This window comes from Vigna unguiculata, chromosome 5 (genome assembly GCF_004118075.2).
Source record: "Vigna unguiculata cultivar IT97K-499-35 chromosome 5, ASM411807v1, whole genome shotgun sequence".
Lineage (NCBI taxonomy): Eukaryota > Viridiplantae > Streptophyta > Magnoliopsida > Fabales > Fabaceae > Vigna > Vigna unguiculata.
In genome coordinates this window covers 43608774-43752952 of record NC_040283.1, presented here as the reverse complement: position 1 = coordinate 43752952, position 144179 = coordinate 43608774, and the positions used below count along the sequence as shown (strand labels likewise).

The 144179-nt window shown below is 31.4% G+C and overlaps 12 protein-coding genes and 2 non-coding genes across 32 annotated transcripts in view; 7 read left to right on the top strand and 7 right to left on the bottom strand.

Annotated features, from left to right (window-relative positions):
* Window positions 1-11768: 11768 nt before the first annotated feature.
* LOC114184222 (probable glucuronoxylan glucuronosyltransferase IRX7) lies at window positions 11769-14200 on the bottom strand. Of its 2 annotated transcripts, XM_028071504.1 has the most exons (4): window positions 13495-14198; window positions 13049-13410; window positions 12715-12965; window positions 11769-12586 (listed from the first exon to the last, which is right to left on the bottom strand). In XM_028071504.1, exons 1-4 carry the CDS (start codon window positions 13775-13777, stop codon window positions 12106-12108), a joined length of 1377 nt encoding a protein of 458 aa, XP_027927305.1. In that variant the 5' UTR covers window positions 13778-14198; the 3' UTR covers window positions 11769-12105. The 2 variants fall into 2 exon arrangements, with proteins under 2 accessions (XP_027927305.1, XP_027927304.1); XM_028071503.1 differs by having other exon boundaries at window positions 13049-14200.
* Window positions 14201-33749: 19549 nt separating this feature from the next.
* On the top strand, window positions 33750-34935 carry LOC114183436 (bromodomain-containing protein 4-like). The gene is made up of 2 exons (XM_028070457.1): window positions 33750-34049; window positions 34174-34935. Exons 1-2 carry the CDS (start codon window positions 33996-33998, stop codon window positions 34912-34914), a joined length of 795 nt encoding a protein of 264 aa, XP_027926258.1. The 5' UTR covers window positions 33750-33995; the 3' UTR covers window positions 34915-34935.
* Window positions 34936-48555: 13620 nt separating this feature from the next.
* On the top strand, window positions 48556-52566 carry LOC114186104 (protein UPSTREAM OF FLC-like). Of its 2 annotated transcripts, XM_028074125.1 has the most exons (7): window positions 48557-48825; window positions 48914-49198; window positions 49303-49372; window positions 49708-49823; window positions 49923-50790; window positions 51936-52187; window positions 52297-52566. In XM_028074125.1, exons 2-7 carry the CDS (start codon window positions 49009-49011, stop codon window positions 52340-52342), a joined length of 1542 nt encoding a protein of 513 aa, XP_027929926.1. In that variant the 5' UTR covers window positions 48557-48825; window positions 48914-49008; the 3' UTR covers window positions 52343-52566. The 2 variants fall into 2 exon arrangements, with proteins under 2 accessions (XP_027929927.1, XP_027929926.1); XM_028074126.1 differs by lacking the exon at window positions 52297-52566 and having other exon boundaries at window positions 48556-48825; window positions 51856-52096.
* A 4788-nt stretch (window positions 52567-57354) lies between these two features.
* Window positions 57355-59088, top strand: LOC114185636 (transcription factor FER-LIKE IRON DEFICIENCY-INDUCED TRANSCRIPTION FACTOR). 2 transcript variants are annotated; one of them, XM_028073488.1, is made up of 4 exons: window positions 57355-57890; window positions 58167-58364; window positions 58474-58647; window positions 58724-58816. In XM_028073488.1, exons 1-4 carry the CDS (start codon window positions 57384-57386, stop codon window positions 58742-58744), a joined length of 900 nt encoding a protein of 299 aa, XP_027929289.1. In that variant the 5' UTR covers window positions 57355-57383; the 3' UTR covers window positions 58745-58816. The 2 variants fall into 2 exon arrangements, with proteins under 2 accessions (XP_027929289.1, XP_027929288.1); XM_028073487.1 differs by having other exon boundaries at window positions 57357-57890; window positions 58751-59088.
* Window positions 59089-59684: 596 nt separating this feature from the next.
* Window positions 59685-67294, bottom strand: LOC114183788. Of its 9 annotated transcripts, XM_028070929.1 has the most exons (8): window positions 66614-67292; window positions 66098-66293; window positions 63423-66013; window positions 62994-63047; window positions 61840-62170; window positions 61133-61225; window positions 60848-61041; window positions 59685-60260 (listed from the first exon to the last, which is right to left on the bottom strand). In XM_028070929.1, the coding sequence occupies exons 1-5, from the start codon at window positions 67067-67069 to the stop codon at window positions 61913-61915; spliced, it is 3555 nt and encodes a 1184-aa protein (XP_027926730.1). In that variant the 5' UTR covers window positions 67070-67292; the 3' UTR covers window positions 59685-60260; window positions 60848-61041; window positions 61133-61225; window positions 61840-61912. The 9 variants fall into 9 exon arrangements, with proteins under 9 accessions (XP_027926730.1, XP_027926722.1, XP_027926726.1 ...); XM_028070921.1 differs by having other exon boundaries at window positions 61133-61235; window positions 63423-66293; window positions 66614-67294; XM_028070925.1 differs by having other exon boundaries at window positions 61143-61235; window positions 63423-66293; window positions 66614-67294.
* A 3812-nt stretch (window positions 67295-71106) lies between these two features.
* On the top strand, window positions 71107-74003 carry LOC114183307 (superoxide dismutase [Cu-Zn], chloroplastic-like). Its single transcript, XM_028070279.1, has 8 exons — window positions 71107-71426; window positions 71498-71559; window positions 71651-71690; window positions 71794-71889; window positions 71977-72008; window positions 72442-72517; window positions 72791-72844; window positions 73545-74003. Exons 1-8 carry the CDS (start codon window positions 71237-71239, stop codon window positions 73568-73570), a joined length of 576 nt encoding a protein of 191 aa, XP_027926080.1. The 5' UTR covers window positions 71107-71236; the 3' UTR covers window positions 73571-74003.
* A 12445-nt stretch (window positions 74004-86448) lies between these two features.
* Window positions 86449-87682, top strand: LOC114183578 (zinc finger protein ZAT5). The gene has a single exon (XM_028070652.1). The coding sequence runs from the start codon at window positions 86592-86594 to the stop codon at window positions 87519-87521; it is 930 nt and encodes a 309-aa protein (XP_027926453.1). The 5' UTR covers window positions 86449-86591; the 3' UTR covers window positions 87522-87682.
* A 3390-nt stretch (window positions 87683-91072) lies between these two features.
* TRNAV-UAC lies at window positions 91073-91144 on the bottom strand. The gene has a single exon. It is a non-coding gene; the product is annotated as a tRNA-Val (tRNA).
* An 88-nt stretch (window positions 91145-91232) lies between these two features.
* TRNAV-UAC lies at window positions 91233-91305 on the bottom strand. Its single transcript has one exon. It is a non-coding gene; the product is annotated as a tRNA-Val (tRNA).
* Window positions 91306-103747: 12442 nt separating this feature from the next.
* LOC114185550 (protein SENSITIVE TO PROTON RHIZOTOXICITY 2-like) lies at window positions 103748-105229 on the top strand. Its single transcript, XM_028073346.1, has one exon. It carries the CDS (start codon window positions 103860-103862, stop codon window positions 105051-105053), a length of 1194 nt encoding a protein of 397 aa, XP_027929147.1. The 5' UTR covers window positions 103748-103859; the 3' UTR covers window positions 105054-105229.
* A 4477-nt stretch (window positions 105230-109706) lies between these two features.
* Window positions 109707-113633, bottom strand: LOC114183404 (serine carboxypeptidase-like 51). The gene is made up of 13 exons (XM_028070416.1): window positions 113373-113633; window positions 113145-113239; window positions 112830-112937; window positions 112446-112686; window positions 112256-112299; window positions 112109-112176; window positions 111901-112006; window positions 111509-111717; window positions 111362-111431; window positions 111182-111232; window positions 110688-110740; window positions 110447-110579; window positions 109707-110001 (listed from the first exon to the last, which is right to left on the bottom strand). The coding sequence occupies exons 1-13, from the start codon at window positions 113590-113592 to the stop codon at window positions 109933-109935; spliced, it is 1467 nt and encodes a 488-aa protein (XP_027926217.1). The 5' UTR covers window positions 113593-113633; the 3' UTR covers window positions 109707-109932.
* Window positions 113634-116690: 3057 nt separating this feature from the next.
* LOC114183894 (uncharacterized isomerase BH0283-like) lies at window positions 116691-119023 on the bottom strand. The gene is made up of 6 exons (XM_028071067.1): window positions 118856-119023; window positions 118570-118770; window positions 118035-118343; window positions 117727-117888; window positions 117423-117506; window positions 116691-116891 (listed from the first exon to the last, which is right to left on the bottom strand). Exons 1-6 carry the CDS (start codon window positions 118904-118906, stop codon window positions 116784-116786), a joined length of 915 nt encoding a protein of 304 aa, XP_027926868.1. The 5' UTR covers window positions 118907-119023; the 3' UTR covers window positions 116691-116783.
* A 1703-nt stretch (window positions 119024-120726) lies between these two features.
* LOC114184228 lies at window positions 120727-127911 on the bottom strand. Its single transcript, XM_028071511.1, has 18 exons — window positions 126637-127911; window positions 126456-126542; window positions 126153-126366; window positions 125936-126041; window positions 125330-125584; window positions 125109-125190; window positions 124960-125019; window positions 124808-124860; window positions 124298-124464; window positions 123132-123342; window positions 122823-122877; window positions 122672-122728; window positions 122344-122592; window positions 121719-121783; window positions 121558-121614; window positions 121377-121470; window positions 121158-121298; window positions 120727-121080 (listed from the first exon to the last, which is right to left on the bottom strand). Exons 1-18 carry the CDS (start codon window positions 127609-127611, stop codon window positions 121000-121002), a joined length of 3009 nt encoding a protein of 1002 aa, XP_027927312.1. The 5' UTR covers window positions 127612-127911; the 3' UTR covers window positions 120727-120999.
* A 13256-nt stretch (window positions 127912-141167) lies between these two features.
* The window catches only part of LOC114184870, a 5353-nt gene continuing 2341 nt past the window's right edge, over window positions 141168-144179 (top strand). For 2 of the 8 annotated variants that reach the window (XM_028072243.1, XM_028072242.1), the window contains exons 1-2: window positions 141678-142869; window positions 143209-143327. In XM_028072243.1, coding sequence (XP_027928044.1) covers window positions 142027-142869; window positions 143209-143327 — 962 coding nt within the window. In that variant the 5' untranslated portion in view covers window positions 141678-142026. Of the gene's footprint in view, window positions 141360-141676; window positions 142870-143208; window positions 143328-144179 lie in introns of those variants that run through there. The other 6 variants (XM_028072241.1, XM_028072239.1, XM_028072240.1 and 3 more) reach the window with 6 other exon arrangements.

The following is a 144179-nucleotide window of genomic DNA, read 5'->3' as shown; positions in this document are numbered from 1 at the left end:
CTGTACATACAACAAATGAGGAACATGGAGGTGAGGTTGATGTGCTTGTAGAAATTGTTATTGAGGAACATGGATGTGAGGTTGATGGGGCTGTAGAAATTGAAATTGATGAAGGTGTTCAAAATGAAGAAGACAAAGATGGAGGTGAGGTTGATGGGCGGGTGGAAGTTGAAAATGAGGAAGATGGATGTCGGGTTCATGTTGAAAATGCGAATGAAGAAGATGTAGATAAGGATGATGTAAGTAGTTGTAGTGATTCCAAAGGGGATAGTTTTATTGAAGAGGATCTACTTGATGTTAGTATCCATACTTATGAAGATGAAGATGATTCTTGGGACGGTGATGGTCGTGGTTCAGTCGATTTTGGTGGAGTCAGTGGTCAAAATAATCATGCAGGTGATAGGGGCTTATCTGACACTGATTGGGCATCTGAAAGTTTGAATAGTGTTGAGTACAGTGACTGTTCTGGAGATGACAGAGATAGTTATGGAAACTTTGGGATATTTTCAATGCCCAAAAGTATGGAAGGCTACAACTGGGAGGTGGGGACATACTTCACAGAAAAAGAGGAGTTTGTAGAAGCTATAAGAACTTATGGTGTGTACAATGGAAGGAAATTAAAAAATTTTAGAAATGACAAACGAAGGATCTGTGTGAAGTGTCTAGGAGCAAAAGGAACATGTAAGTGGTATGCTTATTGTGCATACAAGGCTGCTCAAAGTACTTGGCAGCTAAGAAGAATTATAAATGATCATACCTACAGTAGGGAGTTTAATATCAGGATGATAACATCTAAATGGTTAAGTCAGAGATTAGAAAAAAACATAAGAGATAATCCTGATATTAAACTTACTAATATTAGAAACAGAGTTGGAAGAAAATGGAATATTGGAATCTCCAGGACAACTGCCCATAGAGCAAAAAAAAATGGCATACAAGAATGTGGAAGGGTCAATTAGGGAACAATATAAAATTGTTTATGACTATGCCCAATAACTTTTAAGGTCTAATCCAGGATCTACTGTGAAGGTCAATGTAGATGATAATGAAGGACAGAAAACTTTCAAAAGACTATATGTGTGTTTAAAGGCTTCTAAGGACAGCTTTGTTAGTTGTAGGCCTATCATTGGGTTAGATGGATGTTTCCTAAAAGGCAAATATGGTGGGGAATTATTATCAGTTGTGGCAAGAGATGGTAATGATCAAATGGTTCCTTTAGCGTATTGTGTTGTTGAAGTCGAGAATAAAGAAACGTGGAGTTGGTTTTTAGAGCTCTTGGTGGATGACCTTGGTGGGGTTGAAGTGTGCAAGGGAATAACCTTCATGTATGATCAACAAAAAGTAAGCATCTCTAGAACCATTACTATTAATGTCTTCAGCTATATTTTGTGCAAGCTTTCATAATTTATTTTTTGATTTATACATACTTCCAGCATTACAAGAATTAATACCTAATGTTGAACAAAGGTTTTGTGTAAGGCACATTGTCAACACCCAATTTTGTCCGGATTATAATATACATATTTATTTATTTATTCTTTTTTTTATTACCTTTTATTATTATTATTTTTACTTATTTATTTATATTATTATTATTATTATTATCATTGTTATTATTATTTTCTTTCCTATCTTATTTTACTTTGATTTTATTATGTCTCTTTATCTTTTTTTATTTCTCTTTTCTCTATTTTCAATTTTCTTCATATTTATTTTATTTTGTTACTATTTATTAAAAAAAACGGATTAAAAAAAAGCAAAGAAAAACAAAAAAAAAAACAGGTAAAGAGAGATTTGAAAAAAGCACAGAGAGGCGCGGGCATTTAATTTTTTCTGCACAGTGTAGGCCAGCCCCTTTCCTCTTTTGTTACCCTGAAACGTTCCATTCCTAGAGATGGCAAATAAACCCCGTTCCCGTGGGTATTGCCTGAACCCGTCCCTGTTTTGACGGGGAATCCCCGCATTGACTGGGTATGGGTATGGGTATGGGGAATCCCCGACTTTTTCAGTTGGATATGGGGATGGGTATGGGGATGTACATATACTCGTCCCCGCCATATTCACAATTAATCAAGTAACTCCTATATATATATATATATATATATATATATTTTTTTTTTTCTTTTAATTATTTCATTTGTCATGAAACTCATTCTCATCTCCAATATATTTTTTATCTTATCATAACCTTTATGTAATTATGTTAAAATGATGTATGTTAATAAAAAAAATATTATGCCTCACATTTGAATATTTATATTATTTTTTAATATTTTTATTTATTATAAATTTTCCTTTTACATGAGAATGTTTATACTCTCAATTTAAGGTAATATAAAAAAAATTCTTTACTTATTATTATTATTATTATTAATTTTTATTTAATTTGAAGAACTCTTTTGTTTCATTAAAATAATTTTCGTTATTTTTCAACCATTAAGTATATATGTTGATATTTGAAAAGTTTTCTTAGTTTTCTAAGATATTTTTCGTCTTATCATACCTTAGTTATACATTTGATTTTCTTTGTGTGATTTTTTTCGATAGTCTCTCAAATTATTTCTAAAACACACATTTGTTAGTTTTTTAATATTTTTATTTATTGTTTTTATTTTTATCATGTAGAATAATATTTCGATATATTCTATCTAATTATTTTTTATTTTATAACTCATTATTAATCATAATGTAATTTTTTCACTTTAAATTCTGTTTGAAGTGGTTAAAATTATATATATATATATATATATATATATATATATATATAATGATATTTAGGAATAGTATATGATAATTCACTACAAGAAAAACATGAAATGGTGACTGATTTAGTTAGTAACCCATATCAGTCATTATTTTTCGTGGTAGTAGTTGATTTATTGTCTGAATCAATGACTAAATTAGTTATTGATTCAATGATCGAATCGATACTTGATTTAGTGACCAATTTAATTACTAATTTATTTGTAATTTAATGACAATTTTTTTGGTCACTAATGATATTTCTATTTAATTTTAACCACTTCAAATGTAATTTAATAATTAGTTCTCTAAAGTATTTTTCATTTTATCATACCTTAATTATACATTTGATTTTCTTTGTGCGATTTCTTTCGATAGTCTCTCAAATTATTTCTAAAACGCACATTTGTTAGTTTTTTAATATTTTTATTTATTGTTTATTTTCATCATGTAGAATAATATTTCGATATATTCTATCTAATTATTTGTTATTTTATAACTCACTATTAATCATACTGTAATTTTTTTCACTTTAATTGTATAAATAACTTTTATTTACTACAATATAAAAATTTAATGTAATTGCTATGAATATTTTTTCGTCACTATCCAACATATATTGAAGTTCAAAAGATACAAAATCTATGTCAAAATTTTATTATTATGTTTATTATTTGTTCTTTGTGTCATTTTGATCAAGTGATGTATTATAACTTTTATTAATGTATAAAAAATATTTATTATAATTTAAAAAAATTGAAGTAAACAAACATTTAAAATATATTTTAATTTGAATATTTGTTTTTCTTTTATATTTTTTTTGAAATATTTTTTAATTTTATCAACTAAGTTCATCAATGTTGTAGTTTGCAAATTTAATAAATGTTTTGGTTCACATGAAATTTTATTTGGTATTCTAATATAAAATGTAAACAATTATAATTTATTTTAAGGTATTTGGCATCGAAGAAAATCCTCCTAATATTGAATATTTCATAATATTATGTTTTTTTTACCGTAATTTTGTTTCTTTTATAAAAATTAATATTGAAGTAGTTAGAACACGGTACGGGTATGGGTACGAGATTATACCCGTTACTCGGTGGGGATGGGAAAAAAGTTTGATACCCGTTGGGTTTGGGTATGGAGATTTTGTGTGGGAATGGGAATGGGATAGCGAAACTCATCCCCACCCCGCCCCGTTGCCATCCCTATCCATACCTACTCATACACAAAAAAGGAAATTAAAGCATCTGTATGCATGTGTATGCATGGATTGATGGAAGACTCCACAGAGGGGGCAAGGGGAAGCAACCGCCACTTCCCACCCTTTTACCTCTCTGGACCGTGAACAAAAAGACTCTCTTAAATATAACAAGAAAAAGGGAACAAAAGAGGCAAAAGCTAACTGGCAGGAGAGAACAGAATTTCAAAATACAGTACATGTAGAGAAACAGCTCCCAGCACCTGAGACGAACTGATAGAGACCAACTGCACAAGGGGAAGAAAGGGGAAGCGAGCAAGGGAAGAAAGAGTTGTTAATAGGGAGGACTGCAAGAGGTAAGCACTGCATATGAATACTTGAATGTTTGATGTGAACCGGTTGCATTTGCATTGTGCTTGAGAATGAACGTAATGTAGTCCATATATTGATGGTTGCTTGTCATTTATTTGGCTCATTGAATCTTCATTGAATCTTCATTACTACATTACTACATTATTATTGTTGCTTGAATCCTCCATTATCCCTTCTATTGAATCCTCACGTCAATCTATCCTCCCCGCCTGTACACACATAACACAACCAGTTATACCTTCTAACCCACCTTCACCACTCCATTCTCCTTCACCTGACTCTATGCCATCTATGGTCTAAAACATCACATCCCGTCACCCATTACCTCTCACTAAACAAATTCACCTTCTCACCATTTTCTCCATCCCCGTCAACAATTTATCACCTAACCTTTCACCATACTCACTGCCACCAACACGCACTCTACCACCATCAGTTAACTTTTCGTTCTTCATCTTCTTCCTTCACCTGCACAAAAACTAGAGAGAACAGAAACCCAAAACCAGAACCCACATGCTTAGAACAACAGATTCACATCCTCTCGATCATCTTCTTCACGCCGTAACCCAAACCAAACTTTTCACCACGAACCAACCAATCTCACACAGTACGCCAAACAATCGCGTCTCAAATTAGAAACAGAAAACCAAGAGAATCGGCGATTCGAAGCTCTGAACAGGAGTGTGGTCGCGTGTGGTCGCGAGAGTGGATGAGGGATGGTCGCGTGGTGAGGAGCCGCGGAGTCCTCGCGCACCAGCGGCGTCGCGATTCCCTCGACGGTGACGGCAGGACCGACGACGACCTTGAGGTGGCTGAACCCGCTGACGACGGTATCCGGCAAGCGAGACCACGCGGCCATGAAGAGGATCGGTACAGCCCCTGTTTGGAACGCAATGGAGAAGCGAAGGAGTCGGTGCAGGAACGTTTCGCGCGAGGTGGAGTGAAGGGCGATGGTGTCGCCGGTGAAGCCTCCGGCGGAGGTCGTTAGTGCGGCTAGGTGGAGGTTCGACGGAATGGGCAGCTGCTCGAGAGAAGGGGGCCTGATGTTGGATGGGGTTTACGAATTAAGAAGAGATTAGGGTTTTAGTTGGTTTTAGGAAGAGCTGAACTGCTGCGCGCACCCCCTTTCAATCTTCGCACCCCTGCCCACACTGCATGCACCTGCAATTTTATGTTTTGGACTTGTTTATTTTCTCCATTGCACCCCCATTTTAATCTCAGCACACTCCCATATCTCTTGTTTGTTTTGGGCCTGTTTTTGACCCTTTGTTGTTACTGATTGCAATTTATGTTTCACTACACACACCTCTAGTAACTACTTCCTGCACCCCTAAGTTCACTAACTCCACCACTCATTTGTGTATTATTCCTATTTTAGACTTGTTTTATTTTTATCCCCACTTTTGATAAAGACACCTCATTTACTTCATGCACCTCCCACTAATTACTCATGTACCCCCATATTTTATTTTCCACTTTTATCCTTTTTTAAAATAATTTTATCCTTTTATAAATTTATTTATTTATTTTATTTAAAAAAACAAAAAGAACAAATATATTTGAAAATTATCAAAATTGCAAAAAAAATAGAAAAAAATCTAAAAGATAAAAATGTCCTCTTTTACTTTATTGTGTATGTCCAGTCGCTCGCACCGTGTGACACTTATTTTCTAAAAATACCAAAATATTTTCTTTTCTTTTGGTGTATGTCCGGCCCTTCGCGTCGTGTGACACTATTTTTTCAAGTAATTCAAAAAATATAAAATTTCAAAATATAAAAACATGAACATTTTCAAACAACTACATCTTTTTTAAAGAACTACGTAACCCTGATTTCTCATCTTGAATGAGAATACGTAGGACCAAGGTCAATCCTTGTCGGGCCCAAAAAATTAAAAAAATATATTTGTTTCTTTTTAGCATTTTTGTCTTATTATTTTTGGGGAAAATTAATATTTTGAAAACCACATCAACTTCGCTTTTTTAATTAAAGGTACCGCCCTCGGGCGGGCGCGGTAGGATGCTAACACCTTCCCTACGCGTAACCGACTCTCGGATCCAAAATCTGGTTTTTCGCAGACTTGTCTTATCTTTACGGTTTTCCATAATTTTCCATAAATAACTGTGGTGGCGACTCCAAATCTCTTTCAAACTCGTTTTCTTTTTCGGTTCGTCATCCCGTCGCGATTCCGGTTGCGACACACATATATGCAAATTTCCGCAAGAAATTTCCTGGCAAAAACCTTAAAAGACTGTTATGGAAGGTAGCTGCAACAACTCACCCTCAAGCATGAGAGGCCACAATGAGAGACATGAAAAAGTTGAATGAAAATGCCTTTAAACATCTTATTGCCATTCCTCCAAGGCAAGTTATTCATGTTTTTCTGATTGAACAATATTAAGTTTTATGTACTCATTTTGCTTTGGTGTGACAGATTTTGGTTTAGGTCCAGGTTCATAGGGCAGACAGTATGTGACACACTGATGAACAATATGAGCGAGGCATTTAACAGTACAATCATCAATGCAAGAAGTAAGCCAATCATCACCATGATGGAAGACATTAGAATTTATCTTATGAAGAGATGAGTCAAAAATAGAGTCAACATTAAAAAGGCTGAAGGTTCCATCTGCCCCAAAATCAAAAACAGACTGGATAACGAATTAGAGAAGACAAAATATTGGATACCTTGGTTAGTTATGTTTCCATAAAATATGATGTTATTTAATGTGTATATTTCAGATTTTAACTGTTATATTTTGTTTTGGTAGTTGGGCTGGAGAGAAATTGTTTGAGGTTAACCACGTGTCCATGATTGGTGACAAGTTCGTGGTCAACCTAGACAAATTGGAGTGTATATGTAGAAAATGGACAATCACGGGAATACCCTCTTGCCACTCAATCACTGCTATGAGGTTCATCAATATCAATATAGAGCAACATATACCTCACTGGTTTTTGAAATCAACATATGAGGAAACATATATTCCACTGATATATCCAGTCAATGGACCTATGGTTTGGGAGATGAATTCAAATATTGATGTTTTGCCCCCACCAAAGAGGATATTATCAGGGAGACCTAAAAAAAGAGAAGACTTGAGAGTTGGGAGTTGCATAAGGATTCTACACAACTGAGACAAGGTGGGACTAGAAAAAGGTGTGGGATATGCAGACAAATAGGTCATAGAAGAAATGGTTGTCCCCAAGCCCCAAAGGAGCAGTCAACAATCACAACCACCAACACAAGGACCTGGAACAGAACAACCAATTCAGCAATCACAACCACCAATTGAGAGTCCTGGAACACAACCCCCAATCCAGTCCACAGCTGAAGCAACAAATGATACTCCAATTCAGCCCCCAACAGAAGCTCCTCCTGGACCACAACAACCAATTCAGTCCACAGCTGAAGCACCAAATAATACTCCAATTCAGCCCCCAACAGAAGCTCCTCCTGGACCACAACAACCAATTCAGCAACCAATTCCAACAACTATTCCAACACCTCAAATTAAACCGGGTGCAACACAACAAAGTCAAGCACCACCTCCACGTACTAATCAGAGACCGAAATTGGCATTTAAAAGGGGCCCAATATGGAAGCCATGATTCAGAAACTGAATGTTTTTTCTTGAAGAATTTGGACCTTCTTTTTGTTTTTTAAAGTGTAATTTGTAATTGACTACTTGGTTTATATTGGGCTTATTTTGAAAGACAAATTATTTTGATATGCCCAGGTTATGTACTCAGCACATGATATTCACTTCTAGTTTAATGAATGCATTTTCATCCATCTTTACTGTTATGGTTCATCTTCTATATGCATCCAATTAATTACAGGAGATTAAATTTTAAGATGTAACCACAAGTTGAACACACTTTTCATCACCAACAATTTCACTTCCAATTCATTTAATAATCATTCATTACAACTTCATTGAACACAAAGTACATACCCAAATACAAACCATATTTAACCATTGAAAAAGTTAAACCTTCACGGATTTTACAAAACAAGAACATCAAAGTAAAAAGTTAAACCATCCTATTTTTTTAATAATACAAACAGAAGAAGGATGACAATTAAACCCAACAACCCAATTATCCTAAACAAGTACATCAACCACTTCTCGGAATCAGTCAAATCTTTCTCCAGTTGACGTATTCTTTGGCTCTGTCTAGCAATGGTTGCATCTCTTTCATCCCCATTATCTTCAGTGCACCATTTGAAGTAGTTGCAGCCTTTGAAATCTTCACCAACACTCCGCTATTAACAAAAAACAAAGAAAAAATGATTTTCAACAACAAAACTCAGCCCAAACGAAAATAAAAGTCATATATCAAACCTTGTAGTGAGCGCACCCCCAAAATTGTTTCCCACAATTCTTCGTTGTTCTTGCAACTCTTAACACTGCAATCTCCCCGCAATGGCAATGTGGTGTTCCACCCACTGACCCAGATATAGTACCAGGAGAAGAAACACTGTGATTATGTGACCCACACTAATAAGACGACCATGGATGACTAAAACCACGCGACATTTCCCTAATCGCTAGCGACTTGACCCCTGCAGCAAATAAGCTTCACGGTCACTGCACCAATCCAACAATGAAGAAGAAGATGAACATGGGAATGGGAAATTAGGGTTTTTTCAATGGGGACAATCAATTGAAATAGGGCATGACACGTTACCCACCCATTGCCACTGTACAATTATTCTCATTGACACGTATCCGTTCTGCAATGCCACATCACTGTTCCGTTAACGGCGGCGTTTCTGAAAACTTAACGGGATGGACTACATTGATGCAAATTAACTAATTTGGGTACTAAGTAGATGCAAAGTTAAAAACGGATACCATTTAGACACATTCGTACGAAACTGGTACGTTACGACTAATTATACTTTTTTTTAAGTCGGATACATCAGAGTTGGAGGACAAATATTTGTTTTTTTTTTTTTGTGTTTGATTTTGTATTTCATAGACGAGTAAACTATAAAACCTACAATATTTTATGCAGGTTTCAAAATTGACCGTAATTATTAACAAAGTTAACTAAAGTTTTAAAGTCTCCGTTAAACATGAAAGGTTTTAATCAATTAGAATAAAAATATTTTATATCTATTTTATCTTCCAAAATCACCGAAAATATCTCCCATGCATAATCTATTCGAACGTCCATCGTATCAAATCTAAGATATGTTGTGATATTTAACTATTGACATAACATAATCCTGAACATCTAACAAATTAAATATGTTTTATAATTTGTTTTTCACTCACTCAACTTTTTTCCTCTACTCTTATATGGTGTTATGCGGATGAAATAACAAATTATTGAAAGTTGTATTATGTTCCACTAAAAATTAGGATTATAAGTCAATGTATAAATTAATGATTTATGTTGTAATTATATTATATTTTTATCTTTCGAATACTATAATATAAACATTTTAATTTTTATATTATTTTTTAGTTTTTAATTAAAGAAAAAACTTTGCAAACTAAAATGAATTAATAAATTCAAAATATTAATTGATCTTGTTAAACTAGTGTAATTAACTGAAGCAGATACTTGATTCAATTTGACATTTCATTAAGTGCGATCATTATAGGCTCCAATCTCTCAAAAAATAATAAAAATGTATTAACAATCACGCAAATTAAATTCTTAGAAGGAATCAAATAAAGTGTCAACAAACAATCATTTAAAATAAGTGTCTCTATATTCTTATATATTGTTGCATATGTTCTTCATAATGTCCAATAGTTGTTCATAATATTTATCCCTTTCTTCATAAACCTCTTCAAGCTCTACTTTCAGTTGTTCCATTTCTTCAGAAAATTTCTCAAGCTCAACTTTCTGTTGTCTGATCTTTCTTTCGCACTCATCTCTTTCTTCAGAGACTCTCTGAAGCCCTACTTTCAGTTTTCTGATCTTCTTTTCATATTCATCTTCTTCTTCTTCATAGACTCTCTCAAACTGTTGTTTGATTTTTATTTTTCTGTCTGTAAAAATATAGGAATTAAAAGGAAATAAGTCAGTTTCAAATTTTGACAACAATCAAATAATTTTTAAAATCTTCTCACGTCAAAACAATTTTATAAGAAATCTTTAACAAATTATATATATAAAAGAAGCATATAAAAGATAGGATGTGAAATCGTGATTGGAGCATACCTCTCTTCCTCTTTCTTTCATCTGAACCTAATGCTAGGTTTTTGTTTCTGGATTGATCCCTATGCGCCATGTTACAAATGCAGAAAAAAAGATTATGAAAATGTGACGTTTTCGTATATTTATAAATGAATCTCGGGTGCCATTGTATGAATTTTTAACAATAATATCTTAACTGATTTTTCATTCTAGTGATAACCTCACTGAATTAATTATGGATTTTTTTTTATTCTTTGTAATGTATAAAAATAATCAAATTATATATATATATATATATATATATATATATATTTCTAAAGAAGTTAAATACCATGAGGATTGACTTGTGTTTTTAGTTTTTAGAATTTAGATAAAAATATGATCAATTTAAAAAAAAAAATCATTAACTAAGATATTTGTTTTCAAAAATTTGGAAGATTATAACCAATTTTAACATAAATATATCAGAGAATATATTGGTAGTTTTTAAATGAATCTTTACCATAGAGATCGATAGAATAATATAGTAGTATTATAAGAGATTTTGATTTAACTAAAAGATCAAAGATTTTAGTATAAGATAAGAGGTTTATATTTTTTATCATATTTGTAACTCAGGAATCTATGATTTGTTACTCAAATTATTCATTTTCTATTTATTATCTGTTTAGAATTTCAAACAATAATCAAACTAATATTCACATTCGATTTAAATTGATTTTTATTTATTGACCATAAAATTATTAAACAGTTTTAAAAGAAAATGAATAGAAACAATATTATAATTCTTTAACTAATATTATATTATTTTAAAATTTCTCATATTTATATATAAATTACATAATCTCGTAATAAAAAAATATAATACAATTTTATTAACATGTTTTGAAAAATATAAGTTTATATTATTACAATAAAATAACACTGTACATCGGTATTTTAAAAGTTATATTTTTCAATGTTAGATGCTAATGAGTTTTAAACATATAATATTGCATTTAAACATAATAAACCATTTCGTTTGAAAAAATTGCTTAATTAATAAAAGTAAATACAAAAAAGAATGACAATACCTTTTTTTTAGTCAAATTAATACTATGATTTATCGCATACAAAAGCCTATATATACATCACTGCCATGAAAAGGTAGGGATCATATGAACATTATATCCAAAATTAAAAAATAAATAAAAATTGTAGTGTCAGAATTTGCTTACAATCTTTTATGAGTAGTTTAATGGGTTAATTAAGGCAAGTCACGAAACCGAGATGATGAAAGCCAATAAATAATTGAAGCTATGAAACATTATTGGATTCTCTCTCTTCAACATTTGATTTTGACAGCCATAGCCATAGAAAAACCATAGCATTCATATCGTGAAGCAGTGACCACTGATACCTTCACTACTTCACAAATTTTTCATTAAAAACACTAAAAAGTTCTGACACACCACTCAATCATGTCGCTGTCGCAACTCCAAAAACTCTTCCTCACAACTCAGAAAGAAAGAGTAAAGAATAACAATAATTTATTTAATCTACTCCTATTATCATCTATCTATAATCTATATACACAAAAAAATGTCAGCCAATGCAATTTAACATCCACGTTGAAAATATAGTGTCACGTGTCACTCTCTGATTCGTCACTAGCCGAAGACCTTCGATGAGACCTATGGAGCTTCTCACTCAAACTAACAAGAACCTGCCACGTGGCGTCGCCATACTCCATCTCCTCGTTGAAAAGTAGGGCCTGCCTCGTCCGCGGGTCCCACAAGTTCCTCTGAATGTCACTCAGGTTCGTCGCTGCCACGCGCTCAAGAATCTTCCCCAACTTCCCCACGTCCCTCTCCGCCACCGTCAGCGATATCTCCGACCAACGCACGGTGGAGGAAAACGGTAACCGAATCCCATCCGCAATAATAACCGGCACACATCCCAACGCAACGGATTCAACTAACCTCGGACTCCACGGAGCCCACCCTAACGGACACAAACAGAACACCGACCGAGCAATTTCCAACTGGTAACCGCTAAACCTGTGCCTCTGCAGGTAAAACCTCCGGTCACCGTTGAACTTCCGCCAAATCTCCGTTCTCACTCGCCTTCACAGAAAAAAGAAATCGGAAAAGAAAACGGTCAATTCTTTTTCAACCAAAACGCATCATTAGTCAATGATTTGACTAAATTAATATTTGTTTAATTAATGATTAGTGGGGTCACTGGTAATTACCTGCTGTAAAACCGTCCACTGATGTTTTTAGGATGCAATTCCATTTTCCCACGGAAAAACACCCAAATTTCTCGCGGGCCGTTAACCGGAAAATTCTCCAGCGTGCTCCGTACACTTTCCGGCGAAACGTAAGGCGGTATCACCACGTTCTCCACGTCTTGACAAGGATGCCTGTGAACAACGCCGAATGTCTGCAACACAATGGAGTTCTTCAAAATTTGGGGTATTCCATTAGCAATGGCCGCATCCTCCTTCAAAGCACAAAAGTCAATCAGAAAAACGACTAACTTTATCAGACAATATACTCAACCGATGTGGGACATTGGCATTTTACCAGGCTGTGGAAACACGCACCGAAGTCGTGGGAAGCGACGAAGACGTGGTCGCGTCCCTTGCTGCGGTTCCAGAAAGGGTATTCCGTGGACACGAGGTTGACGGCGGAGGAGATAATAGAACGCGCGTGCCCAATCGCGGGGAAACCGTTCACGGCGCTGAAGTTGCAAGAGACGTAAACGGGTACGAAGAAAAAATCAGCTTCGTAAGGGTCAAACGTGCGAACCTCGCTCGTTAACAGTGCCCTGTGGATGGCCACTTCCGACGCGAATAAATGATTGCTACACCTCTTGTTTGCGAGCCAACCAGTGTTGAACTTAGGAGGAAGCTCGTACACGAACATCTTCAGATTCTTCAACACCCCTGCAACGAAACGAGTAGAAATAAATTCCAAAACTAAACCATTAGTGAGCTGAAAATGCTGACGAGTGTGTAATGTTACGCCACCTAGAGAGTTGGTTGTGGAGTCGATAACGGCACGGGGGACAGCGTGGGACTCGGAGTTTGAAACATGGGACGATGTGTTTGGAGAGGTTGGTGCCGTGTTGGGGTTGGTGGTGATGAGATAGGACGTGAAGAAATAGAGGGAGAGAGAAAGCCAAAGAACCCATTTGTAATATGTATGAAAGAAACTGTTTTTCTCTTGTAGAGGCTTGTTCCCTGGTTTGTGCAGAAGCTTCATCCCAACAAAGAAAACCCTGCTTTTGGGGGGTTTCTTTTGCTCTGACATTTCTTTCAAAATAAAAAAATTTACGGAAAGACAGCAACCTAGGTTTGAAGAAGTTCTTGAGAGAGGTCTTTCCAATTCTGGTCTGCGAAGAAGTGAAACCAAAGAGATGAAGAAAGGTGGAGGTTTGTTATCATCTCGTTTTTGCAGCAGAACATGAACAAGTGGGGATATATTTAGTTTTATCTTAATAAATCCTTTGAAACAAAAAGATTGCAGCTTTGGAATTCCGAAATCCAATTCTTCTTCCCTAATTACTGCTGAAGGTGCATTTAACTAACATGGAAACGAGAGTTGTTTGTGTTTGATTAAGGGGTCACATGGGGATGATGGATGAGCTTGTAGCTCGGCGGAAGCATCGGTTACTGTGTTGCTTTTGGTCCTCTCAGTATTTGTCGTCTTAAATGATTGGTCCAATCTGCTTTTGGTTTTTCCTCTGTTGCCATGTTATAAAACTCATATTTTATTCATCGTATTCTTGATTATTATATTGTAATAAGATAAGAATTGCATGGTGATTTTAATAAGCACAACATGATATCAAGTGAAATGGTTGGAAACCGTAGACCACGGTGCTTGCAGATAATGCAATAATGCCGAGCAGAGAAAAAAATAGACAGAAAGATATTTTTATAGTTATGAATGAATAAAAGTCGGTAAAGTGGCTTAAATATGTGAGTGGTTCCCATCACATCTAAGATTAGAAACATTAATGGCATGAATCTGGTCATTAAGAGTAAACTAACGGTTGGAAAGTTCGAAAAGAGATCAGAATTCAAAAGGAACGGAACATATTAGAATTTACAGGTAAAATAAAGTTTGTAAGAATTAATATATATATATATATATATATATATATATATATATATATGAATGAGAGAATGTTAACCGGTGCATTAAGATATTATTTAAGAAATAATAAATATGTTTTGATATCATCATTTTTATATTAAAAGTTAAAATAATTAAATACATTAATTAAAATAGTATAAATGTACATAATAAATTTTAGAAAGACAAAAATATTTTTTTAAATTTTTAGACAATAACTTACTGTTATAAAATAAAGATTATGGAATTTTTAAGGTCTTTACTAAAAAGAAAAAAAAATCAATTAAGTATCAAATTGACACTTTAATTGTACTTTTTTTGTAACATTTTTCTATGTTTAACACTAATTATTTTTGTTGGGTTTTTTGTTAATTTATACTTTTTTATGTTTTTTTAATATTTTTAGATGTTTAATACTATTTTTTGTTGGTTTTGTGTTAATTTAAACTTTCTTATATTTAATTATATTTAATTTTTAGTAACATTAAAATATAGTTATTTTATTATTTAACTAGATTTTAACTTTTATTTGTGAACATTAAATAAAATATTAAATACAAATGTATAATATTTATGGGCATTTTTGTCCTTTAAAGAAAATAAAGTTGCATTAATGGTTATTAGGTCAGATTTTATTTAATATTACACTTACCTATGTATTTTTGTAGGTGTAACACCCCATTTAATTAATAAAGCTAATAAAAGGAAGCGTCACACAAAATAATATAGAAACACAAACTAGGAGTTTAAACTTTACTCCTTACAATATCGAAAGGAAGTTCGAAAAGAAAAAGGGCACACCAATGATGTCAAACAAGTACAATGATAAAACAACAGTATTTGGAAATAAAGTCCAAGAGCAAAAGTCACATGGGCCAAAGCCCTAAAGGAGAGCCCAACTAACAAAATTCATCCCAAACAAGCTATGCAGCGGAACCATCACCTCCCTGTTGACCACGGGTGTTCCTCGCATATGCTCATATCAATAAGTTGATGATCATTGCAAAAGAGAGAACCACACAGCAGAACACACAACAAATAACAGAAGGGTAAGCTAGAGCCAAAATAGTTTTATCATGCAATCAGATACACTTTCACTGTCAATTATACATACATCATCCAAGCATGTTATGACCTTCCAAACAATACACTAAGTCTCGACACGACTTATCCAGATACGTATAATTTAGTCGGATTCAGCAGATGCTTACACTTGTGGTGGATTTCTCTGCTCACCCCCGAGCTAAGTGTTACAAGTGTCACAATCCCTCAATCCCCCACACACAAGGTTAGCCCTTAATGAGTTTCAGGCCTCTACTACTCTCACCACAAGAGTCAGTCCGCTCTACGTGAGACTAACTGACTCCTTAGAGTGTCAGGTGCAACCTTACCTTGAATCCTTACCAAATTATATAGATGGGACACCACCATGAACTCCCACTAACAGGGGTCATGGAATTACGTCCCGACCACTAAAGCACCACCATAAGGTATCACCTCGAGGCTCATGGAATTACGTACCACAGACCAATCATACTCAATCAATCAAGTAATATTTATTAAGCACATAAATCTCATGTCAACCTTTATAACCAATCCTCATTCATAATCAATGTTGAATCCATACCAACTCCTCCTTCCCAAACCATGTATATAGAATTTCATTTCATCTCAATACCATGCCACCTTAATTACCAACCATCTCATACTCAGTTCATGCCAAACTCATGTTAACTCAACATTTCAGCCCATATAATCAAGTCTCATAAGCATAATCATACATTTCATACTTAAGATAGAGTATACCAAGCCAAGCATACAATTAACAACCCAAAAGCATGGAAGGAACAGTCATGGAGTGAAATCTCATGCCAGTCTCACTCAAGCTGCAGGTTCTCGCTTAGGCGAGACTGTCAACAGGGGCCCTATGAGACTCACGAGTTCTCGCTTAAGCGAGCCACTACTCGCCTGAGCGAAACACTCCTCACCCAAAGGCGAGGTTCCTCGCCTGTGCTACACATGCAGCAACGTGCCTTAAGCCCCCACGGGTCCTCGCTTAGGCGAGTCTCTCTCGCCTAAGCGAGATGGTGTCTTGCTCAAAACGAGAGCTTTCCGCCCGAGCGAGAGCTCGAGCGCGAGCTCATACCTGTTTCTGCAAGTCCCTAGGAGAGACTGGGTCGCTTGGGCGAGAACGCTAGGTCTCGCCACTGTTCTTCTTGCAACAACCATACAATCATACCCCAAACAACAATACACGTCCATTCAACATTTTACAATAGCACAACAACCATACATTCATGAAAACAGTGGCAAATGAGCAAGAAGCGGATTTAAACAACAGATCCATAGCTTACCCTTACTTGGAAATAAGCTAGCAGAACATCCCGACGCAACCTCGACACCGAACAATGGAGCGGAGCAGTTCTAGGAACAAAATATGAAGCTGAAAAAAAAGTGGAACAGAACATAACGAGGTCATTGGGATTAGTCTCAAGGAAATGCTAAAATAACACTAGAGGAGGACCATTACGAGCTCAGAAGCAACTTACATGGAGTGGAAGAGCTTGAGTTTGCTTGGAGAGGAGTAGGAATCAAACCCTAGTAGAGGTTCGCAGTTGCTGAAAGAGGAAGTAAGGGAGAACTATTTTTCTGAAATGAAAAGAATGGGTGGGTTAGGGCATATTTGGGTCATTTAGCTCCTTATGGGCCAACCCTTAGGCCCATAAGATTTTGGGGCAACCCTTAAAGATTGGGGCTGAAATAAGAAGGTCTTACAGTAGGATCTCATGTATATTAATTATCCTTAACCAATGTCATAAGGAAACTAGTTAACAAGATATATATATATATATATATATATATATATATATATATATATATATATGATTATAATTACTTGTTTGGGAGACAAGATCAAACATTGACCAAAAATTTAATGGAACATGTTCTTGATAGATAGTATTTGAGAAAGAGAATGAGATTTTAAAAAGTGAATTACTGTTTTTTAGTAAGAGAATTTTGGGTTTTAAAAGAAAATAAGAGAAAGATTTTTCAACATCTAATATAACAACTGAAAAAGAAATTCGAGTAATTACTTTATATATATATATATATATATATATATATATATATATATATATATATAAAAAGTAAATTGTATTACTTATTGTGCTTTAAGGGATTAAAGGGTGAAGTTGATATTGTTCTCTTTAAGGAATTAAGAGGTGATTCTAAAGTAGATTAGAGAGCGAAGTTCTTGAAAGTTTGTGATTGAACTGAGTGATGTGACTTATTAAAAAAAATTAATAAATAAAAAATGAGATTATCAAATTATCCCTAATGTTAAAAGTAATATAAAATGTTATATAAATGATTTAGAATAATTTATTTAATTTTTATTGATTGTGTGAATTAATAAAAAATATATTTATAAAAAATAAATAATAAAATTATTTGGTATTAAATTAAATTTGACATTTACCAAATTAATGTTTATGGGAAATAATTTATTTACATTTTATATTTTCTGTTGTTTTGAATAGTAGTCTTTCAAGTATAAAATTTTTGGTTTATTTGATACGAACATATTTTTTTAATTTGATTATGTTTGTTAATAATATAAGTAACGATTTTTAAGAAATTTGTTTTCTTTTGTTTAAATTTTATAGAATTATATATTCTTAACTTTTAAATGTTTAAATGTTTATTGATAATATTTTTTTTTAATTTTATTAATGAATTAAAACTAAAATTATATATATTTATTTCTTACAAAATTAAAATTGGTAAAATCAAGAAACTAAATTATCTAAAAATTTTAAAACAAATAATATTTTCATATGACAAGTAAAAAAATATATATCAAAATTTAAAGACTACCATAAATTAAAATCATTTTTTTAACTATTTCATTAAATAATTAACAAAATATTTGAAAACCAAATTTTATTGAATAATTTAAGATTAAAAGATAAATTTATGTAAAAATTAAAAATTAAACGTACAAATATTTTTTTATACATTAAACACGATTAGAATAAATTCTAAAATTAATTTAAACATTATAATTTTTATTTTGTTTTCCTGATAAGTAGAAAATAATAGTATTGTATGTAGATGTGAAAAAAGAATAAAGATGATGAAGGTAGAAAAGGGAAAAATAAATATATTGAGGATAAAGTGGTAATTTCTTACCCATCACCCTTTAGTCTCTTCAATAGTAGTGGGATGAAATTTTTTAACAATCTCTCTATTCCACGTCTGTCATTCCCTTGCATCACCCTAAAAAGAACAAGGTGCTCACCATCTATGCCTTACTATCCATTCCTTACATCCACTCAAAAGAATAGGACCTCAGTGACAATCACCGACCAACGATACTTCCTAAACACACCCGATTTTATACCCATTACATCCGGTCTGAGCCCAATTGTATGATGAGTTCGGCCCACTCACCTTATATGAAGTAGATAAGTACCAACGATAATATTACCCAAAAAGATCGGCACTAGATCGGTCGATGCCACGCCAAACCATCTGCAACTCTAGGGTGGTTGAGAACGGATCGACAACGGTCCAGGTATAAGAGAAAGGGGAGAGGCATGAGAAAAGACAAGTAAGAAAGGACAAGTTAGATAGAGCACTTCTAGTTACGAGCATTTGTAAAGTTTATTTCATTTCAATAGAAAAAGAATGTTTGGTCTTGTTGTGTGTAACTTGGTTGGTTGTCGGTAGGGTCGCATAAGATCGACCTCATCATGAACACACCTCGATCACACTTCGACAAGAACACTTATTATTCAAAAATCTTTGAAGATAAACGATTTTTAAAAACACGTTAGATAATCTCTTTTTTTTTTGAAAAAAAAAGTAATTTCAATTTTTTTTTTCATTTCAAATTGCCTAATCGCTCTACTGTACCATTATGGTACCTTAGACTTGCAGATGAGGTAATATGGCTACTAAATAAGGGTAAAAAGGAACATAAACATCATACTTTACTAGTTTAATGCTTACGTAGTGTTTGAATTCAGGAAATGATTTGAAGAAGAGTGAATTGATGAATTTGAAGAGACAAAGTGGATTGTGGTGTTGTTTGAATTAAATGGTTTGAAGGGATAGAAGAAGAGATTTGAAGAAAATTTGTGTGAAAGTTATTCAAATCGAATCGATTCGTGCGATTCGCACTTGTATTGTACAATTCTAGAGCAAAAACAATACGCCTCATGATTCGTATGTGGATAAGCTAAATCATATCATATTGTACGTTTCGCGACCGATAGTTGGTACTCACGGACCTTTATTACTTGTGGGTAGTGAGTAGGAGATATTTTAATTACCCGTTTATAAATGGATGAGGTGCAAGTATCTTACATGCAAATATTTGTTATATGTAAAAAATTAAAATTAAAATTTAATTTATATTTTATTAATTTAAATTTAATTAAAATTAAATTTTAATTTATAATGGGTTAAATTTAATTAACATTAAAATTATATTTAATTTAATTGATATTTTATTTTATATTTGTTATTAATTTTATTTAAATTTTATTTTAAAAATTTATAAAATATATTTTTTTAAAATATGCATAAATATCCATAAATTTTTAAAAAAGTAATATTTTTTAATTGAGTATCGATGAATTTTTAAATTTTCAGTTAGATTCATTAGGATATAAACAATCAGTTTTTTAGTGCCAAAATAAACAATACGAAAAACAAAATTGTTTTATATTTGTGACCCTTATCATCCCTAACTAGACACCATTATATCATTATTGTTTCTTACATCCTTTCAAGTTTCTTCCTACACTCTATCACTTTAATTTGTTTTTTGGAACATAATAAAACACTTTCGGAAATTCTTTTCAAGAAAGCAATCACTCCTCTCAATCATACGGAAATTTCCGGTAACCTTTTGATGGGGTGAGTCAAAATTTGATAGGGTGTAGGAAGCTACAGCCTTATATCATTCGAAACAAAGGCCCAAAGATATAAGCCCGTTAAAACCAGGAAATAAAAAATATGCAGAAGGACACGTTTCTTAATTACTAACCCATAGTTTACCCAATCCATTGAAAAAAAAAAAAACCTCAAGCACGCTTTTTTATTAGTACAATAATAACTATTAATGCATCCTCGAAAAACATTTCTGCAAAACTACATTCAAAAGTTTGTGAAAATTTTCTTTTAATTAATAATATTTTTCTTAAAATTCCGAATCATCGCAACAGAAGAACTTAATATCAAAGCTGGCATTAGTGCCCCAGGGCTACTTGTAAACTATTCATAACAAATTTCTAATGACTTAAAAAATATTAAAGATTTATTAGTTATTAAGCAATTTGTAGAGACTTTATTACAATATTTTCATTCCTTTAAAGTATCAAATACCTTTCATTTTTATTATAATATATTGTCATTTTTATTTTTCTCAAATATATAACTTTTTAGCATTCAAATTTATTTTTTATGTTATTGCAAAGCTTTTCCGATTTGATGTTCTGATAATTCATTAAATATTTTAATCATGTAGCAATAAAATGATAGTCAGGTATAATTTATTTAAGTTAAACAAATAAAATGGTATTAAAAATCAAATATTTTAATTATATAGCAATAAAATGACAGTGGGGTATAATTTATTTAAGTTAAGTAAATAAAATAGTATTAAAAAAATTATAACTGAGTATAATTTTTTTTATCTGAATAGAAACACAATTTCAGAATAATGCTGACTGACACTTGTCTATGGAAAATATATTTTAATACGTAATTAATTTACAACTATCTAAATCAAGCATAGGATTAAATGAAGAAGTAGCTGAATGTTTGGTGTAACTTTAGATGGAAAAGAATATTAAAATTAAAGAAGAAATCTGTAAGTTAGTCGAGAGTTTTTTTTAATACACATGAATTGGCAGTTTAGAGTTAAATAAAGATAAGTAACATATAATATCATTTTGAATCACTTATCTTTAATAAAAATAATAATAAAATTGGGTGAGAAAACATTAATGATTCTACATTAAATATTTAAGTTGTCTATTCATTGAAGAACCCTTTAGACATAAAAGTCAAGTTTTTCAGAAAAAATTAACTCAACAAAAACCAAACTCGTTCTAAGAAGTTGACATGTAGCTGGAGATGTCGGAAGAATCAAGATAAACATGTAGTTTGACCTATTGACTATTCCACAAATATAATCAATGATAATTCTGATGATGATAAATATACTGAAAACATGAAAGAAAAAAAAAGTTACCCTTTTAATAAAGTAATATATTTTTTGTTTGTTTAGTTTTTTTTATAGAAGTTATTTATGGAAATATGTTATAATTGGTAAAATTAATATGAAACAAGGATAAAAACAACATGTGTATAAGAAGTAAAAGGTAGGACCATGGCTCTTTAATTATATTTCTAACATTTTAGTTTTTTTTTTTGGTATAGTACGTATTCTTTTACTGCTTTCACAAACATTGCAAGAAAAGAGAAGGTTGAAGACAAAAGGTTAGTTCTCTCTCCATGTCAAACAGATGAACCTATTGACTTCTTTCACTAAAAATGGGTCACACAAATTCAATCAATTCCGTAAGAATTATTAAATAAATAACATTCTAGGTGATGATTTTCAAACCTATTTTTCTTAACTCTAACTCATTTAATTGACAATTTTAGTATTTATTTTTCCTAATTATTATAATAAATTTTTTTATTGATTGCAATTAACTGTATTTACTAAATTTACTAAACTAGTTACATTCATTAGTACTGGTGTGGAGATTGATTAGGCCGGTATGAATCAATTGGACCGATGTGGGCCTTTCATTTTATCTCTGGACTTTGAATACCCAACATATGAACACACCTTAGTTAAGCCCGTCAAATTTTAGTCTTATTAGGAAAAAAAAGTTTTAGAGAGCCTTTGAAAACGTTCTTTATTTTTATAAATTTTTATTGAAATTGAAATTTGTCTTCGTTAAAAGTTTAATACAATTTGATTCTAAATTTTAAAAATAAATAAATATAATTATTTTAATTTAGTTGGAATTATTTTTTTTGTGTTTTACTCTTGAACTCGTTTCGAGTATAAGGACCTTGCACATATATAAAACACTCAATTTATCTTGGTTCTCTTCTTTTTGTGGCTTCATCTGCTCAGCAGCCTTTCTATCTCTCCGTTCGGTTGTTCAGATGATCAGGGTATTGTCGATAGTGCTCTGATGCTTAAGTCAGTTCAAGTTCGTTTGAGTGAATGCAATTAATGCTATAATAAATGCGAAGTAAAAGTCCTTACGAACTTACCTTACCATGGGTTCCTATTTATAGTGTTTGACATGGACCTGTGATTAGAGTTTTCTTAATCACGGTCCAATTGCTTCTTAAACTTGATTACTGACCTGTTTTGCTTTAATTTGCAATTATCTGATTACGCCCGCTCGACCGATGGATCCGTGCGTGCTGTCGAAGGCCACCTATTTAGATTATGGCGACAAAATTTCCCTGATAGATTGGATCATCACCGACGTGGTCGTTCGATTACTCAGGTGTTGCGGGCAGATCATGGCAACTTGGATTGTGAGCTTCCTAAAAAGTACTCCGGAGAGATTTTCATATCAACTACCACTGGATATACTGTCTGTAATAGACGATCTTCGACCGCTTATCCTCGAGCTTTCTGGCCGATGGGTCGGCCAGAGGCGTTGATAGGTCATGTAGTACAAAAATGTTTGTAATGCTTGACATATATTATTTATAATATTTGACATATTTCGATTTAAATATAAGACTAACGCTAAATTGAGAAATCAGACTGAAGAATTTTTCATGATGGTTAAGCCATGTGAACTTTATCCGGAGAAGTGATTAGTGAGGAAAAACAAGTTGTGGAAGCATGTGAAATGGAACTGATAGTCAAGACCATAACTTTTGGTGGTGAGTAACAAAGCACCATTTATGTTTATTCATGTGTCTTGGGATAACTAACATGTCTTGCTGAGAAACGTGTGGGACCTAATCTTATGTACTTTATTCCATTTTGATTCCAAATCACAGTGCCAAAACCTTAACTTTTGGTTTTCGTTTAGACAATGATGTCAATTCTAATTACTCTAACCTTCGCACAGATTCTTTTGGTTACCCTCAACTACTGTCGTTATGATGGAAACTCCTCTCATCATAATCAGATTTCAACTGCATTCATTTTTATGTTTTTTCTTTCTTTCTTTTAGAAATTTCTCCATTAACTAAAACAAATATTATAAAATTCACAAGTAACTAAAATCTTATATTTTAGGATTGTTATTGTTGTTGGTCGATAATTTAAAAACCACAAGATGTAACTCTAAGAGCACCAAATACCAATTCAAATTCCTCACATGCCAAGCCATGGATCCCGTACCAACAAAACCACTATTGTGCAGTCGTTTTTCTCGTCCAGACCCAAAACCGCGTCCACCCACGGATTTTCTTTTATTATTTATAACTATATAAATATCTTAAAACTTCATATATTTTCGTAAAGGGTCAACAATATTCAGGTTTGACAAGACTGCTTAACTATAACTTTGTTTTTCCTTTTACCAAAATTTAACTAGTTACATACTTAGAATTTGATGACGATCCTAGCAGTTTAATTAAAATAATAAAATATTGTTTTATATTAAATATATTTTTAATTTTAAATTTAAACGTCAATTTAAAATTCATCTTGTATGAAAATTAGATATATTTTGATTTTCAAACTTTGAAAATAAATTGATGTAATCAATTTTCTTATCGATACTATTTCTTTTTAACTTGTTAAATGATATTTCAAGCTAAAATTTGAGTTGAAACATGTCAAAACAGTATAAACACGCTATCAAGAAACTTGTTTGACACATAACAAAAGAATAACGTAATTGTGTTAAAAAGATCATATTTATTCATTTTTAAAGTCTGATAATAAAAATGTATCAAAGTTTAAGACATAAATAAATTTCAATTTTATATCAAAGTTCAAAGACTAAAAATATATATAACCATACTATTTCTTCATCTATGAGTATTCTTTAAGGAAATTTAACTATTTTGACCTAATAGTCTACTACTAATACGCATCATATGGTTGTATTTTTCTTACCTTCACACGTAGTGTATAGACATATGATTTATACTTCTTTTTTTAGCAAGTTAAAGTTTTGCATTCATAAGTAATGGTATTTCTCATTCTTGATTAATATCAACATATGTTTAATGAATAAAAAATATCATGACATTCCTCGGCATTTTTTAAACAATTATATGGTCGTTAATCCAATTCTATTTAAACCACTAAAATATAGTTCAGTGAAGAGAGATATGAAGTTAAAGTTTATAAGTTAAACATATTATCAAAATGGAAAAGGTTTATATTTAACAAGCTCTACTCTAATAATATTTCATAAGTATGTATTTGCAGATATTGTTCACACATTCGGTTCTAATAATATTTGTCATGCACTAAAACAATTTAAGATATTTTTTCACACATAGTCTGATAATAAATAGTAAGATGTAAACTTTTTCCCAACAGAGAGAAAGGGACAAAAACGAAAACACAACTGTATATAATATGAAAGAGAGAAAGAAGGAAAAATAATATTGTTGACAAGTGGAAAAAACGAAGAGATAAATAAGACTTTCTGAAAAAAATAGATGAAAAAGCCTTAATAAGTAAATGAGACATTTTTCAAAAGAAAAAAAAACTGTTTGTTTAGTATGTATATAATAACATCATTATATAATTACTACATTTTTGTTTATTTAAATAATAATTTGAAATAAAGAAGCAGCTGAGTTAATATATCAATTAATAGTATACATAAAGGAGTAATTAAAATTAAGAATGAATAATAGCATAATGAAGTAAATATTAACTTTAGTTAAATGGGTGACCAACGTGCGTGTTAACTAACCACCGCTTGGGATTCCAAAGATCTATAAAACATGATATGATTGGAGATGGAATTGACGACCCACCTAAAGACTTTAATAAAAAAGGGTTTTCTCTAAGTGACCCATTTTTCTATTTTTTTTTTTTACTTTTTTTCTGCTTACAAAATTATGTGAGTTAATGGACCCCACACGGTTTAAACAAAGTTGGCATCCATGATTCTCTTGGATTCTTCCCGACATGTGTTACCCGTCAAGACCCCACTCATGACTTAACCACTTATCTTTCCGAATATTAACATTATTTTCATCGAGATTTGGGAATTCATTAACATTAGGTTAAGAATTCTTGGTCTTATTTTAAAATATATTTATGGATATTAATCTGAATGTTTTAAAATATATTAAGAAATTTAATATATAAACATTGAAAATTTCATGGTAAACATACAAAAATAAATAAAGTTTCTAAAGTGGTGATTTAGGTGTATATGTATGAGAGTTAAAAGTGGAGGAGTCAAAAAGGTGTAGAATGTGGCTTTATCCAACCACACTTTTGATACTATAACTGCCACAAAAGAAATTCGTTAATTCTTTTCTACAGTCACTGTTTTCTCTGTAATTAACTTTTGTGATCACTTTGATGTGTAGCGCGCCAAATTATTCTTCAACCGCTAAACATTCCTTGCTAAGTATCGTCTTTTTCTTTCTTTTGTTATCAACACAGGTTATTAAAGCGATTCCCTTTGTATCCTTAACCTAGGCATCCATCAAATATTTTCAGTTTTTTTAATAAACACTTTCTACTTCAAATTCATTAATTAGTTTTTTTAGATAAATAAACGTTAATTATTGCTATCAAAAAGATTACTAGGAACTTAAATAGTTAACTTTGTATCCCCTAAATTCATTAGTATGTGTTTTAGTATTAATTTTTTTTAAAGATAGGTGTAGTTGAATAATTTAAAGTTCCATCAAACTCTAAATATAAAGAAATACAAGTGACCTTTTGGGGTGTGGAAGATAAATAATCTAATAATAATTCCAGAAAAAACTCTCGAGAGTATCTTAAATCCATTTAAGGAAATAAAACCAACTACTTAGTTAATATTTGTCCAAAGTCAAATATTGTCATGTCTATTTTGATGCAATGAACCTAACGATCACTTTTAAATTTAGGGTTAAATATGTTTTTTTGTCACTTAACTTTCACTAAATTTTGGAATTAGTCTATTCTGAAATTTTGAATTAATTTAGTACTTCATCTTTCAAAATACGTGAATTTAGTCATTTTAATCAAATTTTGTTAGGTTTATTTGATGTTTCGTACGTATTTCAGAATTATATTTGAGTTGTTTATATTATTTGACACATTTTTGCTTTAATGTTAAATCAAATATCATTATGAAACGCGCTTGAAATGTTAAATAAACTTAACAAAATTCGATTAAAAGTATTAAATCCACGTATTTTGAAAGTTGAAGGACTAAATTGGTTCAAAGTTTCGAAATGAACTAATTGCAAGATTCACTGAAAATTAAGGGACAAAAATATATTTAACCCTTAAATTTATAAGAATGAGATAAATTATTTCATTTTATTTCTGTATTTAAAACTAAATGATATAAGCAATAAAATACCATCATTATACATTTTAAGATGATTTTTTGTGGTGGAGTAAATGTGACTCCTAAGACATTGATGTCCAAACAAATAATAAATCACTTGACTCTCACGTGTTTGTGTTTATGTCTGCAATGAATTTCTTATCCATGCTTGAGCAACATGGGCATTACCATATTTGGTCGGCAAAGTACAATCTCAAATTGCAACCTTAATGGGGAAACTCTCATTCATATTTTTCTTCTTCCATTCCCTTATTTCATAACACATTACAATACTTTGTAGGCTTGCAAAGGGTTCAAACTCATTCCTTCCCAACCATTTCTGCACTCCAAATTGCCAACCAGATCATACCCTTTCTATATGCTCACGATAATGTGGACCCAATGCTTGTGAAAATAATTCACATAATAAATTAATTAAAGGTGTTGGGTATGGTGTGTGATGTCTTTTCCAAATAAATTAATTAAAGATTGTATGGAATATTATGGCTTGCCTTTTCGTTATTTGATTGATTAATAACCATAATTGCTAGTATCATGCCTGAATAAGAAATTATTATGGCTTCATGACATGCCTAAGAAATACAATTATACACTATCACTCTAATAATAATATACACACCTTTTAGAGCGACCGGTATGCTAACTACTAACTAACATTGAATTTTTTATATGGTGATTGAAGGTTATGAAACAAGAAACCTTGTGGACATGGAATTATACTGGATACAAGTAGGAACATGTCTCTTTGCACGCTTCCTAATTGTGTATCATAGCATATGTCACACCCTAATTCATCAACGCCATAAATTAATTATAGAAAGCCATTAGTGGACAGCACAAAGACCAAAAGCTTCTCAAATTATTTAGTTAATCCTTCGAGTGGACAACATATCAAAGAGATCTCTTTTTACCATATTCTAAAGATTCTGTTTAAAGTTTGTTATGTTTGTTATTGTACATATAGGTAGAAATAATCCAAGTGTGAATCAAAATTTTACATTAGGTAAAAAGGACAAAGTTAAACATTAGATAAGAGAAAAGAGCTATAAATCTATTGTCTTAATATTTTTGGTTAAAAGTGGTGTTAGATACCTTATTTGTGTAAGACTAAAACTAATGTCATATATATAGCACAACAATCTCTCAATGACAATCCATATGAAAAAAATATAATCCATCACATACATGTTGCGAACATTGAGCATAGGAATTGTAGAAGACTCGATAATCTTTTAATGACTTTTGTTGGGAATAACAAATAAGAAAATAATCTCTTCAAAAAGAAGTATACCCTTCTAGCAAAAACATACCCAATAACTCTTTGTGGATAAAACTTGAAACCCTTCTTGTGTAAAGTTTTCTTGCAAAAATTGTAAACGTTCCAATGATACAAAACTACTCAAATTTTCTATACATCCAAGAGATCTATTAAGTTATTAAGGTACGGTGACAATTCTAAAAACATCTTTTTATTTTTATAACACTTTTCTACTATTCTATTTTTATATTACTCGATATGAAATTTTAATAAACATCCACTAAAAATCAGCAACTTTGATATTATATTAAAAAAAACATTGAATCATGATGATGCATTGTTTATAAAAAAAAGTTATAACTATATATAATAACAAAACATACTAATAACCAAACAATGAAGAAAACAAAATATTTGATCATATATAATACTTATCATATTTAAAATATCTGAAACACCAAATAACTGATCATCTATAATATTCAAACTATTTAATTATATGTTATTCTAATAAATACTTGGAGCATTATATATAGTCTTGAATAGAAATAGTTATGTCATAACTATCATTTATAATTTTTGTTTCACATATAAGAACTAGATACAACATAATCCAATTAGAAAAATATGAGAGGAGAAATCTATCTCACTGTTCACCAATGAATATGATAAGAAAAGTGTTGAAAACATAAGCAGGGTTTCAAGGTCCTTCCTGTCTGGCATCTTCCCTACCCAGCAAGTTTATTGACCAATTAAGGTGTCCTTGCACCAATGCTTAAATGTGCCGCTTCCTATGCATTCATTCACACACTTCACCATACACACACATAACTATTCTTTTTTTCTACCTAAATGTTTAGGTAAATTGGTTCCGACAACTCACAAGAATTAAAATCAACTCTTTTAATTTACTCAGATTTATTAACTAGAAGAGAGAAACAACCACACTGACTCTTTTTTTTTTTTTTCTTCATGCTGTTAGGTTTATATAGGAGATTTATTGGGAAGATACAAATACCAATGAGACCTGAGTTCAACCACTTAAGACATTGACACCATTCTCAACCTAAAATCTTAAGACAATAGATTTATTGATCTTTATCATTATATAATGTTATACTTTTTTATTTCTAACTAATGTAAAACTTAAACTCATATTTAGATTTTTATCATATATCAGTGTTATTTTGAGTCATTTTGAGAGGTAAAAAAACCGAACATAGGCACAAGTAAAAACTAGGATGGGACATAAAGTTGCGGCGCCTCATTTTATTCCCTTTGGATTTGGCTTTTTTATCATCAACTGGATTTTCCTGTTCTCTTTCTTCAAAGTGAAAAAATATGCATGTGAATAATTAGTAGGTGAAGAATATGATAAGTCATCAACGAATTAACTAATTTTTACCCTCATCATTTGTTTAACAGCTACCGGTTGTTGTCTTGTAGGTTGGAAACGTACGTACACGTGTCTTGTAGAAGAGTGGATTTGTTACATTATAATAAGATTTAGGGTACCCTACGAACTGGAACAAAAATGTCACCGATGTTCCTACAAATTGCTGGGTTAGGGTCTTGATTAAGTCAAATGGAAGCCCCTTGCTTTCCTTAAGGTAGGACTTTGTTGTTTGAAAGGGGTCCATCGCCTTTCTTTGGACAAATATAGGTGGGAAAGTTTGGTTACCAGCTCCTTTTTCTGACCAATGAAACTATAATAATATTCCTTCACCAGTAATTGATATATTAACAAGCTCATGGAAGCAGACAAAGATTGAAGGGAATAATGTCTCTTAATTAGGCTTTTGTATGTAACTGTTAGCTAGCTTATTAGGTTATTTTGTATCTGCTATCTCTCTGTACCAACTGTTTCTAGTCTTTTTTATAAAACATGAAAAAAAAAAAAAAGTTATGGGGTAATAGTATTCTAAGCACGTGGAGATACTTAAGAAGTCAAAGATGAGTGTGCATTGAGATGTTTCATAAATACATATTTTCTTTCATATACTAGGTTTGTCAAAAAGGGCATGCTGAAAAATTAAGTTGCTTTCTGTTTTTGTAAAGATTGATTCTGAATGAGTCGCATGCATGATGCACACCAAAATGCAAGTCAAGAAAAGAGTTATCGATAACAAGCACGCTTAGCGATTTGAATTATACACGATTACCGTTCAAGAAATGCAAGGGAAACAAGATGATCTTATCCTTCTATATTGCTTGATTTTCCTCTCCTCTCTCCTTTGCTTTTTCTATAACAAAATCAAACGTAACAAATATAGATCATCAAAGAAACTTGTTATTTTGTTAATATAGTATAGTGTAGTGCTTACAAGTGTTATAAGACAATAATATATTGTTAGATCTTTCGAGAGAGGATCATTAGGGAGATACAACACCAATGAACATGAGCTCAATCCACATATAAGAAATTGACACCACTTTTAACTCAAAATCTTAAAACGATGAGTTTATGGGCTTTGTTCTTATATGGTGCTCAACTTTTTCATTTTTACTCAATGTGAGACTTAGACTCACACTTGGATTCTCAATAAATATATATATATATATATATATATATATATATATATATATATTCTAAATGATGACAATGAATAATATCTTATTTTAACAAACTAATATATTAATTTGTTCTAAACTTGTTAATAAAATAAAATCCAACATTATCTTATATGGAACTCGTACTGATAAGTGTTTCACTCTCATAAGGACCATACTCACCATAACAAAAGAAAATGGGTTTATAACAAATCAAGTTTGAGCTACCTACGAGATACATTAGAGGAAGTGTTTATACTTTAGTAAAGAAGAATTAAAAATGTAAGGTTATGTAAACATAGATTTTGGAGGTGAAGTTGATAATGGAAGAAGAACCATTAGTTACATTTTTGTTATTACTGTACACTACAAGAAAGTATAAATGTAGCTTTCAAATATTAATGTTGGCTAAATTATGACACTACTAAAGTTGGCTAAAGGACTCTATCACAATGCAAAAAACATTCGTTTTTCAATGTTAAAAGGGATAAAATTATTTTTAACCTTTTTAATAAATAAATATTTGGGTTCATATTGATTTAGTAATAGTTTAGTTTGCATTAATTCCGCATAATGTTAGACATCAATAGACTTAACTCTAACACCATACGAAAAAAAAAATTAAGTGTAAAATTAATTTTACGTTTTTTCAATAAATAAATATTTGTACTAGTATCGTATAAGTACGAAGTTAATTAATATTAACTAAAATAAATACGATTAGCGTTAATTTAGTGAACTCTAACAAAAATAAATAAGTTTAATAACGACTAAACTAACCCTAACTTAAAAGAAATAAAACAAACATAAACTTAACCGAAGTTCATTTAAATAAATATAAATATTAAAAGTAAATAAAATTAGTCAACTTAAATAAATACTAACAATAAATACATGAAGAGTGAAAAAAAATATTTTTTAATTTATTTAAATTGTGAATTTAGAGACATGATTAGCTGAGCTCAATTATTTTGAGTATTGTAAATATAATTACTTAAAATGTATGTTATTTCCTAAGAGTGTATCTAGTTCTTAGGCATTAATTATGAAAAACAAAACCTTATCATCGCATTCATACATTGATTATTTACTCTTTTTCTTGCGTTCACAGTTGAAAAAAGGGAAGATTTTTTTAATCTTTCTCATTCAGATTTTTAAGGGTAGGCACGTCGTTAAATAGCAGGTTGAAAATTTAATAGAATAATGAATCAATTCTGAGTTATTTTTTTATATATTAAGTGGGGATTAATCTAGTTCAAGATAGAAAACTTTATTGAATAGAAAAATCAACGTAGTGGGTTTTTCCTTTCATCAACGTAGAATGAACTATTTTATTTAAACTAGCAAACAAAAATTCTCTCGAAGTTCCAAGTGTGAGTTAGAAGAAACGTACCTAATTGGAAACTTATATAATTGTTTAATGTGATTATACGAATTAACTTTGAAATCCTTAATAAACTTCAATTTAACTCCAGTGACTAGTCTGTTCAGGCAGCTGCTAGTATATTATTATGGACATAGATGAAAAATTTGTCAATATTTTTGGCAAAAAGTATTATTCCTAACTCAGCTGCTGAAAAAGTCAAGCGAAACAAAAAGTTACAATGATATATGCAAATTCAGTAACATTGTCCATGGATTTAGGGTACAAAAAACTATTGAAATTTTGAAGGAGTTTCCATTTCAGAATATAAATGATAGAACACGATATTACATTTTTAGATGGGAAGATATTTTCACATCCAATAATAATTATAATAGTAAGGGTTAAATATGTTTTTAGTTTTTTTAGTTTAAGTGAAATTTAAAATTAGTCCCTTTTCAAAAAATTTGACCAATTTAGTCATTCATCTTTAAAAATACGTAAATTTAGTCCTTTTAACCAATTTTTTTTAAAGTTTATCTGACGTTTCAAGCATATTTCATGATAGTTTTTGAATTGTTTACACCGTTTGATACATTTTAGCTTCAATGTTAACTCAAATATTATCATAAAATGCGTCTAAAACATCAAATAAACTTAACAAAATTTGATAAGAATGATTAAATCCACACATTTTTAAAGATAAAAAACTAAATTGATATAAAGTTTCGAAGATGAATTAATTCCAAAATACACTCAAACTTGAAAACCAAAAACATATTTAACCCTAATAATAATAAAAAAAAAGCCACTTAACAACTTACAAATGATTTTAATGATATAATAATATATATTAACATTTTAAGTTAATTAAAATACTAACATACTAATTGTTTAGTGATTGTTTTAAATTAGTGGTGTTAAAATATCAATAGCAGTTACTACATAAATGTACATATTGACTAAGAGATACCTTGAAGAGAAAAAAATAGATAATGATATTAATAAATTGGAGATGCGATATAAATGTTGTTGTCCTGAAGATATGAATGAGTCCTACCAATAGACTCAGCCTGAATTTATTACAACTCTACAACATTTCGGGAGACTTCTAGTTTTACGCAAATTTCTTTTTTTTTTTTCAAAGGGAAAAAGACATGATTTGAGTATAATTGGTTTTCCTAAGTTAAATGTCATGTTCATTCTCGTTATTATTATTGTTGTAAATTGTTTTCCACGGTTACTACGGTCACTTTCAAACATTTTGTGTTACCCAATAGTATGCAAAATGGCCAGAAAAGCATAGTAATAGACGTGAAGAGGACGTGTCTGTGATAGTAGCTTCTTGTTCCCGCTTTTACTGCTCCTTTTTTCTTCCCGGCACTACTACTATCCCTTTCCCTTTCTCTTTTTCCCATCACACACACACACATACAATTGAAAATCAAAATACCACTGCCACTGCTACTAGGATTTTGCCTCTCTTTGCCTTTTGGCTTTTTATGTGCATTTCTTTTCTTCCCACAAAACCCAACAACAGTGACATCGACCACTTCTTATAAAACACCTTGTTCCTTCACACATAACACTCCTAACTCTCTCTCTCCATTTTCCTTTCCTCTTTCAAAACGCAGATATTTATATAATTATCCAAATTGGGAACCTGAGAGCATGGACAACCAGCGTAGCCCTCTTATAACTTGGGCTTACTACTTCCAGGGAAAGGTACCTACTTTCTTTTACCCTTTAACTATACACACTTCAATGTATCATCAGCCTTAAAACAAGTTAATGGGGGCTCATAATTGTTTGAATTTCAGCACTAATTTTCCCTGTTGTTTGTGTACAGTCAATGGAGGAGCTGAGACAGTCTGTGATATGCACAACGGTGGAGCTTGAACAGACCAGGGCTGCAGTGCAAGAAGAGCTCAGAAAGAGAGATGAACAACTACTGAACCTAAAGGAACTGCTGAGCAAAACCATGAGAGAGAGAGATGAAGCGCAGGAGAAATGCCGGAGACTGCTCTTGGAGAAGATAGTTTTCCAACACCAACAACAAGCAGCTCCTGTGTCTGGGATTTCTAGCATTGAGGATGAGCCGAGAAGAGGAATTGACTCCAACAATGGCCTCTCATCATCGGATTGTGAAGAGAGCATTGTTTCCTCTCCGGTCATTGACCATCATCTCTCTCAACAACAACAACATCAACATCAACATCAACCCCAGTTACAACCACAATCCATGATTGAGCTAACACCAGACAAACCATTACCAGAAAAGGGGAAGCTCTTGCAAGCAGTCATGAAAGCCGGTCCTCTCCTTCAGACCCTTCTCCTTGCAGGACCTCTTCCCCAATGGAGACACCCTCCCCCACCACTTGAGTCCTTTGAGATTCCCCCTGTCACCATACCCTCACCACCACCACCACAATCACAATCACAACCACACCTCCTCCACCATGATTCCTTTCTTAACATTGACGGTAGCAGCACCACAGCCAACTGCGGAAGGGTTAGTCGGAAAAGGGTTTTCTGTGATGGCTCTGATTCTCCCACCGAGACCAAGTACCAGAGGCTTCTACTTCACTGACTTACTTCCCACAAGTCGGATTCACATATTTAGTTTCTAATTTATATATATATATATATATATATATATATATATATATATATATATATATATATATATATATATATTTATATATATATTTATCCGCGCAAGTTTTAGGATTAGAGGGTAAGAGTAACAAGCTTCTGTACAGTGGTTGTTCACTTGTTCTAGGACAGAACACAAGTTATCGGGATTTAACTCATTGAGAGAGAAGACAAGGATGATGAAGAAGAAGTGCTTGGTTTTGGTGAAGATTTGTCCTTGGCATTTTCAACTCTTTTGCTTCCTAGGGGCCTATATTTGATTTCTTTTAAATTATTACTATCATGTAACAAAGATACTGTAGTCCAACAAGCATTTAGTTTGAGTGTGTGTGGGTGTGAAGTGAGATTGATTGATCTCTGTAAGATCACATCAACAATTAAGAGAAATGGTGTGGAGTTGGTGGGTTGTGGAGATTAGTGTGTCCAACGACCAAAGGGAAGGTTTTTGAGTTCTGCTTGTCGGGTTGGGTGGACCCATAATTTAGGAACACAGGATCTGTTACTGGTGTGGTGTATCATTATGTTAAGCCTTTGTTAGGGTTGTTATCATTATGCAGGTCTAATCTTGTGCTTTTCCAAATACCCTTTATCATTATATTAGTTAAGTCCGTGTTTGGCATCTAAACTTGTTTTAACTTACATGCTTCTATAGTCTTAATTTGAGTTCACAAATATCTGTTCTGTACATGAGCAGAAAATGTTGACTACTATCATGCTCAATGAAAGCATGGCAATTGGGGTCGAAAAAAGAGAGATTCTGCAGACAAACGTAACATGCTGCATTATGGTATAAAAAAGGGGTTGAATTATATTGTGCGCAAAAGAAAAGGTTAAATTATATACCAAGAACATTTCTTATTTATGTAGCAGCAGGTTCCTTGTCCCTCACTTTCTTCCCGTGCCATACATCTCTTTTCTAAAAAAGAACCAGTTACATTTTAATTTTGTCCAACATGTACAGTTCTATATATAAATAAAAATTCATACATAAACAAAAGACAGAAAAATATGAATCTGGTCGAAAAATAATATAAGAATATTCTGCATGTTCTTTCTAGAAAACTCATATTGTTACTGAGGTGTCTTGGCCACACTGTTGGAAAAATCTTGTAACTGAACTGTGCCTGAGCTGTTGTCTTAATCACTGTTACAGCCTAAGGAATGGGTGCAAACTTTTAGCATTACTTTCCTAAAATTGATTATTTTCTCATTGATTGTTTCAGTGTTAATTTTAGCATAACGTAATTTACAATTAAGCACACCAAGATAAAATAGTTAGAGTCTCAATTCCGAGTCTTAAAAGTGCAACCACATGACAAACTTTACTACTGTGCTGAGTTGAATTTTTGAGGTGCCTGATATGGAAAAAAGAATTGTGAATTCGTCCATCCATTTTTCTTAACCCTTTAATCAACCGCTCACACACCGTTTTCCCTCGTCAGTGTGAACCAATTTATGCATGTAACACCAGCTAGTGAAATGTTTAAATATACATTTTGTTCCATACAAGTACAAAGACAATCCTCGACTTTATACATTCTAGACGAGTCCATCTCGACCTTCTAAGATGGTATATGTTTGACTCATAAGTTGATAGTCATTAGTATTTATTATCATATGATACATCAGGCTGATTTTGGAATCGAAGTATCTTCTGCAGACACATCTTCCATTATAGAGTTCGAGGACGAATATCTTTGGAGTTGGAAAGTACATATCCCTTAAAATTGTGATACTTGAAGCATCTTAGAAGATTTTATGGGATCTAGTTGAGTCCCATAAAAACAACATTGTAGGTAATAAGTTTGAGTGGTATGTTACATTACATAGTATTAAGGTAATGTACTAGAGTGATTTTTTTTTTTTTTTGCAATATTGAAGAGCTTAAGTTTTTGACCTCTGATGATTGTGATTTTGAGTGGAAAGAAAGAAATTAAGAATGTGTTACTTTCAATATAGCTAGCTAGCAATGATTTTAAGCGTTGCGACAATGTATATCCTTTGGAGAGATGGAAAAAACGCGCTAAGGCACATTGTGGACAGTGAAGTAAGGCGCAAATGGCGCCACTCATGCATCACTAAACAACACAAACCTTCACACTTCGGTCAATCAATGAGGAACTAATCTGCCATACAAACACAACTAACTTGGACCTAAGTTTGACATTGAGAAATCCAGGTCCATGCAGAGGCCCAATCTACAGGCCCACTTACCAGCTTGCATTCAAAAGGATTCTGAATTAAAAATAAAAGATAAAAGTATGGAAAAAGGGAATAGAGATGATGAGTGAAGTGAAGTGTGGTGTAGGTTAGGTTACTCCAGGGAACGCGGAGGCTTGAATATTTGGTTGATTTTATAAACCAAATTGTTCAAAATATTAGGCAGAGTTCCACGTTGAGTCAATTTTTTTCTCTTCTCACTCAAGTCCATCGACATTGCCACGTCACATTCGGTCTTCAATGCAAACACATTAAATTATGCAAATTTTATTTAAACTTAATTGAAGTAAATGAATATCTTCTTCCAAGGGTTCATATGTTGTTATAAGATATTTCCTTTTTTCTCCTTCGTAAATTCCTAATGATATCTCCCTTCACATTAATTTGTAACTTTGTTGGGGAGATAATTATACGCCTACTTTTAACTTGGCATCCTAATTTACATAAAATCATAAATAGTCTATAGGTTAAAATACTCCATTGGTCAATGTTTTTGTTGAAAAATCTCAAATAGGTCCTAAGATTTTTTTTTTTTAATTTCAATGAGGTCCATATTTTTGAAAATGTGTAACAATTAGGCTCATTCCGTTAGTATGGTGGTAACGGTGTTAAAGATATGTCACGTGTCAGCTTCTCATTTCTTTGAATTTTGAATTTTTTTTAATTTTTTTAATTTTTTTTTTTGAAAATTATTCATGCCTGTGTCACATCAATATTGTGCCACGTGTCAAGTCAGTAAGGTAACACGTGTCAAGTCATTGTTTGAATCTCAATTTGGTCCACATATTTGTTATTTTAATTATATTTCAGTCCATTTTTTTTAATTTTCAATTTCATCCTCTCCAAATTGAGATTAAATTTAACTTTTATATAAATTTTATAATGATATTTTTATTAAACATTTTAATAATATTAAGTTTATTTTATATTTTGTTTTAAAATTTTAGGGTTAAGTATGTTTTTAGTCCCTAAACTTTGGTCAAAAATTGAAATTCGTCCCTGGTCGAAACTTTAATAAATTTTGGTCCCTAAAATTTAAAAAGGAATGAATATAGTCTTTTTAACCCAATTATGTTAACTTTTTTCAACATGTCGAATGTGTTTAATGTTAATATTGGAGTTGTTTATTCCGTTTGACACATTCTCGGCTCAATATTTACTGAGAAATGCGTTCGAAACTTAAAAAAAAGTTAACAAAATTGGGTTAAAAGGACTATATTCATTCATTTTTAAAGTTTAGGGACCAAAATTTATCCAAATTTTGGCTAGGGACGAATTCCAATTTGGGGTCAAAGTTTAGGGACTAAAAACATACTTAACCCAAAATTTTAAAATATTTATTTTAACTTGTTACAAAATTGTTTTAAATAATTTATATACAAATATTAGAGTTGGTTTAAAATTAACAATTTTATAAATTTAAATATAAAATTTTAAAACAATTTTGTAGAAAGTTAAAATAAATATATTTAAAAAAATTTCAAAAATGGACTGAAATGTAATAAAAATAACAAATATATGGACCAAATTGAGATTCAGACAATAATTTGACACGTGTCACCTTACTGACTTGACACATGGCACAATATTGACGTGACACGTGGCATGAATAATTTTCAAAAAAAGTTTTAAAAAATTTAAAAAAAAAATTTAAAAAATTTAAAAAATTTTAAAAAAATTCAAAAAAATGTGGAGCTGACACGTGGCACATCTTTAACACCATTAACTATATACTAACGGAATGGCATAATTGTTACACATTTTAAAAAATATGGACCTAATTGAGACTAAAAAAAATCTTAGGACCTATATGAGATTTTTCAACAAAAACATGGACCAAAACCTAGTCTATATTTTAAAACTCATCCATCAATCTAACCCATTAAGGCTTACTTAGTAATGGGATTGTGGATAATTTCTATGGAGCTTTTAGTTCAATCTCCATTACAGTCGTCGTACACACACATACAAAAATAGTTAATTTAATCTTCAAAATTATGTATTGATTAATTTATTATCTAACCTCATTAAATAAAATCAAGTTAAATCTTGAATTTCGTAACAAATTAACGGGATCCCAGGCATTAGAAACTAAATTAATTGACACACACTGAAGTTAAAAGAATCAAATTAATTGATACTTAACTAATTTAGTATTAAAACTCAAACTAATAAGATATTATGTTAAACATTAAATTATTACGCTCACATTTAAAAAAAAAAAAAAAAACCTGCTAAACCATGGAACTAGACAAAAAAAACAAGCTGCCCAACTAACTTAAGGCCCAACTCATATAGTCTGTTCGAAACTAGGAAACTAAAGCCCTATGAATATAATTTGGCAATTACTTCTTGCACCGCATATTGTTTTCCTACACCTCATTATTTTGAAATTTATTTATTGAAACACAATAAATAATTCTGATTATTTTTTGGAAGTCAATCATTACTTCCTTTTAAAAAAAAAATTGATGGGGTGGGAGATGAAATTTACGAGGGAGGAAGCAATTGCCATATAATTTACATGCTCCATAAGAAAGTTATAGTGATGTTAGGGTAATCTTTTTCACATTTCTTTTTAGGGTTAAATATGTTTTTCTCCCTCAAGTTTCAGCGAAAATTGGAATTAGTTCTTCTTCAAAACTTTTGACCAATTTAGTCATTCATCTTTCAAAATGCGTGAATTTAATCCTTTTAACAAAATTTTGTTAAGTTTTTTTGACGTTTCAAGCGCATTTCATGATAGTATTTAAATTATTTATACTGTTTGACAAATTTTTGTTTTAATGTTAACTTAAATACTATCCTGAAATGTGCTTGAAACGTCAAATAAACTTAACAAAATTTGGTTAAAATGACTAAATTCACGCATTTTAAAAGATGAAGGACTAAATTGGTATAAAGTTTTGATGAGAGACTAATTCCAAAATTTACTAAAACCTAAGGGACCAAAAATATATTTAACCCTTCTTTTTAAGGGAGAAAGAAAATTAAAATAAATTTTTTATGAGTTAATTCGTAAGAACTTTCTCACGTAATATTTCTTTTAAAATTTTTAATAAGTTAATTTTAATTTATAAAATAGTTATTTTATTTTTCTTTTTTTATAATAGTGTTTATACAAAAACTCCAAACCGTTATTTGGTTCATACAAAAACGATCCATGAGAAATTTGGGAGAGAAAATCGATAAAATATCTTCTTTTTTTCTCTAGATTAAATTACGTATTTTTCCTTTACTTTTTCTCCCTCGTTCGAGAACATAGAAATTTCAAACTCTAAGTAACTATCGTGGAATCCTTTAATGATTCAAATGACAATAACTTAACTTTATCAAAAAAATAATTTTATACCACTTCTAACAACTGCCATCTCAATTGTATAATAAAGCTCAACATAGACTAAATCTTCTTTTCAAATCTTCAAACTTCACCTTTCAAAATTCTGAGAGTACTTGAACTCTTCTTCAATCGGTCTTAAAAGCATTTAAAATTCTACTCCGTATATCTTTTTTTCCTTAAATGTTCCTTCCAAGTTCCATCATTAACAAAATATTATACTTCTTTTTTGGCCAAGTACCATTAATGCAGTTATCCTTACTTCAAGAGCTGAACTTGTCATTAAATTAGTTATCACGAAAAATCCACAGAAAGAGACACAGAAGTTATGAAGAAGTGAAAGAAAATGAAATGCATTTTCATTCTGTGCCTCTGTATGAGATTGGATTAAATGTTTGACGGTGGTATTAAATTTGGTGCCTGTGGATAAGGCAATAAGGTATTAACTCTAAGGAACCGAACAAGGGCCTTATTATTTTTCACTATCCTCTGCGTATGTGGTCTAGAAAACAGTTGTAAAATGTTGTATACTGATATTGTGCAGATAGAATTTTGTTTAATGGCGAAAAAGTTGGTGCTTGCTGAGACGTAGTGAATGTTGCATTGCAATTAATCAGTTTACCCTTGTTGAAGGGAAGAAGCATATCCATTTTGTTGTCACGAGCCATCAGGTTCCTATCTCTGTCTTAGACACTTACACGCTGTTCCTTGGTAGGTTTAGTTGCCTTCAACGTGGGCAACTAGAATGATGGCTACAGCACTTTCTACTTGCAAGTTGCCCCTCAGTATAACAACATTTAATGTCCCTCACCTAAGCAAAAGTTGGCCCCTCAATATAACAAGAGATCAATTTTCTGTAAATTTAAGGAGGAAATATAGACGAGGACGAACCTCCGATCATTATTGTGATCGAACGCTTACCACTAGGTCAAAAACTATAATCATCAGTCATGGTGCAACTCTTTTTACTTAAGAGTGTAACATAAGCTCAAGCACCATGATTTATTTGATTGTGATCCGGTCTACTTGGTCTCTATCACGGAATAATTGATACCACTTACAATATTATTGTCACGAAAATCCTTTAAAACGAGTAATTTCCTTATTTGATTTGTAGGTCTTAGTTAACCATACTTCTGTTTTAATCTAACTTCAATTCTAGAGTTTGTGTGCCTTCGTGATTTGGGCATTGACATATCCAACATTTAATGCTACGCAAGCAGGAAATTCAAAGTTGAGTTTGGTTTAGTGAAGTTGAAAAATGCGAGAGAACTTTTAGCTGTGGCAGTTACCGTACGTTGTTACTGATGTATTAATATGACCTAAAAAGTGAAAATTGAGTAAAGAATGAAGAGGAATATGCAACAACAACCACTGATCCTGTTTCATAGTCCTACTTTGCTCGTTATGACATAGACAGAATATTAACATATTCGTTTCATTCTTACACGAATAATTACCTTTACAGTATATTAGTTTGATGACTGTCAGTGTACAATCTAGAATCAGAGCTTGTGATAAATGTCCATTTGTTGATGAAAAAGTGTGCTGTGTTATCCATGTGGAGTTACTGATACTTATATGCATAAACCAATTTCATCGGCAGACATTTTCGTTGTCACAATAAATATTCCTTCTCTACGATGAGGTATCTTTTGCAGGGACTAGGAAACAATGTCTGCATCAGGCTTTTTCATAAAGCCTATCCTTTTACACGTCTACACTCAAACCAGTTTTTTTTTTAAGAGATTTTATAAACTTAACTTAAACTTATAAAATTCACATATACTATTTAAAATCGAAAGATATACATTTTGAATTTGAAATTAATGAATGGTCCAATAATAATTCGATAAATGACACAATAGATCTTACACAATCAAAAGAATTAAGATTTATTTATTGAAAGTCTCACATCGACTAAAAATAAGGTCAATTCACAATATATAAGTAGGTGTAATTCTTATTTTACAATTAGATTTTGTATGGTTGAATTAGGTTTAAAATCCACTTCTAAGTATCAGTCTTATGCATTAGTAAGGTATTTTGAAATTCAAACGGTATGAAGTATGATGGTGAAAGCATGCAGCTTAATTTAGCGGTGTTTAATGGTAACAGTAGTTGTGCAGGTACAGAGAGGAACAAAGTAGGTAAGGGAAGTGAAACCAATTTGCCCCATCCAGAAACTAAAGTGAAAGCTTGGAATGCAAAATAAAGAATGGCCCACGATATTCATGAAAATTCGTTACCAGTGCAACTTTTCATAGATCTTCGTAAAATAAAGCACAGAGAGAAGATGAAACAAAAGCAAGTCAAAAACTGTTTTTAAGTTGTCATTGACAAGGGCCATTGCTATGTGATGACAAGTGTTGCTTTTCTTTATTCTTTCTTTTTCTTTTCTTTCACAAGTTTTGCACTTTGTTCTGCAATATTCTCAGATCATTCATGCTATGTTACCATTGTTTTGCACTTTGTACTTTCATTGTTGCAGATTCATATTTTCTGCTAACTAAACATTAACATGGGTTGCTTACCCTCAAAGAAATAATAAGTGATAAAGAAAAATTTGTGTGATGTATTTATATGTTTCTTGAATCTATAGATGAATAAATATAAATATATTAAAATATTATGTTATCCTTTAATTTTTTTAAATAATTAATTATTATATCATATTAGTATATTCAAACTCTGCAGTAAAAATAATATTTTTAGAAATATTGATTCAGAATACCTTGAACACTTGTTTCTAATGTACGTATATATCTTAGTATTTCAAATTAAGTATCCGAGTATTTCAGATCAAATAGGTATGAAGACATTCATAAAATGTTTATAAATATACTTACGAATTATCTATTAAAATCTTGAAATCCACACCACAAAAATAGTGTTATGATGCAAAAATAGATGGTCTATGATCTGATAATTGACTCGGGTGACCTTGCCCACTAGAGTACAATTATATGCAATTATAATGTTTTATTTTTACATATACACATACACATGTCCCATACCCCAAATTAAATATGATAAGACAAAGTTTAGTAACCTCATTGGCATAGATGAATAAGCTCAAAAGTAACAGTTTAAAAACTTAGGCTAAAGTATTTTATGAAATAATCCTTATAACTTTACTGAAATTTTGATTGTTAAGTTCTTAAAACTTGCAACAAAATATCAACAGTTTATTAATAATTAAACACTTTTAAAAATAAATGTCATTGACACAATAACTTAGTACTAGAATAACTTTTTATACATTTCCTGGTTACAAAAATAAAATAAAAAATCCTAGACTAATTTCACAAACACTGTAACTCCTGGTACTAGAATTATAATGTGTCAAGGCAATGTTAAGGTTAACGGTCGTTCAAATTTAGGAAAAAAAAAAAAAATATATATATATATATATATATATATATATAATGTTTAACTTAATAAATTTAAATGGCTATTAATTAAGAAACTGGTGCAACTACATAGACAAATATATTACTTAATCAAGCACTTAAATATTGTTTAAATAGTTTTTAGCACCTAAGAAATTGTATAGAAAATTAAATAGTAATATTGGTTTAAAGTGTGGGTATAACATTGAACTCGTTAAACATACTAACTGAAAAATATTTGGTTTAGTTTTTAGTTTGAAAAATAGGAATAAAACGAAAATGTTTATTTTATCCAAATATAATATCATATGTCTTTGTCTTTAAGTTAATTGATAATTAACCGACATTTATAAGTATGACTTTTGAAGGATTGTTTTACCGTTTAATTGCATTACAATTTATATTTGTCATTATATGCTTTATAGTTATGAAAAACATAATAATAAATCTGCACAGTAAATTTAATATTATAATATTATATAATTATTTGTAATTGTGATAATAAAATTATATTGTAAATATGGCAGTAATTATGCAGAACCAAGAAGATTTCTATTTAACAAATTTTCACTTATCAATAATTTTGTAAGAAATTTTTTTAAACTTTATAGTAATAAAATCTGGAAAAAACGATTGAAAATAAATTTTGAAATAGTGAATTACTTTTTTTTTTCGAATCTTATGTTAAACTAAAGTCAAATAAAAAATATAATTTTCTTATATTTGGAATTGAAACAAATGATCATAAAGTAAAGTTGATTAAAATATAGTTGAAGCAAGATGAAGATACTTTGGAGACAATATTTAGAAAAAACCAAAACAGAGACATTAATGTTGGTATGGATCCGTGCAACCGCGGAGGTTCATCACATGAATCATGGGAGCGGGTGCTATTAGGTTTGCTAATATTAGTCTGAATTCATTGTTTTAGGTACTTTGAAAATTTTAATGGGTGGGTTATGGGTTTTTGTATTATTAACAATTTTGTAATTTTAATTATTTAATTTATTAATTAATTTTTTTAATATGATACATTGAAAAATTATATATTCAATTATTATGTTATATTTAATAATTATAATTTAGTTTTTAAGTCTTAAGCATAAGTTATACTTTTATTATATATTTTACATAATTTATCCTGGTGGCTCGACCCGCCACGGGTTGATCATTTAGTGAGTCAACCCAACCTGATTCACTTATTAGTGAGCCCAAAAAATTTAACTCGACCCGACCCATCTTGACGAGTTAAGCAGCTCGGCTCACGGACTCATTTAATTAAAAAAGCTACAATTTTTTTTTTGGTCAAAACTAAATTATAACTATAATTAAAATCTAAATAAACTTTAATACAAACTAAAATAAAAAAATATCAAATTATTTGTGTTGGCTATAAAAATAACCTAACATGACCCAAATATAAAATCCAACTTAACAAAAAATACTTGTATGACCCTTTATTTGCGGGTTGGTGAGCCAACCCGACTTGTAAGGCCCCATTTCTTTTCTGCTCTAGAGTTGGTGGGCTGCCCTTGTAAGTGGGCCTAAAGGTTGGCCCAACGTATATAAACCCTGCTATGTTGCCCTAATCCCATCTCACACTCACTCTTTCAGAAATCAGCCGTCAACCCTCTCACCAAAAAGAGCTCTGCTAGGGTTCGTTTCTTCATCTCGAACAAGTCCGCTCAAGCTCCGTTTTTGTTTTCTGCTCCTTGTAAGTGATCCCCAATCTCATGCCTTTTCCACGTAAGAGCTATTTTCTGTATTCCTTCACTTAAGGTTCCATAATAACGTTGTTCTGCTACTGTTCAGTCGTTCCGCCAGTTTTCCAGCCCGTCTCTCGAACTGCCGTGCTCCAAGGTCCCGCGTCGAAGTTCTGTTAAGCCGCTTTCCAGGTACGGGAAGTTAGGGTTTTAGTTTCGAGTCATTATTCTGAACCGTGTACGAGTTGGTTGCTGATTTTATGGTGTGATATTTCGTTCTGATATGTTAGAGTGTTTTGCATGAGTAGTTTGGATGAAGAACATGGCTGTACAGTGAAGAACAGTGGCGAGACCTGTTAATCTCGCCCAAGCGAGTCCAACTCGCCTAGGCGAGATGAAACAGGGAGCTCACCTAAGTTTTTGCATGAAAGGTCGCCCAGGCGACTCGCTTAACTTTTGAGCGAGCAGGCAACTCGCCCAGGCGAGAGGGATCTCGCTTAAGCGAGATCCCGTGTTGCTCATGCCCTTGTTTTTGTGCTCTCGCCTAGGCGAGGGGGAGGCTCGCCTGAGCGAGCACGTCTCGCCTGAGCGAGATGCTGGGCGAGGCAGTGCTGTGATTTGGATGTTTGATGTTTCCCGAGTGATCTATTTTGGTTGAGTATGATTGTGTGATGATGGACAGGTATATAATAGAATATTTTGCATGTTTTGGCATGAGTTATGAACAACGTATGACGGGTTGGATATAATATTGACATGTGAAATGAATGAATGGGTTGGAACTAAAGGGATACGTGATTAATATGAGATGAGACCCTAGACTCATGGGGTGGTGATGATCAGAGGTATGAATTCGAAATTTGACGCGTATGAGGAATTAATCTCAGGGGTTGGTATGAAAATGTAAATATGATTTTAATATTCTCTTATTGCTGAATTATGAATGTTGGTCCGTGTCAGCGTATAAATTCCTTGGGGTCTCTAGGTGAGACCTCCGGGGTCGCGCTTCAGTGGTCGGGACGTAATTCCATGGCCCCTGCTAGTGAGTGTTCATGGTGGTGCCCCATCTGTATAACTAGGTAAGGATTCAAGGTAAGGTTGCATCCTGACGCTCCGAGGAGCCAGTTAGTCTCACTTAGAGCGGACTGACTTTTGTGGTGGGAGTAGCAGGACGCCTGAAACTCATTAAGGGCTAACCTTGTGGTGGGATAGATTTTGATTCATCGTAACACTGGTAACACATAGCTCAGGATCGAGCGGCTCAAGATCGAGCAGAGGTATCCACCACAAGTGCAAGCATCCGCTGAATCCGACTGAGTTATACGTATCCGGATGAGTCGAGTCGAGTCGTAGTGTATTGAATGAGAGTCATAACATGTTTGGTTGATTACATAGATGTGAGATGATGAAAATGCTTTTAACTGTATGATGCATATGTTGTTGGCTCTAGCTTACCCGTTTTGTTGCATGGTTGTGTTGTATGTGGCTATTCTTCCTCGCGATGATCATCAACTTGGTTGATGGGAGCAGATGGGCAAGGTTCTCGTGGTCAGCAAGGGAATGGTGGTTCAACAGCTTAGCCATCTGGGCTGGAGTCTTTTTTATTCATGATTTCCTTAGGGCTACGGCCCCTGTATCGTCTTATGTTTTCGACTCTACACCCCTTGTTAGAATTATATCTGTTTTCTGTTGGCAATCGTGGTGTGCCAGGTTGTAGGGGTTACGTAAGGACCCCAAGACTACGCTGCTATACTTTATCGCGTGACGTTTCCTTTAATTTCGATTAATAATTAAATGGGACGTTACACGACTTATCATGAGTTGAACCCGGGTGAATCGGGTCAAAAATCAATCTGTATTAAAATTTATAAAAAAAAAAATTAACCAAACCCAACCTGAAACCATGGTGGACGGGTTAACGAATTCTAACCCATTTTGACAGCTATATGTAAAACAATATTTTTTGAAACAAATTTTCACTTTAAATTTTAACATAGAAAATGCAATGCAGAAAATGAACTAAGAGTAATTTAATCGGTCTTGTTTAAACCTACTAGATAAATATTTAGAAAGATAGGTTGAGGAGATTAATTGGTGTTATCCTTATTGTGCTTTCAAAATATTATGTGGATATTTTAATTTTTTTTCATATATTTTAAAATATCAAAATTAGTGTTTATAAATATATTTTAAAAAACAAAATAAAAATAACATAAAAAACAATGAAAAATAAAAATTCGTGACTACGATTTTTTCTTCTTCTTATTTTCAGAATTTTTTTAATTCAATGCAATACTTTCAAATCATAATTAGATTTTTAAGATAACTAGTAGGTTATATAAGAAGAGAAATCAAATTAAAATTATACAACTTTTATTAAATATTACATTATTTTGATATTTTAGATTGAAACATGTTTTTCAGAATTAATGTTGGATTAAAAATTTCTTTAATATAGATTATATACATAAAATTTATCTTATTTTAAAATAGTTTATTTTTTATATAAATAAAACATAATTTCTGTTTACTAAATTAAAATAAAATATAGTGAATTATGAGTAACTTGTTCACATATATAAAAATAACTCATATTTTACATTAATCTTATATCTTAGCAAGTGATTTATAAGTATCTAAGTTCCATTTTTACTACCCAATTTCCTTGTTAATGTGAGAATTTTATTGGTGAAACTTGATCCACGGAAATTCTAATTCTTTTTAGCACACAATCTTTAAGCATATTGATATATCTCGTCGAATCTTGAAACATATAGTAATTTTGTTTAGTTAGGTAGATTCAATTCATACAAGTTTTTTTTCTTATATACAAAATATAATCATAGAAGAGAATGATTAAGAAATAAAAAAAAGGCAAAAGGAAAAGTAAGTGTAAGAGCATAACATAAGAAGCATGTGTCCATCAAATCAGCCAAAAGATTACAGGAACTAAGCTGCAACCTTCACTTCACTTCCTGTCTTGTCTCTGTTTCAATCTCAATACAAACTTTCTCTCTCTAAAAGCTTTATATTCTTCACTTCACACTCCACTTCAAACATCACAAACCTCTCTCTCTCTCTTCAATTCTCTTCTTATTCTAATTTATTTGGAACTTTGTAACAGTTCACGTTCTTCTAGGCGCGACCTTTCATAATTTGCAACTAAACGAACCAACGTGACCACATAGATTCCTGTACGATCTTTCTTATTGCTTACTTTTTTTACGCAGGTCTTTCTTTTATTGTTTAATTATTGGGTTGTTATTGCTGATGATTTTCCAGGTTCAATAAGATTTATGGTGGAAGAGAATTAATAATTGGACCCAGTAGCAAGTTGCGGAGAAAGTTTGAATTTTAACGAGATTGTGAATGTGGGCATGGAAGCACGGATGAGAAAGTACCGACAATTGAGTCCAGAAAGGGCCAAAGTGTGGACGGAAAAGTCTCCAAAGTACTATCAGAATCGGAAGGTGCCGGTCGTTTACTATCTTTGCAGGAATAGGCAGTTAGAACATCCTCATTTCATGGAGGTTCCTCTTTCATCCCCTGAAGGGTTGCTTCTGAGAGGTACTTTTATTTTATATTAAAAACGGAAAAGTAGAAGCTTTTTGTGATTTTTGTTCTGTTTTTGTTTGTGGGGTGTGGTTTTTTGAGGGGTTCTCTGTGTGCAGATGTGATTGAGAGACTAAACGCTTTGAGAGGTAGAGGCATGGCTTCTTTGTATTCGTGGTCTTGTAAGAGGTGAGGAAGAAGTTATTTAACTCCTAATTAATCAGTATCTTCTCTTGGTGTTGATTTTGTATAAATGAATAAATGCCGAGAGTTGATTGATAGGGTCTGTTCTTGTACCTTGTTTCTTGTTTCTCTTCTGCATTTTGGGAAAGTCAACGCAGGATGATGTTCATTTCATTTGTTTTCTTTCTCAGAAGCATAGTAATGGAAGAAATCGAGAGTATCTTTTCCCAATGTTCATTGTTTTAGTTGAATGAATTAGTTGAGATTGTTGAGCTTTTGTGTTGTTGCTTCACCCCATGATCTGATTTTCATCATGTATGTTTGTTTATTATGTTATTCAGAAGCTACAAAAACGGATTTGTGTGGCATGATCTCTGTGAAGACGATCTAATTCTACCTGCTCATGGAAATGAGTATGTCCTCAAAGGTTCTGAGCTATTTTACGAATCAAATTCAGGTTAAGAATGTTATTTTCAATGTTCTGTTTGTCTGAATCATGGGGTGTTTTCTTAGCCCCTGTTGAGATCTTATAATGATTGTGGATTTGGCCTTGCAGAACGTTTTGACCCTAATGTGAAAACACAGAACCTGAAGCAGTTGCCGGAACCTGTTTCTTGTAGGAGCCATGATGAGGCTTCAACCTCTTCCAGCATGAATGAGAAAGATACAAGAAACTCCCAAGAAGATGATGAACTTTCGCCGAGACAACAAACCGGTTCATCTGATGTGTCTCCTCAGTCTAGAGCTGGAACAAGTGATTCTCTTAGCTTACCATTGACAGAATACAAAATCTACAAGAATGATGGATTAGCAGATGCTTCAACTCAGACAGAAGAAAACATTGGCAAGCCCGAAACCCAGAAAACCTGTACCAGAGGTGTATCAACCGAGGAAGATGGATCATTGGATCAGGAATGCCATGAAATAAGTGATACTCAAGTGAAAGACAACTCTGAAATTGGTAGGGATACTATTTCTCCACTCCCTTCAACTTCTAGTCCATCATCTTCTGGAGGAAAAACTGAGACTTTGGAGTCCCTTATAAGAGCTGATGTGAGTAAAATGAACAGCTTTAGGATCCTAGAAGAGGAGCGTATTCGAATGCAAACCAATGCAAGGTTGAAAGCCTCAAGCCTACTAATGCAACTGATCTCATGTGGGTCTATATCTGTGAAAAACCATAGTGTTGGCCTTATTCCTTCTTACAAGACCAGGTTTTCCAATTCCAAATTCCCCTCCCCGTTGTTCTCAACTTCTGTTATGTTTGGGGAATTTGACTGTCTGGCAGAGAAAACGAAGGTGATGGGCCTCAAATTGGAAGACAAAGAATATTACAGTGGGAGCGTAGTGGAGTCTAAAGTACTGAAGGAAGAAGGTGGACATAATGTTGTTCAAAAACACTCTTCTTCTTACAGTGCTGAGAGGTAGGTTTTGCTTTCAATTCATTTCTTGCAACATGACAAATTAGCATTAGGTAGAGTTACTGTTTCCATTCCCAAAATCATGGTTTATCACATATTGCTGTCTGGTTTGTTGCAAATGGACCACACTAGTCTTTAATTCGGATAACTCTTGTTCAAACCTTAGGAAGTGTGTTTGAGGAGTGACCATTTTTGTTGCGTGTTATTCTTTCAAAAATAAATAATGCTGGATTGTGACATAGTACACAAATAGAAAATGTCTGAATCTGGTGTTAAAATGCGTATGTTACTTGGAGTGTCCGGATTGAGCCAAACTAAATGAATGATTTTGTAGTTAGAAACACAAAGGATCCTCTGAGATGCTAGTTAATTATCAGTACCAACTCAAAACTCAGATGCATTGACTACACTATTATATACAAAACAACTTTAAACAGTTTAGCAGCATCTGTCAAGTCTAATAACTTTGTCAGTTCAGAACTTGTTCAAGGTGAAAAAGATCATAAAAATTTTCTCAAATTCTTTATTTTTGAAACTTGTTTTCGAAACAGACAATATTTAAGGGAATATACTGCTTTCACATGCTTACTTAGATCTATATTTATGATATACCACAGCAAGATGATTCAAGGGAGGCTTCAAAAGCACAAAAGAAGGGCCTTCATTGCTTTTTAATAAAGTCATTGTTGAAATAAAATAGATATCATTAGAACTTCCAATAGCTAGCATCCTCCCACAGGAGAGATGGAGAAAAGAAAAGTAAAAAAGCAAAAAAGACTGAACAAATGGAGGATTTGGTTCTCTTTAGTTTTCAACTCCTATCATGTGAAACACTTAACTCTGAGAAAAAGGGACCTATGGAACAATAAAGAACAATAAGGCTTTTATGTTTTGTATGCCAGAAAAACTGTCGGGGATAACATCCTAGTTTGATAATATATTTTGCAGTAGAGTTGATAGAACCCCCATGGGAACGAGTAGCATTTCTTACAAAGTTCCACTATCTTGTATCACATGCTACAAAAAGTAACTGGTGATAAAAAAAAAACATTATGACCAACTTTGTAGGTTCATGTCTGAGAGTGGTGTGATTGATTTTGAGTAGTGGTCACATCCTGGCCAATATCTCATGTGCAACAAACATGCAGGACATCTACAGAGTTGAAATCACAAGACACTGAGGAATTATCATCCCCAGCAAATTCAAAACGCATGATATCTCCCGTTTCTGATGGATCAAGAAATTCCATGGATAGAATCAATGGTTCAGACATATCTTCAACACCATCTAATGGAAGCAGCAAAAGGATCACTGAAACTTCATCAGGGTCAGGGAGAAAGCAATCTAAGAGAATAGACTCATTCAGAGAAGAGGAGAGGGTGATAAAAATTGAAGAAAGTTAAGTGTTGTCTCTATTCTGTTTCTACTCATGTCATTGAAAATTCTTTTTATTTGTTTGTTCTTACACTTTTCAGTGATTGATTGATGAGTTTGATTGAATTCAACAGGCTTGCTTCTGGAGCTCGGGTTATAATCCAGTCTAAACCATTTTGAGACACAGCATGCAACACAGTTCTTAAATATTTTTGTTAGGCAGCCAGCAAAAACTGATAGTTTTCAGTTTTTGTTTGAATGCAACATCATGGTACAAAGTGAAGGTGTGGTCCCAATGGTATCGTATTGCATCTTATAGGGACAGAACCACCTGAAATGAAGTGATTGCACATTTTTTTGTAACTACACATACTCATATATATATGGTATTATTTTGCCTTGCATCTTTTGTTTGCTTAAAGTTAGTGCCTGCTACTTTGCTTGCGTTTCCATCTTCCAAGGCTAAAAATGACTGCACCAAAAAAGTGCATGGTCGTTTTCAAAGGCGTTGCCAATTATGTTAATGTTAGATGTGAGATTGAACCCGACACATGCACTTGTATTGAACATTAAATGTCTGTCCGAAAACTACAGAAGAATATGGAATTGTGTTCCCAAACCAAGTTAATAATCCTATGTATATGGAAAGTCCTTGCTGAGATTCTTAAGGTTATTAATAGTTACTTCTCTCTTTTAAGCTATATGGTAGTGGATTTTTTTAGCAGATAATAGCAATCCGTGGAAATCTTCAAAAGCTTCATGCAAATTGCAAAGAAATAAATAGTGGCGGTGATCTGATCTGGGTTTAGTTAATATGCTTTTTGTCTGTTTATGGGATATAGCTTTCATGTGAATATCTGAATATTATGTATGATAAGAATTCAAGATAAATTAAAAATCCTACATTGATTAAAAATGAATAAGAGGATAAATATATAAATAAAAAAAATTATAGATTTATTTGCTTAAAAATTTAGATTGAATGCGATGAACTGTGTTAGGAATTTAAGGTAAATTAAAATTTTTACATTGATTTAAAACGAATAAAATAAATAATATATAAATAGAAAGATTTATAAATATATTACTTTAAATTCTAGACTGAATATGATGTCTTAATATCTTATATAAAGGTATAATATAGATGAAGAATTCTAAAATTTAAGATTTTTTTTTATAATTTTTGTTCTTTGATCTCTATTTAAAATTTAATGCCTGAAATTTAAAATAAATCTGTTCTACATTCAAAAAAATCTCATAACTTGTTTTTAGTGGTTTTTAATAACTCTGACTTTTAAAAAGAGTTGCAATTAGTTTTTTACTTGTAACAATAATGATGATGACAATTAGACTATAACGGTAAAGGTCATAGTAAAATCGGAAATAATTAGGAACGGCTATTACAACCCTATCAATGAAATAATAATAATAATAATAATAATAATAATAATAATAATAATAATAACTAGCGTACACAGGTGCGATAGCGTTTGTGTGTACGTATTTTTTAAATATATGTAATATTATATTAGTAGGTGATGATAATATAATGTTATTAAGTTAATATATAAAATAAAATTATATTTATTAAAAATAAAGTAAAATAGAGAAAAGATGAGAGAATAACTGTTGATAAATAGAGAAAAAGAGAGGAGCAGAGATAAATGATTTTATAACAAAGTTTATAAAAATAACGGTTAATTTTCAAAAATTTAATAAATAATTATATTTAAAGGGTAAAATTGGTATTTTGAAATGTAGAGACGAAAAAATCCTCTATATTGTTATAGATAATAATAATAATAATAATAATAATAATAATAATAATAATAATAATATGATAAAGAGATAATAACAAATGTTAGATATTGATAACCCTAACAAAAATGATAATGATTATTATTGTGATGACATAGAAAAGAAGAAGAGAGAAAGAGCAGTATTTAAGTAGTTAGAATAGTAATATGTAATCAAACAAATTTGTATACTTTAAGAAGCATGTTTTTAATGCTTAGATGATGTTAATGACAATGATTGAGATGTTAAAAGAGGATCCCTCTTTGTTAGGGTAAGATTTAATGTTGATGCTCAACCATACTTCTCATTGCCTCATGCCTTAGTTAGTCTTCAAATGCGAAGAAGATAGTTTATTTGTGAAATTAAATTTAGTATTTTTAATCATGTATCAATTATTTCTCTCCTCCACTACTAATATTATTTTCAATACTTTATAACAGTAAACAAATATTAAATAACAACTAATTTAGAGATAAAAGTTATTAGTCATTATATAGACTAAATTAGACATTATTTTATAAATTAAAAATTATTTTTATCTAAAATAATATTTATTGTTAATTGATTTGTGGATTAAAAAATGCACACATAAACTACAAAAATGTCAACACGTGGCAACACTGAACGTCAAAAAAATAAAAATTAACGTTGTTATGTACAATATCAAAGTTTAGAAACCGATTTCAAAATTGTATTATAATTTAAATACAAACAATATAATTAAATCTTATGATAATAATAGTAATAGTAATAATAATAATAATAAAATAATAGTATAATAATAATACACTAATTACATTTTTTAACTTATTTTTTAAACACAAGACTAAAGTTATAATCTTATAATTTTATATTTTTTTAATATATTAATTCAGTAACATCATTTACAAATTTTCTCATTCTCACATTTTTTTTTTATTTATTTCTCATTGTCTTCATTTTCACGTCAACATCTTTTTCTTCTCAAATAAACTCCTCCATTTTTATCCTTTAATCCAAACACAACTTTAGTTCTTCCATCCAAACAAGTTTAGTGGAAGCTAATCCTAAGCTAGTTAAAATAGAGTTTGTTACATAATGTTACATAAATGACTTCTTTCCAAATAATAAAGTTTATTACATAAACTGTTGTTTTCGATTATTTATATTTATACTTGAAAATATTCCTTTTTATCTGAATTTTCACTTGCGGTTAATTTTTTCCCTTAGCAAATGTTTCTCGTTCACAGTCACATCTAAATTAATATAACTTTTAGTTTTTTTCAAAACTTTTGCCTATTAAATATGAACTAACCCTTAATTGTATGCTCATGAAAAGTTAAAAACATCATCATTAACATTCTTGAAACTAAAATACATTTTTTTCTTAAAAGTTATGTAGTTTAATGAATCCATCAATTTATGAAAATATACCGAAGGTAAATTCACTCCTAATGAATTCAGAGTTTTTATTTTTAGGATTAAATATGCTTTTATCCCTTAAATTTCAATGAAATTTAGAATTAGTCCCTCTTCAAAATTTTTGACCAATTTAATCATTTATCTTTAAAAATGCATGAATTTAGTCCTTTTAACCAACTTTTGTTAAGTTTATCTGACGTTTCAAGCGCATTTTATGATAGTATTTGAATTGTTTACACCTGTTTGACACATTTTCGTTTCAATGTTAACTCAAATATTATCATAAAATACGTTTAAAATGTCAAATAAACTTAACAAAATTTGATAAGAAAGACTAAATCCACGCATTTTTAAAGATAAAGGACTAAATTTGTATAAAGTTTCGAAAATGGACTAATTTCAAAATTCACTTAAACTTGAAAGAACAAAAACATATTTAACCCTTATTTTTAACATCATAACGAGAATTCACCGGTAAAAGAGAGGATGTTACAATACAAAAAGTGGAAAGAGGAAAAGTTTTAATGTGAGATATTGTATAATAAAACTATATATGCATATGATTAATTTGAGGGTTACTTCATTCTTCTCTATAATTCATATTAGGAACTAAAAAATAATCCAAGGCTTGACTCTGTTTGGTTATACAAAAGAATAGAATGGATCATGCAACATTCCAGACATCGCATGAACTTAAGAAATTCACCATGACAAACTAAAATAAGCTATAACATGACGTACCCAACAATATTTATTCATTTGTACATGCAGAATATTCCTGGTGCTCATTATTTCTAGAACCAAAACCAGAAGAAAAAAAAAATCCTATTTTTCTATGGTATAACAGCTATGAAGCTTATTAAAAATACCCCGTGTTAGAATGAGATGAATTGAACTATTAACTATAATAAAATGTTTACAGTGAGCCATGGCACGTGTAAGCGTCACCTCACACTGTTGTCTCACACACCCCTTTTCGTGTCTTCCACAAGTATTGTTCCAAAACAGTGATGTTCATTAAGAAATTCAACAACTCTGCGTGTGGTTCTTTCTGATACTTAGCTATCATAAAATAAAACTAAATAAGGCATCAAAACCGTGGTCAATGATGTCAGTTTAGATTCTCCTCCTGAAAAAAGAAAGGGTCAGAGGATCCACAACTTCAATCATCTGATCAAGGTCAATGGGATTATATATTTACTCTCACTTTTCACAGTTACATATGCAGTTCATATCTGCATGTTTTTCTTTCAGTAACAAGTCAATAGTTATAGAAGAAACAGTGGATTCTTTTTTTTTATCAAATGTTTGATAATTTTTACAAAATAGGGAGTATTACTGTGGTGCAAAGTTTGACGGCTGTTATGATTGTGAAATCACTAACTTGCAACCACAGCATTTGCTTTATGAAATTTAAAATATGTGAGGCACGTCATCATGTTCCCACTAGATTCTGTTCACATTATAACAGTAGTGAATTTGCATTTATTTATCCTGAAGATGTTGCAGTACTCAGCATAGAAAGTGACCCTTTTGTGATAATGAACTTGACAATAATACTGGCTTCAACTTCAATCAATATAAAAGTCAAGAAATGCTCATTACCATATTCAACCTCTTCTAATGCAGCATAAAATAGTGCTGTTCAGCATATGATATGAAAATGACCAGCTTTATTTAAAATTGCTTCTGGAAAAAGGTTACTTACTTAACACAGTCTAAAACTTTTACTTGAACATCCACAGTTTTCTCAGCACTGTTTCTGAAAGAAAATACATGCAAGTAGCAACAAAAAACTATCTTGTGTACAAGTAGGTTACATGTTTTGGTCCTTTGACAGATACTAACCAAATAAAAGGCATCTCTACTTAAGTTGATTAACAATGGTGGAAATAAAATAATAGACCTTGGTGACATGAAAGGAAACTCTTGTTATTCCATTCACACCAAAACTATATATTAATAATCATGTCAACCTTCTATATATATTAAGATCAGACCTCTAACTAACCAAGTTGTAACTATGAACGCTATGGATGCAATTCACCAAGACACACCGTCGTACATCAATGATTTTGAGCTTTATGACTTCGTTGACAATCCAAATTTTGATCAGTTCATCAATTTGATCAGAGGGGAGAATGAAGATGCTAACTGTGACTTTAGTTCTGATCTCATCACTGATTGTTTTGTTAACAATCAGCTCCTTCCATGCCCTGCAAACCCTTTTGATCAGAACTATAACAATGCTGTGAATGTCTATGATCAAAGCTCCACGTTTAGCTCCTTTTCATGCTTTGATGGGGAGATAAAGGGAGAAGGAGAAGGAGAAAGAGAAGAAGAAGAAGAAGAACACGATGGAGAACATTTTTCTGAAACAACAACGACAACAACAACGACCAAGAACGATGATTCCAAACCCAAACTGAAAAACGACAGGTCTAAGACTCTCATTTCTGAGAGGAGAAGGAGAGGCCGAATGAAGGAGAAGCTTTACGCATTGCGTTCTTTGGTTCCCAACATAACAAAGGTACGTGTCCCCATTTCGATTAATTAAGCTAGGAAAACTGTTATTATAAAGTCTAATATAAGAGGGTTGCTTGAAACTAAGAACATATGTTAATAAAGTTTTGTTTGGAAGAATTTCTCTATAAACACATGAAGGTAAAATTAACTAAGTTTCTTACTTAAACTATGCTTTTCCTGTAAGTGTTTGTTTATGTTGAAATTTGTCCAAAGGGAGTCTAAGACTAGCATGATTTTTATATTTGAGAGTGAAATGTAATTGATATAGCTATGTACACAGATGGACAAGGCTTCCATAATTGGAGACGCAGTAGCATACGTGCATGAACTTCAAGCTCAAGCTAGGAAGCTGAAGGCTGAAGTTGCAGGACTTGAAGCATCTTTATTAGTGTCTGAAAATTATCAAGGATCAATTAACAATCCCAAAAATGTGCAAACTGCAAGGAATAGTCATCCAATCTGCAAGAAGATCATGCAGGTAGGTTTGATTAAGGAAATTCCTGATATAACTTAACTCCATAATTTTTTAGTTAGTCTTTCTATATGTACATTAATTGCTGCAACAATTTCTGAATGCTTGTTTGTAGGTGGAGATTGTGCAAGTGGAGAAAAGAGGGTATTATGCAAAAATAGTGTGCAATAAAGGAGAAGGAGTGGCTGCATCGTTGTTCAGAGCTCTTGAGTCTCTTGCAGGCTTTAGTGTTCAGAATTCAAACTTGGCTACAGTTTGTAACAGTTTTCAACTTACATTTACATTGAATGTGAGCCTTTTTCCTCTCCTTTCGAATTGAATAATTCTGTTTCGTTTAAATATTGAGTTATTATTTTTGGTCACAGATTAATTCATTGGTGTGTTGAAAACAGATAAAAGGGTCTGAGCCAGAGATTAACCTGCAAAATTTGAAGCTATGGGTGACTGGCGCTCTTCTGAACCAAGGTTTTGAATTCGTGGCATCTTTTTCTGGTTGAGTTAATGCACCGAGTATGACGTGTTCCATTTAAGAGATTGTGATGAACCGTGAAACAATACAAAATGGACGCCACAATCTGGAGCAAGTATGAACCTCCTACACCATCAGTATGATAATAGTAGTATGATATCACATGCTATAACCACCACAACACTTCGTTCTGTGTAATTCTTCAATTTTCAGAACAAATAAAAACACTACAGAGACTAGAAAAACACGAAACCCTACAAACACAAGTGTTCATAATAAGTTATTTTTAAAATTATTTCGTGCTACAAAGAAAATCGTTCGACAGAGACTGGTAGAAAAGAGTAGTGAATATTCACACATTCGAAAATGTGCACCAGACGTTTAATATAGTTAATGACTTCTAAACATCATTAATCATTAGCTATGAGTCTATTATATATTTCAATAATGATACTATTAATCACTAATTTCATACCATCACTTTGTTTAACCACCAGTGAATCTTCAACCACTTATAAAGTAAAGTTAACTCTGTTTACATATTATGTAATTTAATCACGTATGACAATTATCATCTAATGTTATTACGGTTGACAATATTATAAACTTCTAAAGTAACTACCATAAAATAATTCAATGATTTCATAACTCTCGTGACATTACTCTTTTAGTCATATATAATTACATTTAAACTTTTTTTGTAAAATAAAATCAACCATGTCAATACATTTACTTAGTCACATTTTTGGATGGGTGCACAACACTTGGATTTACGTTGATCTTCATTATTTTATAAGGAAAAGAAGAGTAATTCTAAACACCCCGGAATAATTCGCGTATAAAATTCACCCAAAAAATTATGAATCATTTTCAAATTCGAATCCCAAGAAAATTTATCCACTCTACAAAATTTACTTCATCCGATTTTGAAGGTTGGCATTCTCTTTAAACCTTTGTAATGCAAAATGAAGAGAAATAAAATGGAATGACTTACTTTTACAAAATAAATGAGCGAAGATGTTAAAAATCAAGAAATAAAATAAAACGAGCAATGCTTCTAACCCTACGGACTAAAACGAAAGTTCAGTCGTAAAATTACAGTTTGTTTGTTCTCCAGATGACGTAATGCGTAAGCCAACAGTTTCAAGAACACTCGATTTTAGGCTTTCACAGGCTTCAGTTCAACCATTTTTCACCACCTTGGTACACCAATGAGCACGGTATTTTCCTGCCTAGTCCACGCCTGCTCCTTTTATCCTTTGGTGCTTTTGTCATAATAGTGAAATGCACACGGTCAATATCAATGCTCATATACTGTGGTTCACGTTAAAGAACAAGATCAGTACAAAGATATCAGTGAGTGTCCTCGTTATATCATCTTCTCCATCCATCCCATCCTATCTTTCATCACCTACTACTTTGAGGAGCATCACCTGCAAGCAAACTTCGTCTTCATAGTAAGTCTCTATCAGTCGAATTGAAAGTCTACATTTCGAAGATTTAGTGACAAGGACATGACCATAAATAAGTAACATACATATACAAATAAAAACACAGAAACGAGGCCTGTATTTTGGCCCAAGAATTATGTGAAAGAGATAATGAGATTCTTTTATAGCGTATCAAGAGTTACTCCTTAACATCATATTCCAGTAGTACATCAATTAATGGACTTCAATCTAAATTCAAGAGTTGGTTATGCAATTAGCTGTGACACGTGCAAATATAAGCGATCAATCAACACTTACCTCTACTTTGCATGACCTAACAAACTGTACAGTTTATTTGCTTATTTATATTATTTTGTAGTTCTATACAATAAGCTGCACAATATTGGTAGAACGGACGTATCAACTATTCAAACTAAGATAAAGATCCAAGCAGACCCCACAACAAATTTACCGTCAAGAAGGCTAAAGAGAAAAAGGATCATAACAAATGAAGTCTTTTTTAAGAGAGGACACTAAAGATAAATACGAAAACAAATAAGGAACTGCGTCCAGAAAGCATAGTCACATACCATTACTGCGACCATGATGATTCTCTGGTAATTGATGCACATAGCTCAGGCTCCTTCTAATCATGGAGTGCTTTCATTTGTAAAGGGGCGATATCATCCAAATTAATCCAGAGAGCAATAACTGAATCATGAATTTGCAGATACCCACATGAGATACAAGAACGTACGAAGAAGCTAGAAAGCGTACCACAGAGCTGCAAATAACCAAGTGGCCAACAATTGCACCTAATTAAAAGGGTGGAGATTTAAGTACAAACAATGTACAAAAGAAAACATCCATGTTACCAGTTCATGCCTGAGTAATGAACTCCACTAGTTTCCATTACATCTCAGTAATTCAATTGCAGAACATATCCATCATCCACAGAGTTACGTATCCTGCACACATCTCCAATCCCAGCAAAGTCACAAACTCAATTATTTTATGCAAGACAATATTAAACTGTAATCAGCATTAATAGCCTAATTTTTTACCCAACACATTCACCGATTAGTTTTAGACCTTCAAAATTCATAGATAATCTCTATAAGCAAAAAATATGCTATAATATAGCTAATATAGAGTGAAGAAAACTTTACAAATCGGTTTTAAAGGTACCGACTAAAGTTTAATCACAACTTGCAAATATTCTGTCAAGAACACACGAAGCAAAAAAAAAAAAGAACACTTGTGAGAAGGTTTCTGCTAGTTCTTCAAAGTAGATAGACATGCGGTAGCCTGATTATCAAGACATTCTAGCACAAGTTTTTCACTAGACGGGACCCTGCCACAGTATACTCTTGCCAACTATGATCTCATATACACTTTTTACCTTCCTCCATCAGATGTACCAAGGGCTTCTTTGAAAGGGCACACAATATAATTTGTTTCCTTTAGTATAATGGATCTAGTTTCTGTACTGAATAACTATAGCAAGGTGCATATTTTTGCCCATTAAATTTCCAAAATATGATGTTAGCTAAAAGGAAGAAAGAGGGGGCACAAGCTGCACCTGAGTTTTCGAGAAGCTATTGACATTCATTCCTTTTCAATCTTGGAACGCCACTCAAAATTTTAGTAAGCTTTTACTGTGCTTGATATCCCTCATCACTGTTCCACTTGGACAAGATCTGCAGTACTGTGCCCTTGGCGATCCAGGCAGTCATTTCAGGCTGCTGTTCGAAGGGGTTAAGAGGATGTTTGTTGCCATCTTCAAGCTGGACACCATACACAAATGGTAATTTAAGTGTCAGGAAGCTCTCTGGTGGCAAGATCACCTCACATCCAAGACTAAACTGCAATTTTTTCTCACGATCTGGAACTGAGGGAGGCAAGCATGATGTCTACAAGGTCAAAAAAGCAAGACACAATTGAGCAGATCAGCAGATTTATATAACTTGAAAAGTACAAACACCAACAAGGTTGCAAAATTTGGAGGGTTGGTTTCGTTTTAGATATCGACATTGATTTAGAAAGATTCAAGAAAATATTAAATTAGGGGAATGATATATATATATATATATATATATATATATATATATATAGATAGATAGATAGAACTACTTTGGTTTGAAGATAAACCATTCTCGTTTCTTAAATGTGTGTGTGTGTGCCTGTTTTGTGGATCTCATACCTAGACTGAATTCTACTCGACTTCTCTCAAAATCAATTTTACTCACTGCAAAATTGATTTAAAAAAAACAAAGATTATTCAAATGATCTTGAATACTGCACAAAGCAATTCTCCCTTCCTGAAAAGTTGATTTTTTTCTTGAACAAACAGCTATTAGTCAAGCATCAGCGCATGACAGCCATATAAATTTAACTCCAATAGTTAAACAATTTCAGAGATGGCAGCTAAAATTCACAGGTAACTTTAAAGGCTTTCAAGTTCTCTGTTGATTGTACTTGTACAACATTTTGGTAAAAGCAATACCAGCAATTACAAAGATGAAACAAATGGTGAGAGACAAAATGCTACACATATCAACAAGCTTGGCCTATAGTACACAACAGAAGTTAGTTCCCTCACATCATAAAGCATCCATTTGTTGAGCAGTTTAACTCTATGCATAAAGAGTAGGCTTTTTAATTATGCAAATTATCTATTGTTAATTTACATTCAAATATTTTCAAGAGCTGCACAATGGAAGAATAAAGGCATACCTCAAATTGTACAACAGGGCATGATGCTAGTATCACTGGAAATGCGGGTGTCACCTAAAAAAATATTCATAGATTAGTTTGCCAATTTCATAATAATTTAAAAATAAAAGGATTAAACTCAACAGTCAACATTAATATCAAATGGCACACAAACATAGACCAGCTAAATATATATGGATGAGTTGATTACCCTAGAAAATGTCATATTTTTAACATAATGCAAATATGTGAAAAGTGAAGTTCATAGACAAAGTGTAAAAGACAAACAACCATAAGGAAATTTGTGCAAAACTGTAGGCTTATAAGAAAAGAAATCAGAAGAATAAAATGACATACACACTCCAAAATGCATTTTATTATTAACGGAAAAGAAAATTATCATGCTAATTGAAACATAATTTAATTCTTATACATAAAGTAAACTCCTACCACAAAAATTCTTTTAAGCTGTGAGATCCCACTTGCAAACTTAACCTTTGGTGTATCCTTGTTATTCCTTGAAAGCTTGCAGTGAGGACAGATCATGTAGATAGGCAAGTTTTGATTCAACATGGAGCATGCAAGATCACCACCATCCATGCCAATAGTTTGAGTATCTCCTCCAAAATCCTTCGTAAGATTCAGGGGTTTTGCGAATGTATTTGTTGAAGTCAAATTATATTGCTTTAGCGAAATGTCAGTATGTATTAATCCATCTGAATTTGAATCACCATTAGGAATCATTTCATTAGATTTGTTCACATCTCTCTCCTTATTTGAGGCTGCAGAAAGAATTTCATTTGAGCTTCGATGGACTTTGTTCCAGGAAGCATTCTTGCTTACTTTAGTATGACCTGCCTGATTTATTCCAGAAGGCTCCATAGAAGATACATGAGATTCTTCCGATGATGAGTATGAAGATCCAAGTTTGGAAAGATGTTCTGCATTCAACAGAAAACGGTGGCCACGGGGGCATTCATGCTCAAATCCAACATATACTATTACATGCTTCAAAGAATGTGATTTGTTCCTTTCAACATCATTCAAGTATACAGGTAATACATTGTTACCAATCCGCAAAAAAGGATCACTGTCCCTGCTGATATTGTTGCCATTAGCATCAACATGTCCCTGAGTAGATGAAATATTTTGAGATTTTTGAGATAGTTGATGATCAATGGCTGCATTAACCTGTTCAACAGTCTGGTTACTAGACCTGCTTTGTTTGATACCCTTTTCTGAACCTGGTGTAGGCAACTTCCTTTGTTGAAGAGGAGGGAATCCTGAATCACTGGCCGTAGATCCAGCAACAACCTCAGAAAAAGGTTTTTTCATTTTGAAAATAGGGAAACCTCTACCAAAACTTATCTTTTTATCATCAACCTTCATGACATCTAAAGATGTTCCAATGTCTTCCACTCCGTTCAGCACAGCAGGGTGTGCTTGTATAACCCGAGTTTTCTTTGCATCTGCAATGGATTCAACCTTGGGTGCCCTAATTACAGAGCCTTGCTTCACTATACTCTCTGAAGAACCATTTGGTATTTTCTTTTTCTCTAGGTAAATTGTCCATTTGAAAAGAAATTTTTCAGTGGCAGAAAATCCACTTTGAAGTAAGCCTCTAGAAGATTCATAGTAGCTAGCACCCCCAATACGAAGCAAACTCCAAGCAGAAGGTTTAACAGGCCCTGCAACTTCTGTTTCTGGTAATTTGACTGCAGGAAGTAACTTATCACAGTCAGAGAAGCAACTGTCATCAGCTGATTCAAAATCAAAAGGATCAGGACGTAACTGTCGGGAACGCCCACAAGCACAAGCATGAAGGAAAAAATAGCCACTTGAATGTGGCCTGGGCGAGGCTCCTAAATCTGAATTACTGGTTTCAGCATCATACCTTTGGTGCATGCATGGGTTTCCTGTCAAACTAACAGCATCACATAGTTGCCTTCCTGATTTCCATATGGAAGTGCATTCATCTTCCAATTTTTTTGCAAATAGTTCCACTGAAGGTCCTTTCACCATTGAGCGAAATGCATTTAATGCTTTATCTAAATGGACCACATGTTGTGAAGTAGGATAACAAGCAGGCAAGTCTTTCAAATAAATTTCCTTTGCGGCTGGAATGGCTCTTTGGCACCACATAGTCGAGAATTTAGTGTTCAACCCTCTACCACTTTGTAACCAAGCTACTGCAACATCTAAAGGATTTGTACTCTTCAAAGATCCTTCCGCTGAGGATGAAACAGTATTCCGAGAATGAGGTTTTCTTTTGACAATATCAAATTCATCCAGGGAACCACCTTTTGCACAGAGAACTCCACTCAAGATATGACGACTAGAAGATAACCAAACTTCAAAATTTGGAAGATCAGGAGTACTAAACGTTTTTCCAGATGCAGCTGAAGCAGCAGCTGCAGCTGCTGCAACAGCAACCATGCCAACACCAGCAGCTGAGCCACTGTTGGAATTAATTAGTCCCCCTCTACCTCTCAAAATATCAGATTGCCTGTAAATGAACTCCTTAACTGATATTAAATCTTCTTTGGTTGCACTTTGACTATGGCTTTCAAGCAAAAGGGAATCTGAAGTTGCTTTCCCATTTAACACATCGTCAACAAGGCCACTGGCAAACTCAAGAGACTCGCCTCTTTGATTTGAAAACCGGTCTAATAAGACAACTGTTCTAGATGCATCAAGTGAAAACAAAGGAGCAGAAGTTGAGGAACCCGCAGTTCTTATGCCAGGATGAGTTACTTCAGGACCTGATAACGTCCGGCATTTCTTCACCAGAAAGCGAATTTGTGCTTCAAGAGATGACTGTAGTTTCTTCCTAAATCCACCTTCAGATCGACTTGCAGGGCGTGCCAGCACTACTACCGAACCAGAACCTTTAGCAGACAAGTTTCCCTTGGCTGCTCCACTCAAACTAGACGACTGACTAAGTGAAGTACTATCTGAAGTATCCTCCCCATTTGCACTGGAATTACATAAACTGGAGAAGTCATCGATGAATACAAACAGGGTGACAGGTATGCACTGTCCTGGAAACAAAGAAGCATAAGAACCTAAACCTGACATGAGAGATATGGCCGACACATTGCGACTCAAGTTACCACCACCTCTACCTGGAGAAGAATTGTTTGCTGCTGAAGCAGGTCTAGAGGACGGTGAAGGGTGCGATCTAGCCGGCAAAGGCGGCATAGTTTGGGATCTAACAAAGGGAGCCATTGCATGCTTAGCTGATTGCAGCACACGAAAATTCCTTAAAATCCTAGAACCAAAGTGTGACCCCTCCTGAATATATATAATAACATGACAAACCTGCATTTCTAAGACGTCAATCACACCATCAACCACGCACAATTTAAAATAAAAATAATACAGACCACGCACCCTGTAATTTCACAAAAAGCTAACAACAACAGTAAAATTCAACATACTAATTCACCGAAGGTTAGTGTACTTATCTCTTTCACAGTGTAAATCGAACTCTAATCCCACATACTTTCATTACATGAATATCAAAAACATTACCAGACCTTCTCTAACTATAATTTATCCTATACGATTAGGTTATTGATATTGTAAAAGTGTACATAATAAAATGTAAGGTATTTATAATAGTGAAGAAAATGACATACAGAGAACATGAAAAGCATTCCCTGGAGGTCGCCGAACTCGTGCTCCTCGACGGCGGAATCAAATCCCGGAGGCGCAACGTCCGCAGCCGGGTGAATAGCGGGACAGCGAGTGGAAGAGAACTGAAGGAACAAAATCCCTCTCTCGTGGTCGTGGAAGTAGCTGATTCTCCTCCGCTCGAACCACTCCCTCGCCTCCTCATCGTCGACGAGGAGCGAGGCGTCGAGATTACCGGAGGCAAAGACGTTGGAGTCGATGACACGGTCGAGGAGCTGCGCGGAATCGTCATGCCGTCGCGCGACGAAGCCGACAACCACCACGCCATCGGAGGCGCGTGTCAGCGGCGCCTGCGACGGCGCCGGCGAAGGATGATCGGAGGACGAGGGCGAGGGAGAAGACGGAGGGCGAATGAGGACTCGAACGGGTGACGGCGAGGGAGAAGGGTTTCGTTGCTCCATCTTTCAAATGTCAATGCCTTCTCTTCTTTACTCTGCAAGATTTCGATTTCCAGCTTCATCCCATTCTTCTTCCCTCTTTTTTTTTTTTGCTTTTTCTTTTTTGTTTAAATTGTGTTTTTGTTTTCAGGAGTTGGTTTCGCAAGATGCACTTGCATATATATAGAGAGAGAGTAGATAGATGCAGTGCGGTGTTTGAAACGTGGACTTTGGAGTTCTTCGGTTGGAGTTTGGTCTTATGGCTTCAACTCGACTCAAAATTCCAAGTCATTGTGAGAAAACTGAAAAAAGTATTTACAATATCTGATGCTTATCTATCAAATAAGACTTTGTTAACAGTGCAGTTATTATTTTTCTACTCTCTAATCTCTAATAATTTTGCTACTTTAATTATGGAACTACATCATTTTTCTATAAAAATTCATTTTTATTTATTCAGCATTAATCAACAATATTTATTTATTTGAATTTAACTAATAACAATATATCACCACCAATATCTTATTATAACAAAATTTTGTAGAAGTTAAATTTCTAATAAAATTCAATGAAATAAACAATCAAAATTTCTCTCTTTTCTCTCTCTCTATATTTTTTGGTAAGTGATATTTGTAAAATACAATTTTTTTAATCTGTAGTTGGGCGTTACAAACCTGAGATTTAAATCATTTATATTGTGAAAAAAGTATTCCCATTTATATTGTGAAAAAATTATTCTGTATATCATACAAAAATACTTTTGCATCCCATTTAAATTTGTATTTGAAAACAAAAAATTTCTGGACCAATAATGTTGTGATTTTAATTAAAAAAATCACATAAAGTGTGATTAAGGGTGAGGAGCTAGCCTTAAACTCTATTTAAATAATTTGATGATAAACAAGAAGAATTTTTCAACTCGCTTGTGTTGATATAAAGATCAACATTGATAATACTTTTTAATTATTTTAATTCAACTTCGTCTATATCAGTTTCAAATTTACTATCATCTCGCTCATACATATTCACATCAAGATCAATATTGATTACACTTTCTAATTATTTGAATTCAACTTCATCCAGACCGATCTCAAATTTACTAATTGAATTCAATAAGATGATTTTATTCATGGTTTGCTCGATTTCTTATTGTTAAAAATATTTACCTAATATCTTTTTTATTTAAATTAGTTTTTATGAAATATTTTGTTTTTATCTTTCGACCTTAAAAATTAGTTATTATTTTATAATTAGGAAATGAATATAGAGATATTATAAATATTTTATATTCTCCTACCTATATGTTATATATTATATTATATTATATTATATTATATTATATTATGTTATATTATGTTATGTTATGTTATGTTATGTTATGTTATGTTATGTTATGTTATGTTATGTTATGTTATGTTATATTATATTATATTATATTATATTATATTATATTATATTATATTATATTATATTATATATATATATATATAGTATAATATAGTATATGAATAAAATGAAAAACAAATTCATCCTTATAATATATCTCATATTTTCATAATTTATATTGTTTCGGATATAGGGACTGAGTGTGTGTCTAAAACACTCATTTCACTCTTCCTTTTTGTTTGTTGTCGTTCGGTTCTCCTTCTCTTATCTTGCTCGGTGTTCTTTTTTTATCTCGTTCGGTTGTCCAGACAATCGAGTACATGTCAATTAGGCTGCGATGCTTAAGTCAATTCAAGTTTGTTGGGATTAACAATTAATGCTATAATAAATTCAAAGTAAAAAGTCCTTACCAACTTACTTTAAGGTCTTATTTATAATTTTTTGGCTTAAATACATTTTTCGTCCCCATTTTCGTAGTGTTTATTGCGGATGGTCCTCATTTTGACAGAATGTTTAAAATGGTCCTCATTTTGACCGAATGTTTAAAATAGTCCTCATTTTCGCAATTCGTGTTTTATTTGGTACTTTTTGGTGACATTGTTTAAGCCAAATTTTTTATATTGGCCCGTGATTAAGGTTTCCTTAATTGAGGCCAATTGCTTTTTAAACTTGATTACTGACCTGTTTTATTTTAACTACAAATCTTATCTTTCCGCCCCCGACTGACGTTGTCGAGCATGCGTGCTTCGACCGGTCGTGTCTTTGCACCCAAATAGTCGAATAAGAATGGCAAATCATGGGCAGTATTGTTGATGCTCACATAAAGAAGGATCTCAATGTGATTTTCAATTAGTTGTTGACAAATCAAATGTGGTGTTAGGCCGACCGACCGTTGCAGGCGGCCTCCGATCGCTTATCCTTGGGGTCGTTCGGTTTTTGAGCTCTTAATATCACTCCAGATAAATTGTCACGTCAACTGGTCACAAGCTCCCTGTTGTTTGATCATTCGCATGTAGTGCGCGGCCTTGGGCCGCTTATCCTTGGGCCCTACGATACACCTATAAATTTTCAATCTTGTAATATTTCATCATATTGTAATTATATTACTCTTAAAATCTCGTAAGTTCGCATCCCAATTAAATCCACTTCCAACTTCCCATATTAATATGTAGACTTAAGCCAATGTTTACCGTAGGTTTCCTTTAGGATTAATTAGTGTTATAACCCTCTAATTTGATTATTGGGTGGACTTAAGCAAATGTCTACTGTGATTTTTTTTCCGGCTTAATTAGTTATTTAGTCCTTTAATTTGATTTTTGGATTTAATTTAATCTTTTAATTTTTTAAAAAGGTTCAATTTGGTTCCATTATTATTGTTTATTCAATTTAGTCTTTCTTTGTTTTAAACAATCCAATTTTGTCCTATTCGATTTGACTACAAATTAGTAATTTAGCTTAATTACAATATATATATATATTCTTTTATAATTTATACACTATATTACTCCACTTAAGTACTGAATTTATTTTATTTTTTACACCCCATCTAAATACTTAAATTTTTCACAGTAGAGCGATTTAATGTATAAATTCTAAAAAATTATTTTAATATATATATATATATATATATATATATATATATATATATATATAAGTTGTAATTAAACTTAATTACTAATTTTGTCTCAAATTGGATAGGACAAAATTTGATCGTTTTAGAAATATGAGGAGTAAATTGAATAAAAAATAATAAAGAGACCAAATTAAACTTTTAAAAATAATTGATGACTAAATTGAACCGACAAATAATAAAAAGACCAAAATAAAACCAAAGTAACAAATTAGAAGATTAAATCAATAATTAAACTTATTTTAATTCATATTTAGAAAATATGTTTTTATTTTTTTTTCTTTTTATTATTTGATTGAGTTTATATAAGAGAAGCACGATTTTTTTATTTTATAATTTTTTATTATATTTTTAATCCAAGCATAATAATAATAAATTGTAGAAGCTATCTGCCTGAGAAGCATTTTTTTTTTTTGCATTTTTTAAAATTGTTTATGCTGTTTTATTATGGTTCTAAAATGGATGATTGTTTTTAGCAATCTTTGTAATATTTTTTTGTTTTATTATGTAGTTGCTGATTATTTAAGATTTTATGAAGTTATATTTTTGTTTGTAATTTATTTTGTTCTACTATATTTTTTTTGTATGGTTAGCAAAATGAAGAATGTAATTTATTATACGGCTTATGTTATAAAAACAAATTGCATAAATAAGTCTTAAATGAAGTAAAACAACATTCAAAGGAATATTAATTTCTAATGTTAAGAAATGATAAATAAAGTTATGTATCAAAGTTTATATTATAAAATGTTTCTTTTCTTTGTTTTCTAGGATTATTTTGAGAGAGATTCGGTGTATTTGAAAAAAATGAAATAACTTCCCATAATTATATGGTTGTACATTATCATTATTTTCGTCTTCGATTCTTTTATCTTTCTCATCAAATCAAACCTTTGTGTATGTATTTGTGAGTCAATAGCAATACAAGATGATATGGAATTGTATGCGGAGGATGGATATAATATTTTATTATACTAATAAATAGAATTGTTTTACAATTTTGAAAATATTTTTTCTTTGATTTATATTTTGATCCAAAGAAAATGAAAAAGAGGGAGAAGAGATAACATAACATAGATATGAGTGAGTGGGTGTGAGGGATTTGCGTTGCAGAGAGTTGAGAGTGAAGTGAAGCCATTCCATCCTGTGTCTTCCTTGCATAATCACTGTCAACCATGGAAGCAGCATTGGCAGCCATGGCTGCCCACACTATTCTCTCATTCCAAGCTCCTCTCTCTTCTTCCTTCCCACTCCCACCTCCTCCTCAATACATAGCCCTTCCTCTCACTTCCAAGAAAGCCGTTGCACTCCTCAAGGGAAGTTCCTCCGTCCAAGGCATTGTCACACTGATCCAGCAAGACAACGGTATGCCACTGCCAACACTTCCTTTCTTCCCTTCTCACCGTTTTAACCACCTCTTTATGCTGTGTTTGTAGGTCCAACAACTGTTACTGTTCGTGTTTCTGGTCTTGTTCCCGGCCCTCATGGTTTTCACCTCGTGAGTTTCAGTTCACGCCTCTCTTGCTGTGTTTTTGCTATCCCTTTTTCGAAATCACTTTCCAACTTGTGTTGTTTTTTTTCTCTTGCAGCATGAGTATGGTGATTTAACAAATGGGTGCCTATCAACTGGTATTTTAAAGGTCTTGGTTTCGATTTTGGGTTACTAGACCATGGTTTGGTTCCGCTAATGAAGTCAGGAGTATTTGCTTTTTGAATTGAATGGCATATGTAGGGCCACATTTCAATCCGAAGAAACTCACACATGGTTCTCCGGAGGATAAAATTCGCCATGCGGGTGACCTGGGAAACATAGTTGCTAATGCCGATGGTAATGCCTCTTTCTCTTCTGATTTCTCTTTCTTTGGAATGGTTTTTAAACCTTCCATGCCCTAATTTTCCCACTACTGAAATACAGGAGTCGCAGAAGCAACAATTGTGGATAATCAGGTACTCCTTGTGTTTTGATATGATTGATTGTCTTTTAGAATGTTTACACTTGCAATTAAACCCTTGCTCCTTGTGTCTGCGGGTTTGACTCTCAGTTGTTTGTTATTTTTTAAGACCTATTAAAAAATACTTAATGTTAAGACTAATGGATTCTTCTTTTTGTATTTAGCTGATTACATTGGCATCCTTCTAATTTGTTTTAAAATCACAAACTTTACAGTTACTTTTCTTAATTTTCTTAGAATATGTCAGACTGATACTCCCTCCCTGTTACACAAGAAACACATTACATCTTGTACTACTCCTATGAGTGTTGCTGTAAATCGGAAAAGACATAGGTGTCATATGAATTTCAACAAATTACATGAGGTCAATGTAATTTGGTTTATTGCATTTGTGAGCTGAATGAGATGTTTTTGTCTAAAATGTGCAGATACCACTATTTGGACCCAATTCAGTGGTTGGAAGAGCCTTAGTGGTTCATGAGCTTGAGGATGACCTTGGAAAGGGTTAGCACTTAGCAACTTTGCTATAGTCTACAGAGGAAATCATTGACAAGTTTCAGCGCTTTATCTTAGCCAATTAAGCAGCAGAAGAATGTGCAAAGGATACTGGCTTACCATGGGACCAATGTCATGACATGAGCAAAATATTGATTTTTCCTATTCTAGCTATATTTTTTTGTATCTAACAGTGCAATTTCGGGCTTCTACAACCTTCATTTGTGTTCAATCATTATTAGAGTATTTTTACTCTAGTCTCATTTATTTATACTTTTGTAGGTGGGCGGGAACTTAGTTTGAGCACAGGAAATGCTGGCGCAAGATTGGCCTGTGGTATGACTATATGTTATTTGATTCACCTTTTGTTTTCATGTTCGACTATAACTAATCTTCTATGACTTTGTATCTTGTGATTAATTCTGTTTCTTTGATAGAATGTCCATCACAATAATATGCCCAATGACCTTATCATAAAACCTTTTCAAAAAATATATAGATGGTGCTTGTGTGATTCAAAACGTGTAACTTTGGAAAGCAAGTTGTGAGTATGATTCTGCTTGATAAACTAGGTCTTGATACAAATGATGATGATAGCTAAGTTGATCAGAACATGCTTCATTGACAGGATATTCACATTGCAAGTGTTAGTGCGTTCTCGTATTGGATATAGGGGATGTTGGTCGGAAGTCTTGATAGAAAATTATCTTATATGGGATTTTTAATAAAAGCAAGATGTATACACCTCAGATTCCCTTTTCTTTTTGCATGTTAAAAAAATTGACTTATAAATTAAATTATGAAATCTCAATTAAATTTGCAATTGGTCTTCAACCTAATATTTGGCTTGGAAAAGCTTTGCCAGCGATTACCGTTGCTTATCTTCTCCATGGCTTGGACAATCTCATTACGTGGTTTAATTATCAAACTGCTGTTTATTTTATATGACTGCAATTGTCACAATGTTCTAAATTTCTGCATCATATCAACGCTACTTCCCTTTAATATGATGAGTTTTGCACTTTCTTGTTTGCAGGTGTGGTTGGTTTGACTCCAGTGTAAACACAACTAGTGTTTTTGTAGCAGATGTGCTTTATCTGTTGCTTGATTTCATGAATTTACCCATGTAAGCTCTGAAGCATAACATCCTTCTAAAGATGAATGCAAAATGGAATCCTGAAGACATGGGGTACCAGATATTTGTCTAATAAAATATACTTCTAATGAATTTCTTGTGAATAATTCACTGCTGAATGCTTTTACTGCAGTGTTCCAAGTATACACTGATGTTTATTCATAATGACTCTATATTGTATGTATATAGAATATGACTTTTGTAGAGTTTGGCCTGTGGAACAGCCTATATATATAATGGTGTAACGATGATGAGTTTAAACCATGAGAGGATTTGCTCAAAGCCCCAATATATTGGGGCGTGTCTATGACAGTGTCATATATAGAGCATCTCTGTTGATATGGTTTGTGGATTCTTAAACATAAGAAATAATTCTTATGCGGGTACTTTGTTAGAGTAATTGATGTGAATGTGATAGTTTTTATGTAAGAACAACTGCTTACATAAGTAAACCAATTCTAATAGTTGATGGAAATTGAGAGACAATTGTAAGGCCTATTGTAAGTTCTTCAAGAATTGTTGGAATTCCTAAATTGTATGGGACAATATGAAGCGACTTCTTTATATTTGTAAAAGCTATTTTCTATTAACTCCTTCAAAATTTTATTTTAATTTATACATAAATTAATTTTAGTTTATGAAGAAGTATTTTGTTATATTCTTATTTCTTTTTCTGGAAGTGCATAAATAGACTATTCTTTAAAACAGGCCTATAAGGTGTACCAAAAATGAGTTAATAAATTTCTACATAGATGCACCATGAGATGTTCTTATTTGCCTTTCAGGAGTTACTTGTGCTTAAATGTTTTTGTTCAGTTTGTAGTTTAAGACTTTTTGGCTCAAATAGATGGGAGTTTTGGGCTTTGAGTTTGATTCAAGCCTTCAAATGGGTGGGTGGAATCATGTTTCCTTTTAATGGAGTATTCGTCTGTTTGTTTTTTCCTTATATATTTTCAGGTCAAGGGGAAGAGTATGGGATTATAATGTAACTATTGATTTCATCTCAGCTTTTGTCATGTGGGTTGACTTGCAAGATGCAAACAGGCCTTTGCCAAAAACATGGAGTTAAGTCCATAGAAAAATAATCTTATGGGCACACTCTGGCTCTAACCCAATATAAACTTGTGTATACTTCTCTGACCATGATGTTACCATGTCTCCATTTATGTTTATTCCTGTTGGGCTTTACAGCATGAGGGTTGATTGATGTAAACCCATCTGTGTTTAGTTTGACTTTAATCCATACTTGGAGATTATGAGCTCGATCGTGTCATCCACTATGACCTTGCATGCAATTTGGTTAACTGAATCAGTTGTACATGAACAAAGCAATGGCAGCCTCTGTGAAATATATTCTACACAACATCTCTAAACAAAGTGAAGGGTCAAAGAAAAGGAGAAAAAAAACAGCCAAATGTGTTCACAAGGCAAGTACCACTTTTAGTCCCCACCCAACTTCATCTATACATAATTAAATTTACATGTGGAATATATAATATATATATATATATATATATATATATATATATATATATATATATATATATATATTGCTATGTTACTATCATAGTTCTACTGAAGAACTGTCTATTTCGTGGCTTAAGAATTCTTGTGTTGGCATAATTAAATAATGTGGCTTTGAAAGGGTCAGGCAACTCCTTTCTCCGTTATTAATTATGAGTAACCACTTGTGGTTAGAAGTTGGACTTAGAACAGAACAGAAGCAACCTACAAGTAGGTAGCTACCAGTAGAATACAGCCAGAGGTAAAACCCGCTTTTGTACTCGTGTAATCTTGCATTCACAAATGTAACTTTCTAGAGTTTAAAACAACAAATTCAAATGAAGTCACCTAACCTCAAATGCACCAACTTTAATGATATTATGATCATATGATAGCTAAGGCAAGAAATTAAGAGTGCTATAAATCATAAAAACCTCCTTCAAGTCTTAAATACAGTTCCGTGTTCATGATTGAAACTTGAAATCACTAGTGAAACAACTACTCTATCCCTGTTGCACACAAAATGATAATTTTATAATCTTTTATCATTGTTTCACATGGCCTTTGAAATTAAGTTTGAGGGCAGTTGTTGGCAAATGGTATGACAATTTCTTTATTTGCAACAAAAAATTGGTTATGTTTGTGATGTTCTGTAATTAAGTAGGGTATTGGTGTGACCTTGCTGATGCTGTTATAAGATGTGGTGAAAATTTGATGGAAAAGTTTGGTCACGAGGCAGGCATGAGAATGAAATTAAAGTATATAGCAGCTAGCTAAGCTAAGCTAAGAGAGTAAAATAGTTGTGTTCTCTGGAAGCAATAAACCAGACAAATATAAGGTTGAATATGCAGAGTCATTTTTTTTCAAAAACGGTTCAATTTTTCTGACCCGTGACCCCCTTGTTTCCACTTTCCAATTGTGAATTAACTTCATTCATTTCATTTCACACATAACCTCCACCATTCAATACTCAATAGTGGATGTACACATAAATATATACACTGATACCTTTTCTTTGGTTTCAGTTTCCACTCATTATTCAGTACCTAACTGCCTGAAGTGGCAGTGTGAGACACTTTTTTTTTTCTGCTGCGTGTGAACCGGACATGAACAAGTATCATCAACACTTTCATATGGAGAAAGGACAACAATGTTAATCTTGCGAACAGTTTAATTGCAAGAGTGGTTCATAACCCAATGGATAACAGTTTTTTATTTGTCAAAATTTTCATGTGTGTACATTTCTCTCAATTGTGTATAGTCAATTATGAGACCAGAAAATTTATTCAGAGAAATACCAGGTTCTACCATGTAACTACCAACTATTTGGTGGTTAGGTGTCATATTTTAATTGAGATTTAAATATTCTTTACAGAAGATAAACATGCATCCGCCAAATTAGATTATTTAACCTTCATTTAAATATTTAACATAATTAATGTATATTCAAGATTTGAACTTGAAATTATTAATGAAGTTAAAAAATTGACACTTGATGGTGGTTTGGTGGTTAGTAGGAATGCGAAAAAAGAAGTATTTTTTATGTGAACCGATTCTAATTATAGCATATTGTTTACTCATTTTAATAATCAAATCCCAAAAGTGATTATCAGTGAGAAAAGAAACCAAGAAAAATAGAGTTCTCCTTAGAGGAGGAAAGGATTGATCACACTTGTGCTGTGATGAGTTCAGTTTTAGAAAATTAAAAACCAGAAAAAGACAACTCAATAAATAGCAAGTTTTATTGTTCCATGCTTTCATTTTCGCAAACCTTTGACTTTTTGTTTTATAGTCATTTAAAAAGGGATATGAAATCTTAGAAATCCCTTTCTTATTAGTGTAGAGATTGTTATTTTAAATTTTTTGATTTGTTTTGGCAGATGATTAGAAAATATCTGACAGATGTGCCTACACAGAATGTATTAAACTACTGTGGGGTTGTGAAAGCTGGTTGATTCAGTTCTATAAACCAAAAACATTGCATAAAAGAAAGGGATGAGTGGAGAGAGTGTTTTGTTTGTTTATTATAACTATAATGTAATGAAAAGTGATGTGAATGTTTCATGCTTAGTTGCAACAAACAAGGTTGTCTTTACCATGATTCAGTGGAGTGAGTATTAGGTTTACTGGTTTTGTTTGTGCTGTTTCTCATGCCTTTTCAGACAAGCAATGCCAAACTAATTGCACTTCCACCTCTTCTACCAAAGCCTAACAAAGTCTTTATAATTTAACTATTCCCTTTATTGCAGGGTAGTTGATTTTTGGATACAGAATTTTAATATTAAAGATAATTATGGAACTTTAATTTAAAAATACTAAACTTAAAAAAAAAAAAAGGAATATGAAGACATCGTTCATATAATTGCAAATAGAACTTGTGTTAGTTTAGAGAAAAGAGAGAAGGTGGTACTCTTAAACTAACAGTCTACCTAAAAGATAAACTCACTTTTTCTAACTTAATGAAAAAAATTCCTATTTTTTCCTAATAATTTTTAAGAGGAGTGCTTAAACTTTATACTTTCATGAAAGAATTTTATCTAGAGACTTGACAATTTTGTTAAATATAATAAAACAATTTGATGTAATTTTAAAAAGTATTTATGATTGATGGATGCATATGACATCTAATCCAATATAGTTAAAAATCTAATTAAATGTATAGTCTAGAAAACAGTTTAGATACACTTTCTAGAAAGTATTGGAGAATCCAGTTACAAACGCATGTGGATGTTTTCCTTTTTAGCAAAATCATATTTTAGATACTTGGTTTAAAACATGTATGGCTATAGATGATTTGTGTTTCTTTGTAAAAACCACAGTTTATTTTTCAAAGCAAGCTTTTTGCAAACTTTATGTGAATAAATCGTTTAATCAATATATTTATACATATAAACATATTTGAATATCGTTTTGTATGATTTAAAGTTTTAAGATTGAACACTTTAAACGCTTTTTTAACAAAAGAAAAAAAGAAAAGGAGAGAGAAATGGAAAAGAAGAAAAAGAAGCATTAAAACAAGAAAACAAAAGTTAAAAGAAAGAAGCAGAAGAAATTGAAAAGTATTTGCATCCTATATAAAATGAATAATAAAAATCAGAGGTGAACGAATTTTTAACAGAAGTTTAGAAGAACAAAATAGTAAACCATTTTATTCAAGCATTATTTAAATTCGATTTCTTTTAATTGAAAATATTTTCTCCACAATTTTTTCATCATTTTAAACTTGTTCTATTTAACATTTTCCTTTTCACGGTATGAATTAAATCTCGTTATCATCATATTGAAAAAAAAAACTAGATAAATCTACCACTACTAGACCAACTCAGTAAATTTAAATTTTAATATACATGATTGTAAATTTAATTATATTTCCTTTCTAAAACTTCCTCCTCCTATAAACATGTAATTAGTCATTAATATATATATATATATATATATATATATATATATATATATATATATTGGGTATAAGGATTATAAGTTATTCAGTAGACCTGTTCGTCAACCGATCGAAAGTACATGTTAAAGGTGTTTCGATGCAAAAGTCATGATCATTAAAATCAATAAATATTGTAATTAATGTGAGATCAAAGTTTATACAACCATATATTTGATCTATATTTATAGTTTTTTTAATGGGCTTGTTTTTTTTTTGATCAGCTTTCTAATGGGCCTGTGATTAGGGTCGGATTAATCACGGTCCAATCACCCTTTAATCTTGTTTACTAGCCTGTTCTTGTTAATTAAGTTACTAATTTTGTGGACAGTCCAACTGACGAGCAATTAGGAAAGTGAACATTGCTCGCAAAAACAAACGTGCTTATTTAGTGAAACGAAACAATATAGAAGAGATTAACACTTACAAGAAGTGTTATTGTATGACTCTCATTGATTTGACCGACTAACCCTGTATAGCCAACCGGTCCATACAATATATATATATATATATATATATATATATATATATATATATATATATATTAGGTGTTTTAGATACAACCAACTTGTTTGGTTCTTATGAGTGGTTCAAAACATTTGTGTTCAAAGTGACGTGTGAATTGTAAAAGTGGAGTTGGAGTATTAAGTCCACTACTTTCACTCTCCTCTGCTAATTGCTATACCGTCAAATATATATCTCAGGAGCGTGTTCACCACTCATCACTGCTTATGATTCTCATACTTTTATTATTATTTAGAAATCACATAAAATGAAGAGCTGAATTTATGAGTAACCAATAGGAGATGTTCCTTTTGCATTCTCTTTCTCTACTTCTGAAAACGATAACTCACTCTTTCACAATTCAGCACTCACTTTCATCATTAAGGTAAATAGGAGTATACCACCAATCATACGTAAGATCCAAACATCACCCTTTTTTTTTCTTCTTCTTATTTTCTCTTTTTTGCTCTTCGAGGAGAAAAAAAAATGAATAATAATTGAAATGTTTGAATAATATTGGAGCATGGTGTTTGGAGAAAAAGGCTGCGTGGTCAGAATTAAGGGATAAGGAAGAATGGTGTACTTTCCAAACCTCCTTTTCTTGCTTTTGTTTTTTTCTTCTTCCACTAATTATTAAATTTTATTTTTCTTTCTCCTTTGGAAAAGGAAAATGGTGGAAAATGTGAGTAGCAGGTTATGTTTTATATCCAACCAAATCCTCACGTTACGTGCCTCACACAAAACAAGTTAAGTTGCCACATTTAATTTGCTACGCTAAGAATCTCTCTTTCTTTATTCACAAAAACCTCACTGTTCATTGAACCTTCTCCTTCTATCACTGCTGCAAATGCATTCCACTAACCTCTTTTATATATATCACTCTCTATAAAGGATCCAAGCTTCTTCGTTAATTCTCTTTCTACTACATGCACTTGCTTCTGCAAGTTCATGCATCATAAATAATAATTGGTATTTTAATCCAATGTTCGTTGGGAAAATAATACTTTTAAATGTTACTGTACGAGATGTTTAAAATGAAGAGTTAAGTGCAACATAAAAATCTCGTTAATTACATGAATCTTATAAATGCAAAACACATCATAAGCTTTACTATGTTATCTTAGCGGGAATTAAACTATGGCGACCTTAGTGGTAACGCTAATGCTAATTTGGATTCGGTTTATAAACATATCAGAGTGGAGTAGCGGTTATAACATAATTAATAGCTAGAAATCAACTCTTGTGAACTAACTATTTTATAAGAGTATATAATTCAAATTTTGCAATCCAACCACTGAGTTAGTCAAATTATTTCTTTTTTCAAACAATTTGTATAACTAGTTAATGTAATTGAACATTCATTTATTTTAAAGTGTTAATTTCATTTCATTTTTTTATTCGTCCACCATCCTATTTGAGTTGGACAAACTTTGCTTTTAATTTTAGCATAGAATGATTCTACTCGACTTTCAATTCAGGTCGATTCCATTTTGTCCTTCGACACAGGGGAATTCTACTAAATCTTCAGCCTAAGACAACTTGGTTTGACCTTGATTCTTCGATTGCGACACCTTATTCTAAATCTTTCAGCCTATAATGATTCAACTCGAACTTCAATCTGGGTTGATTCGGCTCAACCCTTAGCCCATGCCAATATACTTAACCTTTACCAGATCAGACACATATCGACCTTCAGAATAATTTGACTTGATTTTTTGATTGAGGTCATCTTAGCTTAACCCTTTGGCTCGGACCAATTAGGTTCATCCCTTGGTCTGAACTGACTTGTCTCGACCTTCGACCAAAGTTGACTTGTCTTGATCTTTGACCTAAGCCAATTTGCATTTATTATTTGGCTTGGGCTGACTCTACTCGATTCTTCGGCCTAAGCTGACAAGGCTTGATTCTTCGGTTTGGAATGACTTGGATTGATTCTTGAACTTGGGTTAACTCAACTCAACCTTTGGATTGGGTCACCTCGACTCAACCTTGGGCTTGAGCTGACAAAACTTTACCTTTCAACCCGACCTACTCGACTTGACCCTTAATTCAGATTGACTTGACTCAAGATTCGACTTAGGTCGACTCAACTCAATTCTTCGGTCTAGGTAAAAAGTGAGTTTGACTTAACTTAGCATGAGACGTACCTGATTCGACTCGACTTGAGGTGGTCCTGACTCAACCTATTTATCTTAACCCGAGATCAATTCACAAATGAAACTTTTATTACTATTTTAACCTTGTAAACTTTTTATTATGTAGTTTTTTTTTTCTAAGTAGACTTTTATTTTTTCCCCTAACTCGGACTCGGATAAACTCTAAGTTCTTTGTGTACAAAAGAGACAAATCTAGTTCTATTTATCTTTTAATTCAATTAGTACATATTATACTATTTTTTTAAGTTAATTATAAATTTTTATATATGGTATATTTATATAAATAATTATAAAAACCATATTATTTATTAATGAGGAATTCCTTTCATTATACATGAATTTAATTCAATTTTAAAATTTTCTCAATAACCTTCAACTAATTAAATTAAATTAAATATAATTATCATTTTTCTATAGATTATATAAAATTTACTTTGTAAATTTAATCTGAGTAAAAAAAATTATGGTTAAATTACTAAACTTTAATGTATAAAAGAAAAACTTATTTTGTGCCTTATATTTAGATATCTTTAGTTAAATTAAAGTTAATGTCAGTTAGAAGATGAACACATGTTAGTTCAATAAATAGTTAAATTTAAAAATATCACTTAAAAGAATAAAATCGATAAAATAATTATTTTAATATAAAATAATTTTTATTTAAATGGTAAAATTTAAAATCTAATATGGATATAAAAAAGAGAAATCTTATTTATATATAGATATAGATAATACTTTAAATTAAAATTAAAATATTAAATGTGCACGCACATTGTAATTTGGTGAAGAATTTCATATTTACAACAACTGATTTCCTGTGTTTGGATATTTAATCAATGTATTTAAGAGTATCCTTTTAAAAATCATTGTATTGAATAGCTACGAAAGCGAAAAGATTCTAAAACAGAAAACATGAAAAAGAGAATTATGAAGTGATAAGATTTTAATAGTAACTTAATTGGGATAAGGTTTCCTATTAGCACTGTGTAACTCATCTATCACACATTTTCAATCTTTATCTTCACAAAACTATAAATTAATTGACGTCCTAATTACACCAACATGAACTCAAAATAAAAGGTAAACGCCAATTTTTGGATCTTTCTTGTCATACAAATATGACAATTTATTTTATTTTTTTAAACATATAATTGCAAGAAATATACCATTGTTTACTAAGACTAATCTCTTTCAAAAGATTTGAAGACACTCGAAGATTACTTGTCCTTTTTTAATCAGATTTTTTTTTTTTTTACATATAAAGTGTGAGTTGGAGTTGTTAATTGTTTTCTTAAGGAACTCCACCATTAATTAAATCAACCACTTATTATTACATGGCCACAATTTCTTTTTCCTGTCCAAAGCATGCACCTATTTAATGACAATTAAATTTATTGCAGAAGTGCTGTATATTGATTGACAAATATATCAAATTATTAAATATGTATTAGGATTGTTTTCATTAATATATATATGTTTTCTGGTTAATAGAAATTTCAATGTTAGTATTAACATCAAACTAAGGCATTATATTAGCATATTATTTAATAACTTTTATGTTAGTGTTGGAAGTCCTACATCGACTACAGATAAGGTCAATTGACAATATATAAATGGGTGCAATCTTCATCTTACAAATCTATTTTGTGGGGTTGAGTTATGTTTAAAACTCACTTCTAACCACTAGTAAACCTGCATTTTTATTTAGTATGTTGCATTGTACTAGTATAAATTTGTATATTTATATTAACAATTAATTTTATTATTAGACAAAAATTATAAGAATATAGATATTAATTAATTTAAATTATAAACGGTAAGCACATATATACTTTCTTTTTTTGAAATTATGTAATGGTTATTATATTAAGAAAACTCTGGTTTTATATCTCTTGAACTGTATAGGAATATTGAAATTGAATGCATAGAAATTAAAGAATTTATTTGATCCAACCAACTTGCTTGATCTTTGAGCAACTAGAAATTAATTAGTAGATCCATAACATATAGCATGATCTTAAGATGTGGGTCAACGATACATGAACCAGATAATGAACTACTTTAGTCTCTCTGCCACCAAACAAATCCTCACACCAAATGGAAGATGGTAACTACTAACTAGCACACAAGTAGCAAGTGATGTCAAAAATGGTGAAATCAGTATTTATAATAAAAAAATATCACTAAAATATTTATTGACATATCTCGACAAATAATCTTATCAAGTTAAATAATATACTCAAATAAACATAATTTTAATTTAATTTTTTACTTTTCGCAAGATAATATGAAATAATTGTAATTTTTTTAATTATCACTAATATTATTGACTCTTTGTTTTTATAGAAAATTTTCAAAAATGATAAATTTGACGATGGTTTTGGGAGACCGAGATTACTCCATCCTTTATTATGTATCATTTATTAGTCATGGATTTTAAAAAAGTATTTTTGAGAACTAAGATGAATATATTAGAATTTTGAAAGTGTCAAAAAACATAAAATATACTAAAATTAAAAAAAAATTATATATTAATTTACATAGAAAAAAATGGAGGGGTTAAGGCCTCGTATAAGTCTTCATTGGATTGAAGACATGATTAGAAGTGAATTTTTTTCTTATTTCTTTGTTGATAATAGTAGTACTAGTAGTATGTTATTTTTCTTTGGAATTAAGTAGTAGAATATATTACACATTAATGAAGTAGTATATTTCTCACCAACTAGTGGACCATGTCTTAGTAAAGACGATTAAGTCAGTGATTTGAGATCACTTAATGAGTAACATAAGATTTTATTAAACCAATAGTGCTGGACCACTCTCCATGAATGAATAATTCTTCAAACTCTTCCTCTAATGGAGTCTCTATAACCCATATACTAATAATATCATTGTTTTTTTGTTTTTTTTTTTGTCTTTTCCATCTTTTAAATTTTCATTTATGATCACATTTTCATCTCTGATTTTATTTTTCTGGTGAATGTACTTGATGTAATATAATGTATTGTGTTTACAATGTCTTCTTGAATGTTTTCTCATTAAGGTATCTTTAATGCTATATTCTTCAGTTTGAGGTATTTCTTTAGACAGAGAACAATTTATTGTACTTAAAAATGGAGTGGAAATTAACATATATAAATATGAACATATATTTGAAATACGAAATCTTTTGTTTGAATTTTTAAATCGTTTTTGTTGGAAAAAATGATTTGGAGTTTTTCTTTAGGTTATTACTTGGTATGTATAAACGATAACAAAAACTATCAACAATTTCAAAATATGGAAAGAGCATTAACACTCTAATTAGTTGTTAAAAATACCAGACTAAAATATATTTTCTAAACCTGTTGTTGATACAATCCAGCTAGAAATATTATGTAACAAATCAATTTCTATATAAATAGATCTAAAATATCCATTTGAATTTTAAAAAATGGAATGACCTCATATGTTATGAATCAGTATTACATTTCTGGTATAAAAATATTATAAATGTTCAACCAAAGCGTAAAAGTACCTAATATGGTAATAAAATAAATTAATTGAATGGTATAAAATGTTGACAGTTGGTAAAATATACCTTTTTTTTTATTATCAACTTGTGCTCGTAAGTATTTTTGTAAACTATTTTTTTATTTTCTATTAAAAAAAATAGTTTAGTTATTAAAATTGTTTTTAATAGATAAATAATATGGATCTTTAAATTATCTTGAAAAGTATCTAATGTCAAAATTATATCAGAAACACTATTAGGTGCCATTTAAAACATTTAATTAATATTTCGGCATAGAGTGAATAAAAATAATAATTTAATTTTATCGATAAAAAACAAATAAATCATGGTTACAAAAATCAAAATTTTCCTAAATCCAAATTGAAGCCTATGTATTATTTATATATATATATATATATATATTAATTATAATATCTGTATTAACATATAGTTTATTTTTTATTAAATAAAAGATTACGCGAAAGGAATATATTTAACAATTACCTTTTTTTAACACATGTGTGACCTTTTAAAAAAAATGCTTACAAGAGCCTCAAACCGGTTCAAAATCACATAAAAAACAAAGACAAAATAAAATCAAAGAAGCTCGTAGTATTACACAAATGTAACATTGTTTTTTTTGGTTAGGCAGAATATTAATAGATAAAGTATTCTTTAGAAACCAGATTAAAACCAGCTTTCAAAATTCTCATTCTGCATGAAATCATTAACATTTTTTGTTTTGCCATAAATGATGATTATTAAGAGAAATATATGTTTAAATTGAACTTAATTTTACAAAATGAATTATAAAATTAAACTTGCATGTATTTATATATCATAGTTTAGTTTTATTTTGAATGTATGAAAAGAAAGAATTAATGAGAAGATTAAGCCTAAGCGAGGAATTTAATTAATAAAAGTAGTAGGAACCGTCCTATAGAGTGCTTATGTCATATACTTGTATGCTACATATACCATCCTTACTCCATGCTTCTTTCTTACCCGAATCCTATACTTAATCACATGCTACTCATGTCCTTTTCTTTTCTTCTTCCTCTCCTATTTTTAATATTTCCTTCAAAGCCACCACCATCTCCATCTAGATTACTACTTTTCTTTCAAACTCAACCTTTTTCTATAAACATTTTACAAAAACAAATAATCATACATTAAATTTATCAAACAATGTTTTTAATAATCTTGTAAGGTAGTTTATCTAGTTTAATGGTTTATATAAACCACTTAAACCACCCACAGATATCTCTTTAAATTCGAACATTAACTGCAAAATGCAAAGCATGTTTAATCATTGATGAATCATACGCATGCAGAGAGTGTGCTGTTCTCCAGCACAAACTGGCGGAAAATATAATATTCTTTCGTAAAAAGTACTTCCACCATACACACAAATAAATAAAAAGAAAAAAAAAACATTAATTGCTGCAGTGAAACAAGGCAAAAAAAAGTGTGGCCATGATTGAAGCGTGGCTCCACACGCTGTTAAAAGCGCGTGACCAAACACAAGAACTTTTCTTGTTTGCAACACTTCCAAGGTTAGAAAAGCAAGGAAGATTTTGGGTGGCTGACTATTTGGAGTAGCTACTGTAACATATCATAACATAACAAACCCTCTTCTTGCCCATTCACTACCGATATATATAAATAAATAAAAATAAATATATATATATATATAAAAGCTGTTCACACACTCCTCCTCCATATAAATTGTACATGTCTCTGTGTCTCTTTCTCTCCACTACTACTGCATCTCTTATTGCGAAGCCAAAAACCTCTGTGGTGTTCGTAGAGTTCACTGTTCGATTGTCTTTGTTGAGTACCATATAGGAAATCTAATGTTGTCAGAAATATTAGACATGGAAGGCATGGCGGCGGAGGAACTTGTCTCATGCAACAACGATCCCACCAACATAGCCAAAGGGAAGCGGACAAAGCGGCGCTTGAGGCCTTTGTCGCCTTGTGTTGTCACCGCCGTTACTGCCACGGCCGCCGCCGCCGCCATGACATCAAGCTGTTCAAGTGCTTCTGGCGGCGGCGGAGGGTCGTTTTCGTCTATCACCTTGGAGGAGGAAGAGGAAGACATGGCAAACTGTTTGATTCTCCTGGCACAAGGAAGAGGAGGAAGCGATCCTCTTCATCACAAGGACCTTTGTGATGACGTGAAGACAGAGAAGGGTGCCACCAAAATTGAATTTTATGTTTACGAGTGCAAAACGTGCAACAGAACATTCCCGTCTTTTCAGGCACTCGGTGGCCACCGGGCGAGTCACAAGAAGCCCAAGGTGGAGGACAAGAAATCCCCACCACCGTCGTTGCCGTTGCCGCCGCCGCCACCGTCTTCTTCGTCGCAACTGTTTAATTTTGAAGAAACGAAACAGAATCACATGAAGATTAGCCCTTCCGTTTCGCTTCAATTAGGGTGTGGAAACAATAGGGGTGGCTTAAATTTCCTTGGGAACAAGTCCAAGATTCACGAGTGTTCCATTTGTGGGTCAGAATTCACATCGGGGCAAGCATTGGGTGGTCACATGAGGAGGCATAGGTCATCTAACAACAATAATACTAATAATACCAATAACGTTGTTACAACAACAACAACAACTTCTGACGGTGCCGTTGAGGTTAAGCCTCGGAATGTTCTAGAATTAGATCTCAACCTGCCGGCGCCGGAGGACGATCTCCGGGACTCGAAGTTTCAGTTTCCGGGGAATCAGAATTCCATGATGCTGTCGGCTGCTCCGGCTTTGGTGGGATGCCATTATTAGAAGCCAGGGTGGGAATTGGACGGAGAGGGTGAAGAAAAGTTATATTATTTGATCAATGATCATTGTGAATTATTAGCTCTATTTTAATTTACAATTATTCTTAATTATCGATTCTTTGGATTATTTTTTTTCCGTTTATCAATAATTTCCAATTTGGATTATCTACTTGTTCAAGTTTTGGAATACTTTGAGTAAGTAAGTGGTTAGTGTTCATGTTGCCTTTCATTCACGAAAAGTGCCATCGATCGATCGAGTCATACAGCATCTTCATTTTTTCCTTTTATATTAATTTTAATGTTTTGGATGTTTCTCTTACCAATGAATTCATCATAAGAAGAGTAGAAGATGAATGGAGCAGTGGAATGGATTGCAGCATATCCACAACCAAAAGTCATGGGATAAGCTTCATCTGTTTGCCTTTTTATCTATATCATTATCACTTCAATAATATACTTAAACAATTTCTCTTTCAGTCTCTGTCTTTCTCACTTACTCTAGCTACTACCACACTCATTTTATGTTTTTGTTATGAGTAACTAAATTTGATATTTTGATGAGAAAAAATAAAAAAAAAAAATGAATACAAGTTGTGGTGTGATTATGTCATGGGAGTTGCGGCCATACAAAAGTTGATGCTCCCAAGAAAGATACTGGTGAGTCTGAGACCACAAAGAAGAGTGTGGTCCAGTATTAGGACCCATCAACCATACTCTCTATCTGTCTTTCTAGTTTGTAGTTACAAAGTAGAGGGTTATTATTTATGCACTTCACAGAATGGAGATGAGAAAAGGACATGAGAAAGAAATGACAACATTTTTATTTTATTTTTCTCTTCCATGAAAAATAACAAATGTTTTTAGTTTTTTAGTAACGTGTCTTAGGGTGACAGAAGGACATAAATGTCGACAGATGGAAGAGTTTTGAAGTCACTTACAGTGGCCACTTATCTAAAGTTAGTTATGTGCACGTTTTGGTGAATGCTGGTAAGCGAAGCATGTGGACACATACGTTGCGTGAGGTGTCTGAATGCATAACAAATGAGAGAAAGAGAAGTAAGTGATCACTCATTCACATTAGCACATGTAGAGCTTCCCAACTTCCTTCCATCTTCTCTAACCTCCCCCATTACATTTTTTTTTTTTTATATTTATATATTCTCCTTTCTCTAATTTATCATTTTACAATATTCTTATTATAATAATAAATCATTGCTTTGCTTCTTTTGTTAATTAATTAGGCCTATCCTATCCTAATTTCTGCTCACTCAACATTTCTTCCATCACTAACTTCGCCATAATATGTGGACGCGCAATACCCTTTATTTTTCAATTCAAAAAAAACATAAACAAATGTAAGATCAACCACAACATAAGCTATGTGGTTTCTGTACCAAGTTTTGGTCTCAGAATTCCTCAATTCCCAGTCACGCCCAGACAATGGTGTCATGAGATGTCCATGTCCTTTTCTGTGAAAAAAAAAGAAAAAGAAAAAGAAAAGGAGGAACAACGAGTATTTTGAGTTCTATTATTTTAATCAGTTTATATATTTCCACGTTATTTGTAACTTTGTATAATACATCATTTTCACACAATTTTTCGTTTTGGATAATACAACACACCCACACCACACCTCAGAAATGACATGTGTTCTTACAAACACATTAGTGAAAGTTTTCACTTGCGTAAAATTAGAGCATTGCCCTTTAACAATTTGAATCAAAAAATCATACTTTAATTCTCATTTTTTACTCTTCTTTTTTGAATCTCTCACATGATTTAGTATGAATTATTGATCTAAAAATAATAATAATAATCTACATGTCACGTAAAAAAATAAAAAAATAAAAATCATAATATGATTGTCCATTTGAATTTCTTTCTTATGTAATACTTAATTTTGTCGTTATTATCCGATTTAAGATTTGTATTCTCAAACACTTTACACCGATAAAGTGAACAAGAATTTTCCAATCTTAAAGTTGTTTGGCGTGCCTTCTGATCTGAGGAGTTGAATGGCTGTGATTGAATAGTTTGGAAGTATGTGAGTTGTGTAGGAAAATACTCAACCAAACTGAAGAATGGAGTAATTTGAAGTTGTTATGGTGTTTGCTTCTGGGTATGTTCATTGTAGTATAATTGTTACACTCTTTCTTGGGATACAAAACAAAAAACTTCAAATGCATGAGTTATTGTTTTCTGTGTCTTTATTGTCCCATCACCAAAAAATTGGGCACCCTTCACTTCTATTTGTGTTATTGGTGTTAAACAAATTTCCATTGAACTGAATCACAGCTTCTTCATGAATTAGTACTGATCCAACATGATTAGGTTCAAACCATCAGAACCAAACCATGATCGTTATAGTTTATTATTACTAATTGGGTTTGGTATGCAGCGAGGGAACAATAAATGTGGATTTAAGTCTTGCTTTTTTTGATTAATTTAGTGGTAGTTCTTACTTTGGTGTGGTATGTGGCTACCTAAGATCTACCTCACTGGTTTGTGTTTAGTTGGCTTAATTTCCATGGCTACAAATTGTTCACACTCTGAAACAACCTAAGAGTAGATATTTCAACATTGTTTTAGAATCTGGGGTATAAAAATCAACGACACGTGCCTGTTTGGTAGTACAAAAATAATAGAAATACACTTTTAATATATAATTTTTTAAATATTTTTCTGTTTATTCAAATTTATTGAAAATTATAAAATGTACATTCTCAGTGAATATATAAAAAAATTGTTGAGAGTGTGTTTCATGTTAAGTATAATGTTTGAGTTAAACAATGTTGTGAACCTGCACTACATCTTGTTCTCATTTTTATTTCCATGTTTTTCTAAAATCTTCTTTCTTTTCTTTTCTCTTATTCTGATTTATTTAATTAAAATTATTAATTTTTTTTATAATGCCAATACAAAACAAATACATATTGTCTAACGTTAGAGATGATTCTACGTGGCTTCTAATTACACGATATTGATAATAAACAAAACTAAAGATTCAAATATTTATAGTCGTTGTAATTTATATTTTTATAGACCACACGTAAAATTATTTGACTTATCTTATATTCTTTGAAATATTTTAAAAAGTTTTTTTCTTTATTGTGTGTGAAAGAAATTCCATTGGATGATGTCATTTATCTTATATTCTTTGAAATATTTAAAAAGTTTTTTTTCTTTTTTGTGTGTGAAAGAAATTCCATTGGATGATGTCATAAGAAAGAGTATTATGTGAGCATGTTACTTGTCATTGTTGTAAACATTTAATGTATTTCAGATATTAAAATGATCAAAATCATTTATGAGGACTTGAAGAACAAAGTAGCCAAATCATAACAGCTAAAATAACCAAACTAGTTTATTGGGAACAGAAAAAACAAAAATACTTAATTTTTAAGATAAGAAAACATTTAATACTCTTTTAATGTAAATCAAAATTGAAACTCACATAGATCTAGAAGAAATATAAAATAAATAAGAACTAATTCATTATGTATGAAGAGATATAAACTAACATTAATAATGCAAAACTAAAAATAAGAAATAAAATGTTGCTGCCCAGGATCGAACTGGGACCTTCAGTGTGTAAAACTGACGTGATAACCACTACACCACAGCAACAACTTCTGCTAATCTAATCCTTCATTCTATACTACGAGATATAAGAGATATAAACTAACATTTTTAATGCTTAATTAAAAATAAAAAATGTTACTGCCCAGGATCGAACTGAGGACCTTCAGTGTGTAAGACTGACGTGATAACCACTACACCACAGCAACTTTTGTTATTCTAATCCTTTACATTTTATATGTTTTAATGAAATAATAAAGCCTTAAAATAGTGAAAAATGAAATAATTTTAAGTCAATTCTTTAATATAATGAGAATAAACCAAAATATGTTTGTAATTTTTATCCAAATATATGTATTAATTTCTGGGAAATATTTTCATTTGATTGTAAGTACCTTTCTTGTTAAGTCATTTTTTTTTTCTTGAAGAAGAACATTGATATTAGCCTAAAGAGAAAACTATTACTTGTTTCCATGTGTATTGGGAGTTAAATAAAGTAGTTACATAGTATCTTTTTTATTTTAACTTTGGACACATTTTTTTACCCAACCTCAACCATCTTCTACTATTCCTATAATATAAAAGTACCAAATTGTCGTATTTTAACACTTTTATATTTAATTTAAAACTATGTTTTGAATTTATGCATCATGCAATTTAAGAATATATTTTGAACTATTCAAATTTAGATTATAATTATGGATAACGTAATTTAAACATATTTAACTACATGTAACACAGTAGTTAGTTTGGGATTTTAGTCTAGCATTTATGTCCCTACTTTCCCATATTCTTCTTATTTTTTCGTTGAATTAATTTTTATTTGTACATCGATTTTTTTTTTTTTTATATTTGTATACTAGGGAGTTACGGGAGAAAATAGAAATAAAGGGGGTGCCACGGGAGAAGGGAAGATGTAGAGAAAGTGAAGGTTGTGGAAGAAGAGAAAGAGAATGGTGTGAAATGGAAAAATGAAGAAGTTTGAAAGAGAGTTATAAATAACAAAGCCCAACACTAAGATCCATTAAAAAATAATTTCCTTAAATCTGTTTCATTAAAGGTTAAATATTTATTTGATTCCTTAACTTTTCGGTGAATTCTGGAATTTATCCATCTCAAAATTTTGAAGCAATTTAGTTTTTCATCTTTCGAAATACGTGAATTTAGTTATTTTAATCAAATTTTGTTAAGTTTATTTGACATTTCAAGCGTGTTTCATAATAGTATTTGACAACATTAAAACAAAAATGTGTCAAATAGTATAAACAATTCAAATACAATCCTAAAATGTTTACGAAATATTTAAATAAACCTAACAAAATTTGATTAAAATGACTAAATTCACATATTTCAAAAGAGGAAGGACTAAATTGATCCAAAATTTCGAAATGAACTAACTCCCAAATTCATATAAAGTTAAGAGACCAAAAACATATTTAACCCTTTCATCAAATATTCATTTTCTTAAATATGTTTTTTTTTATTTTGATCCATATTTTAATCCATTCTTCATATCAATCTTCCATTTTGCTTATATGAATCTTAAAGAATGAAAAATCCACATTTTCAATCTTAATTAGCAGCTATCATCACATTAAGGATACAATAAATGTTGATTATGGAAGAAATTACGTATAATTGTGTACGAATTTAGATATTTTTGTTGAATTTTCCTGTATTATTCATGTCTTCAAAATATATTGACGTCATTGATTTTACAATTTTAAAATATAAAAAAAATTAAAATATCAATATATTGTACCTTTTAATATTCTACAAGGACCGTACAAAAAAAGTCCAGTAAAAAACACATTATCTCATAAAGATTTTAATAGATAAAACACCTAGTCATGGTGTAATGGATAAGATTTTAAAAATTTGAAGAGATTTCTAAAAATATATATATTTAAAATAATTTTATTTGTATGATAAGTTTCATTATTTATTTTATATTTTTATTCTCATCAAATTTATATCCTCGTAGAAAATTTTAAAAGTAACCATATTTCTTAGGATTTGGCTTTTCTAAAATTTTAAATAATAGTTATATTATTTAATATAATTAAAAAATAAATAGTTATAAATTATATATATGCAAAAGCTGTTTTCAATATAGTTCGTATCCTTTGAATCTTTAAGTTAGTTCTATAATTATATAACTTCTAACTACTTCGCGCATATTATATTCTGTATTTTTAGGATTTTCTTTTACAGATCCTAATGGAATAGAGATTTTTAATCAATTTAATATTTTCAATATAAAATTTAAGACTAAGATTTTTCTTTCTCTCCATATTTTATATTTTATGAACCCTTAAATTAATTTTCATAAAAATCTGAAAGTTGTATTTTACATCAGAAAAAAAAAGTTGACAAACCAAAGAGTCATAAAACAACTAGTTCTTATTTATTATAAATCAATTTATTAAATTTTAAATAGATTAAAAATTTTAGGATTAAATGAAAAAAAATTCAAAACTGTTTAAATACTGAACTTAATTTTATTATATATATATATATATATGTTATACCAAAAGAAATAATTGTCTAATAACGCATTATTAATTTATTACTGTAAAAAATAAGGTAAAATTAATAAACTTATTATTATACATGTAGTTGTTTGTAATTAAATAACTAATCGCACAGAATATTTTTAGTATTAATTATATATTAATTTTATATGTATTTGACAAATATAAGAATGAATGTATTACCTAATTAATATAATACTATAAGTGTAAGGTCCACTTTATTTTTTGCCGCCTTTAATTAAAAAGATACCCCAAATTAGTTGAGTTTAGGGCTGGTCCAAAGGGATCTAAGAACCCTAAACTGCCCTAACCCTAACCACTATGCTCATTTTCGTAAAACAAAACTCTTACTTCCTTTTTGAGCAGTTGCGAAGCTCTACTAGGGTTCAACCATTGTTTCTCATCAAATGAGTCCAGACCAGTTTTCTACTCTTCTTAAGTCAGCTTCCAACTCATGCTCTTGCTCCATTCTGTTCATTCTTCGTTGTCTTAATGATCTCGTTTTAAGCTCGTTCCACTGTTTTCCAGCCCTCGAATCTATTCCTTGAGCTATTGTTCATCACGGTTCGGGTATCGAAGTCCTCTGCTAACCCCTTTCCAGGTAAGGGAAGCTAGGTTCTTTTTCGCATTTTTGAAATATGTGATTACTTTTCGTTTCTGTTTTATGCTTAAATGATTGGAAAACGTTAGTTTTTGTATATTTCTGAGTTAGGGGTTCAAATATTCATGAAACTGTGATGTTTGACGTCTTTTCTCGTATTCTGATGCGTCGCACAGTCGCTAGGCGAGTTCCTTGGCTCGCTGGGCGACTGTGTATTTTTCTGATATGCGCAGTTTTAGTAAAATTGACTTTCCTGACTCATTAACCGTTGGATCGAGTTGATATTTTAACAGCTAATCCTTAACGCATAATTCTTGACTTTGACCGGTCGGATCTTGAATCAGAGCTCTGTAGTGAGAGCAGTTTTTATCGCAAGATCGCTGTAGTTTGGTTGTTTCTTTGATCTTGAATGGTTATTATTGGCTTGAATCTAATTGTTATATTAAAAGCATGTGATAAATGATCATGCATGAGTGATGTGATTCATGGATTGTGGATGATGGGTTTGGGATAAATCTTGGCATGCGATTTCAATGAAATGGTTGGTTATATATGTGGTCATAAATTCGGTATGAACAATAATGTTACATTGATGGCATGGTATTGGTATGAGGTGAAGTTCTATATCCCCGAATTGGGAAGAATGTGATGGTATGAAATCAACATGAAATATGAATATATGAATGAGGATGGGTTACAAAGGATGGCGTGAAGTGTTAAATGCATGATCAATATTATTTGTTTGTTTGGAATGTGATTGGTATGTTGTTAGTACGTAAATCCACGAGTCTCTAGGTGAGACTTCATGGTGGTGCTTCAGTGGTCGGGACGTAATTCCATGGCCTCTGTTAGTGGGAGTCCATGGTGGTGCCCCATCTATATGGTCTGGTAAGGATTCATGGTAAGGTTGCATCCTGACACTCTAAGGAGTCAGTTAGTCTCACTTAGAGCGGACTGACTCCTGTGGTGAGAGTAGCAGGAGGCCTGAAACTCATTAAGGGCTAACCTTGTGTGTAAGGGAATTGATTCATTGTAACACTTGTAACACATAGATCGGGGGTGAGCAGCTCGGGGGTGAGCAGAGGTATTCACCACAAGTACAAACATCCGCTGAATTCGACCTGATTATATGTAATCCGGATGAGTCGAGTCTGAGTCTAGTGTATTGCTTGAGAAGTCATAACATGATTGGTTGATGAATATTGTTTTGGATTGTGTAATAGCATGTGACTGCTTGATAAACTGTTTCTACTCTATCTTACCCTGTTTGCTTGTTTGGTTGTCTTGTATGTGGTCCTTCTCCTTTTGTGATGATCATCAATTCATTGATGTGAGCAGATGCGAGAGGCACTCGAGGTCAACAAGGAAGAGATGATTCCGCTGCATAGTCTACCTGGGCTGGACTTCATGTTTTATTTGGGCTTTTCTTTAGGGCTATGGCCCATGTACGCTTTACTCTTTAGTATTCTATTAACTTTCGTTAAGTCCTTGGATTCTTGGTTGTATCTGGCATCACGGTGTGCCTTAGTTTCTCCTAGTATTTTTGGATATTGTAAGGAGTAACGTTTATACTTCAGGACTTGTCTCTAAATTTCTATATGTGTGGCATTTCATTTAAATTAAAGTTATTATTTAAATGGGGTGTTACATTAATGGTATCAGAGCAGTTCGTCCTTAGGATGACTTGAGGTTGTGGGTTTGTTCATGCCTCGTAGGCGTGAGTAGTCATGTCTAGTCGAGTGTGTCAGTAAAACCAAAAGTTTTAAGAACAGAAAAACGCCTTGATAAAGTAATGAGGGTGCACACTCATGACTAGATCAAAGGTTGTTTTTCCTTTCTTAATCCCAATGGTTTGGGGAAGGAAGGGTGACAGACGAAAGGTTTGGATGTCTGTAGATGATGGAGTGTTGCCTTGTATGTTCTAGTTTGTCCTGTTACGCCCCTGTGTTTTGTGTCTTGTGTCTGTAGCGATGAGGGAAACTTGACCTACTCACCCTTACAAGGATTTGTAGGGTGTTTGAGACAATCTCTTGTCTCAAAGATGTGAAGATGTAAAAGGTTGTATATCGATAGGTGATGAAAGTTAAGTCTTGGTTTAGAGGGCTGGCTGAGAAATGAATTTGAAGGTTAAGAAGCAACGCTTTGGGCCGCGAGAACTACAAGATCGAATTTTAAGATCGTGTACCACAAGTTTTACAAGAAGAGTTGAGTTTAGGGATGGGTATAAGAGAAGATATCGGTGCGTGCTCGTGTAGCAAGGTTTGGGAAATCAACTAGATTTTATATCTTGACAAGGTCTGGGGTTTGAAGTGGAACATTGTGGAAGGTTTGAGATTAAGGGTAGAGATCATGAAGTGTATAAGGAAAGCAAATAGGTAGTTGGAGGCTTACATGAGGTAGACCCTTGAAGATCAGTCAAGTATGATGATGTTATCTGAGAAGAAAGTATATTAGGGGTTATATATATCAGATCAATAGTAGTAAGAAGTAGGTGGATCTTCTCAGCAATAGCATTCATCCAAGTCAAGAGTAGAAGGAGTGTTCTAAGTAAGGTGGCTCACAAAAGAGAAAGGTTTAACCTGGGATATGAGATGGGTGGTTTCAAGTATCAGAAGAAGAAACACATAGTTGAGTTTGTCCTGGTGGGGAAGGATAGTTAGTAATGTCATGATGCAGGGAAATAGGAAAGGAAAATAAAATTTTTGAGTAGTTACGAGAGTGTTTGCGATGATTAGTACTAAAGTGGTTAGCACAAATGGTCTAATTCAAAAGATACATGTTAAGAATGCGGTGATTAGATTATGGGTTTTGGTCTCGTTTAAGGTCGTATATTCCTTGATGTCTCCAGTATGATAAAGGAGTCATGGTGATCTACAAGAAGGAGCTGAGGTTGAGATGGTGGTTTTGCTACAATTGAGGCCAAGTGAAGATTCACTCGGGTGTGTGGTTCTTTCGTGGGGATCAAAGTATTTAAACTCAAATCCAATTTGAATTATTTCCTTTACAGGGTTGGGACATAATCTCAAGGGTGGATTGGTTGCTTTCCCAATCTCATTTCGATGAGCTGGGACAACCAACGAGGTGGTGTTCTTTGATTTAAAAGAGATAAGTTAGTGATCGAGTATGAAGTATAGAGCAAGCTAAATAGTAGGGGCAGGTTTTCATGTGAATTAAAAGTCGTCTGACAAAGAAAAGTGAATAATAGACGCAAAGGATCTCGGTGGTAGAAGAGTCTATAGACGTGAACTAAAGTAAGTACTAGAATTTTGACCTTGGTGTGGTGGAGTTCACTTTTGCATTGGTGTCTGAAGAAGAACTTGTGTTAATAGTTTCCAAATGGAAGGGTCCTACTGAGAGTTTGAAGTGAATACGGAAGTGAAAGAGATGTTGGAGAAGTAGTGGCTTATACTAAGTATAATCACAAGGATAGATTGTTCAAGGGTAAACGTTGGATAAGGGAAGATTGACTTTTCGGGTCTATGGTTTTATGGAGTGGAAATCTGATAAAGGTAAGGAATGTCAAACATGTTAGCGGTATCATCAAGATTTAGCGGTGAGTTTTCCAAGCGCGAAAAGGGTCTTTGGAATGTTCAAGAAGAGTATGGACAAAGACTGGAGTGACTCGTAGGACTAATGGTTTAAAAATGGTGGATACGATGTTGAGAGAATAGGATGTTAAGGCTATGCAAAGGGGAGTTCAAAGGGTTTTGTAAGTTACATATGAGTTTTGGAGGAAGGATTCTCAACGATGATTGCTTCCTTGGCGTGGCAGACATGAAAGAAGCATCATTTTGAGTAAACAGATAAGTGACTTTGCATGTTGATCAGAGTAGCGCCATAGGATGACGACAAGTGATACTTATGAAGGGTAAGAGGTGCGCAAAAAGAACTATCTTACTCACGACCTAGAGTATTACTACGACAACCAGTTCTTGTTAAACAACAAAAGTTTCATTCTTATGACTATCAATTAAAGATGTTCATAGAATCATTTAGAGTTGGAATTATGGGGTTACTCAGAGAAAGTTGTGCAAGAGTAGTAGGAGATGGTTTGAGTTATGATTTCAAGTTAGAGTGCCAACTTGGAATTGAGAAAGTGAGAGTAGATGTTTAGCCAGAGAATGGAATTCAAGATCCGTGATTTGACGAATTAAGAGTAAGGGTTGATTGAGAAACATAAGTGTTTGGGTTGGAAAGAGAATGTGTGAGGAGATTTCATTAAATTAGTCATCTTACTAGAACTAGTGAGTCTCTCAACAAGGTTGAAAAAAAAAAGTAATTCAGAAAAATCTTAGTTTGAGAAGTATCTTAGAGTTGATAGGTATAAATCAAACTAGAAATTTCAAGTCAAGGTAAGACCTGATTCTAAGGCTTTTGTGGAAGGATAATTACAAGTTAGTAGATCAGAAAAGAAGGTGACATACCGAAATGAATTTGGTGGCCGTAATAGAGGAAAGCTTAATTTGGATCCGGAATGACTTGGTTGTGGACTTTGTTACCATTGGTTGAAGTCAGTAAAGGAGGCAAGATGTTATGATTGTCGTTATGCATAAAAGTGGTCAAGAGTGTAGATGGTAAGGCAGTAAGCCAAAACTCAATAGTGATCAAGTCAGTGGAGTGAGGCATAAAGGAGTGAACGAGGTGATGGGAAGTGATAACGAACATGCTATAGTTTGAGACTTAAAGTCATATGAGACTTTGATAAAACCTACAAGAGGTAGTGGGGAGCTTATGAGAGGTGAGTCAGTATGTCAGATACAAGTTAGTTGGGCAAGTATGAAGGAGCATTCGATTTTTAAGATTGCATGTTGGAAGTTATTTCGAGTGTAGTGACTAAACCAATTTACGCTATTGAACACATGTCGCTTAGCATATAGGCAAACTTTCCAGTAGTTATAGGTGTTGGAGTCATCAAATCTGTCATGTCTGAGTGGTGGTTGTCATAGGGCGTGAGGAAAACGTAGTTTTCTTCGTATCACATCAGTGAATTTTTGAGGACAAAAATTTTTGTTGTTGGGGAGAATGTAAGGCCCACTTTATTTTCTGCCTTTAATTAAATGGGATACCCCAAATCAGTTGGGCCTAGGGCTGGCCCAAAGGGGATCTAAGAACCCTAAACTACCCTAACCTAACCACTATGCTCATCTTCGTAAAACAGAACTCTTACTTCCTCTTTGAGCAGCTGCGAAACTCTGCTAGGGTTCATCCACTTTTTCTCATCAAGTGAGCCCAGACCAGTTTTTTACTCTTCATAAGTCAGCTTCCAACTCATGCTCTTGCTCCATTCTGTTCATTCTTCGTAGTTCCAACTAGGGTTGTCTTAATAATCTCGTTTTAAGCTCGTTCCATTGTTTTCCAGCCCTCGAAGCTATTCCTTGAGCTACTGTTCATCACGGTTCGGGTATCGAAGTCCTCTGCTAACCCCTTTCCAGGTAAGGGAAGCTAGGTTCTTTTTCGCGTTTTTGATATATGTGGTTACTTTTCGTTTCTGTTTTATGCTTAAATGATTGGAAAACATTAGTTTTTGTATATTTCTGAGTTAGGGGTTCAAATATTCATGAAACTGTGATGTTTGACGTCTTTTCTCGTATTCTGATGCGTCGCACAGTCGCTGGGCGAGTTCCTTGGCTCGCTGGGCGACTGTGTATTTTTCTGATATGCGCAGTTTTAGTAAAATTGACTTTCCTGACTCATTAACCGTTGGATCGAGTTGATATTTTAACAGCTAATCCTTAACGCATAATTCTTGACTTTGACCGGTCGGATCTTGAATCAGAGCTCTGTAGTGAGAGCAGTTTTTATCGCAAGATCGCTGTAGTTTGGTTGTTTCTTTGATCTTGAATGGTTATTATTGGCTTGAATCTAATTGTTATATTAAAAGCATGTGATAAATGATCATGCATGAGTGATGTGATTCATGGATTGTGGATGATGGGTTTGGGATAAATCTTGGCATGCGATTTCAATGAAATGGTTGGTTATATATGTGGTCATAAATTCGGTATGAACAATAATGTTACATTGATGGCATGGTATTGGTATGAGGTGAAGTTCTATATCCCCGAATTGGGAAGAATGTGATGGTATGAAATCAACATGAAATATGAATATATGAATGAGGATGGGTTACAAAGGATGGCGTGAAGTGTTAAATGCATGATCAATATTATTTGTTTGTTTGGAATGTGATTGGTATGTTGTTAGTACGTAAATCCACGAGTCTCTAGGTGAGACTTCATGGTGGTGCTTCAGTGGTCGGGACGTAATTCCATGGCCTCTGTTAGTGGGAGTCCATGGTGGTGCCCCATCTATATGGTCTGGTAAGGATTCATGGTAAGGTTGCATCCTGACACTCTAAGGAGTCAGTTAGTCTCACTTAGAGCGGACTGACTCCTGTGGTGAGAGTAGCAGGAGGCCTGAAACTCATTAAGGGCTAACCTTGTGTGTAAGGGAATTGATTCATTGTAACACTTGTAACACATAGATCGGGGGTGAGCAGCTCGGGGGTGAGCAGAGGTATTCACCACAAGTACAAACATCCGCTGAATTCGACCTGATTATATGTAATCCGGATGAGTCGAGTCTGAGTCTAGTGTATTGCTTGAGAAGTCATAACATGATTGGTTGATGAATATTGTTTTGGATTGTGTAATAGCATGTGACTGCTTGATAAACTGTTTCTACTCTAGCTTACCCTGTTTGCTTGTTGGGTTGTCTTGTATGTGGTCCTTCTCCTTTTGCGATGATCATCAATTCATTGATGTGAGTAGATGCGAGAGGCACTCGAGGTAAACAGGGAAGAGATGATTCCGCTGCATAGTCTACCTGGGCTGGACTTCATGTTTTATTTGGACTTTTCTTTAGGGCTATGGCCCATGTACGCTTTACTCTTTAGTATTCTATTAACTTTCGTTAAGTCCTTGGATTCTTGGTTGTATCTGGCATCACGGTGTGCCTTAGTTTCTCCTAGCATTTTTGGATATTGTAAGGAGTAACGTTTATACTCCAGGACTTGTTTCTAAATTTCTATCTGTGTGGCATTTCATTTAAATTAAAGTTATTTTTTAAATGGGGTGTTACAATGAGTGAAAATAAAAATCCATCTATGCCAAAATCATTTGCTTTTGTTATTATCTAATCTATTTAAAATAAATTTTATTAAATATTCAATCCAAAATCTATTTTATTAAATTTAGATTTTAATCTTATCTATATTTTAATCTGGATATTAAGAGTTAGTCCATACCAAAACTTAAGACGGGTTGTTCTGGATCTAAAGAACAAAGTTTCATTTCCTTAGGAAATCAAGTATGAAAAAAAAAAAAAAAAAAACTAAACCTAATCTATTGTTACACCGAATAAAAAACAACAGACATCTTCACGAAACCATTGAAACAAGCTCGGTTTGAGAAACTCATGGAACAAATTGGATGACTAGCTTAGGGTTAATGGATTAAAGGAGTTGTTGTAGTTTGTAATCTAACTAAACTAGGTTATGTTATTTTAGCTACAAACAGAACAACCATATAAATACATGTTTTTTGCAATCATAAAATCATAATTGATTGATGAATGAGAAAAATACTTTCTTTTTACAACTATTTATCTACGTATTCTTCCCCTTTCTTTGTGTCCCTTGTGTGCGTGAGGTGCCCACAGAAGCATGTGTATGTCCTGCATACAGAAGAGAGAAGTGAGCACAAGAACGAATTAAGATAGTCTAAGAGATTGAAAATGTTAGCTTAAGATACTAATTAATTGTTGGCGCTTTGCCATCTAACAATGGTGTCTGTGTTGATTAAAATTAGCCTATTAAACATCAACAAAGATTGAGTGAGAGAATGATGCTTTCAATCAAAATTGATATAAGTGATATCGTTGATCAAATTTGAGTTGATGATATAGTGTTAAGTTTTTTAAAATATTAAATTTTTAAATATATTTAATTTTGAAAATATTTAATTAATTACGATTAATTGAGAATGTATTGAATTTAAAAAATAGTTTATGTTAACCATTCGTAAAAGTAAAAGAATGAAATAAATTTACTTGAAGGCTATATAATCCATTAAAATTTATAAAATAACTTTTACCAAGTTTTAAAAACGACAATTGTAAAACCACCCAAAAAAATAATAATTTGTTCATTACACATGGAGATAATTTTAAAAACCATTTTTAAAATCCCTATATATACATGCATGCAGAAATATTAAAATTATATATTTTACCCAGAAATATATTTTTATAGTAATAATATTAACGAGGAATGAAAGATGGCATGACTGATATGAATAATTAGAAGGCTGCATGAGTTTTGACTGTTTAGCAATGGCTCCTTCGGTTTAGGTCATCTTATGAAGCTTGCTTCTTGCATTTTCCAAGCATGCATGACGCTATTTGACATGTCTTCATTTTTAACAAGATTCTCCTTATGAACACTTCAATTCAAACTTTCGAATACGTTGACCAGATAAACCTAATCCTAAATCAAACAAATGTCTGCAAGTACAAAATAATATTAAATATATTTTCTATCCACCTAACATGTGTGTTTCTATTTTTGTGACTGCAAATATTTCAGATACCATTGGTATTTGCACAAACACTTTCTGACACTGTTCAAAACCTCTTGCAAGTTACAGGAGTGAATATAAGAAAAAAGAAAAAGGAAAGTTATGAACATGAAACAAAATTGATTTCAGCACACACATATATATATAAGTATATTATATTAATTTTTTTTCTTACTTTATTTGTCTAATTGGATTGATTCAAACAACAGTGCCTGAGTTCGACTCCATAGTTTTAGTTTTGTTTTCAAGGCTGTCTCAGATTCCTCTGGTTCTTGTATAATCACTTTCGACTGTTACAACTTTTTTTCGGAATCAACACATATTATTATGTTATGTTCTTGGTAAATTGCCTTTTCATAGGATGATCAAGTGTTTCAACATTACAATCAACACTTCAAAGTCGATAAACAAAAGAAAAGGAAAATGATTTTTATTTATTTTTTAAATAATTTTTCATTTTTATATTTTTTCATTCTCAATATTTCAAAATTACTCTATTGTCATCTTTAATGTGATTCTCAGAAAAAGTTGTCAAAATTTAATAATCTTTATCTATAAAAAAGGGTTAATATTATTATTATAATGACAAAAATTGTTCCCAACAATTAATTACAAAAGCAAAAAGAAAAATATTTGTTTGTTAGAAAGAAGAGATAGAAGCATGATAGGGTTTATAGATCTAAGCAACCTATAGGTATAGCTATATATAATATAATAAAAATTGATCAACATGTTAAAAAACGTATTGCCGGGAAGTCCAATAAAGTTATACCCCATTGGTCTGTGTCTGTCACTTGCAATTTCTTTTGGATTTCGAATGAACAATGACCCCACCTTCAGATAGGGTTCATGCAAGGGAGGTCGTAAGTGGGGAAGAACTTCATGTTTCATCTCTCAGTTGACTTCTCTCTCTCACTCTCTCTCTTATTACCATCACACACTCTGCTTAATTTTTGCTTCTCACACATTATATTTATATATATATCAAGAACCAATCTTTATCAGCTAGCGTTGGAAAGAAGAACAAGGTAATCAATTGATCAAATCAAGCAATGATTTCAAGGGTCACATCTAGCTTCCAAAATCATCTTCAGATGTTCCCTGAGCATGAAGAATTGGTGTCACCCTCTGTGGAATCTGGGTCAGCTTCACACTCCAGCACCCTCCTCTTCAATCTCTCTATTCTGAAGGACAAGGTGAGCGAGGTGCAGACCCTAGTGGGTGTTATTCTCTCCCCAAATCAAACCCTTCCCGAGTCAACTTCCATGGCCATATCCAGCATGAACTCCACAATCCAAGAAATCCTAGTCACTGCCTCATCAATGATGTTCGCCTGCCAACAGATGGCTCACACAACCCCTTCTCCAGGTATTAATAATAACACCACCACTACATGCACCAACAAACTGCACCACCTCAACAAGTTATTATTGCCTCACTCAAACGCTAATAACACAGCCATAGATATGAGTGAGGGTTGTTTATTTTCTAGCACCGAGTCAGAGACGCTGGACTGGTTTACTGAAAGCTATAACAACAACGATAATAGCAATAGCACTAAGGAAGATGATCCAGGCGTTGTGATTACTGAAAACAACATGATTATTAGGGAAGAACATGAACTTAACGAAGAAGGGTATAGAGGGGTTTCAAGAAACAGTGATATAATCGAATTGGATGCTGCGGATTTGTTGGCGAAGTACACGCACTATTGCCAGGTTTGTGGGAAAGGGTTCAAGCGTGATGCGAATTTGAGGATGCACATGAGGGCTCATGGGGATGAGTACAAGACCAATGCTGCATTGAGCAACCCAATTAAGAACAAGGGGAAGTTGGAAGGGGAAAGCGAGTTTTTGATGGGTGTGAAGCCAAAGAGATATTCGTGTCCTCAAGAAGGGTGTAGGTGGAACCAAAAGCACGCCAAGTTTCAGCCATTGAAGTCTATGATTTGTGCCAAGAATCATTACAAGAGAAGCCATTGCCCGAAAATGTATGTGTGCAAGAGATGCAACCAGAAACAGTTCTCTGTGCTCTCTGATCTTAGGACACATGAGAAACACTGCGGGGATCTGAAGTGGCAGTGCTCCTGTGGCACTTCCTTTTCTAGGAAAGACAAACTCATGGGCCATGTTGCTTTGTTCGTGGGACACCAACCACTTATCAACAACAACGTTGGTCTCTCGTCGTACTCTGCAAAATTGGAGCACCACACATTGCAAATGCAGATTGATGCTGCCTCAAGATGATGGTGTTCATATATATCAAGAGGTGCTCTCTCTCCCACCTTCACAATGCTGCTAAATAAACTTGTATGAGAAAAAACAATGTACAATAAATTTAACTTTCTTTGTAAGTTAATTAGAAAGTTAATTAACTCGTGCTTATTATTAATTTTATAAAAGTTTTCTTGCTAAGATTTTCAGAAAATAAGGTGCATAACTTACAAAGGTTTACTTTTTTTTTTTTTTTATAAAGTTTACGGACAGTTTTGTCTTGAATTAGTTTCCTTGTCACCTTTTTCGTCTGTGATGATCAGTTAAAATCACATGTTAATTATATGTGTATGTATAGAAACTCTCATGCATAGATTTTATATCGCTTGGAGATACGAGAAAATCTTAGAATGGTGAGTGACTTGTCTTTTACTTTCTGAATAGGATTTTTTTAATCAATCCCTAATTGTCATGTTTTTTTTTTAAATTTAAATATAAATTTAAGTCTGATTGAATAGAAGATCTATAAAGGCATTGTAGTTGTAAGTGATATGAATATGTTATGAGTTAGACTCTCTCTAGTAATTTTTCTTGTTTTACACAAATTAGTTTGTTATAACATTTATTAAGAGAGTAAATTGATGTAAATTTTATTTTTAAAATCAAATCCAATTACAATGTGAGCAAATTAATATTTGTGTTTCAATGATGCATAGTCTAGAACTCGATACAAAACAAAGTACACAATTACAAAAATGAGTGTCATATTAATTGGTACGATAAAATAAAATAATAATATTAGTACTAATTTAATGATTCAGCATTTGAAAAAATATATATTTTACTGTGGGAGATAGCATAAAGGACTAACTTTTCATATGTATAGATTATTTTGAGTGAAGTGATAAACTTATTAAAGGGGAAAACAGACTTAGGACAATCTGAGTGTAGACAAGTTTTTGTCGGAATTCCTTTATGCTGTCTAACATTGTACAGTGAATTATAACTGTACCCATTATTTATATGGCACATGAAGTGTATAACATATGACATGTAAAGTAATAGTTAGTTCATGAGATGTCATTACCATAAGTTTAGTGTTTATGACTTAGGTTTTGTTTGTTTATATAAGATCTTTGTTTTTGTGTATTATATATATTATCGAAGAGGAACATATGAACTCAATTGTGATTTTTGTATTTGTTTCTATGATTTGTGGAGGATGATGATCAGTGACGGAATAATGCATTGACAGAGGGAAGTCGATGCTCCCCAATTTTTTTTTTTTGAAATTTATTATATATATATATATATATATATATATATATATATATATATATTTAAAATTATATTTATATATTATTTATATTAAATTTATATTATGAAAATTATAATAAAAGATAAAATAAAAAAAATTAATGGAGATATTGATTTATAAAAGAGATTAGGATTTTTTTTTTGCTATAGGATTTTTTCATCGTAAGAATTATCATGAGTGTATGAGGATAAATAAATACAAAGAGATAGATTGGAAACTAGAGGTTGGAAAACATAGATTGATATTGAAGTAATTCTCTCATGATCTCTCATAGATCAAGGTTACTATATTATTATGATTTATGTATATTAGATTTATGATTCTTCTTAGGATGTTTCTCCAAATTAAATTTATCTTAAATTAGTATAAACTTAATTATGATTTTAGGGATTCTTTTATGAAATTAGTATGAACCCTAATTATACTTTTTCCCAATTATTATAACTCTTAATTATGAAATTTAGGGATTTAGTGTTTTCTGTTGTCTATGGTAATTTTTTTTTAAGTTTTGAATTTATATCGTGTTGTTTATTTAATTAAAGTGGTATAAGTTTTGTTATGTCTTGTATGGTGATAATTGTGATTTCTGAATATAAATTTTATCTTTTTTTAAATGGGTGAGATGTGATAAATTTATATTAGAAAAATTATGATAAAGAGTAAAAAAATTGATTTTTTTTAAAGAAGAAGGTTTGTGATAAAGATGAAAAAAATGCATATATGTTAACTAAACTTTTCATGAGAAATTTCATGAGAACCAAGAATTCAAGACAATGAAAATCAAATTTCTAAAGTTCCTAGAATTATATATAATGAATTGAAAAATTCATTAGAACGCGATCTGAGAAAAACCTCTTCAAATTTGACAATACCCACTAAATCAAATTGTTGAGGTACAAAGGGCTGATCTAAAATGATATTCATGGTTTGGTATCATGATATAATAGCGAATAATAGTCATATTTTTTTGAATTTTACTATTATGTGTGTTTGTTTTAAGCAGAGAAAATGAAGAGAAAAAATAAAAAACTTTTTTTTCTAACTAAAAAAAATTGTATATAACAAATTTAATTTGACACCCCTAAATTTTTTCTCCAAATTTCACCACTGATGATGACAGAAAAGGGTCACATTATCTCTACATGAAAAATATAAGAATTCAACTAAGTCGAAAAAAAATATAAGAATCAAATTACTAATTAAACATTCAACTCACACGTGATTACCTTTTGAACGATGTTAACATCACAGTAAATCAATTTAACACATAATAAAATTGAGTAAAAAAAATATTATAACTAAAATGAATTAGAACCTAAAAGTATAAAAATCAAACTAGTAATTAAACCTAAGTACAAATATTGGGTACATTAAACGAACCATCCAAAATAAATAATTATATTTAATAAGTGAAGAGTCTTAACCAATAAATTTAAAAAATCAAAATAATATACTCAAATTAAAAGTCTAAAATGTCTAATCTCCATAAATATAACATGTTTTCTAGTAAAATGAATTTCTTTTAGTGGACACCAACTTTATATTGTATGTAAACAAATAATATAGAACAATGGTGTCTTTCTTAATCAAAAAACAATATTAACACTTGACTCTGGTCTCGGAGAAAAAACATTAATCGGCTGAGAAAATTGGAGAACCGAAACTACCCCATCCCAAATAAATTTTGTCAATTTGTCTAGTTCTAATTCACTCGGTCTCATATTATAATATAAACCTACCATTTCATATTATAATTATGAAAAACATAGGATTAATATACAATAATGTTTTTGTCTAACATATACATAGTCTATGCCATAAGCAAACTTGAATTCAACATGCTTTATGTGTAGCTACTCCACCTTCTTTTTTTTTGTACTTGTAGTTGATGAATCATTATTAATTTATTGTTTCTTTTTTTTTCGAATAATAATATTATGACTTTATTTTTTGACTTCCATTTTTTATTCTTTGTCTTGACTCAGTGTGAATCATTAATTTATATACTACTATTTTTATTCTTGAAAGAATCAATGACCTATATTAAATCATATTAGAGAGTAAAAAATGGAAGTCAAAAAATAGGAATTACAATATAATTTTTCTTTCCTTTCATTTTTGACGAGAAAAAGAAATAGATTGCTCACTTCAAAATTTCTTGTTCAGCCAAATTGATATAAAACAAGCATAAATGATTCTCTTTAGGTAAGTATACTTGTTTAATATCTATTATATTTAGTATTTATTATGTACTTCACTAATATCTATTGAGTTGAAATTTTTGCAGTTATTTTTAATTTTCACGGTTGATATTGTGATATATTACCAAATAATAAAATCTGTTGAGAAAAATTTACTCAAGAGATTTAACAATAATCAAACATTCAAACCAAGAGAAGATTAACCACACTTTCAATACTTCAATTCTAACAATCTCTTTTTTTTTTAAGTCTTAAATGTTACTTCATAATAAAAGGTGAAGTTAAAAATGAAAAAAAAAAATATAACCGAAATAATGAGTTAATATAAGAAAAAACCGTAGAAATATATATATAAGAACTTATTTGTAAGCTTGGAAAACAACTAAACTTTCAACCCAAGTTGATCTAAATATTAATATGAAATCCTAAATAACAAAAGTTATATCAAAATAATCACTAAATTTCTGTACTTTTCTTTGCTCGTTTGCTTGTGTTCTAGTCCTACCACATTTCATTTATGTTTTATTTATGATGCTTACTAATTTTTGAAAACATAATTAATCTGTTATTATTAAGTTTGGTCACGTAATTGTAGTTGTCATCAACAAAGTGTATTGAATCACATCACATTGCCACGTGATGTTGATAGTGTGGACAAGACAAATTAAAATATCCCTAATTAACCTTAATTCTTTAAGAACACATACGCTCTAACTTTCAGGATTTTATTGCACCTTAAAAAATTCTTTTACCACACACATAGAAGATTAAGATTAGAATTAGATAACGATTTTTCAATAAATTAGCATGAATTTCTCACCTAAATAAATTATATGGTATAAGTAACACGATAATAACATTAATATATCATTTAATCATATATTTTGTTGATAAATGATAAAATAAATATTATAATATCAATATATTTATAATTAAATTGTTGAGATTTTAACCATATATTTTTTTAATATAAAATAATAATTTTAACAAATATTTTTATTTAACTATTTTAGACTATTTAGACTAATAATGTTAAATAAACGTTAAATATATGTATTGGGCAGGTAAGTAGAATTATCTTTAAAAAGTGTCAAATTAGATCTTATATAAATAAACTCTAATGGTATGCTTTGTATGAAAGAAATAAATTACATAAATGTAAGAGAGTGAAAAGAAGAAATTGTAAAATCAATTAAAGCAATTGCTTGGATCCTTTTACGGTTTTTTTTCCCATGGAGTACTCTGAATCTTTTGCAATCAATGTCATACAGTAAATACAAATATGATAAAATAATACACTACTTATAAAAATAATAAGTTATACTAAATAACACAAATACATTAACATTAAAAATAATAATAATAAATAGTAAAATAATACGTTTCTGCATGTTCAAGCAGCTGGTGATTGTGTAATTGCAGCCACCATGTCTAATGCTACACAAGGTTGATCAACAGGTACCTGTTGCACTCACCAACCAAATAAATTACTCAAACAAACAAAACATTATAATTTCACACTGTTTATTTTATTTTATTTTTGTACTCATTTCCTTAACTAGTTTTTAATTTTTATATAAATATATGTGAGTATACATATATACCATTATACAGGGTTTTTAGTAAGTAAATCATATAATGTGAAGGTTCACTCTGAATTTGGATTGTTTATTGCAGTTTCGGTACTATCATTTTCTTATACTTTAAAATACACTAGTGTATACTATTTTAATATTTTAAAATATATTAAAAAAGATTAAGCTATCAATGTTTTAAAATATCAGTATATTAAAAAAAATTAATATATTTTAAAATATCAAAATCAGTATATTTTTAGCCAAAAAAAAATCTAACAGTGAATCCAAATTTCAAAAATTATGCAGTGGTTATGAACTATTTCCACTTACAAAATGACCAGCTCCAAGGATCCAATAGAAATGCAGATTTTTGAATGACTTGAAAAACCCTTTGGTGGTTCTGTCACTTCCACAATAGATAGGGGTTCTGTCTTTTTCCAAGAAACTTTGAAGTCCTTCCCACCTACAAAATAGATCCCAGAAAAAGAAAAAACATCATAACTCACATAAATGCTTGGTTTCACCAATATTGAAAAGATCCATAAAATATATATGATGCATAGTTGCTTACTTCAGTTTCTTAAGCCAAGCTTCTGTTCCCTTGGTTGCACAAATGAGATCAACCTATAATAACCACAAATCACAATGATCCATTCAGATTACATACATGTTTTTTCTGTGAGAACTTCTGCTATTGTAGGTATACCATTAAATTGCGCATTACTTTCTAAATAGTAGTTTAACTGTTGATTATCTTTCAATTTTGATTATATGTGGTTGCATGATCCAAATTTAATGTTATCATTTCTCACACCACATGTGAATTTGGGGATGAATACTACTTTGAACCCACAAACACAAAAATTGGGATGAACAATGGTCTCTGCACATTGACAATATATCAAACAATTGAGATGAACAATCACATAAAAGAAAAACAAAAGATGGTCAAATTAGGTTTCCCAGCAATTTGCTTAAATATACTGATACAAAGGTTATATGTAGGATCAAAATTCAAAGTGTGCACATAAACTGTTTGTAAAAATGTTGGTGAAGGACACTTACTTGACCATTGTACACAGTCACGTTGACCCCAAGTGTCAGCAGCTCATCAACCTAAGAGAATTAAACTAGAGACATCAAATATAAACTAAAAGAAAAGAAATTACCCATTTTAATTAATTCAATTCCTTTGAGCCCAAAATACATAATCAAATTGTTTTAAGCATATTAAAATCTTCTTACCTCACTGATTCTTGGCTTCATAAAATCAGCTGCAAGACTCTCGAAAACCTCCCAGGACTGCACTTCGTATCTGTCATCAGCACAAAAGTTGTTGTGAGATCACGAATTTGAATTGGAAATTGAGATAATTTGACATCATAAACTCACGTAACATTCTCAGGAATAATATTTAACTTCTTCCTCACGACACCGTTTAGTAATTTTTCAAGATCATCGTCCTCACTACCAAGAGTTGAAATCTTTGACTTAAGATACTTGGAGTATCGCATAATTGCCACTTCTTTCGATAATCCCAGCTCCACTGCGTTTAAGCTGTTTGAATCACTGTCTGAATCTTGTAGAAAATTATAGAAATCCTGAAATATTAAAAAATAAGAATTTTAGGAGCTGTGGTACAGAACATTTTTACAATTACTTTCAAAATCTACCACAACTCCAAAAGTTAGCCAATGACATGAAATATTATTTTCACTTATATACACTATTTTAAGTGATTAAATAAATACACCAACGTGATTAATGGAAATAAATTATAGTACCACAGAATTGCTGCTAGCGATAATCTCATTCTCAAGATCACCCCATGAATTAGTTGCATTAACAAATTGACCTGCCTCAAGTTGCTGCTTGATCTTCTCAGCTATACTATTGTAAAATCATATTTATCTATCAGATAATATAGACAATGAAATCAAACTCCAACATTTCATCAATTTGTCTATTTGAGAATGTGGAAAAAAGATACACCTGTTTGCTTTTTGCAGTCCATTGTCATCAAGTCTTGATAGATCTTTCAGTAGAGGACCCCATGAGAACTTCAAGGTAGAAAATATTAAAATTGTGAAAGTTGTAAGTTGAGTTTTAACCTTTGACTACAAAAATATTTGTACCTACCACAAAATCTTCTGGGGAGATCCAGGAATCTCCTAATGCCACACCTGAATAAGAAAAATAAAGTTACTATACATATAATATTTCACATGTATAATTAATTGATCTAAGGAACAAAAAACAAAATTCACCATATTGATGGACATGAATTGTTATCAGTCTTGGATGATGTCAGAATGGAAAGAACATATACCTCCAAGTGTAGCCTTCAATGTTCCATGTTGAATAGCTTTGAAAGCTGATAATGCAAGAGCTACAGCAAATTTGCCACCATAAGACTCTGCCACAATGAACAGAGGACTCTTTTGGAGGTTGGCATCATTGTTGAATAATTCAGCTAACAAGGTTGTCAAGTCTATGGTTGCTTCTTGGTCAGTTTTGGCATAGAGATCCGAATCTTCAACATAACTGTACCCGGTTCCAACAGGGTTGTCCTACATAGTACATGGCACATTGATTCAATGTCATTGTCATTGAAGGATGTAAGAAGCACAGTCAAAAGCTCATTAGAATGCAAAATCAAGTGGAAACTGTAATCAATTGCTTCAAGGAAAAAAAACTAGAGTTAATGAGCTACCACAAACAAGAGATCTGCTTTTCTCAACCAAGTGGAATTCCGGGGCTTCAAATTGCCATCCAAAGGACCAACCTCTCCAAAATTTCCAAACCCAACTCCAGAAGCACCCTGTTAAATATTTCGAAACAAATTGATGTTATATAATGGCCCAATTAAAAAATAAATATTGGGAAGTCTGTTATAATGAGAATAAACTTTGATATAATTTTCATAAACTAATTTAGTCAACTACTATGAGAAAAAAAATGATCTTTATCATTTTCTTTTTCTAATCTCAGATAATTGGTTTAACTATAAAAAAGAAAAAACACATACTGGTCCTCCCTGCAACCAGAGAATGATTGGCCAGGGCTTGGAGGGATTATCCACTCTGTATGGACTTCTGTATAGCCACCAGAACAAATGAGCTTCTGTGGTAGCAAAATTTAAAGCATAAAGGTAAGTAACTATTGCTAAAAAAATTTCAAAAAACAGTCCATGCTAGGTTTCTATTAGGTATCATGAGAAAGAAAAAGAAAAAAGAAAAAAGACAGAAGAGATTACTGGGTCTGATTTGCACATATCCCCATTCCTCTGATCCGTCTTCAGTCCTTGAGCTGCTGCTACTGCTACATGTTACTGATCCTCCGTGAAATAGTGTAACAAGGAATAGAAGAGTGACCAGAAAAGCTTGAAACTTTTTCATCTCAGTGAGTGAGTAAAAAGAAAAAAAGAGGTTTTGGCAATTATGCAGGAATAGATCGAAGATGGATAAAAATAACATTTCATATTCTGATAAGACTGTCTTGTCAACGCAACGTGCTCCATCCCTTGTGTTATGACCCTTCACTCTCACCAAATTCAATTAAAACTGTACCAACGGAATTCTTTTTTTTTTTTTTTAAGTTTGTTTTATTAGAGATTTAATTATTATTTTTTTTCATTTTTTTTTCTAAAATCTCAAATTGGCTCTTAAGTTGTTCTAAGTTTTAATTTGGTTTTCACTTTTAAAAAAATAATTTAATTTAATCTTTTCGTTAAATTTTTTAAACAAATTAATGATTTTTTTATTAATATTGACATTATAAATATATTAATTACATCAATAAATTAAATCATTTTTATTAATAAATTTAATTTTGATGAAAGATCTTTGTTATGTTTCAAAAAAAATTAATGAAAAAATTAAATTATATCAATTTTTAAAAATTAAAACCAAATTAAAATTTAAAAATATTGAAAGATTAATTTAATATTTTTAAACTAAAACACATCGAATGATTAATTAAACCTATATTAAATTCATCGTCCAATTTAATTAAAATTCTACTACCTTTCGGTTCAAACTAAGTAAAAATAAAATGAGTTAGATTAGATTTAATTCCACAACATTTTTTAAATTTTATGAAAAAATATTTATTATTAATGAATTTTGAATATTAAAATAGATTAAACCTCAAACACTTACTACTTATACTGATAAAAAAAAAATCGTTATTAATGATTTGATCTTTAGCATAGAAATAAATTGCCTAAAAAATGAAAAAGAAGTTTTTACTTCCGTTTGTGAACATCAGTAATGTTCTGTTTATAAGTATAAATATAAACACACACACTAACACTTATTCTAAATTTAATTACTTTTTTTAGTTGACTATCATTTTTAAATTATGATGATAATTATTTATAATAAAAAACTATCTGTAAAATAAGTAAAAATTAAATAATAAAATTGTAAAAATCATTTATATTTATTTTATGATTATACTTGCAATAATCATAATATTCTTATCATAAAAAAAGAATAATACACGTCCGCTGATAAAAATAAAATAAATTATCAACCATAGAAAAAACAAATGAATGAACAGATTGCTGTTATCTCTAAAATTTTAAAAATATTATATTAATATACTATTTATTGATATTTTATAATTAGATACAATTTTTCTGATTTTCTTTTATAAATTTAGAAAGAAAATTAAAATAATTGATGAAATCATAATTTTATGTCAAAGTTGTCCTCTATCGTATAAAAAAAATACGTTTCATAAAATTATAATCTTTTTCACCAAAAATATTGAAATAAGTTACTTCTTTGTAAATATTTAGTTCGAACTTTAAAAAATAGGAAGAAATTCTTCAATTTAGTTTATATTTTATTTATAAAAAAGTCAATGTTTCTTATTTTATTAAATTATTTGTGACATTATTTAAAAGGTCAACATATATTAATAATTTTGAACTTTTGTAAACTTTCACTTTATTTATTTTTACTTATTACATCTTCATAATCATGATCAGAGGGTAGAAATTTAAAGTTATTAACATATGATTACTTTTTAAAAGGTGTCAAGACTAATTTATCATAAGAGATAACATTGATTCATTTTAAATAAAATAATGATTGAATCAAGGACAACAAAAATTAAGAGATCACATTGAATAAACCAAGCAAACAAGGACAAAAAAAATCTAGATTTAATTAGTATTCTTGTTCAAACATTTGTGTGATTTATTCCTTCCGTTAATTTTGTGTTAATACAGTTTTGAAGTGACTATATATCGTATCTTAGTTTTTCTGTTTTTTATTTATTTATTTACAAATGAACTTAAGAATAATGAATTAGGATAAATTCATTCACACATTTACACATGTCACATAAGTAAAATTCTCTTTAAGTTTTTCATCATTTTATATCTTAGTATGGAAGACTTAAATCACTAATGAAGCAGAAGATTTTTATATTTCATACAAATTTCATCAATTTCAATAAACATTATCTTTATTTATATTTATATATATATATATATATATATATATATATCATTTAAACTAAAACATATATCAATAAAATATACAAATTAATATTTATTTTACATTTATAAAATTATCCATATTCATCCACTTATCCATTTAAAGAGATCAAAAGAAATTTTGTTTTTAACTTGAGCCAAAAATCTCCTCACTTGAGTTAAAATTTCTTGCTTTAAGTGAAATTTATGCAGAAATTAAAGTTGAGTTATTGTATTGTTTTTCTTTGAGCAGAAATATCCTACTTGAGGAAACATATAAAAAAATCAATCTCATACAACAAAACAAAATAAGTTTCAAATGTTTTATTTAAATTCACCTCACCAAATATAGCTTTCAAACAAGTCAAAATAATCAATACAATGTATAATTTTTCCAAATATTATTATTCTCCAAGTTAAATTCAATCTTATTGTAGGCTACTTCTATACCTCTCAAACAAGTGAACAAATCCTAAATATTTTACTTCAAATTTTCACAACAAATAATTCTTTTCAAATACATATGCATTCATCAAATACAAAAATGATGACACATTAAGTTCTATTTATTCAAACTATACAATGTCGTCTTAATCTCAAAAATTATAGCAAGTTTAAACAGCATAAATCTCATAAAACTCATGATAGAGTGACTACATCACATTCAAATTAAGATTATTTATCTTAAGGTTTTATACAAAACATAAATAGTTTCTCTTATATGCAATATTTTGTCCTCAAAAGCTAAATAATACACTATCTAAAACATAGGAACTTAAAACAAAATATAAAAATATAATAAAATTTAAGTATGAACAAATTGATTTTCTCCCACTAAAATTCATGATAAAATTATAAGAAATAAAAGATGACATGAAATCTTGGGAATAAAAAAAAATCATCATATTTAAAAATATGATCGGATAATAATGATCTTTGCATCTCAACTACTCCGATATGTTATCCAATTCTAAAATAAACGAGACAGGAAAATATAGAATAACAGAGAAGAAAACAGGAGAAGTACTAGGTCTTAGGGTTTATTAGAAATTAGAATTAGAATTCAACATGCTAATGAAATAGTGATTTGATTTCAGAATACTTGTTTTATTAACTGATAAGATGTTTATTTGATGAGATTGAAGTAGTGTTACAAATTATGCAAAGCCAAGAACAAGGCTACACTACAACATGTCCTTCCATCACTGTAACAGCCTTTCCACGCAGAAACACTCTCTGTGCGCCTTCATCAAACTGGATATTCAGAACCCCTCCTCTGGCTGATGCCTATATCAATATCATATGTTTATATCAGTGTATAGTAACTTCACATCATTTTGGAAAATATAAGGTTAACTCGAAAGGTTTTAATGACTTTTCGCATTAATCGGATACTAACAATGAATATTTATTGATATAAACGATTATGGTTAAATATGTTTCTGATCTCTTAAATTTAAGTAAAATTCGGTATAAGTATTTATTTAAAGTTTGTAAATTTAATTGATCTCTTAAATTTAAGTAAAATTCGGTATAAGTATTTATTTAAAGTTTGTAAATTTAATTTTTTTAACCAAAATTTTTTTCAGTTGAATTGACGTTTGAAATATAATTCATGATTATTATAAAACGTAATTGAAACGTCAAATAAATTTAATAAAATTTGATTAAAATAATTAAATTTATGAATTTTTAAAATAAAAAACTAAATTAGGTGAAAGTTGCGGGGAATTAATTCCAATTTTGATCGAAATTTAAGGAATCAAAGTGATTTTAACCCAAAAAATTTATTTGGATACACAGAATAAGAGTTCCCACCTGATAAGCCTTGAAGTTGGTCTTCCCCAGCTTCTTGCTCCAGTAGGGTGTCAATGAACAATGTGCACTCCCACAAACAGGGTCCTGAAAGGAAACACGAAGTGAAATGGAGCATTGGACTTCTTTTGATATCACTCTCTGCATTGTTCTAAAGCTTCTTCTCTAAAATGGTGAAGTGATTTTGGAAGAAGAGAATAGCATTTTCTTGAAGGGATTACACAGTTCCAGAAATGATGTGTCAGGAGCATGGAGTTTTAAATCAGAAACATGAATCTTTCTATAGATAAGATTCTTGACCACTTACCTCACTGATTCCAAGTTTTGGACAGAAGAATCTACTCATGAAATCAAATTCTGAATCTGAAGGAGCCACCCCCGAAACAATTACCCCTGTTGCAGGGCATTTAACTATTGTATCAAGTTGTGGCTGTAGTTCTGAGACAGCTTTCCCAGATGAGAGTATAACCTGAAATAAAATTGAATGTTTCACAATGTTCAATGTGCACAATTGCTCAGAAAAAAACACACTTTTTATTTTAATTCTAAGAATCAAGCAGGTTAATAGATGGTTAACACTGTTTTGTATCAGACAATAACAGAAATAGAAATTACGAGCAAGCAATCTCCAATTGTTGTCCTTTTCACATCAACTATGGAAGCACCGTCTAATGCCTCAGAAATTAGTGAAGCACTCTCATCATAGTTGAACTCTTTAACCGGATCAACAGGAAAATCCAATTCAATATAGAAATCTGTGAGATCTTTCTGCAAGTTTGAAGCACTGGAAGTATGAATTGCTGGGATCTTTTTAGCTACCAGTACTCCAGATAGCGTCTCAAATTCAATAACATCACTATCCACCGAACCAGATGAAAATAGTACGTGCGCAGTAGCTAATGTAGCATGACCACAGAGTTTAACCTGCAGAAAATCCAATATCATATCATAAGTTAAGATTAATAATACTCTACAAACCTATCGACATTTTCAGCCAGATCATCGGTCAGACGGTCCAATCATATGGTCGAAGGTCGCTTATCCTTGGACTGTCTGACCGACGGTCTGGTTTGGAATGTCGATGGACCATACCGTATATACAACTCAAATATTATCATGAAAATATGATTAGTACGAGATATTAGGTTACCTCAGCAACGGGCGTAAACCATCTGAGGCGAAAAGTGGGGACAGAAGAGTCTGAAATTGGAGTAATGGGAGTTATGAAACAAGTCTCAGAGATATTGAATTCTGCTGCTAATGCTTGCAGCCACTTCTCCTCTCTTTCATCTTCCAACAAACACACAGCTGCAGGGTTTCCCTTGAATGCTGACTCGGCAAATGCATCTACCTGATTATCAAACTCACATTCACCAAACAGAACATCCTAATTCCTATCAACAATCAACAACCGAATTAACTCACAACAAACATACCACAAAGTATTTCACAGGTTTCTTTGCATTTGACAACGTAACAAATGCCATGTCTCTCCTCCACTCACTGCTAAGACTGCTCAAACCTTCGAAGCTTTCCCCAACAGCCGCCACCAAAGTGTTAAGTGCTTCTTCCCATTTATCACTTCTTAAAGAATGTTAAGTTTAAAATTTAACTATTTTTTTTATCAGATCACACAACTTAGAATCAAAAGCGAAATTGGTTTTGTAGACTTATAATTATAGTTGTCCCTTCATGTAAATAAAGAGGTGTTTGTGCTTGGCCAAAAGTTTATAGAATAATTTATATTATAAAGTGTTAATATCACTACTTTTTTTCTAAGAATATGGGAAGATGAGAAAAAATTAAAAGAATAGAACTTGTTTTCATATGCACACTTTTCATGGGTGGTAAGTAGAAAAACTCTGCATAAGCTTAATAAAAGAATTAATTAAAGGAAATATCAGATATACGCTTCCTTTTATAAGCATTTAAGTATAATATTTTTAACATTTTATTAATATTTTATAAAATATTAAATAAAAATAACCTTATCCATTATTTTGAGTACGAACGTAGCATGTGACTTAAAACTGGCACATGGTTTCTGTACCCTGATTGGTTTAACAAAGACGTGTAAGAAAAAAAAGATAAAAGCAAAAAATGAGATAATTTTAAATTATTTGGGAAAGGTGAAAATATTCCTTTTGAATGTGAAAAAAAAAAAAACGTACGATAACATAAATACTACGAGTAAAAAATGTATAAAAGTAAGAATAACTTCAAAATTCAATTGCATAACTCAGTTTCCTCAACCCTTCCATAAAAATGGTGTGTTGATATAATATATTTAGAGCCATCAATGTTGGAGTTTAAAATTCTGTCATATATGTTTTACAAAATTAAAAGGATAAAAAATTAAATTAAAAAATGTTTAGTTAAAAATAATAATAATAATATGTAGTAAAAAGTAATATAATAAATTTCACAATCTTTCAATTTTTATGATTGAATCATCTTATAACTCAGTCGTGATGTTAGGATGGTAGTAGGCAAATATGAATAGATAAATGTGAAGTATATAAAGATGGGTTGTTGAAATAATGAATTTTATACAATTCCAGAGATCTCGATCAAATACAAATATAATTGTAAATATGAATAGGAAAAATAGCCACAATTTCAAAATTTAATGTTAAACAATGCTATATGAAATCCCATAAAGATGAATACCTCACCGGATAAGCCTGCAACGCATTATCGTCCTCACCAATACTCTCACATTCTTTTTTACTCCAATCTGTTCCCTATTTTGTTTGCATTCACCAACCCTCATTGCTCAATTATTATTTTATTTTACCGTTCAAATTTCTCACACCATCCTACACACCACTTCTCTCTATTATAATTTTTTCTGATGTTTGAATTTGATAAAAGAAACTGAAGTTGGAAAATAAAAATAGATTTTATTATTTTATTGTAAATATTATTATTACTACTATTTTATTATTTAGTGTATTTTTAAATTCGTTTAATTATTATTATTATTATTATAATAAGTAAAAACGTAAATTCTAATGAAATGTTTACGAAATATCTTTCTGTTGGCATGCTACTTTAGTACGTAATCTATCCATTAGAAAATTGTTTATATAAATAAACTTGTCAACAATAATTTATATTAATTGCAGAATCAGATGCAAAGTTTAAACTGATTTTATCTCACTGTCAATTAAAAATTCCCATTTTAGTGCGTGAACCAACCGAGGGATTTTACATTAATGATACCGGGAAATACATCTCTGATTGAAAGATACATGGGAGAAAGCAAAAAAACTAGAGTAAATAAAATAAAGGAGGTTAAAAGCAGTGGGCAGTAATAAATGAATTTTATAACATAAACCAAAATTTTGGCTAGTTTCACAAAATCTCTTGACCTAGCTTTTCCTCTATTTTCAACTCTAACCTCCTTTGATTCCTTTGCTACGAAAACAAATAATAACAGCTAGAGGTGGTTGTCAGTATTTCTGTACACCAAAAAAGACAGATCCCTGTACATACTAAACATTTGATCTGCAGCCAGCAAAGCAACCAAGAAAAAAAGTCTACAGCATATTGTTCCACCAAAAACTTTACACAAAATTCAGAGTGCAGGAACAGGCTTATGTAACACCGAGGTCCCTTGAAATATCATCATGCGATAAAATTTCTTATACTTGTTTATCTGTAACCACACCACAAGTTAGTCTATATAAAATGAGTGGAAACCATCGAGAATCTACAGATGAAGTTAATACATACCTCATCTTGAGCTAGCTTTGTGAACCCAAATTTACCGGTCCATATCGATTCAGCTTCATCGGCAGCTGGTAGCACAAGGTTCTTCACATTCAAAGAACCAAGTAATGTCTCAATACAAGAAAATAGACACTGAAAATAACCCTGGAAAAAAAAAGTTCAGTTAGAATATTTCCTGGCATTCACAGAAATCCTTGTACTAGAGTAAAAAAACTAAATAACCTGTCCTTGTTGATCAGAAGTAGTTGCCACCAATGGAAGCTCAGCAATTTCTGATCCAAAGACACGAAATACTCCAGCGCAAACAATATCTCCACTGCAAAACAATAAAAATATACTTTGTAAGTAACAATTCCAACCAAAGTTGCAACCCACATAAACCATGCCGCCCTGATATACTTACTTGACAGTAAGCACTGCACAGTACATCCCACTAAAATCTTGACCTCGAATGTTCCTTCTGAGGAAATGAAACAAACAAGAAAATTCATTCACATCCTACATATACATAATATATAAATAAATAAATATAGATAGAATACACAAAAAATATACAAGGCTTACCCAAACAACATTGTCGGAATGAAATCTCGGCCAGATGTTGAATCAACTATAGGATCAAACCTTTCCTGTACAAAAAAAAGATTCATACTAACTAAAATTGCACATCCATCAAACTTGACATAAAATAAATGTCATCGTCAAAATATAAATGAAAAATATACCACAATTTCTATATACTAAAAACAGAGTAACTGATAAAATGTTCTCCTTCTATAAATATTTACAAGACCGTTTTCAGAAATTTTGTCAAACTTTTTCAGAAGACCCCTTTGTAGTGGAATAATGCATTATTTTTTATTTCCTAAAATAGCATTAATTTATTGAGGTGTTTACCAAAAATATAATAGATATTTGAAATGAATGACATGAGTCTCTATGAGTAATCTGATTTAAGAATATAACTGCTCACGATATGAAAGTCTCACTCAAATACTTTAGATTTTTAAATATGATATGGAACAACAATACTAATTATTCCAGATACTCTACTATTTATAAATTCTTTGCCTGTCAAAAAAAAAAACTTATTATTTTCAACTAATTTACCTCACTTTATGGACCAGTGAGAAGATCTTATAAATAGAGAAGAAGGAATAGAAAACTAAGATTAATCTTATATACTCACATGGAAGATAGCAACAGCCTTTGAAAGCCTTTTCCTATTTTCAACAGAATCATCTAGTTTCCAATTTATAACCCTCCATTTAACATCAAGGTCACCTCGAATGTCTACATTTTTCTCTTCGTGCTTCTTTTTAATCAAACTTAGAAGAGAATCTGGGACACTCTTTTCCCCACAAGCTGCCAAATCCGCCAGAGCAGAATGGATTTGATTGCAAGATGTGCCACAAAACCAATTCCCCTCAGGCAATTCCTGTAAATTAATATCCGTTAAAAATATTACTTATTACAAGAGGAAAGAGGAGAAAATCAATAAAGAAAAACAAAAGTACCTCAAGGTTCTGCATGTTATGATCCTTCAAGCAGCCAACATGATATTCTTTCTCACACTGCAAGAACACTCCCATCAGAACTTTAAAACGTACAATATAAAGAAACTTGTCATTAAGACCTGGCTATCTAAAAGACAGAAAAAGCAAATACCTGATCACAAATAATTACTGTCCGAGGACCAAAGCTTTTACTGAAATTGTGACGACTGTATTGAATCAAAGCAGGAGGAAGGTAAGAGAATAATGTGTCAATGCCAGTGTATTGAATCACATGTATAGAAACTAGCAAATATTAAAAAAACACAACAGAGTATTCAATACAAAAGAAGAATTTCAAATGGCCTGCGAAAAAATTCCCACGTGAGTTCACCACACCAACTAATAAATGAGACTAGTGTTACATTGGCAAGCTTTCAGTTGGTTACTGAAGGGATAAAACGACCCCAAAGAGAAGTGTTACCTGCACAAGGCACATCCACCATGGTCAACTTCTACAGTTCTGACAACACGAATACATCTTGGGTTCATTTGTTCCAAAATATCAGTGCCTTCAATCCTTCCAGCTGCCAGAGCATTCACATTATGTTGCCCCTGCCTATCTTTCTGGAAAACATTCTGGCAATACTTACAATACCAAGTACCACTGGGAATGCATGGCAAAGGGACACAGTCTGAAATTGTAAAATTTTATAAAGCCCGTCATAACAATGACTATAAACACTAGCATCAAGATCAAGTCTCTGGCCAAAAGAATTACTCATAAATTAAACAAAAGGATACTACGAATTAAATCCCACCACCACTGCCAACAATTTCTTTGAAAATTGAAGAAAAAAACACAATCTCCATAATTCCCAGAGGTGCGAGACTATCCAAAAAGAAAATCTTACATAAAAAATAAATAATACTGAAAATGATTTTCTCATATTTTGATAAAATAAAACTGGAACCATTTTCAGGCAAGAGACAAGATTGTCCATTTCCTTGGTCAAGAAATGACCTGCTAAAAGCACTAGAAAGTGCTTAAGAGTATCTTACAGAAGGCATACAATGAGGGATCACCATAATAAAACAAAAAATAAAAAGCGATCTCCATAGCTTAAATGTCAGTTCAGATACATAACATTGGTTTTCCTAAAGTATGTTGACACAATTAAAAAGCGCACTTACCAAAATAACAAATTTTGCTATTGATTTTGATTATAAAATAAATCCACACTGAAGAATTTATTTAAAAGCTTACAATCACTTTAAAAGTGTTATTACAGAATTTTCTAAAGATTGTTGGGTGCAAAAATATCCTAAAAACATTTAAATAATAGTATGATTTCTAATCATTATGGCCTTTTGTGCCCCATATGCATCCAGCAACCCTGAGAAATTCTATACAGATCCTACATTCTTTGAAAGAAGCTTCACCACATTTTGTTTAATAGTTTTGGCTGGCAAGATAGCATTACTGACATTGTTTCAATAGATCAAAGCTAGTTCAGTTTCCGTATCTAGTTTCTTGTTCAGTTTAAAATTTAATTCCTGGATGTTATATACCAATATTCGAGGAGAGCGTAAAGGAACACATGTCAATAAAGAATAGATTAACACAGTAAAAAGCAAACAACGTTTCACCTATGTGAAAAGCTCTAGGGCATCCATCACAACACAAAAGATCCCCTCCATCTTCACATATGATGCAGAGATCATCATTATCATTGTTGGAAAATCTCCGGTCTTTTGATAAAGAGATGGACAACTCATGGAGTGAGATTCCATTAGATGTGTAAATGTGCAGGTAACTGCAACACAATAACATAATTTAAACAAGGAAATGACGACAGTAACAAATATTTTTCCTCACAAATACTTAATCTGTTAATCTAATTATATTTTTACATACTGTACTAGAGCTAGAAAATATCTATAGAACCCAAAAGAAAAACATTGAACTTGAGTCGAGCAATTTAACGCAAATCTAGATAGAATACGCTGGCACACCCTATAATTGCATCCAATAACAATTTAAACGCATTTAATGAGGAAGACAACAAATAAAACTCATGATGAGCATATTAATGCAAATCTAGATAAACAATGCAAATGCACCCTGCATCCAATAATAAAAGTTAAACAAGAACTCACGGCTTTCGTCGAGATGCCCACCCAGCATGAGCTTCAAACTGAGAAGCACTGACCTGCTCAGTCAATTTTTTTTACAAAAAGGTACAGGTGTTAAATATCTGTCATAGCCTAATATGTGGCACAATATAACATATAATAACAAGGAAAAGCACCTCACTGTTGCAGCAGGTACAAAATATCCCATATCCCTTTTTGTAACCAACCAGCAGTTTCTGAACACAAAACAAAAGTACAATAAGGAAAGATAAAAGCCAAAAAACAATAGGAAAAATAAAACAGAACCAATCTTAATCACAGCTACCTGTCCGTGAGCATAGTAGGCTACTTCAGTTCCATCTGGCAAAACATCTGCTTCAAATACCAACTTATGCAAGCGCAGATCCCTTTCAAATATTAAAAATATACATGAATTAAATCCTTGATAAGTCTAAATCACCAGTATGTTAAAACATGTAAATATAAGCAATTCTAAATTTTAAGTGAAGCAAAATGTTTAGAAAAGTGATTTACAAATACACTTACTTCCTAGTTAGTCTTCCCTGACTCTTACCACGAGATGTACTGTGCTTCATTCCATTCTTTAATGAATTTGGCTTCATCCCACTGTTTGATGAATTAAGCTTCAACCCACTATGTAGCAAATTTGGCTTCATCTCATTGGTTAATGAGTTTGGCACCTCGCAATTATTTAGCGACTCAGGCTGCACCCCATTGTCTAATGAATTTGGCTGCATCTCATTGTCTAATGATTTTTGAACCATTACTGGCTCTGGTGATCTGAGATAGATAGGATGTGTATGCATTAAATAATCATATGCAATGCATTCGGTGAACTTTGATAATATTATTATCACAACGCACATTACATAGTCTCTTACAGAAACATACGTGTGAGAGTAAAAGTGACATGAAACAAAATAAGTAGTAATCCTATACTATAATAGCCTGTCCATTTATTAATAAACAAGACAGGGATGGTAAAACGGTTGATAAGTCTTACAACTTAGAAATTATCCATCACTTTAAAGGAAGGAAAATGTTACCATATTCACCCAAATCCTCATTTCTCATCCTTATAATGTAAAATCAAGTAGTCATACGTTTATTAAACAAAAATTTAAGTGATACCTTGGTTGAACTGGTGATGAAATCTTTTTGCTACTTGTTGTGGCTGTTTGAGGGGGACTTGCTATGCAAGCATCGCATACGAGCTTTGACACACCCTTGCATGCTCCTAAAAGAGACATCAATATCAGTTGTTACATGGCCCGGAAATAAGTATCAAAGCTGCAAAAACATTGGGATAATCAAAGAAGAGAAATCAAGAAGCATATGCATTTCAAACCTCTGCAGTGAAAACAGATGGAAGATTTGTTCATAGTGAAGCCACCAAGTAGTTTTTGAACGGCTTCCTCCATTGACTCCAATGACAAATCGCAGCAGGCATTCATGACATCACGGAGGTTATTTCCACCATTCCCACAATCCATGTAAATATACTCTGGGGGACGTTTATTTGCACTGCCAGCATGCAGCTCAAACACAGTGGGTGTGACCACCTATTTCCACAAAAAAACAAATAAAAAGCACAAATTACAACCATAATCTGTCAGACACTAAAATAAAATTAAAAATTAGTATAACTCACTTCAATCCCCATGCAACTCTCACAAAAACACAGAATCCCAGAGTTCTGAATCACTCCTTGAAGCCCTGTTTCCCCATTTTTTCGAGCCTAAAATGTCGTCAAACAAACTCAAACATCAAGCAGAAAGTCTTAAATACAAACATTCAAAATCCATTATTAAAAGAAGCAAAGATTAATATACCTTTGATCCTTTCATGTACCTCACTGTCAATCCGTCAAGAATGCCCGTAGCCAGAAGATCCTTCAACTTAGTAGGAAACTTCCTCAATCTAGAATTCGAAAATCTGCCCGAAATAGGAGTGGTCATTAACACCGAAGCCTCGGTTTCTGATTCCCTCTTAATAACATCATCAAGTCCAACAGCACCAACATTTTTCTCGTCATTTGCTGCCTCGGGTTTTTCCTTCAGTGCCGACCGCGTAAACCTTCTCACAATCGGAAGCCTCTCCAACCACTTTTTCGTTCTCTTCTTATTCTTCTTCCCCTTGTCATCATCATTCTCCACAACAAGTGTTTCCCCACTAGGAACCTTATCTCCCGAAACACCCTTCTCCGATTCTTCATTAATTTCGCCAAGAGGTTGTGCCGTCTCATCCACAACCTCTTCCTTCAACGTGTCAGCCACAACAGGCTCCTCCTCATTAACACCACTATCCAACACCTTCGGTTCCTCTTCGCCCATGACAATTTCTAACGCCTTCGGTTCCTCCTCGCTGATAACAGTTTCCAACACCTTCAATTCCTCTTCGCAGATAACAGTCTCCAACACCTTCGGCTCCTCTTCGCCGATAATATTTTCCATGGCCACTCCACTCTTCGCTTCCTCTTCACAAACCAACATTGCCGCAGATTCTGACTCTCCCGCATGATTATTCTTCGGCTCATCATCGCTCTGAAGATCCACCACGTCGCTCTTAGCCTCTTCCTCGCTCAAGACGTCCTCCGACGTTTTGGGCTCGACGGTCTTCCTGGACCGTTTCCGGGCAGATGCCGCCTGAACAGGAGGGTCGGGCCGGTTCTTGCTGGCCCGCGTTCGGCCCAGAGAAGCGCCGCAGATCTCAGATTGGGCCTTCATTGCGAACGCGAACTCCCTCTTGAGACCAGTCCGGACCCTAGAAAGCAACACGAACTCGTCGGAATCGGTGCCCTTGGCCATTGATTGAAGCTATTGGCAGCAGAAAAGGGTCAATAATACCCGAAATTTATGGAAGATCCGAGAAAGTGTGCGGATTGCACATGCGAATGGGGGAGTTTGAACGAAAGGAGAGGATTGGGTTGGAAAGGGAAAGTTAGGGTTTGGAGAAAAAAGGGTAAGAGTGAATAATTTGGGATTTGAGAGTCAAGGGAGAGAAAGACGCAGAAGAAGAGATGTTAATGTTTTCTCCAATGCCCAAACTAACCCTGCGATGATCGCGATACCATTTCTCCAGATTTTGATTTTCCATTTGGCCTTGTGTTTCGTGATATTCCAGTTTCTGATATCTCATTTATACGTTCCATAAATTTAAATTTAAATTTAAATTAAATACATTATTTATTTGACCAATTTTGAAAATTTTTGCGGCCTATCCTTCACACTTACCAATCATGAGGTGTCCACTAACAATTTGCAGTTACTGAGATTATATTATCATAATAACAAGAAGAAGAAGAAGAATATTTATAATAATATAGCATGCAAAGATATATATAATTCTTAAATTTGAATCTTCGACGTGAATAAATTGAAACTGGGAAACAAATCTCTTCTAAAGATTACTAGCCGTTTTTATTCAGCTGGTAAATTTTTTCTATCGATATATAGGGAAAGGTTTATATCAATTCATGATGAAATATATAAATTACGATATTAAAAGATGTATGATAAATTACTATTTCAGTTTCTAAGTTGCATATAAAACATATATTTTTATTTTATATAATTAAAAATTATAACAAATAAATCTTTTTGAAATATGAATTATGTTGGTACGATAATATATAAGTATCTATCACCTATATAAAGAGAATATTTCCTCTTTTATTTTCAAATTTACTTTATTTCCTTTTTTAAAAATTTATCCTTAATTATTATTTTAAAAATTAATTATTTATAAACAATTTATTTCTCATTACTATTTTAAAAATATTTTTTATCTTTAACAGATATTTTAAAATTATTTTTTATGTATTTATTTTATTTTTTTCAATTTTACATTTAACAATTATATTAAAATTAATTATATATTTCAAAAATAAATATTATTAACTTTAATTCAAATTTTGTATGAAAACTAAAAAATCAAACACATAACACCTCTAACGATAATAAAATGATTATAGCTAATATTTTTAATATATAAATTATTAAGTATTTTTTTATTTCAATATAGAAAACTAATTAAATTTATATTTTAATTTAATTAAACAAAATTCAGCCAGCCAATATTTTAACATGTTATTATTATTTAATGAATACTGATAGCGTAATCATAACTTTTCTACTAAAAATATTTTTAACATTAGGTTATGTTGTTTTGTATAAAGTGGAAAATATGCATCATGTGTATAATAACACTATTTAATATATTTTTTAAGAATAATGAAATAGAGAAGGTGGAGATTTTTTCCTGAAATAATTTTTTTAATCAAAAATTATTTAAATACACTTATTGAAATATTATTTCTTTAAATGGATTTGTTTATAGTTTTCTGTTTTTTTTTCTAAAATGGAAGGAAAAATAAAAGAAAAATAAAAACTAAAATTGAAATTGAAATTTGTGAAAAATAATTTAATATAGTTAATTAAAAATATTGAGTTTAAATATTAATTATTTAAGTGAAGGAGCAACATAAAAGCTAATCTATGATTTCTTTTGTAATATATTTTAAATTTAAATTTTAAAATTTTATTTGTTATTATTTATTTTTTGATAAAATAAAGTATTATCATAGAAAATGCTTATGATAATAATAAGAAGAAGAAGAAGAAGAACAATGATAATAAAGTTGTAAAATTTTAAATTAGTCTTTTATTTTTTGTCCGTCTTTCTATAAACTATTATAATAGTAAAATCTTGTAATCTAAATTATGTTACAAAATTAATATTTTCATTTTTTTACAATAATACTTTTTATGAAAAAAAATTTAAATGGATGTTTAAAAATAATTTTTAAACATTGTTAGCGTAATCAAAACTTTTCTAATAAAAAATATGTTTAACATTAGGTATGTTGTTTGCAAAAAGAGGAAAATGCATAATGTGTATAATAACATTATTTAATTTTTAAGAATAATAAAATAGAGAAAGTGGAGTTTTTTTTTCCTAAAATATTTTTTTAAAGAAAAATGATTTCAATAGACTTACTGAAATACTATTTTTTTAAATGGATTTGTTTATGGTTTTCTGTTCTTTTCTAAGATGGGAAGGAAAATTAAAACTAAAATTAAAACTATTGAAAATTAATTTAATATAATTAGTTAAAAATATTGAGTTTAAATATTAATTTTTTAAGAGAATAAGCAAATAAAAACTATATTATAATTTATTTTTTTATATATCTTAAATTTTAAAATTAAATTTTTTATTGTTGATTTTTTGAAAAAATAAAATATTATAATATAAAATGCTTGTGATAATAATAAGAAGAAGAACAATGCCAATAATGTTGTAAGATTTTAAATTTATCTTTTATTTTTTATCCATCGTTTCTATAAACTATTATAATAATAACAACTTTTATTCTAAATTATGTTACAAAATTAATATTTTCAATTTTTTTAAAATAATATTTTTATGAAAAATATTTTTAAATTGATTATAATGTTCTTATATGAATCATTTGTACATTATATTATAATGGTTGACTAATCTTAAAGTTGTAAATCTATTAAAAACGTTTTGTTTATATATATAATGTGATAAACCAAATTTTTTTCTTTTTCGGAACATGGTTAACCATGTTAATTAATTCATTATATTAAGTTAGATAAAGTTTTGCAGTTTTTTATTAGTACCCTCACCGTAGATAACATGAATATGTTTTTTTATAATTTTTATAAGGATTAAAATAATTTATTTTGACATTTTGACACCAAATTGTGAGGTGGATCTTGAAAGATGTAAAATATATTCTTTATGTATATATATATATATATATATATATATATATATATATATATATATATATATATGTATGTATGTATGTATGTATGTATGTATGTATGTATGTATGTATGTATGTATGTATGTATGTATGTATGACATGTATGTATGTATGTATGTATGTATGACATGTATGTATGTATGTATGCATGTATGTATGTATGTATGTATGCATGTATGTGTGTATGTGTGTATGTATGTATGACATGTATGCATGTATGTATGTATGCGTGTATGTATGTATGCGTGTATGTATGTATGTATGGATGCATGTATGTATGACATGTATGCATGTATGTATGTATGACATTTATGCATGTATGTATGTATCTATCTATGTATGTATGCATGTCTGCTTGTATGTATGTATGTATGCATGCATGTATATATGTATGTATGTATGTATGTATGTTTGTATGTATGTATGTGTGTGTATGACATGTATGCATGTATGTATGTATGACATGTATGACATGTATGCATGTATGTATGTATGTCTGCATGTATGTATGTATGTATGTATGCATGCATGCATGTATGTATGCATGCATGCATGTATGTATGTATGCATGTATGTATGTATGTATGACATGTATGCATGTATGATGTATGTATGTATGCATGTATGTATGTATGACATGTATGCATGTATGTATGCATGCGTGTATGTATGTATGGATGTATGGATGCATGTATGTATGTATGACATGTATGCATGCATGTATGTATGTATGTATGTATGACATGTATGCATGTATGTATGTCTGCATGTATGTATGTATGCATGCATGTATGTATGCATGCATGCATGTATGTATGTTTGTTTGTATGTATCTATGCATGCATGTATGCATGTATGTATGTATGTATGTATGTATGTATGTATGTTTGTATGTATGTATGTCATGTAACCTAAGGTCGAATGACAGGAACATGCGAGAGTCGATCAATTGACCACATGTCATGTGAGACATCTCCTAGTTGCCCGCAATTGAACTTCCGAAAGGATTCACTTGAGTCATTTACACTCGGTGGCGGATCTTGACCAAAAGTTTTGGAGGGGTCAAAGTAATATAATTCTTTGATCATTTCATTGGATTATTAGTATAATGATTAAAAAAAACGACTCCTCTACAAAACAATTGGATCGTTAGATTGGATTGTTAGTATTTAAAAGATGTGAAGAAGTATAGTATATATTATTTTCATCTTCACATGTAACTTTCCTTTTATCACTTTAAAAAAATGAATCTATTATTTTATTATTAATTAATATACTTTATTTAAAAATATATTGAAAAATAATTTATCATAATCTAATAAAAAATTTAGTGACTTAATTATTGGAAGAAAAATACATCATAGTTTAGTCACAATTTAAAATCGGTTATAAAAAAATACATAGTACATTATTTTTTTCTATTATGATCATAAAAGATGAACATACAAAAGGCTTATGAAAAAAAAATAATATTAATAGCTATTAAACTAATATTTTATTATCAAGTGAGACAAGAGATAATTACATTTTTTTTTTATTTGAGAAATGAAGGAAAAAAATAAAAAGTGAGAGCAAAAGTAATGAGTATGTATCTAACTTCATTTTTTTTTTCTTGAAAAACAAAAAGAAATCATATAAAAGTGAGAAATGAGTACAATTTTATGAAAAACTAAAAAGGGAATAAAAAATTCTTAATTAATATTTGGTTTAATTGCTCTCTTAGTTACTATTTCCAAAATTATTGTTGGTCCTCCCGTCTTTTTAGTCTCAATTTTTGAGTCATGAATTGATATTTAAGATGAAAATAGAGACCAAAAGAGTAATTAAACATAAATCTTTGTATTCTTTCTTATATCTGATTTTATGTTTTATTATTTATTAACATTAAATTTTATATTTTATAAAATAAATAGAAAGACATACAGTTTAATTTCCATTGATTTCTAAAATATATTAAGTATAATTTTAGAATTCAAAATTTTTAAAATTTTCAAATATTATATATATATATATATATAATTTTTAAAATAATCAAAAATATTTGGGGGGTCGTGACCCCTCCTTGTTCCTTAGATGTTCTTCCACTGTTTACACACCTTAAGTGGCTCAAAAAGGCCGCACAGTTAACAACATGTCACTAGAAATCTCACCATGTTGTCGCCAGTTCAATTGTCCACCTGATTCCACTTGAGTCCCTTATACAATTTATGTATGGTGCCGAGTGGCACAACCAATATTCAGTTAGTAGTTTCATGAACCTAAACAAGTTAGTAATCGGATTTAGAAGGTAATTGGGTTATGATTAGACCAACCCTAATTACGGGTCTGGAAAACTATAAATACAGGTTAAAGATGTGGTTGCGGGAACTCTTGTCTCGCTTTAATTAAAATATTTATTACTTTAACTAAATGACTTAAGCTGACTTTAGCATCGAAACACCGTACATGTACACACGATAAGTTGACGTACAAATATACCGAATGGACATCAAAATAGGAAATTTGAAAATCTTACTTATTATCTTATTAGACGTTCGACCGTTACACCCAAAAAAATATTACAATAAACTATTATGTTCTATTATGGTTTGAACCCTTATATTAAAATCATAGAAAAATTTACTCATAGTACTATATTTAATTATGGTTAGAACCCTTTATTAACATTGTTGAAAATTTTACTTATAATTATAAAAAAGGGTTTTACTAACCAATGTCCCAAGGGAACTGGTTAAGGATAATTAATATATATTAAATCATACAAAAATAAATAGATAAATGTGATATTAAATAAAATTTAACCTAATAAATAGTAATGTAATTTTATTTTATTTAAAGAACAAAAATGTCCATAAATATTGTACAAATGTGTTTAATATTTTAATGTTCACAAATAAAAGTTAATAAACAATTAAATATCTATAACATTTATAACAACATATAAAGAGAATATCCCATTTTTTGTCCACATTTCGTTTTTTCATTTTGACCCTTAATTATTATTTTAAAAATTAACTATTTTATAAATAATTTACTTTTAATCGTTATTTTAAAAATTTATTCTTAACCATTATTTTAAAAACTTATTTTGTGTAAAATTTTTTGGTTTTATATTTAGCAACTATTTTCAAAAATAATTATTTATTATTTATTGATCTTAACTCAAATTTTCATAAAAAAAATGTGAACGCACATGTACCTGAATGTTCGCTAATTAAAATAACTACATTTTAATGTTGTTAAAGATTAAATATAATTAAATATAACAAAGTTTAAATTAACAGAAAAATCAACAACAAAAATAGTGTTAAACATCCAAAAATTTTCCAAAAAAAAAATAACAATATAAGAAATTTGAAGTTAACAGAATAACAAAAGAAAGTAGTGTTAAACATCTAAAACTTTTACAAAAAAAAGAAGAAGTTAAAGTGTCAATTTGAGACTTCATTAAATATTCAAAATTCTTATTTTGTATCAAAAAGTTATTATTGAAAAATTTAAAAAGATATTATTGTCTTTATAAAATTTGTTATATGCATTTATACTATTTTAATTATTGTATTTAATTAATTCAATTTTCAACATAAAAATACGATACTAATACACATTAATTATTCATTAACTCGTACCTAAGGACGCTGACTAACATTTAAAAGAAAAGTAGTATAATTTATTAATTACACAATAATGTAATTAGACATCATATTGGTCTTATATTTAGGATAAAAAAGCATATATCGATTTCCAAACACTCCATCCATAGTTGGTGATAGTTTCAGCCCTGCACTACCAATAACATGGTGAAACCAGGAAAAGCTTCCTGAAACTTTTGAGTCACATGTCTCTGTAGCAAGGGTATCAAGTGAATCATGAAAACGTGACCAAGAATCAAAGTATATCATTATTCTAAAATTGAATAACCATTTTTTTTCAGAAATCAACCACTCTCAGTGTTGCTAATATCCAGCAATCACCGAAGAAAAGAGAAAAGCTTTTATTTCTGAGTAGGGGAATAAACTCATTCTTGACCATTGCAACTGTGTTAAGAATATATAAAATACCAAACTGGGAAAGTTGTGAAAACTTAGTACCTTTGTTCAATTCTACAAATCAAGAGTAAAAAAAACTGGACGATCAACTTTACCTGAAATAAAAATAAGTAATTAAACTTCTTTTTCGATTGAATTCATTGAAGATGTATCTAATTTTCTAAGGGTAGAAAAGACAAACCCATTTGAACAGTACTGGACCTAATTTTACAATCTGGGATTGAGAAATAGTGATCCGATCCAAGATGCATGAACATTGGATATTGACCAAAAAGAAAGTGAATAATCCAAAGATAGTTGTAGGTTGAATTGTGTCTTAAAAAGTAGGAGCACTAATTAAAAACCCTAGCAAATAGCACAAAGGTGAAGGGTAGTTGGTGGTGGGGCTTCACCGGTGACAACCAATCTTTTGAATTGAATAAGCTTTGGAGTAATGATGAGAGGACCCATCAAAATGAAAAGAAAAAATGCAATGATTAGAGGAAATAGGCATCACAAGCAAACCAATATTGATTACCCAAAGCAAAGTCACATCTCGTAACACGGTTTATCTTCTAAACCCTTTTGTCCATCCCCATCACAAATCACACAAATATTCATTCATTTGCAATCTCAAAAAGTTCAAATATTACTTCTTTTCCTGTATGTTGGTGCAATTGCACACATTAGAGCCCTATCTAAATATATGCCATTGGATTTAATTCACTTTCTACAATAATGTTATTCAATCACACATCAAACTTGGATATAGTTTTATAATACATATGCTAAACATAAGTTTAAACTATATTATATAAAGCGGATATAAATCAGGGATAATAATCGTATTGACGTGAGTTTGAGCTTTTCATTGTCATGTAAGAAGACAATTTTATTTCCATCCTCGTATTCGTATGAATTAAATATGAATTTTGAAATTAGTCAATTTTGAAATTTTATATCAATTTAGTCATTCATATTTCGAAATACGTGAATTTAATAATTTTAATAAAATTTTGTTAAGTTTATTCGACATTTCAAATGCATTTCATAATAATATTTGACTTAACATTAAAACAAAAATATGTTAAACAATATAAACAATTCAAAAATACAATATTAAAATGTGTATGAAACATCAAATAAACCTAACAAAATTTGATTAAAAAAATTAAATTCATGCATTTCGAAAGATGAAAAACTAAATTGGCCCAAAATTTTAAAATTTACTAATTTCAAAATTCACTGAAAGTTGAGAGAGAAAAAATATATTTAACTCTATTTATACATTACAAGAAAATATGGTATATATATATATATATATATATATATATATTATATGAAACGTTTTACAAATGACAAAGAAAGTAAAAAATATTAAATGTGTGCTTCCAGAATAAATCATAAAACTAAGTACCGGAAAAAATTATATAAGTTATTAAAATTATTTAATAATATTTTAATAATTTAAAACAAGGACATGTATGTATAATTTAATAATATATTTATTTTGTTTTCATACTTATATTCAGTTATTGCAGGGATTTCGTCAAAGAGATATGTTTCCATAATAAGAGACAAATTCATCTCTCATTCTCATACTACAAACCTCATCTTATAATTCATATTGAATTTCTAATATAAAATTTATTTTTAAATATGATATAAAATTTGTTTGTTCATTCTTCAACATAGAAAAAATATGAGTTAGAGATTCTATACTAACAAAAAGATAATATCAAAATCTACTATACAAATGAATGTAAATTTCACTTAAAAAATGGATTTCACACTTTTAGATTTTTTTTTATATTTTTAATTCCAAATGCAAATCTAATCAATCAATTGAAAAAGTTATATATATATATATATATATATATATATATAATTATGTTTTATTTATTTAATTTCCATGAATTTCCATTTGTTTTAGATTAAATTGGCAAAAACCTTACCCCTAAAATTAGTGATACATGATGCATACATGATACATACCCTCCATTCATGATGAAGCTGCAAAGTGTTTTGTGGGGCTTACAATACGCAGATGTGTCCAGTGTAACGGACCAATTCCATGTGGCCCTGCTTTGAAATTAATTGAATTTAGTATTATATTGAAAGAAAAAGTTTGGTGCAATTAAATATTATATCTCTATTTAGTCTTATATTTAACTTTTGAAAGCAATGTTTATTTAATTATCTTTCAGATATTCATGAGGCTCTGATAAGAGAAAATAGACCAGACAAAATTTATTTGAATAAAGTGTTGGAAATATCATTTAAAGATATGGAGATAAGGGATTGCGCATCTTAACATTTTAATTATATATATATATATATATATATATATATATATATATATATATATTCATTCTAACATATTAACACTTATATCATTAACACAAAAAAATTAGTCATTCACTTTATTTAATTTATATTTAACAACAAAATAACTTACATAAAATAAAGTTATAATATTATGATATTTTTGTAAATAAGTGAAAGTATAATTCATATGACATTTTGATCGATATATAATAGATAATTTATGTTAGATCTCAAGTTCTCTTCCTCATTTATTATTGTGCGAAAACATGCCAAAAACACTCTTGTGAGTCATGACTTATTCTAAAGTGATACAAATGATGCTGGTTTGGAGATTTTTTTAGACTAAGTATTATACTTTTGTTGTGGACTTCCCATATGGTAACTTTCTATTTGATCTGTTCTGTCGTTGAGATTTATTTGCTAAACTTTGTATTATACTTTTGTTGTGGACTTCCCATATTGTAACTATTTTTTAAGAATTCAGTCATGACTTTGCATGAAAATTCCATTCATTATATATTGTGTTTGTAGTGATAAAAAAAGTTTTAGTCTTTTGGACTTTCTTGGCTCTTAAAATCAAAATCGAACCATTGTTCATTTCATTTTGACCACCAATAAGAAAAACTACAAAGAATGGATATATTTTTGAACTTGTTTCAATTTTTTGTATTATATATCAAATGATTTTTTTTATAAAGTTAAAGAAGAGTTGAACATAAAAATCAAATTTAGGATATAAATTGAACGGTTTAAAAAAAAAGATTAATTTGCACAAGTTCAAGATTATTGAAGTCAACGATGAACTGAAATTAAAGATTTTAGTCCTTGTTCATCCTCAATTTCTTTGTCTAATTGTCTGATATAAATTTACATTGCATATTTTTCATGTACCTAAATTTACGTGTCCTCCATAACGTTGGAAACATTTAAAAAGAAACCCCTTCAATGTTAGTGTATATATATAACTTTTGAATGAAGTAATTAAGCAAATGAAGCTTAAAGTCTGTTTTGAATCAAGTAAGCGTATGCATCTTAAGTCTTTGTAGGTGGTTCTGTTCTGTGCCCTACATCATTTCACATCCACTTCATACTCAAATAATATGAATTTTGGCATGTTATTGGTTTGGTGATTTTCAGAAGAGCACACCCAATCATTTTATCTTTGGGTACCCCACTGCACCAATTAACGCCAATTAGATAAAGTTCAAAAAACGAGATTATAAAATATGAAGAGCATGAAAAACGATTTTTTTTTCTTTTTATACAATTTAAATTTTAGCTTTATTTTTCCTCTTCCAACTTTGTAAACAAAACTAGAAAAAACAAAAAAGGCTTCAGCTCATTCATTATTTTCTTTTTATCAAATACCAGTCCCTTTTGTTTTTTCCAATATATAGTTGGTATTCAAGATTTCTTTCTTCTGTTGGGCACATGATTTATAGATTTTTCTAGTCCAATTAATGGTAGATCATCCATGCACATGGAGTTTTTTTAGAAACCATCAAGATATTATTTAAAGTGGAGTTACCATTAACCAAAATAAGTCCAGTTGAAAAGTATACGTAGTTAGAATTGGAATTGGTAAGATGAGTTGGAATTTGCGAGTCAATCTGGCCTACCACGAGTTTAATTAGGTTGGATTGAAATTTTTTTATAAATTTCAATACTGATTGATTTTTAATCCGATTTACTTAGAATTCGGCTCACCCAAGTTGAACCCGTAAAAAACCAAGTTAGGTTGACTCACTAAGTGATTAATCCGTGGTGAATCGAGCCGGACCGAGCCGAATTATCCGTTTTGACAGAGTTATATATAAGTCTCTAACTATATATATATATATATATATATATATATATATATATATTCATATTGCACGTTCATCTACGAGTAAAATATCACGTTTGAGTTGTGATCGATGGTGAAACATGAAGACAAAGGAACATGACTACTCCCGCGTCTTTCGGAGCATGCATGCAATGTGTTCGGAGATTTGTCAATTAACAAAGACAATCATAAACCAGAGGCAGAAAAGTGGGGCAAGACAAGGGACCTTAAAATTTAACAGGGGACGTGCTTTTGTTGTCTATGTTTTTTCTTCGGGGGAGAGAACCACTTTTCCAATTTTACTTAATTTCTAATATATATATATATATATATATATATATATATATATATGTTTATGTTTATACAAAGCAAGCTTATGATTACGTTGAAGCACCTTTAGTAGACATGTTTAGCATCTATATATGTTTATATAACTTTTTCTTCAACTAGTTGATACTAAACTAACCCATATCCGAATCTATCCACTGATTCTAAGAACTCAAATAAACCAATGTTTTAAAGTTAGTTCTGCCTCCACAAAAGCATCATGTGTAGGATGCAGCCTTTTTCTTAACATCATCATCACCATACCTTCTTCTTCCAAAGCCAGCTAAAGACTTATTTTTTTAGGCCATTTAACAATTCAAAATAATTAAATTTTATTTTTTTATTTACTTTTTTAATATATATTATTATATTATTTAAGTAGATTGTAAAGTAAAAGCATTTTTTAGGAGGTTTTAAAATATTATTATTTTTTACCTTTTTTTTAATCATTATCAGAGAAAAAACACTTTTTATAATGATTTTTTTATACTGATTATAATCTACACGGTATAATAAGTGAAACCATACTATATTTGTAAATGTTATAAGACTTTCTATACTGATATAAAAAGAAGGGTTAAATATGTTTTTGGTCTCTCAAGTTTTAGTAAATTTTAAAATCAGTCTTTTTTTGAAATTTTATACCAATTTAGTCTTTCATCTTTAGAAATGTGTGAATTTAGTCTTTCTTACCAAATTTTGTTAAATTTTTTGACATTTTAAACGCATTTTATGATAATATTTGAGTTAACATTAAAATAAAAATGTGTCAAACGGTGTAAACAATTCAAATACTATCATGAAATATAAAAGAACAAAATTCACGCATTTTTAAAAATAAAAAATAAAATTGGTCAAAAAATTTGAAGAAGAAATAATTTCAAATTTCAGTGAAATTTGAGGGAAAAAACATATTTTATCCTAAAAAAAATTTCCTAATACATCCTCATATTATATCGTATACAGCCACAAAAATCATCTCATAATTAATTAACTTTTTATTGAACACTTCTCTAAATAGTTCTAATTCTTGTTATGTACATAGTTTAACCCTTACTTAAATGGCCACACTCTATATTAGACCAAGTTTGCAATATTTAGACGGTGGAAAAACATTGACTAATCTTTACCTACTCCATGTGATGATTAATTTGCCTCTTTTACAGTTATATATGTCATATATATGTCATATATATATATATATATATATATATATATATATATATATATGATTGCAGAAATGATCTAATGATTGACAATAATCTTTTTTACTGTGTGAAAACTGGTTGATTGATTAGCTTTTCCTCTTATTCCGCGTTTATAACATTTTCTTGGACCTAAATTTTATACTTTAATAGTTTATTTTACAAGTGAATTTATAGTATTAATAGCTAAACTAGACCCCCACTTTGTCTTGGCAACTTTATTTGACCTGGGGTAAGTGTAATAATTCAATCTCGATAATTAAATGAAGATAACATATAAAAATAAAACGTAAACATGCATGTATGATGAAAAGCCATAAAGGGGTTTTGGTGCAAGAAAATAATAATTAAAGTCATAAATTAATTATGTCTACTGTCCTAATTAGTTACTCAATTTTGTGACGTTTTAACCACAGAAGGGGATAGTATCTAATTCTGTTAAGGTTTTATTTATGGAAAGGAAAAAACTAGAAGCACTTTTTATTTTTCTTGAATTGTGCTTATCTGAAAAGTTAATTTAGTCTAAATTCAATTCAGTTATTGTGACATGTTTCTGATTTGGCGTGACGTTTCTGATTTTTACTGTCGTGAGATGCCTGTGTTTGGTGGAGAAAAAAACGACAACATTAAATAATTAAATGTTCTGGTTGCAAGGAAAATTATAGAAAAAGATTTGAAGATGTGGAAGTATAACTGTAAAATATAACATGTTGAGACGGCGTCGTTTAGGAATTGGCTTCCACCAAACTTCACGTTCGATTTAAGATTTGGAACGTTTCGTCAGTTGCCCGGAACAAAAGAGAAAGCGCCACGTGGCATCGGAATGATAGCTGCTTTATATAAGGAAGAAAAGTCTCGCAGACGCTGACGTGTCCGCATATATCACTCTTTTCTAAATTCGCAGTTCTTCCCTCTCTCTCTCTCTCTCTCTCTCTCTGTTTCAGTCTCTACTGTGTCTTTGATTTTTCATTCTCTCTCTCTGATTTTTTTTTTTGAGATTAGGTTACTTTTTCTTTACTTCGAAATCGAAGGCGGAACTTCTCGGGTACGTTGCTTTTCCATGTTTCATGCTCAGTCTCGCGCTTCAGTGGTGATTTTTTTTTTTTTCAATACTCAAATGTTTTACACTCAGTTTCTGTGTGGAATAACATTCCTATCACGCTTTTTCTTTGCTTACTATTGAAAAATCGAATGATCTGCAACTGTGTTTTGCTTTCATGGAAAATTTGAGATTCTCATTCTTTGAGAATATTAGCTTAGCATTATAGCCAGTATGAAAACTCTCAAACTCATGTTGATTATTTTTGTTATTGACAAGCTATTTTTTAGAGTTTTTTTTTTTTTTTTAATTTTATAAGCACTATTTTTTTTTTACAGAATAAGAATTGGATGATTTGGTATTCCTTAATTATTATTATTATATTTGATTTTGGCAGGCTAAGGTAAGTTTGAGTAAGCAGTAATTCCTTTCAATTGAAAATTTTTCGAAATTCAGAGTTTGAGTTATTTTTCTTGACTAGACTAATACTGACGACGACGACGACGATGATATCAGCAAGAGGAATGATAATGGAAAAAGTGATTCAAATCCATGGAAATGTAAGGCCTGTTTCTGAGTAACTTTGATTTCTCCACCTGATATGCAAGTTTTAGTGCATTTGGGTCAGATGGATTGAAAAGATCTGTGTTCTTGTTATGAAACTAAATTAGAAATGGCTGTTGCGGGTGTGCATACTGTCACTGCGCTCGAATCTACTTTCCTGAGGGAATCCCTTTCTCAGTCATCTGGGAGGGAAGGAGATGGAGGGAGGGGAGGCACCCGGTCGTCTTCGGTCTTGCAAATGTGGAGAGAGATTGAGGATGAGCAGGCAGTAAGACCAGTTCAAGGAAGACCTGGGGAGGTTTTACTTCAACAAACGAGTGATGAGTTGGTTGTGGACTCCTCGCAGGAAAATATGCCATATAGCAACCAGAGAGAAGGACATGTGATAGAGGATGCAGGTTTGGGTGAGAATGATTCTGAGACCTGGTCACAAAGTCAGAATGAGTTCCATGACGAACAAGAGGAATTGAACAATTCTAACCACGAAAACTCCTCTGATTTTGGAGAAGTTGAAAGGGAAAGAGTAAGGCAAATATTCAGGGAGTGGATGAATAGTGGTTCTAGGGATCGTGCATCGAACAATTCCCAAGGAAACAGGGGGGAGTGGCGCGGGGAAATTGAGCAGGAAAGGTGCGGAGAAACTGATCAGGAAAGGGCGAGTATCATAAGGGAGTGGGTGCAGACGAGTGGCCAGCAGAGAGGTGCTTCTTCTGGGGAAAATAGGGAAGAACAATCTTCTGAAACTGGTACCCAAATTGAATGTGTTCGTGATGGATTTGTTTATCAGAACGAGGGTCAAACTGAGCATACACGGAGGGGAATCCGTAAACTATGTGGCCGGCAGGTGCTGCTTGATATGCTTAAGAAGGCCCAGATGGAAAGGCAAAGAGAAGTACAGGAATTGTTGGACCATCGGGTTGTATCTCATTTCCCCCATCGTAATCGTATTCAGGTTAGTGTACGAAATGAATATCTTTAGGCCTTATTTCTTTTTACCCTTGCGGCATCATAGTGTATGATTTGTGGATGTTGAATATTCCCCATCCCCCCCCCCCCCCCCCCCCCCCCCCCTATTTTGTAAAGAAGTTGAAGCGTAATAATTTCATCACAGGCATAGTGAATGGAGAATTGTATTATGTGAAGAATAGAAAAATTTATAGTATATGGAGGAAACCTTGGAGAGAACAAATGGGAAATACCATACATTTGAACAATGAATTTAAATCTAGGACTTGGTTTGAATCCAGGCTTTGCTGTTGCAATTGATGATTGTTTGTTAACATATTTTCAGGCCTTGCTTAGAGGCAGGTTCTTGAGAAATGATAGATCGAATGGCAATAACAGGTCCACTTCCATCGCAGAAAGTGAATTAGGCTTATTGAGACAGAAGCAGACTGTATCAGGTCTAAGGTATGCCGTTCATGTTGCCATTAAGTTGGAAAGAAACTAAATTTATTTTTTATGTGAAGTATTCTGGATTTCTTTCTTTCTCACTTCACTTTTCTATTTAACTTTCTTCTTTTCTATTCTGGATTCATATAGCTGATGCATACTGAGTTTCTGCTATTCCCCCTACCCGTATTGGTACACACCTGCTGTATTTGTTAAAAAATTTGTTCACTTGATAAAAGAAAAGACTCCTATTATAAGCATATTTTACAGAAGGAGACAGTAAAGCAAGAACATGACGAGGATCGCCTAGAATATATTGATACATTTGTAAAATTTCTAAATAGGACAGTAAATTTGAAATGGTGATTATTTTTAATAAGAAAATCAAGGAGTGGTTTGGTTTGAGAAAGAATTTTTCGTTTTCACTTTATTGCTTTATGTTTTTCTGTTTTTGTTTCTGAGCTTTTGAATACAGGAAGCTAAATCAGAACAATTTGACAATTTTGTAGTTCTAATGGCCACGTGCACTTGTAATGTTTTTTTTTTTTTCTTTTTCATTTAAAGTTGATATGTTTCTAATAATGCACCTTTAACTTTTTGTCGTTTGTTTCATGCAGCTCTGTCCATAATCTTACTTTATGAAGATCACATAATGTATTTTTTAAGCTCAAAAGAAAGGTTTATCGTTTTAATTAAAAAAAACAAAAACCATGACGGAATTTTTGTGATTGTAATATTTTTTAGTGTGTATTTTGTTGGGAAAGACAGACCTAGGGTTTAAGGCAACCGGTGGATGAAGATCATTTTGAAATTACTGTTATGTCAATTGTTATTGTTGAAATAATCTTCCCTACCGTATTTCCCCTTGTA

Excerpts from the sequence above, each read along its gene's own strand:
- LOC114183578 (XM_028070652.1), top strand. The coding sequence starts at position 86,592 with ATGTTGTCAGAAATATTAGACATGGAAGGCATGGCGGCGGAGGAACTT.
- LOC114183404 (XM_028070416.1), bottom strand. The coding sequence starts at position 113,592 with ATGTTATTTTTATCCATCTTCGATCTATTCCTGCATAATTGCCAAAAC. Across the intron at positions 112,938-113,144 it reads TCTGGTTGCAGGGAGGACCA|GGTGCTTCTGGAGTTGGGTT; the intron begins GTATGTGTTTTT and ends AATATTTAACAG. Across the intron at positions 112,300-112,445 it reads ATTGAAGGCTACACTTGGAG|GTGTGGCATTAGGAGATTCC; the intron begins GTATATGTTCTT and ends TTTCTTATTCAG.
- LOC114183436 (XM_028070457.1), top strand. The coding sequence starts at position 33,996 with ATGGACAACCAGCGTAGCCCTCTTATAACTTGGGCTTACTACTTCCAG. Across the intron at positions 34,050-34,173 it reads CTTACTACTTCCAGGGAAAG|TCAATGGAGGAGCTGAGACA; the intron begins GTACCTACTTTC and ends GTTTGTGTACAG.
- LOC114185636 (XM_028073487.1), top strand. The coding sequence starts at position 57,384 with ATGAACGCTATGGATGCAATTCACCAAGACACACCGTCGTACATCAAT. Across the intron at positions 57,891-58,166 it reads TGGTTCCCAACATAACAAAG|ATGGACAAGGCTTCCATAAT; the intron begins GTACGTGTCCCC and ends CTATGTACACAG. Across the intron at positions 58,365-58,473 it reads TCTGCAAGAAGATCATGCAG|GTGGAGATTGTGCAAGTGGA; the intron begins GTAGGTTTGATT and ends GCTTGTTTGTAG.
- LOC114183307 (XM_028070279.1), top strand. The coding sequence starts at position 71,237 with ATGGAAGCAGCATTGGCAGCCATGGCTGCCCACACTATTCTCTCATTC. Across the intron at positions 71,890-71,976 it reads CATAGTTGCTAATGCCGATG|GAGTCGCAGAAGCAACAATT; the intron begins GTAATGCCTCTT and ends ACTGAAATACAG. Across the intron at positions 72,518-72,790 it reads TGAGGATGACCTTGGAAAGG|GTGGGCGGGAACTTAGTTTG; the intron begins GTTAGCACTTAG and ends ATACTTTTGTAG.
- LOC114185550 (XM_028073346.1), top strand. The coding sequence starts at position 103,860 with ATGATTTCAAGGGTCACATCTAGCTTCCAAAATCATCTTCAGATGTTC.
- LOC114184222 (XM_028071503.1), bottom strand. The coding sequence starts at position 13,777 with ATGTCAGAGCAAAAGAAACCCCCCAAAAGCAGGGTTTTCTTTGTTGGG. Across the intron at positions 12,966-13,048 it reads GTGCGTGTTTCCACAGCCTG|GAGGATGCGGCCATTGCTAA; the intron begins GTAAAATGCCAA and ends TGTGCTTTGAAG. Across the intron at positions 12,587-12,714 it reads AGTGGACGGTTTTACAGCAG|GCGAGTGAGAACGGAGATTT; the intron begins GTAATTACCAGT and ends TTTTCTGTGAAG.
- LOC114184228 (XM_028071511.1), bottom strand. The coding sequence starts at position 127,611 with ATGGCCAAGGGCACCGATTCCGACGAGTTCGTGTTGCTTTCTAGGGTC. Across the intron at positions 124,861-124,959 it reads GTACCTGCTGCAACAGTGAG|GTCAGTGCTTCTCAGTTTGA; the intron begins GTGCTTTTCCTT and ends TTGACTGAGCAG. Across the intron at positions 122,878-123,131 it reads GGTGGATGTGCCTTGTGCAG|TCGTCACAATTTCAGTAAAA; the intron begins GTAACACTTCTC and ends GATTCAATACAG.
- LOC114183894 (XM_028071067.1), bottom strand. The coding sequence starts at position 118,906 with ATGGCATTTGTTACGTTGTCAAATGCAAAGAAACCTGTGAAATACTTT. Across the intron at positions 118,344-118,569 it reads GGTTTACGCCCGTTGCTGAG|GTTAAACTCTGTGGTCATGC; the intron begins GTAACCTAATAT and ends GATTTTCTGCAG. Across the intron at positions 117,889-118,034 it reads CAATTGGAGATTGCTTGCTC|GTTATACTCTCATCTGGGAA; the intron begins GTAATTTCTATT and ends ATTTTATTTCAG.
- LOC114183788 (XM_028070921.1), bottom strand. The coding sequence starts at position 67,069 with ATGGAGCAACGAAACCCTTCTCCCTCGCCGTCACCCGTTCGAGTCCTC. Across the intron at positions 63,048-63,422 it reads AGCTTAAAAGAATTTTTGTG|GTGACACCCGCATTTCCAGT; the intron begins GTAGGAGTTTAC and ends ATATTTTTTTAG. Across the intron at positions 62,171-62,993 it reads GCCCTGTTGTACAATTTGAG|ACATCATGCTTGCCTCCCTC; the intron begins GTATGCCTTTAT and ends TTGACCTTGTAG.
- LOC114186104 (XM_028074125.1), top strand. The coding sequence starts at position 49,009 with ATGGAAGCACGGATGAGAAAGTACCGACAATTGAGTCCAGAAAGGGCC. Across the intron at positions 49,199-49,302 it reads TGAAGGGTTGCTTCTGAGAG|ATGTGATTGAGAGACTAAAC; the intron begins GTACTTTTATTT and ends CTCTGTGTGCAG. Across the intron at positions 49,824-49,922 it reads ATTTTACGAATCAAATTCAG|AACGTTTTGACCCTAATGTG; the intron begins GTTAAGAATGTT and ends TTGGCCTTGCAG.